General features: G+C 40.0%; 4 protein-coding genes and 1 long non-coding RNA gene across 19 annotated transcripts; 1 reads left to right on the forward strand and 4 right to left on the reverse strand.

The window, feature by feature from the left end:
- Window positions 1-7,895: 7,895 nt before the first annotated feature.
- LOC125900032 (brother of CDO-like) lies at window positions 7,896-45,891 on the reverse strand. 12 transcript variants are annotated; one of them, XR_007450794.1, is made up of 11 exons: window positions 32,744-32,814; window positions 32,320-32,646; window positions 17,198-17,512; window positions 16,998-17,091; window positions 13,575-13,644; window positions 12,859-13,471; window positions 12,679-12,750; window positions 12,255-12,581; window positions 12,058-12,148; window positions 9,165-9,249; window positions 7,896-9,044 (listed from the first exon to the last, which is right to left on the reverse strand). XR_007450794.1 is itself a non-coding variant. In XM_049594782.1 (7 exons), exons 1-7 carry the CDS (start codon window positions 45,883-45,885, stop codon window positions 8,949-8,951), a joined length of 984 nt encoding a protein of 327 aa, XP_049450739.1. In that variant the 5' UTR covers window positions 45,886-45,889; the 3' UTR covers window positions 7,896-8,948. The 12 variants fall into 12 exon arrangements, 9 of the variants coding, with proteins under 9 accessions (XP_049450739.1, XP_049450737.1, XP_049450734.1 ...); XR_007450796.1 differs by lacking the exons at window positions 13,575-13,644; window positions 16,998-17,091; window positions 17,198-17,512; window positions 32,320-32,646; window positions 32,744-32,814 and adding exons at window positions 19,334-19,403; window positions 39,802-39,892; window positions 44,978-45,026; XR_007450795.1 differs by lacking the exons at window positions 17,198-17,512; window positions 32,320-32,646; window positions 32,744-32,814 and adding an exon at window positions 44,978-45,019.
- Window positions 28,286-31,786, reverse strand: LOC125900036 (uncharacterized). Its single transcript, XR_007450797.1, has 3 exons — window positions 31,703-31,786; window positions 28,777-28,861; window positions 28,286-28,656 (listed from the first exon to the last, which is right to left on the reverse strand). It is a non-coding gene; the product is annotated as an uncharacterized LOC125900036 (long non-coding RNA).
- Window positions 45,892-49,194: 3,303 nt separating the features above from the next.
- On the reverse strand, window positions 49,195-54,594 carry LOC125900035 (uncharacterized). The gene is made up of 5 exons (XM_049594794.1): window positions 54,353-54,594; window positions 53,929-54,255; window positions 53,732-53,822; window positions 49,446-49,515; window positions 49,195-49,342 (listed from the first exon to the last, which is right to left on the reverse strand). The coding sequence occupies exons 1-5, from the start codon at window positions 54,417-54,419 to the stop codon at window positions 49,247-49,249; spliced, it is 651 nt and encodes a 216-aa protein (XP_049450751.1). The 5' UTR covers window positions 54,420-54,594; the 3' UTR covers window positions 49,195-49,246.
- Window positions 54,595-54,878: 284 nt separating this feature from the next.
- On the reverse strand, window positions 54,879-67,451 carry LOC125900034 (uncharacterized). 4 transcript variants are annotated; one of them, XM_049594791.1, is made up of 5 exons: window positions 67,197-67,451; window positions 59,250-59,562; window positions 59,054-59,144; window positions 55,634-55,703; window positions 54,879-55,530 (listed from the first exon to the last, which is right to left on the reverse strand). In XM_049594791.1, exons 1-5 carry the CDS (start codon window positions 67,239-67,241, stop codon window positions 55,435-55,437), a joined length of 615 nt encoding a protein of 204 aa, XP_049450748.1. In that variant the 5' UTR covers window positions 67,242-67,451; the 3' UTR covers window positions 54,879-55,434. The 4 variants fall into 4 exon arrangements, with proteins under 4 accessions (XP_049450748.1, XP_049450749.1, XP_049450750.1 ...); XM_049594792.1 differs by having other exon boundaries at window positions 59,250-59,576; XM_049594793.1 differs by lacking the exon at window positions 67,197-67,451 and adding an exon at window positions 59,672-60,022.
- A 5,920-nt stretch (window positions 67,452-73,371) lies between these two features.
- Window positions 73,372-102,121, forward strand: LOC125900033 (follistatin-related protein 1-like). The gene is made up of 11 exons (XM_049594789.1): window positions 73,372-73,546; window positions 73,647-73,703; window positions 91,588-91,689; window positions 91,813-91,942; window positions 93,555-93,587; window positions 94,960-95,090; window positions 96,163-96,281; window positions 96,666-96,778; window positions 97,519-97,629; window positions 97,734-97,828; window positions 100,944-102,121. The coding sequence occupies exons 1-11, from the start codon at window positions 73,544-73,546 to the stop codon at window positions 100,983-100,985; spliced, it is 936 nt and encodes a 311-aa protein (XP_049450746.1). The 5' UTR covers window positions 73,372-73,543; the 3' UTR covers window positions 100,986-102,121.
- Window positions 102,122-105,500: the final 3,379 nt, after the last annotated feature.

Genomic DNA, 105,500 nt, shown 5'->3' on the forward strand with positions numbered 1-105,500 from the left:
CTCTTCTTCTTTTTTTTTAGAATTTATATTAAGGCCTTTATTTTTATAGCATAAATTGTAATAAAGTAATTTTATTTACCATCATTTTGGGGTTGTTTCTCATTTGTTATTAATCCTTCTTTTTTTGCTTTGATTATTTTGCTGATTTATAAATAACATTTCTAATGTGCCTCAGCATCTACTGCGTCCATTCGACTGCTGCTGTGCAATCCACTATATTAAAGTATTACACTTATTAGTGAGTGCTGCCTGGCTCTTCTGCTTTGCTGTAATTTTTTGGACCGGTGTTGTGTCCCTACTAGTTTCCAATTTAACTGGTTTCCTTACCAAACAGCGTTAACTACCATGACACAATAATAATAGTATTACACTCTGACAACCTGGCAGCTAGCTCTGATGGAGACACATGTGAAAACAAGCCCAAAACAAGCGACTTTTTCTATGGAGCCCCCCTAGGTTCCAGTGAGAGAAAATTAAATAAACTATGTGCACGGTTTTAGAGTCTCTGGGGACGGATTTTAAGCTGTGGGTACAGATTGTCAATTTACATCCATGTGGACAGATGAGTAAACTGTGCGCAGTTTTGCAAAACTGTACCCATGGTACACAGTTTATTTTTCTCCCCCCTGAGCTTCAGGACAATGACTACAAGAGGGAGTTAAACCACCTTTTAACATTATTTAACATTAGAAAACAGATGGGATATCGAATATAGACTGATGTACCAAGTACATTATATACACAGTAAACCTGTGATAATTAAAATTTGCACACACAAATAAATATCATCCTGAATTCACAAATTCTTTATTTATTATTGCTTTTAATGCACTCATCTAACTTTTTTCTTTTAGTTACAGGACTGATGTTTTCCTAACCAGAAAAAAACACGCATTACCCTGTTCTGCCTCTGATTGGCTGGTACTCCTTGCCATCAGGTTGGTTCAGAGCCAATTAGAAGCAGGATGCGTGTGGGAAAAAAACTCTGCTGTCTCCTGTGTGTATGGGGAAAGGGGAGGGACAGAGGGAACAGGCAAGACAAACTATCCTAGGTTTAAATAGGCCTAACATATCAAAAATATCTGCTTGACAACTTATTATGGAGCTGGGAACAAGCCCAAATAACCGCGACCCGCGACTGCCAATATTTGTAAGCGACTTTACAGAAAAACAAGCTCAAAGTCATTTATAATAAGCGGACTTGGCAACACTGGAACAAACTCACAATTATAGACGCAAACTAAAAGAAATGTCGCCATGGTCCGAGAGAGGTGACGTCATGCTGTTATCTGTCTCTACAGTTACGCAGTGAGCGAGTTAGATCGTCACTTTTTAAACATGACAGGCTTTGTCATAGTGTGCAGTGTTGTGCAGACTGTAATGTGGCACTGAATATGTTTGTAGACTCGTGGAAAAAGAACAAGAAACACTGATAAATATGTGTGGGTATTTTCTAGGCAAGCCCAGGGTAACCAGTTGTCTCAGGTCAGCCCAAATCAAAATGTTACCTGGATGCTGACGTAATTTAATACCTGAGGAGGAAAGCTGCATGCTCTGTGGGTCTCAGTGGCTCATACAGATAATGCAGTAAAATAATGCAGTAGTATTGCTACTGCAATACAGACAAACATTTTAGAGTATAAATAAGAGTAGTTCTGAAATAGCTGAAAATTAATCCTGGAGTCACTCTTATCCTACAGACATTTCCTTCTCCTTACCTGTGAAGACTTGGGCTGATAATTGGTGCTGCTGTCAGGTCCCTGTCCTGATACCTGCCTGATTTCTCCCTGTCCCTCTTCTATCTATTGCAATAATATAGATAATAAATGTGCAAAGCAAAATTTAGAAATAGAATAGTAGTGGTGACATGGCTGTGGAAATTAATTGCACAGTGACTTATGCTATAGATATTTTCTCTAAACCAGTTATAATCTCTCTCCTGTGAAGACCCTGCATGATCATACTTGCTGGCCTCTGTCCACTGTCTCCTCCCTGACCCTGCTCTTTATACTGTGAGATTAAAAAAATATGTGCAAATAGTGAGCACAAGTTCTGCACAGAAATTAAGGAGGAGTGGGTTTATTCCTAGCATGAAACTAGCTAGCAAGTGATTTAACATAGTAACAGTATTCTTGTTAACTAGCTTAACTTGATATATTGGCATCTATTATTAATTAGTCATCATTTAGCTAACATTATCTACATTACATGCAACAGCATTACTCAAGTTACACGGTTTGTTTGGAAGAAACTGTGCAAGGTTTTTTTGCTTCTTGCTGGCTGGTTTGCTGAACATACACAGCAGCATTGCCTAGCAGCACCATAGCAGCTCACGTCTTTTCTGTGAGCTGTTGATTCAGGTCACAACATGACAGCGTGTGTATGCGGCCTGGCTCTGCCTACTCATGGTGCGTTTAAAGACAGCTCGGAAAAACACGTTACCAGATGTTACAGTAAAACGAATTGAACGGTTGTAACGGCTGTAAAAAGTGCAGGGGACATGTCCCGTATCAGGGCCTTGGTTGGCCAAGGGAGGAGTCAGGCCCAGGCTGCGTTCACCCTACACACAGTTAAGAGTATTCCCACCACATAACAAAAAATCTTTTATCCGTCACTTAACTAAATGATTATTATGTTGTACAATTTCTTAATGGATTCTTGTTGTAGGTGACCCCCACTATGTCCATGTCAGATTTCATGTAGTTCTACTGTACAGTTGAGGAGAAATTTAAAGGGAAAGTCTGCTCAAATGACAACATAGTATGTTAATTTCTTCATGTTAAAATATTTTTTAAAAACTTGTTTATAGGATATAAAATCTTTCAATGGATTCTTGTTCTAGGTGACCCCCACTATGTCCATGTCAAATGTCAAATAGTTCTACTGTACAGTTTAGGAGAAATTCAAGATAAAATTCGCTTGAATTACTACATAATCAGAATTCTCATTAATTATTATTAGGGCCGTAACGGTACATGTATTTGTGTCGAACCGTTTGGTACACGACTTTCTGTTCGGCATGACCCTGTACCGAATTACTGGGCGCAGGATATTATTTTTTTTATTTCGTTTTATTTTAATTCTGTTTAGCCGAACCATTTAAAAAATCTAGTTCCCCGACGGACATAATTGAGTGACGGACCGAGTCTGACCGTAAGTCTCCGCTTTCACTTTGTGCAGCGCATTCTCGCATTTTGACAACATGGCAAGTGAGCCTGACAAACCTGAAGACCCACCCGTTTGGAAACACTTTGGTTTCAGGGTAAAATACGAAGATGTTAATAAACAAGTGGACAAGACAAAAGCAGTGTGCCGACACTGCAGAACAGCGGTCGGGTATGTACTTGGAAACACGTCTAACATGCTAACGCATCTAAAGCGACACCACCCGAGTTTGAACGTTAACCGGCACGACTAGAAAAAGCAATCTGGTGCAAACTACGATATCGTCGTCGTTTAAAAAGAAAGAGCGTTTCCCTGACCATCGCGCTAAAGAAATAACCAACGCCATTGGAGTTGAGTAAAATTGTTTAAGCTGCACTTTAGATATAAGCATGTTTTGTTTACTGCACTTTAACAAAGTGGGAAAGCTAAGTAAGTTCCTAGTAAAACTGAATCTGAGCAGGCTTTAAAGCTGACCAGCTGCACTATACTTTTTATTTTAATTGAGTAAAACTGTTAAAGCAGAAATGTATATTTATATTTTTCATTCAAAAAATGTGTTAAAAAAACAGCAGGATTTTATTTTTCACTTTTATATTTCTACTTTCATTCAAACAATGTGAAAAAGCAGGATTTTATATATATTTTTTTCATTCAAAAATTGTGTAAAAAGAGTTAACTGCTGTGGCGGTATGTTTTAATAAGGTTACCAATAAGTAAAAGATATTTAATAGTTGTCTATTTTTTTCATTACTGTACCCAAAAAAACTGCACCGTGACTTGTGTACCGAGGTATGTACTGAACCGTGATTTTTGTGTACCGTTACACCCCTAATTATTATTATTATTTTTTAAAATCTTCATAGGTTATATAAATATTTTAACAGATTCTTGTTCAAAATGACCCTGACCATGTTTGTGTCAATTTTTATGTAGTTTAGCTGCACATTTGAGAAATTTAAAGGAAAAGTCTGCTCAAATTACCTATCATAATTTCCTCATTAAATATGAATTTAAAGGAAATCCTAAATAGGTTATATAAATCTTTCAGTGGATTCTTGTTCACGATGACCCCCACTAAGTCCATGTCAGTTTTCATGAAGAACATGTGATCAGTTTGAACAATTAAAATGAATTAATGAATATATTTATATTAAACTTAGATGTCTCCTGTTCAAGTTTCTTTCACGGTGCTTTTACTAGTAAGCAACAACAACCACAACAACAACAACAACAACCACAACTATACATGTGCATTTTTTTTTATTCATTACTGGAAAACTGTATAGTATAGCCAAAAATTCCAGGAACTGAATATTCAAACATAAGTATTTTCCAGAAAGTTTGACTGAGTTAAATTCAATAAAGGGCACAAAAGTACACATGGGTGGTGAATCTGGAAGACAGCAAAAATAAGATAAAGACTTAGAAATATAGAAATTAGAAAGTTATATTATAATAAGTTAAATAAGGTTACATGCCCATCTTAAAGAAATAAGGTTATTAGCAAACTAACATGGACATAGGACAAATCTAAAGAATAGATTACTTAAACTCTTACCAGCACTGCCACCCCATGCAAAGGTGAGGAAGGGAAGGGTGGTGATAGGGAGTGCAGGCTTTAAATAAGGAGCGATCAGGTGACCTCAATCAGCTAAACAAGGAGTGACGAAAGATGAAAACAAAAGCCAATCAGAAATGAGGAAAGGAGAGGAAAGGAAGTGAGGTAAAGGAAGTGACGTGTGAGGAAAGAAATGAGAAAGTAAAAGAGAATAAAGATCTTTACTACAGACATTATATGTTTCTTGTCAATAAATTCGAGCAGACTTTCCCTTTAAATTTCTCATAAACTGTACAGTAAAATGACATGATACATACAAACTGACATGGACATACTGTTGGCCATCTAGAACAAGAATCCAGTGAAAGTTTCTCATAACCTCTGAAGGATTTAAAAAAAAATACATATATATTAATATGATGAAGAAGGATCCACTGAAAAATATTTATAAGCTATGAAGCTTTTTTTTTTATTTTTAGTGACAAGTCAAAGATAGGCTAATTATTTGATGATATTTTGACTTTTGAGCTCCCTTACAAAAAAAGACAGCAGAATAATTTCTTATCTTTTTTTATATAATTTAATGTCATATGATGTGGAATACACTGGAGTTTCTACAAAGTAAATCAAAGTATAGAATCAGGGGAGAAGTCGTTGCTGAAAATGAGTCTGTTTTTGTTCTTTTTGGCCGTTCTACCCATAGATATCATATACAGTAGATACCTCGTTGATGGCTTCGGCTCGTTTCAGCGATGTGTCAACGTCGCCGCCATCTTGGGGAGGTCATGGCCGGCTGGCTAGTAGCCTACTGTTGTGTATGGAGATAAGTGCATGTGTCCCTTTTTAACATTAAAAATAATCAATAGGCCTATGGATCATTCATAAATACAACCTCAGTGATACATCGAAAAGTCTAAATATAATATTAAAAAAAAAAAAAAATTATACAAAATACAATAAAATATAGGCCGTGTTGTGCTACGGCCTATTCAAGTGCTGGAATTTGTTATTTACGTGACAATGCCTGAATGCAACACAGGCTATGTGTGTGTTTAATGTTTAATGTCAGACCTATTTAGACTTTTTATTCTGTTTTCATTGTCCAAACGTGAAAGTTTCTGTACTCAGGCAAATGCACAAAGTCACATTTCTGTGCTCCAGCAAATTAGAACACAATCAGAATTTTCTCATATTAAATATAGATTTAAAAAAAACTTCACAGGTTATATACATCTGTCAATGGATTCTTGTTAAGGATGGCCCTAACCATGTTTGTGTTAATTTTCGTGTAGTTTAACTGCAGAGTTTATGAGAAATTTAAAGGGAAAGTCTGCTCAAAGTATCCTATAGTTTAATCATAATTTCCTCATATCAACTAAAGAAGGCTTTATGAATCTTTCACTGGATTCTTTATGTAGGTGATCCCCAGGACACACCTTTTCATATGGGATTTAGTGCTTCTTTTAATTTGTGTATGATTTTTATTTTATTTTTTTCCTCAATAACTTTAATGTAATATGATCTGATGACTTATATTTGACATCAAAATGTATCACTACACAGGACATACCCCTTCACATGGGATTTGGTGCTTCTTTCGCAGGTGCAGACACAAAGGGTTTCTGTTGGATGACTAAGTTTATTTCTCACTGGAACATATCCGCCCTGTGTTGGTGATGGTTTCAGCCTGACTTCTCCAATACTCTACATGACCTTACTTTATTTAGTTTTCCCATCAGTGCTATTCAAGGGGGAAGATTACAGACAAAATATAAAGTCTGTATCATTATGAACTACATACATTAGGGTTGCGTTCATTTATTTCTTGTTTAACTGTGTTTGATACTGAACATAAAAAAGAAGGGAGGAAGAAGGACCCTTGAAAGTGTTTAAAGATAAATCACCCGTGCTGCATTCAGGACAACTGCGTACTTTAGGTTTAGGTACTTTAGGTTTAGATTTTATCTCAAGGGCTACATTTTCTAAAGTTGTTTTGCAGCAAAAGAAGGTGGATCAAAGGTCTAAATGTAGTTTATACTGAGCACTTCCTGGTGCAGAAAAAAGCGTACGTCCCTAAAAATAATCCTCTCTGGAGGGTTTCAGCCGAGCAGTTGAAAAGCATGCATCCTACTGCAGTGCCAGGAGGTGAGAAAAGTGAAGTTATTTTTCTTAGCTGGTTCTCGCAATTTGTTGGCCAACCAGTTCACATACCGAGAACAGAGTAACAACAGTCAACCAAAAAAATTACACAACCAAGATGACTTCACGAGTACCAAGTAAAATGCAGTATCGTCAGGGCCTAAAAATACAGCACACTGTGGCAACTTGCCCGAACACAGTGACTAATGTTAAACAAAGAAACCCATTGACAAAGTGGAGACTCACACATGTTGGCTGTAAGAACAGACAGGCACAAGATCAATAGCTCTAAACAAAGAGTGACTTTGATTTTGAACATTGTGGAGGAGTTGCTGTAGGAACACAGTGCAACACAAGTTCCCTGGCTGGAACAGTTCCTCATTGTTCAGGTATAAACTGCAGATCTGATGGTAAAACAAAAACAGATGTGTTCTTGACAGATGAGGGCGAGGAAAACTGACTGACCCACAATAAGACATCAGATATATCTTTTTTTTCTTGCTTTAGTTCTAACTTTTGCTGGTGTTTGGCAAAAAAAAGTTTAATCAGTTGTTGCAGTTACACATTAAAAGCCTATGTCACTTTTCTTCAATTCTACACAGTTAAACATTCACACTATATGACCAGGTTAGTGAAAGGGATGGACAGAGGGGATTCATGACCTTGGTGAAGTTGGAGACCCCAAGGTGAACTGAAAGCCAGTCATTTCTCTGACATGTGACCAGCTTGTTGAGAAGACACAATTACCTGAGAGAGGACTGTAATTGTTCTCTCAAGATTATGCTCTGAGAGGTGGAGGGAGGGTGGCGGGCCTAAATCGAAATGTGACATTGCAGTTGCATCATATTGGGCTACATCCATACTGTGTTTTTCATTTTAAAACAAATTTTAAACCTCCATATACACAGGTGTTTTAACACCATTTCAGAGAGAATCCCCATCCACACTAACTTTCTCCATAAACCTATGAGAGGTGAATCACACACACACACACACACACACACACACACATAAAGAGCAGGTTGTCTTCAAACACACTTTAATCAGCTATAATTTTATAAGTCATACTTTGTGGGTATAATGTGGCACCACAGTGAGCTTGTGGAACATTCATGACAAACTTTATCACCATCTGCTGGCCACATAACATCACAGCATAAAATAATTCAGCCAAAAATGATGAAATCAAACTTAATAAGCATGCATGTACCTTAAATACGACCATCAGAAACACAAACACAGATTTGACATTTACTGATAGCGTTCTTAAGAGCGGATGCATCAAGATGACCTCTGTTTGTCTCCACTAAAATGTAAAGTATGTTGATGACTATCCTGTGTGCCTGTCTGCCCTCGAGTGTCAGATAATTGACAAATCAAAATGTGTGCACCTGCCTGAATGCTATGGTGGCACCTAAGGCTGGCACCATATCAGACTTTTAGTATGCAATTATTGTGGACAAAAGGTTCACGCTAACAATATAATCACAATATCTACAGCACATTTGGAAACAACAACAATAATGATAATACTAACAATGTTAATAATAATGCCATCAGTCAAATTCATCTTTACTTGTCCCTCTTTTTGGCAAATAAACCAAACTCAAAATATGAGTGTAGGGTGGTGGAGAGAGAGTCTGTAACCATAACTGCAAAAATTATACAAAAAGAGCATTTACACTTAATAGATAGTGACCAGGCAACGAGATGGGAGACAAAGCCAGAGCAAAGAGAAATAGAATTCATATATCAATATTACATTTTTAAATGTAACAAGTATCTCCAGTACAGGTAAACCGCGCCCTCCTGGCATCATGTCTGGCTATCAAAATAAAGCATGTGATAAAGTATGATAAAAATGTTGCTTTGGCCGCACAGAATCTGATGAGTCACAGTTTACTGTGTAACACATATTATATAGCCTTTTCTCTAATAAGATAGCGCGTCATAATTGTGGAACACAGAAGTCACAATCATGAGTGAGTTAAGATACACATAATAACTTGTCCAGACTGACACACAAAGAAAAGTATTGTTTAAAAACAGTATTGTTGCACTCTATGTCCAGCATGTGTCTTGTTTCTCACTCAGCTTCATACTGAGCCTCCTGAAGTACTGACTCCCTCTGCTGGTGATTTGTCCTGTACTCTGCACAGCTGTGGGGCTGAAGTGGAGCCACCTGGAGGAACAAAGTGGAAATAAGCTCACAGTAACTGAGAAACATCAGAGCAGATGGGCTGGGAACAGGAGGCATTACTGAGACATGACAGCTTAATAGTTTGAGTGATGATCTTCTGACCTCTCTTCCCAACTGAGCCTGGTACTGGGCACAACTCAGGGTCCTGCTGTCCTGGTCCTGGTTTTGGGTCTTGGTCCAGTTTTTTCTGCAGAGATAAAATTGTGCTCATCACATTTTGCTGCTTGGGCAGAAGCTCCAAGAGTTATTAAATGACCCTGAGGGTAGCCTTTTGTGTTGTGTCTTGGTGCAGAAGTGGTCAGTGGTTAGGTTTAGGCAACAAAACTAGGCTATAGTTCAGAAAAGATTGTGGATGTTGTTACAAAACACCCAGCTTTGAGAGGCACACATGATGCAGCTGAGGTTTGTTGGTCTCGAATAGTCTTGAGTCAGAGCCCAGGTCAGAGTCACTAATAATAATAATAATAATAATAATAATAGTAAACTTTATTTATTTAGCACCTTTCAAGAGCATAAAAGTCACAAAGTGCTTTCCAAAGGCAATAAAGCAAAAAATATACATATAGATATAAAACACAGTAAAGGGAGAAATAGACAGAACATATATAAATAAAAAAAAATCAAACAAAGGCAAGTCTAAACAAATGGGTCTTAAGCTGCTTTTTGAAGGTGTCCACAGTGTCCACAGATCTTAAATTCAGTGGGAGAGAGTTCCAAAGTTTAGGTGCCACAACCTCAAAAGCGCAGTCTCCTGGTTTTCAGCCTAGAACGAGCAACTACCAGCAGGCCCTGATCTGAGGACCTCAGAGACCTGCTGGTGACATAAGGCTGCAGTAGATCTCTAATGTAGGCCAGTGCCTGACCATGCAGAGCACTATATGTGACCACAAGAACTTTAAATTGGATCCTAAATTTGATGGGGAGCCAGTGGAGAGCAATTAAAATTGGAGTCACATGAGACCTTTTGGGGTACCTGGTCAACAGTCTGGCAGCAGCGTTTTGGATTATTTGTAGGCGATCCAGAGACGATTTGCTGAGGCAGGTAAAAAGAGAGTTGCAATAATCCAGACGTGATGAAACAAACGCATGGATCAACATTTCCATCTCTGCTTGAGATGGAAATGTTGATCCATGCGTTTGTTTTCCTCAACTGAGTAAGACCAGAATGTTCCAGTTGTTTCAGGCACATTAGAAACAGATGATACTCAGTTTGGTACTTAATACTTTACATAGCTGAAGATACCGATAAAAATTCTACATTTTAATTTAAAATCATGCATTTAAAACCCCTGTTAAGTGAAAGAACAGAGGTATCAGCTAAATGTCTGCCGTGAACCGGGTCTCTATGCTGCACTTTGGTTACAGGGCAACAGCAAATGGGGGAGGGTGGAGGAAGTTGTGGTCAGCAAAGATGAAGAAAAAGGCACAATAACTTGTTTATACGGGCGGCACGGTGGTGTGGTGGTTAGCACTCTTGCCTCACAGCAAGAGGGTTGCCGGTTCGATCCCGGGCGTGGGAGCCCTTCTGTGTGGAGTTTGCATGTTCTCCCCGTGTCAGCGTGGGTTCTCTCCGGGCACTCCGGCTTCCTCCCACAGTCCAAAGACATGCAGATTGGGGACTAGGTTAATTGGTGACTCTAAATTGTCCGTAGGTGTGAATGTGAGCGTGAATGGTTGTTTGTCTCTATGTGTCAGCCCTGCAATAGTCTGGCGACCTGTCCAGGGTGTACCCTGCCTCTCGCCCGATGTAGCTGGGATAGGCTCCAGCCCCCCCGCGACCCTCAAGAGGATGAAGCGGTTAGAAGATGAATGAATATACAAGATATCACTTTTGTAATTACAATCGGCCACACTTTTCACACAACACTGTTCTTCATCCCTCACATCCAGGTCTTCTCCATCTTACTCTTTTCTCTCTCTCATTTCCTGATGTCTTTTCTTTGCGAGTTTGTCGCCCTCTGTCTCTTCTTCCAGGCTCTTCCGCCTCTTACTCTGCTCTCCTTTTTCCACTCTCCTCATCTCTACCTCCTGCCCAGTGTTCAGTATGTGTCACTAGAAGGCTGCAGATATCTGCACTTCTATAGTTTCTTTTCATTTTCTTGAAGGCCAATCCAGCTGCACTGACCTACAGTTAAAGGATCTCTTTGCTTTGTAAAATCTGTGTTTGTACGTGCAGACTCAGATGAACAGATGAAGGAAGGCCACTCTTCAACATATTCCTTTGCTTAATAATGAACTGTCAGGTTCAACATTCTTTAAATGTTCCTGATTCAAATGTATGATACACAGAGAAAAGTTTTACATGAAATAATCTGACATGTAGTGATAAAATCTGTCATTATAACATGACAAAGTCCTTGTTACAGTATAGCTTGTAAAGTATGTTGTTAAAAGATGAAAATTAGGCCACAATTGACCCTTTTCACGGCAGACATTTTGAAATATTGAAGCAGGAAAAAGCACAGATGGGATTGACAACATTAATGATGGCTGCGTTCCATTTAGGTGAGCCAGATCCAGAGCCTGGGGGTATTGAACGTACTCACTCACTGACATTGTGTTTTGGGACACTTAATAAAATAGAGCTGTGGTTAATGTTAGTTACAGCTGTGCTTTTCCTTCTTCGACAAGTCAAAATGTCTGCCGTGAAACAGGTCTCTGTGCTGCAGTTATCTATCGACACCATCTAAAATTCACATGATACAATGGAAACAGTTGTTTTACTAAAAATAGGTTTAACAATAACATACTGCATTAAATATATTTAGTGAATATATTAAATACATTAATATCTGACAATGCTAGTAGCTCACACTTTGGTTATAGGACAACAGCAAATGGGGGAAGAAGGAAGAAGTCACAGTCGGCAAAGATGAATAAAAAGGCACGTTAGTTTGCTTAAACTGTTTCCATATAAGGCACCTACAAGATATCACTTCTGTAATGACAATTGGCCTCATTTTTCACACAACATTAATTAAAAACTATGACTCACCTGCTGAGGCAAACAGCTGGAGTGAGGAGACATAGAAGCGATCCAATTACAGCTGTCAGTGTGTATAGAACAAACCACGATGGACTGGTTCCTGCACAAAATCAGATGTGAATTCATTTCAGTAGCATGAAGTTTGAGCTTTGAAATGCTCTGTGTCTGGTGGAGAAATGATGAATCCTGTTTTGTGCTCTACCTACCTTCAGGTTTCTCAGACACTGTTAGATTCCACTCAATAGCCCGTTGGCCAGTTGTGTCAGTTAAATTACATCTATAGAGTCCTGCATCATCATGTTGAACGTTAGAAATATTCAGCTTTGAAGGTAAGTTTACATCTATTATATAGTGAGAGGTGAAATTGGAAAAATTCTGATTGAGTAAGACTGAATGAGCAAAAACAGATCTGCCTTTGGTCCAGTTGATTTGAGTTACATTTGCCATGGATATGTTGCAAGTGAGAATGATGGAGTCTCCCCTGGGCACCAGGATATTCCTCTGGTCAAATGGAAGAATCTGTGGGAGAATGTCTGATATCAAAGGAAACAATTGATTAATTAAAATGCAATCATTAATTTAAATTAAAGCATGACTCAACACAACCACAAACAGAAATCTCCACTGTACCTGCAAAGACTTGACACACAACTAAAAGCTGAATCAAGAACAGAGCTGCTCCGGTTAAGCTGATCATGATGCCTGTCAGATAAAATGCAGACTGGAGCTTTACCATTCGCTTTGAAATATATTTGTGGAGGACGCACAGAGAGCAGGAAGTGGTTAAAAGAACCACATATGTTTCCTTACATTTATGAAATATTCCATCTCTCTCTTGCAGCATTAATCTTGTGAATCTGTAGTAAAAGAGCAGAGAACGCACTCACTCATGTCCTTCACTGGAATAAAAACAAAACTGCACTTGACTGTAGTCTCTGAAATATCATTTATTTTCAATGAAAAGAGCTCCTGTAATTCCCACACAGAACACTAGAGGGCACTGACCTCCACTTAAAGCCTGTTGAGTTCACTTGATTGCAATTACAGGAAACATTGTTAGCAGCTTTTCTTACTGAGCTCAGAATGCAGGAAAGACATAAAAATACCAGCACAGCACACTTATAATAAAGCTATCATATACATGAAGACATATCAAAACACACAGAGTACCATAAATACACAAGTAAAAACAAATCCCTTAAAGTGACAGCACTGGTTTTAATGTATCAACAGTAGGTAAGCTACAGGCATCAGGGACCCAGCTGTCCTCTCTGCGGTTGCCTTCCTCTGATGCACCTGGTTTGTCCATCGGTCTCTTATCATCTCATCAGAGATTATAGATGGAATTGAGCCTCTCCATGTACTGACTCCTGTGCTTGTTTGCTCTACTGTCTGCACCACCCCGCGGGTGACGGAGGGCCACCTACGGAGACAGAAAGTGAAAATTAAAGTTCAGCGCTGTCTCCGAGAAAGACAAAAACAGGAGAGAAATGTTAGAGAGTCAAAGATGACAAAGTTCCTCTGACCTCTGTTTCAGACTGAAGATGAAACTGCTCCTGGGCCGGGCTCTGGTCTGAAGTCCTGGCCCTGAGCTTTCTGTAAGGGCGAAGTCATGAAGAGTGTAAGAGACTGATCCAGACATCAGACATTGGAGAATAAACCCAAAATAAATTATTTGAAAGTTAAACCAATAAAAAAGATACACTGTAATTCTTCAAATGACAACATACTACAATTTCTTCACAGAACAGCAGAGCCTTTAGATTAGTACAAGTGTCGATACCACAACGCTGACATACTCCATTGCAGTAGTAGTATTAGTACTAGCCCTGCATTGGGATTCATAAGTTAAAGCACATTAGTATTATCAGCAAGATGCACTTAAAGTGTCAAAAGTAACGGTATAACCACATCGCCGAAATAAATGTTTGCATTGTACGTTTCTGCAAACCACAGAGCGGTTATATTTGTGTTTTATCATGTTGCAGATACATGGGAACTTTATGTCTCTTTACATTTCAACAACGCTGTGGTTAACATGTGGTTATGTTTCGGCACAAAACTACTTGGTTATAGTTAGAAAAAGATCATGTTTTGTCTTGAAATTCTTTTTTGGTGGCACAATCCTGGCCTGAAATGCAGCAACGTCTCTGTAAAGAACAATTACTTCTCACGGAAACACAGTGATGTCTTTAAAGAAAAGTCACTGTGCTTTACTTTTAAGAGAAATTTAAAATCAAGCATATATGATGCAATGCCAAAACACACACATTCACATTAACACTGTTTATTAGCCTGAGAAAACAGGAAGGTCTTGTGGTTAGCTGGAAATGGGCAGGCCCACAGTAACTAAAATTAACTTAAGCAGTTCTTGATCTTATTCTGGGTGCTACCAAGAAGCCACAGTCGGAACACTTGAGATGTGTGATTGGGGGTGTAGTCAGTGAGCAGGTCTGAAATATACTGGTGAGCTGAGGGATTTTAAAGTGTTAAATGGGAACTCATCGAGTGATTCAGGTGTTGCCGTAATGTGATGATATTTTCTTGTACTGGTAAAAACTGCGACGGCTGAATTCTGTGTGAGTTGAAGTCGTCTCATTGAGTGATATGATAGAGCTAATCCAAAGAAAAGAGCATTGCAGTCATCTAAGTTGTTCTAAACAAAGACAATGTGATATGATATTAAACTGCACAAAATACAAAGAGGTTATTATCACATGTGTCACTGCATCATATCATCTTGTGCTCATACTGAGTGTTAAATTATGTGTGGAGACTGCTTAGTCAGTCTTCCTTTTATGCAACACAAAGATCACAGAAAAGCAGAAGTTATGTTTCTGATTGACTCCTGTAAACCAGGGGTCTTTGACATTTTACCATAGCTGACACAGAGACGGAGCAGGGACCCCCTCCTACATATACTGTATAAAATTAAGTTGCACTTGAGACAATACTCTGATTATATTTCAGGTCTTCTCCCGTTTGCTCTTGCCTGCAGCAGCTAAGTTAGCAGCATGGCCAGGTGCATTAGCCTCAACCTCTGCACTTGTGAGGTTCCTGAGGTAGGCGGTGTGTCAGAGTCTCTTGCTCGAAAAGTTACACAGTGATCCACTGTGGCTCACAAGAATTTTGTACACTTAGAATGATAATACAGCTAATGTGTTACAACAGCACCTAACTGCTAGCTAACTAGTTAGCCTAGCTGTGCAGCACAGAAATTTAGCATTAGGTGATTGCACAAAGACTTTTTTCAAGGATAAGTCAATTGAGGCTTCATTTTAATGTGTATTACCAGACATGTTTTAATTTTTGGAGGAAAAAACCTTTAACTGCAGTAATTTTGCATCCCATAATAATGACAACTATAGGGTTACATTAACTAGCATTTGTGTTTACTAATGACAATAATGCTTTCACTGGGAGAACTTACAGTTAGCTGGCTGGGGCCCATTGCATTAGCTGTTAATTTACTTTAAAGTTACTCTGTTTGCATGACTTTTCATCCATACATACCCCGTGCATGAAGCTACACTATAGATAACTGCACCAAAGCCTCTGCATGTAACGCTGCATTTTAAGCTCTGTGGCAACCACAACCAGGATTTTATGTCATGAATGCCACAGCCACCAGTACTAAAAACAAGGTATCCAGTATGTATTAGGTCTTTAGAATTTTTTCTTCTTGTTTGTTCATATTTTAGGTTAAAATGAAAACTTAAATTTCCCTTTCTTAGGGTCTAAATGTTATTTCAAATCTTTCCACATGGCCATAAATAAAAATGACGGTGGAGAAATACTGATGATCACAGCGCTGGGTCTCAAACCTCAAACTTTAGCATTGGTCAAAATGTATCCATAGCACAAAATTCAAAAAGTGTCAGGTATCAAAAGTCGGTATTTAATGCTCTGATTTTTAGGTTGTTGATTAATCCTTTGATGAGATATTTCCGGATTAATTCCAGAAAGTGCTCCTAATTTTGGAGTGTATCTTATGTCGGGAAAGCATTGAGCAGTTTGATATATTTTATTACATGAAAAGAGATCAATGCTTATATTATATAAGTACGGCCACTTATAGACATGTATATATATGCTATTTTTTTGGCCAGAAACTATTCTGATTCAATTATATTAAGTTTAAATACATTTGAATCAGCCTGTAAAACATTTTACTTGTAACATTTTAATTATAGGACATAAACCTCTCCCTGGTTTCCCCCAATTCAAAGAAAGAACAGGAAGGACATGAGCTCAGTGTCCTCAGTGATCGCTACAACCTTGACCTCATTTGCTTGCCTACCACTTTGTGCACTTCCTTGCATCTTTGCTTTTCCACCGTGCACAAAAACACCTCGACCGAAGGTACCAGGCGTAAGCGTCACGTTTTTATTTGGCACCACAAAATAGTTAAAGTCAATTCACCTACATTACACATTTTAAGTCTACGTGATGCTGATGAAACGCAGATAAATTAAACTTTATTTGAACTCATCCAGAGATTCAGGGACCTTTTTTTTCTATTAATTGACAAAACAATCCAACCACAAAGTCCATTCAATAGCTGTTCTCAAGCTCAACTACTCAAAGCAGAGCTATGTAACAGCCGTTGGATGAGCCTTATGGTGAGACTGTATTATTAAGCGCCGTATCCAAGGTCAAGAAGGAACCAATGCGGTGAGGACCACAAAGAAAACTCCATTTACCTTTTTTTTTTTTTTAAATTTGAATGAAGTTCAAACTGCAGATATTTCAAAACCTGGATATATAAAACAAAGACTATAACTAATGAAAGATACCAGCAGGGGTGAGACACAAATTATTATTAGTTTGTAATTTGATTTTACTCTCATATCAACATTTGTTCCCAGGACAGGCAACTGGCCCGTAACAGCAGAGTGAAATTAATTTGTACAAACTTACAAATCTGAAATCTAAAAGGTGTAACTCACCTGTAGAGGCAGACAGCTGAAGTGAAGACACAGAGAAGCAATCCAATTACAGCTGTCAGTATGTATGGAAAATACCACGGTAGACTGTTTTGTCCTGCACAAAATCAGATGTGAATTAATTTAGGTAGCATGAAGTTTGAGCTTTGAAATGCTCTGTGTCTGGTGGAGAAATGATGAGTCCTGTTTTGTGCTCTACCTACCTTCAGGTTTCTCAGACACTGTTAAATTCCACTCAATAGTCCGTTGGCCAATTCCGTTAGTTATATGACATCTATAGAGTCCTGCATCATCATGCTGAACGTTAGGAATATTCAGCTTTGAAGGTAAGTTCACGTCTATTATATAGTGAGAGGTGAAATTGGAAGAAGTCTGATTGAGTAAGACTGAATGAGCAAAAACAGATCTGCCTTTGGTCCAGTTGATTTGAGTTACATTAGCATTGGATATGTTGCAAGTGAGAATGATGGAGTCTCCCCTGGGCACCAGGATATTCCTCTGGTCAAATGGAAGAATCTCTGATATTAAAGGAAACAATTAATTAATATGTCATAAGTAGCATGAAGTTTGAGCTTTGAAATGCTCTGTGTCTGGTGGAGAAATGATGAGTCCTGTTTTGTGCTCTACCTACCTTCAGGTTTCTCAGACACTGTTAGATTCCACTCAATAGTCCGTTGGCCTTTTATGTCAGTTAAATCACATCTATAGAGTCCTGCATCATCATGCTGAACGTTAGAAATATTCAACTTTGAAGGCAAGTTTACATCTATTATATAGTGAGAGGTGAAATTGGTAATAGTCTGATTGAGTAAGACTGAATGAGCAAAAACAGATCTGCCTTTGGTCCAGTTGATTTGCGTTACATTTGCCATGGATATGTTGCAAGTGAGGGTGATGGAGTCTCCCCTGGGCACCAGGATATTCCTCTGGTCAAATGAAGGAATCTGTGGGAGAATGTCTGACATTAAAGGAAACAATTGATTAATTAAAATGCATTAAGTAATTTAAATTAAAGCATGACTCAACACAACCACAAACAGAAATCTCCACTGTACCTGCAAAGACTTGACACACAACTAAAAGCTGAATCAAGAACAGAGCTGCTCCGGTTAAGCTGATCATGATGCCTGTCAGATAAAATACAGACTGGAACTTTACCATTCGCTTTGAAATATATTTGTGGAGGACGCACAGAGAGCAGGAAGTGGTTAGCTGATGTTTGGCTGTTCAACACTGAGGTGAGTATCGTACCTTATGTTCAACGTAAAATCAAGTCACGTGAGAGTCCAACATACAATGATTTAATTTACAATAAAAACTTGTGAATCTAACTTCTTGAAGATAAACTGTAAGAATGATTTCATCAGTAATAATTAGGATGCACAGAATGTACATGTTCAACTGCAGGAAAACCACCTCTGCATAATGCTGAACCCACTTTAGCCATATACTGTGACCCTGCTGCTGAGCACACATTCAGACCATGTTGAATACATTTTACTGGGTCCTGTTGCTCAGGATTAAATATGCATTTCCACAGAGGAGTCAACAGCTTCTGCTTTGGAAAATTTTTGATGTCGCGACACTTTAATACTATTAAAAGAACCACATATGTTTCCTTACATATATGAGATATTCCATCTCTCTCTTGCAGCATTAATCTTGTGAATCTGTAGTAAAAGAGCAGAGAACACACTCACTCATGTCCTCCACTGGAATAAAAACAAAACTGCACTTGACTGTAGTCTCTGAAATATCATTTATTTTCAATGAAAAGAGCTCCTGTAATTCCCACACAGAACACTAGAGGGCACTGACCTCCACTTAAAGCCTGTTGAGTTCACTTGATTGCAATTACAGGAAACATTGTTAGCAGCTTTTCTTACTGAGCTCAGAATGCAGGAAAGACATAAAAATACCAGCACAGCACACTTATAATAAAGCTATCATATGCATGAGGACATATCAAAACACACAGAGTACCATAAATACACAAGTAAAAACAAATCCCTTAAAGTGACAGCACTGGTTTTAATGTATCAACAGTAGGTAAGCTACAGGCATCAGGGACCCAGCTGTCCTCTCTGCGGTTGCCTTCCTCTGATGCACCTGGTTTGTCCATCGGTCTCTTATCATCTCCTCAGAGATTATAGATGGAATTGAGCCTCTCCATGTACTGACTCCTGTGCTTGTTTGCTCTACTGTCTACACCACCCCGTGGGTGACGGAGGGCCACCTACGGAGACAGAAAGTGAAAATTAAAGTTCAGCGTTGTCTCCGGGAAAGACAAAAACAGGAGAGAAATGTTAGAGAGTCAAAGATGACAAAGTTCCTCTGACCTCTGTTTCAGACTGAAGATGAAACTGCTCCTGGGCCGGGCTCTGGTCTGAAGTCCTGGCCCTGAGCTTTCTGTAAGGGTGAAGTCATGAAGAGTGTAAGAGACTGATCCAGACATCAGACATTGGAGAATAAACCCAAAATAAATTATTTGAAAGTTAAACCAATAAAAAAGATACACTGTAATTCTTCAAATGACAACATACTACAATTTCTTCACAGAACAGCAGAGCCTTTAGATTAGTACAAGTGTCAATACCACAATGCTGAAATACTCCATTGCAGTAGTAGTATTAGTACTAGCCCTGCATTGGGATTCATAAGTTAAAGCACATTAGTATTATCAGCAAGATGCACTTAAAGTGTCAAAAGTAACGGTATAACCACATCGCCGAAATAAATGTTTGCATTGTACGTTTCTGCAAACCACAGAGCGGTTATATTTGTGTTTTATCATGTTGCAGATACATGGGAACTTTATGTCTCTTTACATTTCAACAACGCTGTGGTTAACATGTGGTTATGTTTCGGCACAAAACTACTTGGTTATAGTTAGAAAAAGATCATGTTTTGTCTTGAAATTCTTTTTTGGTGGCACAATCCTGGCCTGAAATGCAGCAATGTCTCTGTAAAGAGCAATTGCGTCTCACGGAAACACAGTGATGTCTTTAAAGAAAAGTCACTGTGCTTTACTTTTAAGAGAAATTTAAAATCAAGCATATATGACGCAATGCCAAAACACACACATTCACATTAACACTGTTTATTAGCCTGAGAAAACAGGAAGGTCTTGTGGTTAGCTGGAAATGGGCAGGCCCACAGTAACTAAAATTAACTTAAGCAGTTCTTGATCTTATTCTGTGCTACCAAGAAGCCACAGTCGGAACACTTGAGATGTGTGATTGGGGGTGTAGTCAGTGAGCAGGTCTGAAATATACTGGTGAGCTGAGGGATTTTAAAGTGTTAAATGGGAACTCATCGAGTGATTCAGGTGTTGCCGTAATGTGATGATATTTTCTTGTACTGGTAAAAACTGCGACAGCTGAATTCTGTGTGAGTTCAAGTCGTCTCATTGAGTGATATGATAGAGCTAATCCAAAGAAAAGAGCATTGCAGTAATCTAAGTTGTTCTAAACAAAGACAATGTGATATGATATTCAACTGCACAAAACACAAAGAGGCTATTATCGCATGTGTCACTGCATCATATCATCCTGTGCTCATACTGAGTGTTAAATTATGTGTGGAGACTGCTTAGTCAGTCTTCCTTTTATGCAACACAAAGATCACAGAAAAGCAGAAGTAATTTTTCTAACTGACTCCTGTAAACCAGGGGTCTTTGACATTTTACCATAGCTGACACAGAGACGGAGCAGGGACCCCCTCCTACATATACTGTATAAAATTAAGTTGCACTTGAGACAATTTTCTGATTATATTTCAGGTCTTCTCCCATTTGCTCTTGCCTGCAGCAGCTAAGTTAGCAGCATGGCCAGGTGCATTAGCCTCAACCTCTGCACTTGTGAGGTTTCTGAGGTAGGCGGGGTGTCAGAGTCTCTTGCTCGAAAAGTTACACAGTGATCCACTGTGGCTCACAAGAATTTTGTATACTCAGAATGATAATACAGCTAATGTGTTACAACAGCACCTAACTGCTAGCTAACTAGTTAGCCTAGCTGTGCAGCACAGAAATTTAGCATTAGGGGATTGCACAAAGACTTTTTTAAAGGATAAGTCAATTGAGGATTCATTTTAATGTGTATTACCAGACATGTTTTAATTTTTGGAGAAAAAAAAAAAACTTTATTGCGGTAATTTTGCGTCCCATAGTAATGACAACTATAGGGTTACATTAACTAGCATTTGTGTTTACTAATGACAATAATGCTTTCACTGGGAGAACTTACAGTTAGCTGGCTGTGGCCCATTGCATCATCTGTTAATTCTTTAAAGTTACTCTGTTTGCATGACTTTTCATCCATACATACCCCGTGCATGAAGCTACACTATAGATAACTGCACCAAAGCCTCTGCATGTAACGTTGCATTTTAAGCTCTGTGGCAACCACAACCACAGCCAGGATTTTATGTCATGAATGCCACAGCCACCAGTACTAAAAACAAGGTATCCAGTATGTATTAAGTCTTTCGGTTTTTTTCTTCTTGTTTGTTCATATTTTAGGTTAAAATATGTTGCGTGAAAACTTAAATTTCCCTTTATTAGGGTCTAAATGTTATTTCAAATCTTTCCACATGGCCATAAATAAAAATGACGGTGGAGAAATACTGATGATCACAGCGCTGGGTATCAAACCTCAAACTTTAGCACTGGTCAAAATGTATCCATAGCACAAAAGTCAAAAAGTGTCAGGTATCAGAAGTCGGTATTTAATGCTCTGATTTTCAGGTTTTTGTCTAATCCTTTGATGAGATATTTCCTGATTTATTCCACAAAGTGCTCCTAATTTTGGAGTGTATCTTATGTAGGGAAAGCATTGAGCAGTTTGATATATTTTATTACAATAAAAGAGGTCAATGCTTATATTCCCTAAAGTACGGCCACTTATAGACATGTATATTGATACTCTTTTTTTGTCCAGAAACTATTCTGATTCAAGTATATAAAGTTTAAATACATTTGAATCAGCCTGTAAAACATTTAACTTGTAACATTTTAATTATAGGACATAAACCTCTCCCTGGTTCCCCCCAAATTTAAAGAAAGAACAGGAAGGACATGAGCTCAGTGTCCTCAGCGATAAGTACGACCTTGACCTCATGTTGCTTGTCTACCACTTTGTGCACTTCCTTGCATCTTTGCTTTTTCCACTGTGCACAAAAACACCTCGACCGAAGGTACCAGGCGTAAGCGTCACGTTTTTATTTGGCACCACAAAATAGTGGAAGTCATTTCACCTACGTTACACATTTTAAGTCTACGTGATGCTGATGAAACGCAGATAAACAAAACTATATTTGAACTCATCCAGAGATTCAGGGACCTTTTTTTCTATTAATTGACAAAACAATCCAATCACAAAGTCCATTCAATAGCTGTTCTCAAGCTCAACTACTCAAAGCAGAGCTATGTAACAGCCGTTGGATGAGCCTTATGGTGAGACTGTATTATTAAGCGCCGTATCCGAGGTCAAGAAGGAACCAATGCGGTGAGGACCACAAAGAAAACTCCATTTACCTTTTTTTTTTTAATTTGAATAAAGCTCAAACTGCAGATATTTCAAAACCTGGATATATAAAACAAAGACTAAATAATGAAAGATACCAGCAGGTGAGTCATAGATTATGTTTGTTAATGTAAAACTGTTCATATAAGGCAACTGGCAACTGAACTGTAACAGCAATGGTGAATTTGAGTTCACACAAATTAAGCTAAAAACTGTAACTCACCTGTAGAGGCAAACAGCTGAAGTGAAGTGAAGACACAAAGAAGCAATCCAATTACAGCTGTCAGTATGTATGGAAAATACCGCGCTAGACTGGTTCCTGCACAAAATCAGAAGTGAATTCATTTCAGTAGCATGAAGTTTGAGCTTTGAAATAAACTGTGTCTGGTGGAGAAATGATGAGTCCTGTTTTGTGCTCTACCTACCTTCAGGTTTCTCAGACACTGTTAGATTCCACTCAATAGCCCGTTGGCCAGTTGGCTCTGTCAGTTAAATTACATCTATAGAGTCCTGCATCATCATGCTGAACGTTAGAAATATTCAAGCTTTGAAGCAAGTTTACATCTATTATATCATGAGAGGTGAAATTGGTAATAGTCTGATTGAGTAAGACTGAATGAGCAAAAACAGATCTGCCTTTGGTCCAGTTGATTTGCGTTACATTTGCCATTGGATATGTTGCAAGTGAGAATGATGGAGTCTCCCTGGGCACCAGGATATTCCTCTGGACAAATGGAATCTGTGGGAGAATCTCTGATATTAAAGGAAACAATTGATTAATTAAAATAGCATTGCATTTAATTTAAATTAAATGCATGAGTCCTGATCAACACAACCAGGATAAAATACAGACTGCAAAGAATTGACACACCTTCACCTGAATCAAGAACAAGCAGGAAGCTGGTTAAGCTGATCATCATGCCTATGTTCAAAATACAGACTGGAACTTTACCTTCACCATTGAAATATTTGCTTGGAGGTGAACAGGTAATAGTCTGGATTGAGCTGATGTTTGAATGAGCTAGATCACTTGCTTTGTTTCATTTGATTTGCTGTGTTTTGACCAGATATGTTTAGTCAGTTCTCAAGTGATGATGGAGCCTTAGTCCTCACTTTTCTTTGATTCTACATGGTCAAAATAAAACCTGTGAAGAACTTCTGATTCAGATAAACTGTGAATGACAATTGATTAATTAAAATGCATTAAGTAATGTATAAATTAGGAAGCATGGACAACACAACCACCATGAAGTGAGAAACCCACTGTACCTGCAAAAGTTGAAATTGAATGAGAAAGTTGAATAGGCAGACTGCTGGGACAAGGACAGATGATGCCTGTCGATAAATACAGACTCATGTTTTACTGAATGTAGCAAAAATGAGGACGACAGAGAGCAGAAGTGGAGCTGCTGGGAGAAAGAGATATTAACTATGTAATCAACATAAATCAAGTACCAGTACAGAGAACATACACAATGACTTTATTAATTTGTAAAGATAAAACTTGGCATCTAAGCTGTCTGAGGAGATAACAAGAATGATTTCACAGATAAAAATTATGCACAGAATGTGCATGTTCACACTCTGCATATCACCATTTGCACAGTGCTGAAGATTTAGCCAATACTGTGACCCTGCTGCTGAGCACACATTCAGACCTGTTGAATACATTATAGCCTGTTGCTCAGATTAAAATGTTTGACAGAGGAAACAGCTCTGCTTTGGAAAATTTTCTCTGATCTCACACAGTTTAATACAAAAGAACTCATATGTCCACATGTTATGAAATACTCCATCTCTGCACAGTATTAATCTTGAGTCTGTACTTAAAAGAGCAGAGAACACAATCATGTCCTTCACTGGATAAAAATAACTGCACTCTGAAGTCTCTTAGAAACATCAGATGAAAAGAGCTGCACGGAGTGTTACTGAGACATGACAGCTTAAGAGGTTGTTGATCTTCAATGGGCGTGGTACTGGGCACAACTCAGAGTCCTGCTGTCCTGGTCCTGGTTTTGGGCTTGGTCCAGCTTTTTCTGCAGAGATAAAGATTGTGACTCATTTTGCTGTAACTCTGTCCATAGAGTGTATTAAATGACTCTGTGGTTGTGTTGTCTCTATGGTCAGCCCTGGTTGGTCTGGTGAGGGTGTAGTTCAGAAAAGACTTCTAGGATAGGCTCAGTAGTTACCTCAGAGGAGAGCCTTGTGATGTCTCAAGAAAGAGTCTGGTAGTCAGACACAGAACACTCAAGTCACTGCTTAATAATTATAAGCCTGTTGAGTCACTTGATTAGCACCTCAGGTCAAAACATTCTTAGCAGTAGTATTTACTAGCACCTCAGAAATAAAGACAAAAGGCAATAAAGCAAAAACTTATAATAAACACAGGTAGAAATGAAGACATATATAAACACAAATAATAAATACAAAGTAAAAACAAACTAAACAAATGGGTCTTAGCTGCTTTTTGAATGTGTCCACAGATCTTAAATTCAGTAGGTCCAAAGTTTAGGTACAGGGACCTCAAAGCTGTCTCCTGCTCTCTGGTTGCCTTCAGCCTGATGCACCTGGTTTGACCAGCCGCCTGATCACATCATCAGAGATCTCTAGATGAATTGAGTAGATCTCTCCATGTACTGACTCCTGTGCAGAGCTCAGTACTGTCTGATGCACATGGTAGATGTAAAGGGAGCACGGAGACAGAAAATTGGAGTCAAATGAGGAAAGTCTCCAGCGTGTTTGGAAAGACAGAGAAAAGGAGAGCAATGAGAGAGTCAAAGATGATCAAGCGCATGGACCTCTGTTTCAGACTGAAGATGAAATTGCGTCTGTGGCTCTGGTCTGGAAGTCCTGGTTGTTTCTGTAAGGGTGAAGTAAAAGATGTAAGAGACTGATCCAGACATCTTTACATAGCTGAAGAATAAACCCAAATAAATTTATTTGAAAGTTAAAACCCAAGTAAAAGATACACTGTAATTCTTCAAAGACAGAATGCTACAATTCTCTTCACAGAACAGCAGAGCCTTTAGATTAGTAAGTGATCTAAAACCAATAACTTGTTGAATACCCTGAGTGTGTTAGTGCAGCCTCACTCTGGGATTCGATCCAGGCGTGGAAAGCCCTTCTGTGTTATGCAGCAAGAGCACTTAAAGTGTTCACGTAACTGGTATCTCTCCGGGCACTCAGCTTCCTCCACAGTCAGACATGTTTCATTGGTGACTCTAAATTGTCCAATGTGAGCGTGGAATGGTTGTGTTTTATCATGTGTCAGATACATGGGAATCCTGTACCTCTCTCTCAACAACGCTGTGGACATAGGCTCAGCCCCGCACAAAACATGAGCAGTTATAGATGAATGAAAGATCATGTTGTTACATATGAAATTCTGTTTTGGGTCAGCCTCCTTTTGCACAATGCAGCCACACGCTGTAAAGATAATTTGTTCTCATGGAAACCCAGTGACTTCTCCTTATCTGTCATTATCTCACTAGAAAAAAGTGTTGATCGCTAAAGCATATACAAGCTTTCACTTTTGTAATTACAATTGGCCAACTCACACAACCTGTGCTTCAGCTTGGTAGCTCCATATCTACATTAACACTCTTCATTTTAGCCTGATGCCCAGGAAGGTTTTGTCGCTTACTGAATGTGGCTCTTCTTCCAGGCCTTTCTTACATCTCTTCCTCCTATTCTGCTGTAAAGAAGGCTGCAGTCTGATAGACTTGAGATGTGTGATAAGGGAGTCTGTTTAAGTGACTTTCAGCATTTTAAAGTTACAATGTAATCATCGAAAAGTAATTCAGGTGTTACAGCAAGTGATGATATAATTTTCTTGTACTGGAAAACTCTGATCACATATTTGTGTGAGAAGTCCATCAGAGCTGATGATGCGAAGAGTTTAAGCCAAAGAAAAGAGCACTTGCATGTAATCTAAGCTTGTTCTGAAACAATAGACAGGATATGATATGTAAATGCACCAAAGTACTAAAAGAGGCTTTTATCGTATTAAGTCTGCATCGGTGAACATCTCTGTGCTGCATATTTTAGTGTTAAAAATTAATGATGTGGAAACTGCTTAGTCAGTTCCTTTTTATGCAACAACAAAGATCACAGAAGCAGAATATGATCACATGACTCTGATAAACCATTTTGCTACTACCATAGGACACAGACGAGCTGGGTCTCCTACATATACTGTCATAAAATTCTTTGCATGAGACAATCACAGTCTGATTATATTTCTGGCCTTCATTTTTTCCCTTTGTCTTACCTGCAGCAGCTGAAGTAGCAGACATGGCAATTACAGGTCACATTAGCTGATCTACTTTTGGATTACTGCACAAAATCAGATGTGAATTCATTTAAGTAGCATGAAGTTTGAGCTTTGAAATAAACTGTGTCTGGTGGAGAAATGATGAGTCCTGTTTTGTGCTCTACCTACCTTCAGGTTTCTCAGACACTGTTAGATTCCACTCAATAGCCCGTTGGCCAGTTCTGTCAGTTATATGACATCTATAGAGTCCTGCATCATCATGCTGAACGTTAGAAATATTCAGCTTTGAAGGTAAGTTTACATCTATTATATAGTGAGAGGTGAAATTGGAAAAATTCTGATTGAGTAAGACTGAATGAGCAAAAACAGATCTGCCTTTGGTCCAGTTGATTTGAGTTACATTAGCATTGGATATGTTGCAAGTGAGAATGATGGAGTCTCCCCTGGGCACCAGGATATTCCTCTGGACAAATGAAGGAATCTGAAGAATCTCTGATATTAAAGGAAACAATTGATTAATTAAAATACATTAAGTAATTTAAATTAAAGCATGACTCAACACAACCACAAACAGAAATCTCCACTGTACCTGCAAGACTTGACACACAACTGTGAATCAAGAACAGAGCTGCTGGTTAAGCTGATCATGATGCCTGTCGGATAAAATACAGACTGGAACTTTACCTTCACCTTTGAAATATATTTGTGGAGGACGCACAGAGAGCAGGAAGTGGTTAGCTGATGTTTGGCTGCTCAACACTGAGGTGAGTATCGTACCTTATGTTCAGCTTAAAATCAAGTCACGTTCTTGCTTTATTTCTCATTTTTGCTTGTGTTTTCCAGAAAATGTTTAGTCAGTTGTTGCAGTGATGCACTGAAACTTAGTCCTCACTTTTCTTTGATTCTACATGGTCAAACATTCCACACTATATGACCAGGTTAGTGAAAGTTCCTCATGAGGATGGACTGAGATTCATGACCTTGGTGTTTTGAAATGTGTAGTTTCCTGCTGTTGATGCTTGTGTGTATTATTGTGGCGAGGGCAATAAGTGGGAAAAGTAGGAAGAGGACCGACAACGCCACCTGGGTAATTACAGCAAATACTTGTATGAGAAAAATTATGAATATCAGACAGGGACAAGGACAGAGACATGAAGTCGAAATAAACCTCATGTTTTACTGAATGTAGCAAAAATGAGCAAATAAGCAGAGACTGGAGCTGCTGGGAGAAAAGAATAAACATTAATAAACAAACCCACACAAGTACCAGTACAGTGGAATTAAAATACTTTATTACAATTAGCTTGAAGGTGTGACAAGACAACAAGCTGGTGTTGGGGGAGGGAGACAAAGCGAGAGCAGAAAGAAACAGACATGATTTGTAAGACCCTGGATTATTTACATGATATTATTATATCTGCATTATCAACATAATAGCAATATTTCATTTTTAAATACCACGGTTATCACAGGTACAGGCATATCGCAGCCCTCCTGGCATCATGTCTGGCTATCAAAATAAAGCATGTGATAAAGTATGATAAAAATGTTGCTTTGGCCGCACAGAATCTGATGAGTCACAGTTTACTGTGTAACACATATTATATAGCCTTTTCTCTAATAAGATAGCGCGTCATAATTGTGGAACACAGAAGTCACAATCATGAGTGAGTTAAGATACACATAATAACTTGTCCAGACTGACACACAAAGAAAATTATGTTTAAAAAACAGTATTGTTGCACTCTATGTCCAGCATGTGTCTTGTTTCTCACTCAGTTTCATACTGAGCCTCCTGAAGTACTGACTGCCTCTGCTGGTGATTTGTCCTGTACTCTGCACAGCTGTGGGGCTGAAGTGGAGCCACCTGGAGGAACAAAGTGGAAATAAGCTCACAGTAACTGAGAAACATCAGAGCAGATGGGCTGGGAACAGGAGGCATTACTGAGACATGACAGCTTAATAGTTTGAGTGATGATCTTCTGACCTCTCTTCCCAACTGGGCCTGGTACTGGGCACAACTCAGGGTCCTGCTGTCCTGGTCCTGGTTTTGGGTCTTGGTCCAGCTTTTTCTGCAGAGATAAAATTGTGCTCATCACATTTTGCTGCTTGGGCAGAAGCTCCAAGAGTTATTAAATGACCCTGAGGGTAGCCTTTTGTGTTGTGTCTTGGTGCAGAAGTGGTCAGTGGTTAGGTTTAGGCAACAAAACTAGGCTATAGTTCAGAAAAGATTGTGGATGTTGTTACAAAACACCCAGCTTTGAGAGGCACACATGATGCAGCTGAGGTTTGTTGGTCTCGAATAGTCTTGAGTCAGAGCCCAGCTCAGAGTCACTAATAATAATAATAATAATGATAGTAGACTTTATTTATTTAGCACCTTTCAAGAGCATAAAAGTCACAAAGTGCTTTCCAAAGGCAATAAAGCAAAAAATATACATATAGATATAAAACACAGTAAAGGGAGAAATAGACAGAACATATATAAATAAAAAAAAATCAAACAAAGACAAGTCTAAACAAATGGGTCTTAAGCTGCTTTTTGAAGGTGTCCACAGTGTCCACAGATCTTAAATTCAGTGGGAGAGAGTTCCAAAGTTTAGGTGCCACAACCTCAAAAGCGCAGTCTCCTGGTTTTCAGCCTAGAACGAGGAACTACCAGCAGGCCCTGATCTGAGGACCTCAGAGACCTGCTGGTGACATAAGGCTGCAGTAGATCTCTAATGTAGGCCAGTGCCTGACCATGCAGAGCACTATATGTGACCACAAGAACTTTAAATTGGATCCTAAATTTGATGGGAGCCAGTGGAGAGCAATTAAAATTGGAGTCACATGAGACCTTTTGGGGTACCTGGTCAACAGTCTGGCAGCAGCGTTTGGATTATTTGTAGGCGATCCAGAGACGATTTGCTGAGGCAGGTAAAAGAGAGTTGCAATAATCCAGACGTGATGAAACAAGCATGGATCAACATTTCCATCTCTGCTTGAGATGGAAATGTTGATCCATGCGTTGTTTTCTCAACTGAGTAAGACCAGAATGTTCCAGTTGTTTCAGGCACATTAGAAACAGATGATACTCAGTTTGGTACTTAATACTTTACATAGCTGAAGATACCGATAAAAATTCTACATTTTAATTTAAAATCATGCATTTAAAACCCCTGTTAAGTGAAAGAACAGAGGTATCAGCTAAATGTCTGCTGTGAACCGGTCTCTATGCTGCACTTTGGTTACAGGGCAAGCAGCAAATGGGGAGGGTGGAAGTTGTGGTCAGCAAAGATGAAGAAAAAGGCACAATAACTTGTTTATACGGGCGGCACGGTGGTGTGGTGGTTAGCACTCTCGCCTCACAGCAAGAGGGTTGCCGGTTCGATCCCGGGCGTGGGAGCCCTTCTGTGCGGAGTTTGCATGTTCTCCCCGTGTCAGCGTGGGTTCTCTCCGGCACTCCGGCTTCCTCCCACAGTCCAAAGACATGCAGATTGGGGACTAGGTTAATTGGTGACTCTAAATTGTCCGTAGGTGTGAATGTGAGCGTGAATGGTTGTTTGTCTCTATGTGTCAGCCCTGCAATAGTCTGGCGACCTGTCCAGGGTGTACCCTGCCTCTCGCCCGATGTAGCTGGGATAGGCTCCAGCCCCCCCGCGACCCTCAAGAGGATGAAGCGGTTAGAAGATGAATGAATGAATGAACTTGTTTATACATGTGGGGGTTTTTTTGGGTTTTTTTTTAAAAGCATATACAAGATATCACTTTTGTAATTACAATCGCCACACTTTTCACACAACACTGTTCTTCATCCCTCACATCCAGGTCTTCTCCATCTTACTCTTTTCTCTCTCTCATTTCCTGATGTCTTTTCTTTGCAGTTTGTCGCCTCTGTCTCTTCTTCCAGGCTCTTCCGCCTCTTACTCTGCTCTCCTTTTCCACTCTCCTCATCTCTACCTCCTGCCCAGTGTTCAGTATGTGTCACTAGAAGGCTGCAGATATCTGCACTTCTATAGTTTCTTTTCATTTTCTTGAAGGCCAATCCAGCTGCACTGACCTACAGTTAAAGGATCTCTTTGCTTTGTAAAATCTGTGTTTGTACGTGCAGACTCAGATGAACAGATGAAGGAAGGCCACTCTTCAACATATTCCTTTGCTTAATAATGAACTGTCAGGTTCAACATTCTTTAAATGTTCCTGATTCAAATGTATGATACACAGAGAAAAGTCTGACATGAAATAATCTGACATGTAGTGATAAAATCTGTCATTATAACATGACAAAGTCCTTGTTACAGTATAGCTTGTAAAGTATGTTGTTAAAAGATGAAAATTAGGCCACAATTGACCCTTTTCACGGCGGACATTTTGAAATGTTGAAGCAGGAAAAAGCACAGATGGGATTGACAACATTAATGATGGCTGCGTTCCATTTAGGTGAGCCAGATCCAGAGCCTGGGGGTATTGAACGTACTCACACACTGACATTGTGTTTTGGGACACTTAATAAAATAGAGCTGTGGTTAATGTTAGTTACAGCTGTGCTTTTCCTTCTTCGACAAGTCAAAATGTCTGCCGTGAAACAGGTCTCTGTGCTGCAGTTATCTATCGACACCATCTAAAATTCACATGATACAATGGAAACAGTTTTTTTACTAAAAAATAGGTTTAACAATAACATACTGCATTAAATATATTTAGTGAATATATTAAATACATTAATATCTGACAATGCTAGTAGCTCACACTTTGGTTATAGGACAACAGCAAATGGGGGAAGAAAGAGGAAGTCACAGTCGGCAAAGATGAATAAAAAGGCACGTTAGTTTGCTTAAACTGTTTCCATATAAGGCACCTACAAGATATCACTTCTGTAATGACAATTGGCCTCATTTTTCACACAACATTAATTAAAAACTATAACTCACCTGCTGAGGCAAACAGCTGGAGTGAGGAGACATAGAAGCGATCCAATTACAGCTGTCAGTTTGTATAGAACAAACCACGATGGACTGGTTCCTGCACAAAATCAGAAGTGAATTCATTTAAGTAGCATGAAGTTTGAGCTTTGAAATAAACTGTGTCTGGTGGAGAAATGATGAGTCCTGTTTTGTGCTCTACCTACCTTCCGGTTTCTCAGACACTGTTAAATTCCACTCAATAGTCCGTTGGCCAGTTCTGTCAGTTATATGACATCTATAGAGTCCTGCATCATCATGCTGAACGTTAGGAATATTCAGCTTTGAAGGTAAGTTTACGTCTATTACATAGTGAGAGGTGAAATTGGAAAAATTCTGATTGAGTAAGACTGAATGAGCAAAAACAGATCTGCCTTTGGTCCAGTTGATTTGCGTTACATTTGCCATGGATATGTTGCAAGTGAGGGTGATGGAGTCTCCCCTGGGCACCAGGATATTCCTCTGGTCAAATGGAAGAATCTCTGATATTAAAGGAAACAATTAATTAATATGTTATAAGTAGCATGCAGTTTGAGCTTTGAAATGCACTGTGTCTGGTGGTTAGACCTGTTTTGTGCTCTACCTACCTTCCGGTTTCTCAGACACCGTTAAATTCCACTCAATAGTCCGTTGGCCTTTTATGTCAGTTAAATTACATCTATAAAGTCCTGCATCATCATGCTGAACGTTGGAAATATTCAGCTTTGAAGGCAAGTTTACATCTATTACATAGTGAGAGGTGAAATTGGTAATAGTCTGATTGAGTAAGACTGAATGAGCAAAAACAGATCTGCCTTTGGTCCAGTTGATTTGCGTTACATTTGCCTCGGATATGTTGCAAGTGAGAATGATGGAGTCTCCCCTGGGCACCAGGATATTCCTCTGGACAAATGAAGGAATCTGTGGGAGAATCTCTGATATTAAAGGAAACAATTGATTAATTAAAATACATTAAGTAATTTAAATTTAAGCATGACTCAACACAACCACAAACAGAAATCTCCACTGTACCTGCAAAGACTTGACACACAACTAAAAGCTGAATCAAGAACAGAGCTGCTCCGGTTAAGCTGATCATGATGCCTGTCGGATAAAATACAGACTGGAGCTTTACCTTCACCTTTGAAATATATTTGTGGAGGACGCACAGAGAGCAGGAAGTGGTTAGCTGATGTTTGGCTGCTCAACACTGAGGTGAGTATCGTACCTTATGTTCAGCTTAAAATCAAGTCACGTTCTTGCTTTATTTCTCATTTTTGCTTGTGTTTTCCAGAAAATGTTTAGTCAGTTGTTGCAGTGATGCACTGAAAGCCTTAGTCCTCACTTTTCTTTGATTCTACATGGTTAAACATTCCACACTATATGACCAGGTTAGTGAAAAGTTCCTCATGAGGGATGGACTGAGGGGATTCATGACCTTGGTGTTTTGAAATGTTGTAGTTTTTTCCTGCTGTTGATGCTTTGTGTGTATTATTGTGGCGTGGGCAATAAGTGGGAAAAGTAGGAAGAGGACCGACAACGCCACCTGGGGTAATTACAGCCCAGGAAATACTTTGTCGAAAGCCTTAAATTGAGTTGAAAATTAGGAATAGGGCAGACAGGGACAAGGACAGAGACGTGAGGTCGAAATAAACCTGATGTTTTACTGAATATAGCAAACATGAGCAAATAAGCAGAGACTGGAGCTGCTGGGAGAAAAGAATAAACATTAATAAACAAACCCACACAAGTACCAGTACAGTGGAATTAAAATACTTTATTACAATTAGCTTGAAGGTGTGACAAGACAACAAGCTGGTGTTGGGGGAGGGAGACAAAGCGAGAGCAGAAAGAAACAGACATGATTTGAAAGACCCTGGATTATTTACATGATATTATTATATCTGCATTATCAACATAATAGCAATATTTCATTTTTAAATACCACGGTTATCACAGGTACAGGCATATCGCAGCCCTCCTGGCATCATGTCTGGCTATCAAAATAAAGCATGATAAAAATGTTGCTTTGGCCGCACAGAATCTGATGAGTCACAGTTTACTGTGTAACACATATTATATAGCCTTTTCTCTAATAAGATAGCGCGTCATAATTGTGGAACACAGAAGTCACAATCATGAGTGAGTTAAGATACACATAATAACTTGTCCAGACTGACACACAAAGAAAATTATGTTAAAAAAAAACAGTATTGTCGCACTCTATGTCCAGCATGTGTCTTGTTTCTCACTCAGTTTCATACTGAGCCTCCTGAAGTACTGACTCCCTCTGCTGGTGATTTGTCCTGTACTCCACGCACAGCTGTGGGGCTGAAGTGGAGCCACCTGGAGGAACAAAGTGGAAATAAGCTCACTGTAACTGAGAAACATCAGAGCAGATGGGCTGGGAACAGGAGGCATTACTGAGACATGACAGCTTAATAGTTTAGTGATGATCTTCTGACCTCTCTTCCCAACTGAGCCTGGTACTGGGCACAACTCAGGGTCCTGCTGTCCTGGTCCTGGTTTTGGGTCTTGGTCCAGCTTTTTCTGCAGAGATAAAATTGTGCTCGTCACATTTTGCTGCTTGGGCAGAAGCTCCAAGAGTTATTAAATGACCCTGAGGGTAGCCTTTTGTGTTGTGTCTTGGTCCAGTGGTTAGGTTTAGGCAACAAAACTGGGTTACAGTTCACAACAGATTGCGGATGTTGCTTCCAACCACCAACAGACCAGAATGTTCCAGTTGTTTCAGGCACATTAGAAACAGATGATACTCAGTGTGGTACTTTTAGTTAAGTAATGGATCTAATAGTTTACATAGCTGAAGATACCAATAAAAATTCTACACTTTAAGTAAATATCCTGCATTTAAAATCCCTCTTAAGTAACAGAACAGAGGTATCAGCTTCAGTTACAGGACAACAGCAAATGGGGGAGGAAGTTGTAGTCAGCAAAGATGAAGAAAACGGCACAATAACTTGTTCATACTGTTTTTTTGGGGGGTTTGTTTTAATGAAGCACCTACAAGATGTCACTTCTGTAATGACAATCGGCCACATTTTTCACACAACATTAATTGTTTCCTTTAATATCAGAGATTCTTCCATTTGACCAGAGGAATATCCTGGTGCCCAGGGGAGACTCCATCACCCTCACTTGCAACATATCCAAGGCAAATGTAACTCAAATCAACTGGACCAAAGGCAGATCTGTTTTTGTTCATTCAGTCTTACTCAATCAGACTTCTTCCAATTTCACCTCTCACTATATAATAGACTTAAACTTACCTTCAAAGCTGAATATTCCTAACGTTCAGCATGATGATGCAGGACTCTATAGATGTAATTTAACTGACAGAACTGGCCAACGGACTATTGAGTGGAATTTAACAGTGTCTGAGAAACCTGAAGGTAGGTAGAGCACAAAACAGGACTCATCATTTCTCCACCAGACATAGTTTATTTCAAAGCTCAAACTTCATGCTACTTAAATGAATTCACTTCTGATTTTGTGCAGGAACCAGTCCATTTGGGTTTTTTCTATACACACTGACAGCTGTAATTGGATTGCTTCTATGTGTCTTCACTTCAGCTGTTTGCCTCAGCAGGTGAGTTATAGTTTTTAATTAGCTGATGTTTGGCTGCTCAACACTGAGTGTGTTGCACCTTCTGTGAAACTAATCAAGTCACGTGAGAGTCCAACATACAATCAAGCTTGATCCTTCTTGAAGATAAACTGTAAGAATGATTTCATCAGTGAAAATTAGGATGCACAGAATGTACATGTTCAACTGCAGGAAAACCACCTCTGCATAGTGCTGAACCCACTTTAGCCACATACTGTGACCCTGCTGCTGAGCACACATTCAGGCCATTTCCATGCCAGGAGTCAACAGCTTCTGCTTTGGAAAAGTTTTGATCTCACGACACTTTAATACTATTAAAAGAACCACATATGTTTCCTTACATTTATGAAATATTCCATCTCTCTCTTGCAGTATTAATCTTGTGAATCTGTAATAAAAGAGCAGAGAACACACTCACTCATGTCCTTCACTGGAATAAAAACAAAACTGCACTTGACTGTAGTCTCTGAAATATCATTTATTTTCAATGAAAAGAGCTCCTGTAATTCCCACACAGAACACTAGAGGGCACTGACCTCCACTTAAAGCCTGTTGAGTTCACTTGATTGCAATTACAGGAAACATTGTTAGCAGCTTTTCTTACTGAGCTCAGAATGCAGGAAAGACATAAAAATACCAGCACAGCACACTTATAATAAAGCTATCATATGCATGAGGACATATCAAAACACACAGAGTACCATAAATACACAAGTAAAAACAAATCCCTTTAAAGTGACAGCACTGGTTTTAATGTATCAACATTAGGTAAGCTACAGGCATCAGGGACCCAGCTGTCCTCTCTCCGGTTGCCTTCCTCTGATGCACCTGGTTTGTCCATCGGTCTCTTATCATCTCCTCAGAGATTATAGATGGAATTGAGCCTCTCCATGTACTGACTCCTGTGCTTGTTTGCTCTACTGTCTGCACCACCCCGCGGGTGACGGAGGGCCACCTACGGAGACAGAAAGTGAAAATTAAAGTTCAGCGTTGTCTCCGGGAAAGACAAAAACAGGAGAGAAATGTTAGAGAGTCAAAGATGACAAAGTTCCTCTGACCTCTGTTTCAGACTGAAGATGAAACTGCTCCTGGGCCGGGCTCTGGTCTGAAGTCCTGGCCCTGAGCTTTCTGTAAGGGTGAAGTCATGAAGAGTGTAAGAGACTGATCCAGACATCAGACATTGGAGAATAAACCCAAAATAAATTATTTGAAAGTTAAACCAATAAAAAAGATACACTGTAATTCTTCAAATGACAACATACTACAATTTCTTCACAGAACAGCAGAGCCTTTAGATTAGTACAAGTGTCGATACCACAACGCTGACATACTCCATTGCAGTAGTAGTATTAGTACTAGCCCTGCATTGGAACTGATAAGTTAAAGCACATTAGTATTATCAGCAAGATGCACTTAAAGTGTCAAAAGTAACGGTATAACCACATCGCCGAAATAAATGTTTGCATTGTACGTTTCTGCAAACCACAGAGCGGTTATATTTGTGTTTTATCATGTTGCAGATACATGGGAACTTTATGTCTCTTTACATTTCAACAACGCTATGGTTAACATGTGGTTATGTTTCGGCACAAAACTACTTGGTTATAGTTAGAAAAAGATCATGTTTTGTCTTGAAATTCTTTTTTGGTGGCACAATCCTGACCTGAAATGCAGCAACGTCTCTGTAAAGAACAATTGCTTCTCACGGAAACACAGTGATGTCTTTAAAGAAAAGTCACTGTGCTTTACTTTTAAGAGAAATTTAAAATCAAGCATATATGATGCAATGCCAAAACACACACATTCACATTAACACTGTTTATTAGCCTGAGAAAACAGGAAGGTCTTGTGGTTAGCTGGAAATGGGCAGGCCCACAGTAACTAAAATTAACTTAAGCAGTTCTTGATCTTATTCTGGGTGCTACCAAGAAGCCACAGTCGGAACACTTGAGATGTGTGATTGGGGGTGTAGTCAGTGAGCAGGTCTGAAATATACTGGTGAGCTGAGGGATTTTAAAGTGTTAAATGGGAACTCATCAGTGATTCAGGTGTTGGCGTAATGTGATGATATTTTCTTGTACTGGTAAAAACTGACGGCTGAATTCTGTGAGTTGAAGTCATCTCATTGAGTGATATGATAGAGCTAATCCAAAGAAAAGAGCATTGCAGTCATCTAAGTTGTTCTAAACAAAGACAATGTGATATGATATTAAACTGCACAAAACACAAAGAGGCTTTTATCGCATGTGTCACTGCATCATATCATCCTGTGCTCATACTGAGTGTTAAATTATGTGTGGAGACTGCTTAGTCAGTCTTCCTTTTATGCAACACAAAGATCACAGAAAAGCAGAAGTTATGTTTCTGATTGACTCCTGTAAACCAGGGGTCTTTGACATTTTACCATAGCTGACACAGAGACGGAGCAGGGACCCCCTCCTACATATACTGTATAAAATTAAGTTGCACTTGAGACAATTTTCTGATTATATTTCAGGCCTTCTCCCATTTGCTCTTGCCTGCAGCAGCTAAGTTAGCAGCATGGCCAGGTGCATTAGCCTCAACCTCTGCACTTGTGAGGTTTCTGAGGTAGGCGGTGTGTCAGAGTCTCTTGCTCGAAAAGTTACACAGTGATCCACTGTGGCTCACAAGAATTTTGTATACTCAGAATGATAATACAGCTAATGTGTTACAACAGCACCTAACTGCTAGCTAACTAGTTAGCCTAGCTGTGCAGCACAGAAATTTAGCATTAGGTGATTGCACAAAGACTTTTTTAAAGGATAAGTCAATTGAGGCTTCATTTTAATGTGTATTACCAGACATGTTTTAATTTTTGGAGAAAACAAAAACCTTTATTGCGGTAATTTTGCGTCCCATAGTAATGACAACTATAGGGTTACATTAAATCTAAATATTAAATCTAAATCTAAATGCTAAATCTAAATCTAAATATTAAATCTAAATCTAAATCTAAATCTAAATGTTAAATCTAAATGCTAAATATAAATATAAATATAAATGTTAAATCTAAATATTAAATCTAAATCTAAATCTTTTGGGTGAAACTAAATATTTAGCTAATATGCAAATTCACACTGCCGGTGACCGGAAGTACCATAATAAAAGCAGGATTTTATGTCATGAGTGCCACAGCCACCAGTACTAAAAACAAGGTATCCAGTATGTATTAAGTCTTTCGGTTTTTTTCTTCTTGTTTGTTCATATTTTAGGTTAAAATATGTTGCGTGAAAACTTAAATTTCCCTTTCTTAGGGTCTAAATGTTATTTCAAATCTTTCCACATGGCCATAAATAAAAATGACGGTGGAGAAATACTGATGATCACAGCGCTGGGTATCAAACCTCAAACTTTAGCACTGGTCAAAATGTATCCATAGCACAAAAGTCAAAAAGTGTCAGGTATCAGAAGTCGGTATTTAATGCTCTGATTTTCAGGTTTTTGTCTAATCCTTTGATGAGATATTTCCTGATTTATTCCACAAAGTGCTCCTAATTTTGGAGTGTATCTTATGTAGGGAAAGCATTGAGCAGTTTGATATATTTTATTACAATAAAAGAGGTCAATGCTTATATTCCTAAAGTCTGACCACTTATAGACATGTATATTGATACTCTTTTTTTGTCCAGAAACTATTCTGATTCAAGTATATTAAGTTTAAATACATTTGAATCAGCCTGTAAAACATTTTACTTGTAACATTTTAATTATAGGACATAAACCTCTCCCTGGTTCCCCCCAATTCGAAGAAAGAACAGGAAGGACATGAGCTCAGTGTCCTCAGCGATAAGTACGACCTTGACCTCATGTTGCTTGTCTACCACTTTGTGCACTTCCTTGCATCTTTGCTTTTTCCACTGTGCACAAAAACACCTCGACCGAAGGTACCAGGCGTAAGCGTCACGTTTTTATTTGGCACCACAAAATAGTGGAAGTCATTTCACCTCGTTACACATTTTAAGTCTACGTGATGCTGACGCATAGATAAACAAAACTATATTTGAACTCATCCAGAGATTCAGGGACCTTTTTCTATTAATTGACAAAACAATCCAACCACAAAGGTCCATTCAATAGCTGTTCTCAAGCTCAACTACTCAAAGCAGAGCTATGTAACAGCCGTTGGATGAGCCTTATGGTGAGACTGTATTATTAAGCGCCCGTATCCGAGGTCAAGAAGGAACCAATGCGGTGAGGACCACAAAGAAAACTCCATTTACCTTTTTTTTTTTAATTTGAATAAAGCTCAAACTGCAGATATTTCAAAACCTGGATATATAAAACAAAGACTAACTAATGAAAGATACCAGCAGGGGTGAGTCATAGATTATTATTAGTTTGTAATATCAACATTTGTTCCCAGGACAGGCAACTGGCCCGTAACAGCAGAGTGAAATTAATTTGTACATACTTACAAATCTGAAAGCTAAAAGGTGTAACTCACCTGTAGAGGCAAACAGCTGAAGTGAAGACACAAAGAAGCAATCCAATTACAGCTGTCAGTATGTATGGAAAATACCGCGCTAGACTGGTTCCTGCACAAAATCAGAAGTGAATTCATTTAAGTAGCATGAAGTTTGAGCTTTGAAATAAACTATGTCTGGTGGAGAAATGATGAGTCCTGTTTTGTGCTCTACCTACCTTCAGGTTTCTCAGACACTGTTAAATTCCACTCAATAGTCCGTTGGCCAGTTCTGTCAGTTAAATTACATCTATAGAGTCCTGCATCATCATGCTGAACGTTAGAAATATTCAGCTTTGAAGGCAAGTTTACATCTATTATATCATGAGAGGTGAAATTGGTAATAGTCTGATTGAGTAAGACTGAATGAGCAAAAACAGATCTGCCTTTGGTCCAGTTGATTTGCGTTACATTTGCCTCGGATATGTTGCAAGTGAGAATGATGGAGTCTCCCCTGGGCACCAGGATATTCCTCTGGACAAATGAAGGAATCTGTGGGAGAATCTCTGATATTAAAGGAAACAATTGATTAATTAAAATACATTAAGTAATTTAAATTAAAGCATGACTCAACACAACCACAAACAGAAATCTCCACTGTACCTGCAAAGACTTGACACACAACTAAAAGCTGAATCAAGAACAGAGCTGCTCCGGTTAAGCTGATCATGATGCCTGTCGGATAAAATACAGACTGGAACTTTACCTTCACCTTTGAAATATATTTGTGGAGGACACAGAGAGCAGGAAGTGGTTAGCTGATGTTTGGCTGCTCAACACTGAGGTGAGTAGTACCTTATGTTCAGCTTAAAATCAAGTCACGTTCTTGCTTTATTTCTCATTTTTGCTTGTGTTTTCCAGAAAATGTTTAGTCAGTTGTTGCAGTGATGCACTGAAAGCCTTAGTCCTCACTTTTCTTTGATTCTACATGGTCAAACATTCCACACTATATGACCAGGTTAGTGAAAAGTTCCTCATGAGGATGGACTGAGGGATTCATGACCTTGGTGTTTTGAAATGTTGTAGTTTTTTCCTGCTGTTGATGCTTTGTGTGTATTATTGTGTGAGGGGGCAATAAGTGGGAAAAGTAGGAAGAGGACCGACAACGCCACCTGGGGTAATTACAGCCCGGGAAATACTTTGTCGAAAGCCTTAAATTGAGTTGAAAATTAGGAATAGGGCAGACAGGGACAAGGACAGAGACATGAAGTCGAAATAAACCTCATGTTTTACTGAATGTAGCAAAAATGAGCAAATAAGCAGAGACTGGAGCTGCTGGGAGAAAAGAATAAACATTAATAAACAAACCCACACAAGTACCAGTACAGTGGAATTAAAATACTTTATTACAATTAGCTTGAAGGTGTGACAAGACAACAAGCTGGTGTTGGGGGAGGGAGACAAAGCGAGAGCAGAAAGAAACAGACATGATTTGAAAGACCCTGGATTATTTACATGATATTATTATATCTGCATTATCAACATAATAGCAATATTTCATTTTTAAATACCACGGTTATCACAGGTACAGGTATATCGCAGCCCTCCTGGCATCATGTCTGGCTATCAAAATAAAGCATGTGATAAAGTATGATAAAAATGTTGCTTTGGCCGCACAGAATCTGATGAGTCACAGTTTACTGTGTAACACATATTACATAGCCTTTTCTCTAATAAGATAGCGCGTCATAATTGTGGAACACAGAAGTCACAATCATGAGTGAGTTAAGATACACATAATAACTTGTCCAGACTGACACACAAAGAAAATTATGTTTAAAAAACAGTATTGTTGCACTCTATGTCCAGCATGTGTCTTGTTTCTCACTCAGTTTCATACTGAGCCTCCTGAAGTACTGACTCCCTCTGCTGGTGATTTGTCCTGTACTCTGCACAGCTGTGGGGCTAAAGTGGAGCCACCTGGAGGAACAAAGTGGAAATAAGCTCACAGTAACTGAGAAACATCAGAGCAGATGGGCTGGGAACAGGAGGCATTACTGAGACATGACAGCTTAATAGTTTGAGTGATGATCTTCTGACCTCTCTTCCCAACTGGGCCTGGTACTGGGCACAACTCAGGGTCCTGCTGTCCTGGTCCTGGTTTTGGGTCTTGGTCCAGCTTTTTCTGCAGAGATAAAATTGTGCTCGTCACATTTTGCTGCTTGGGCAGAAGCTCCAAGAGTTATTAAATGACCCTGAGGGTAGCCTTTTGTGTTGTGTCTTGGTGGTCAGTGGTTAGGTTTAGGCAACAAAACTAGGCTATAGTTCAGAAAAGATTGTGGATGTTGTTACAAAACACCCAGCTTTGAGAGGCACACATGATGCAGCTGAGGTTTGTTGGTCTCTAGTCTTGAGTCAGAGCCCAGCTCAGAGTCACTAATAATAATAATAATAATGATAGTAGACTTTATTTATTTAGCACCTTTCAAGAGCATAAAAGTCACAAAGTGCTTTCCAAAGGCAATAAAGCAAAAAATATACATATAGATATAAAACACAGTAAAGGGAGAAATAGACAGAACATATATAAATAAAAAAAAATCAAACAAAGACAAGTCTAAACAAATGGGTCTTAAGCTGCTTTTTGAAGGTGTCCACAGTGTCCACAGATCTTAAATTCAGTGGGAGAGAGTTCCAAAGTTTAGGTGCCACAACCTCAAAAGCGCAGTCTCCTGGTTTTCAGCCTAGAACGAGGAACTACCAGCAGGCCTGATCTGAGGACCTCAGAGACCTGCTGGTGACATAAGGCTGCAGTAGATCTCTAATGTAGGCCAGTGCCTGACAATGCAGAGCACTATATGTGACCACAAGAACTTTAAATTGGATCCTAAATTTGATGGGAGCCAGTGAGCAATTAAAATTGGAGTCACATGAGACCTTTGGGAGTACCTGGTCAACAGTCTGGCAGCAGCGTTTTTGGATTATTGTAGGCGATCCAGGGCGATTTGCTGAGGCAGGTAAAAGAGAGTTGCAATAATCCAGGACGTGATGAAACAAACGCATGGATCAACATTTCCATCTCTGCTTGAGATGGAAATGTTGATCCATGCGTTTGTTTTCCTCAACTGAGTAAGACCAGAATGTTCCAGTTGTTTCAGGCACATTAGAAACAGATGATACTCAGTTTGGTACTTTTAGTAAAGTAAAGGATCTAATACTTTACATAGCTGAAGATACCGATAAAAATTCTACATTTTAATTTAAAATCATGCATTTAAAACCCCTGTTAAGTGAAAGAACAGAGGTATCAGCTAAATGTCTGCTGTGAACCGGGTCTCTATGCTGCACTGGGCAACAGCAAATGGGGAGGGTGGAGGAAGTTGTGGTCAGCAAAGATGAAGAAAAGGCACAATAACTTGTTTGGGCGGCACGGTGGTGTGGTGGTTAGCACTCTCGCCTCACAGCAAGAGGGTTGCCGGTTCGATCCCGGGCGTGGGAGCCCTTCTGTGTGGAGTTTGCATGTTCTCCCCGTGTCAGCGTGGGTTCTCTCCGGGCACTCCGGCTTCCTCCCACAGTCCAAAGACATGCAGATTGGGGACTAGGTTAATTGGTGACTCTAAATTGTCCGTAGGTGTGAATGTGAGCGTGAATGGTTGTTTGTCTCTATGTGTCAGCCCTGCAATAGTCTGGCGACCTGTCCAGGGTGTACCCTGCCTCTCGCCCGATGTAGCTGGGATAGGCTCCAGCCCCCCCGCGACCCTCAAGAGGATGAAGCGGTTAGAAGATGAATGAATGAATGAACTTGTTTATACATGTGGGGGTTTTTTTGGGTTTTTTTTTAAAAGCATATACAAGATATCACTTTTGTAATTACAATCGGCCACACTTTTCACACAACACTGTTCTTCATCCCTCACATCCAGGTCTTCTCCATCTTACTCTTTTCTCTCTCTCATTTCCTGATGTCTTTTCTTTGCGAGTTTGTCGCCCTCTGTCTCTTCTTCCAGGCTCTTCCGCCTCTTACTCTGCTCTCCTTTTTCCACTCTCCTCATCTCTACCTCCTGCCCAGTGTTCAGTATGTGTCACTAGAAGGCTGCAGATATCTGCACTTCTATAGTTTCTTTTCATTTTCTTGAAGGCCAATCCAGCTGCACTGACCTACAGTTAAAGGATCTCTTTACTTTGTAAAATCTGTGTTTATGCGTGCAGACTCAGATGAACAGATGAAGGAAGGCCACTCTTCAACATATTCCTTTGCTTAATAATGAACTGTCAGGTTCAACATTCTTTAAATGTTCCTGATTCAAATGTATGATACACAGAGAAAAGTCTGACATGAAATAATCTGACATGTAGTGATAAAATCTGTCATTATAACATGACAAAGTCCTTGTTACAGTATAGCTTGTAAAGTATGTTGTTAAAAGATGAAAATTAGTACAATTGACCCTTTTCACGGCGGACATTTTGAAATGTTGAAGCAGGAAAAAGCACAGATGGGATTGACAACATTAATGATGGCTGCGTTCCATTTAGGTGAGCCAGATCCAGAGCCTGGGGTATTGAACGTACTCACACACTGACATTGTGTTTTGGGACACTTAATAAAATAGAGCTGTGGTTAATGTTAGTTACAGCTGTGCTTTTCCTTCTTCGACAAGTCAAAATGTCTGCCGTGAAACAGGTCTCTGTGCTGCAGTTATCTATCGACACCATCTAAAATTCACATGATACAATGGAAACAGTTGTTACTAAAAATAGGTTTAACAATAACATACTGCATTAAATATATTTAGTGAATATATTAAATACATTAATATCTGACAATGCTAGTAGCTCACACTTTGTTATAGGACAACAGCAAATGGGGAAGAAGGAAGAAGTCACAGTCGGCAAAGATGAATAAAAAGGCACGTTAGTTTGCTTAAACTGTTTCCATATAAGGCACCTACAAGATATCACTTCTGTAATGACAATTGGCCTCATTTTTCACACAACATTAATTAAAAACTATAACTCACCTGCTGAGGCAAACAGCTGGAGTGAGGAGACATAGAAGCGATCCAATTACAGCTGTCAGTGTGTATAGAACAAACCACGATGGACTGGTTCCTGCACAAAATCAGATGTGAATTCATTTAAGTAGCATGAAGTTTGAGCTTTGAAATGCTCTGTGTCTGGTGGAGAAATGATGAGTCCTGTTTTGTGCTCTACCTACCTTCAGGTTTCTCAGACACTGTTAAATTCCACTCAATAGTCCGTTGGCCAGTTCTGTCAGTTATATGACATCTATAGAGTCCTGCATCATCATGCTGAACGTTAGGAATATTCAGCTTTGAAGGTAAGTTTACGTCTATTACATAGTGAGAGGTGAAATTGGAAAAATTCTGATTGAGTAAGACTGAATGAGCAAAAACAGATCTGCCTTTGGTCCAGTTGATTTGCGTTACATTTGCCATGGATATGTTGCAAGTGAGGGTGATGGAGTCTCCTGGGCACCAGGATATTCCTCTGGTCAAATGGAAGAATCTCTGATATTAAAGGAAACAATTAATTAATATGTTATAAGTAGCATGCAGTTTGAGCTTTGAAATGCACTGTGTCTGGTGGTTAGACCTGTTTGTGCTCTACCTACCTTCCGGTTTCTCAGACACCGTTAAATTCCACTCAATAGTCCGTTGGCCTTTTATGTCAGTTAAATTACATCTATAAAGTCCTGCATCATCATGCTGAACGTTGGAAATATTCAGCTTTGAAGGCAAGTTTACATCTATTACATAGTGAGAGGTGAAATTGGTAATAGTCTGATTGAGTAAGACTGAATGAGCAAAAACAGATCTGCCTTTGGTCCAGTTGATTTGCGTTACATTTGCCTCGGATATGTTGCAAGTGAGAATGATGGAGTCTCCCCTGGGCACCAGGATATTCCTCTGGACAAATGAAGGAATCTGTGGGAGAATCTCTGATATTAAAGGAAACAATTGATTAATTAAAATACATTAAGTAATTTAAATTTAAGCATGACTCAACACAACCACAAACAGAAATCTCCACTGTACCTGCAAAGACTTGACACACAACTAAAAGCTGAATCAAGAACAGAGCTGCTCCGGTTAAGCTGATCATGATGCCTGTCGGATAAAATACAGACTGGAGCTTTACCTTCACCTTTGAAATATATTTGTGGAGGACGCACAGAGAGCAGGAAGTGGTTAGCTGATGTTTGGCTGCTCAACACTGAGGTGAGTATCGTACCTTATGTTCAGCTTAAAATCAAGTCACGTTCTTGCTTTATTTCTCATTTTTGCTTGTGTTTTCCAGAAAATGTTTAGTCAGTTGTTGCAGTGATGCACTGAAAGCCTTAGTCCTCACTTTTCTTTGATTCTACATGGTTAAACATTCCACACTATATGACCAGGTTAGTGAAAAGTTCCTCATGAGGGATGGACTGAGGGGATTCATGACCTTGGTGTTTTGAAATGTTGTAGTTTTTTCCTGCTGTTGATGCTTTGTGTGTATTATTGTGGCGAGGGGGCAATAAGTGGGAAAAGTAGGAAGAGGACCGACAACGCCACCTGGGGTAATTACAGCCCAGGAAATACTTTGTCGAAAGCCTTAAATTGAGTTGAAAATTAGGAATAGGGCAGACAGGGACAAGGACAGAGACGTGAGGTCGAAATAAACCTGATGTTTTACTGAATATAGCAAAAATGAGCAAATAAGCAGAGACTGGAGCTGCTGGGAGAAAAGAATAAACATTAATAAACAAACCCACACAAGTACCAGTACAGTGGAATTAAAATACTTTATTACAATTAGCTTGAAGGTGTGACAAGACAACAAGCTGGTGTTGGGGGAGGGAGACAAAGCGAGAGCAGAAAGAAACAGACATGATTTGAAAGACCCTGGATTATTTACATGATATTATTATATCTGCATTATCAACATAATAGCAATATTTCATTTTTAAATACCACGGTTATCACAGGTACAGGCATATCGCAGCCCTCCTGGCATCATGTCTGGCTATCAAAATAAAGCATGATAAAAATGTTGCTTTGGCGCACAGAATCTGATGAGTCACAGTTTACTGTGTAACACATATTATATAGCCTTTTCTCTAATAAGATAGCGCGTCATAATTGTGGAACACAGAAGTCACAATCATGAGTGAGTTAAGATACACATAATAACTTGTCCAGACTGACACACAAAGAAAATTATGTTAAAAAAAAACAGTATTGTCGCACTCTATGTCCAGCATGTGTCTTGTTTCTCACTCAGTTTCATACTGAGCCTCCTGAAGTACTGACTCCCTCTGCTGGTGATTTGTCCTGTACTCCGCACAGCTGTGGGGCTGAAGTGGAGCCACCTGGAGGAACAAAGTGGAAATAAGCTCACTGTAACTGAGAAACATCAGAGCAGATGGGCTGGGAACAGGAGGCATTACTGAGACATGACAGCTTAATAGTTTAGTGATGATCTTCTGACCTCTCTTCCCAACTGAGCCTGGTACTGGGCACAACTCAGTCCTGCTGTCCTGGTCCTGGTTTTGGGTCTTGGTCCAGCTTTTTCTGCAGAGATAAAATTGTGCTCGTCACATTTTGCTGCTTGGGCAGAAGCTCCAAGAGTTATTAAATGACCCTGAGGGTAGCCTTTTGTGTTGTGTCTTGGTCCAGTGGTTAGGTTTAGGCAACAAAACTGGGTTACAGTTCACAACAGATTATGATGTTGCTTCCAACCACCAACAGACCAGAATGTTCCAGTTGTTTCAGGCACATTAGAAACAGATGATACTCAGTGTGGTACTTTTAGTTAAGTAATGGATCTAATAGTTTACATAGCTGAAGATACCAATAAAAATTCTACACTTTAAGTAAATATCCTGCATTTAAAATCCCTCTTAAGTAACAGAACAGAGGTATCAGCTTCAGTTACAGGACAACAGCAAATGGGGGAGGAAGTTGTAGTCAGCAAAGATGAAGAAAACGGCACAATAACTTGTTCATACTGTTTTGGGGTTTGTTTTAATGAAGCACCTACAAGATGTCACTTCTGTAATGACAATCGCCACATTTTTCACACAACATTAATTGTTTCCTTTAATATCAGAGATTCTTCCATTTGACCAGAGGAATATCCTGGTGCCCAGGGGAGACTCCATCACCCTCACTTGCAACATATCCAAGGCAAATGTAACGCTAATCAACTGGACCAAAGGCAGATCTGTTTTTGTTCATTCAGTCTTACTCAATCAGACTTCTTCCAATTTCACCTCTCACTATATAATAGACTTAAACTTACCTTCAAAGCTGAATATTCCTAACGTTCAGCATGATGATGCAGGACTCTATAGATGTAATTTAACTGGGACTATTGAGTGGAATTTAACAGTGTCTGAGAAACCTGAAGGTAGGTAGAGCACAAAACAGGACTCATCATTTCTCCACCAGACATAGTTTATTTCAAAGCTCAAACTTCATGCTACTTAAATGAATTCACTTCTGATTTTGTGCAGGAACCAGTCCATTTGGGTTTTTTCTATACACACTGACAGCTGTAATTGGATTGCTTCTATGTGTCTTCACTTCAGCTGTTTGCCTCAGCAGGTGAGTTATAGTTTTTAATTAGCTGATGTTTGGCTGCTCAACACTGAGGTGTGTGTTGCACCTTCTGTGAAACTAATCAAGTCACGTGAGAGTCCAACATACAATCAAGCTTGATCCTTCTTGAAGATAAACTGTAAGAATGATTTCATCAGTGAAAATTAGGATGCACAGAATGTACATGTTCAACTGCAGGAAAACCACCTCTGCATAGTGCTGAACCCACTTTAGCCACATACTGTGACCCTGCTGCTGAGCACACATTCAGGCCATTTCCATGCCAGGAGTCAACAGCTTCTGCTTTGGAAAAGTTTTGATCTCACGACACTTTAATACTATTAAAAGAACCACATATGTTTCCTTACATTTATGAAATATTCCATCTCTCTCTTGCAGCATTAATCTTGTGAATCTGTAGTAAAAGAGCAGAGAACGCAGTCACTCATGTCCTCCACTGGAATAAAAACAAAACTGCACTTGACTGTAGTCTCTGAAATATCATTTATTTTCAATGAAAAGAGCTCCTGTAATTCCCACACAGAACACTAGAGGGCACTGACCTCCACTTAAAGCCTGTTGAGTTCACTTGATTGCAATTACAGGAAACATTGTTAGCAGCTTTTCTTACTGAGCTCAGAATGCAGGAAAGACATAAAAATACCAGCACAGCACACTTATAATAAAGCTATCATATGCATGAGGACATATCAAAACACACAGAGTACCATAAATACACAAGTAAAAACAAATCCCTTTAAAGTGACAGCACTGGTTTTAATGTATCAACATTAGGTAAGCTACAGGCATCAGGGACCCAGCTGTCCTCTCCGGTTGCCTTCCTCTGATGCACCTGGTTTGTCCATCGGTCTCTTATCATCTCCTCAGAGATTATAGATGGAATTGAGCCTCTCCATGTACTGACTCCTGTGCTTGTTTGCTCTACTGTCTGCACCACCCCGCGGGTGACGGAGGGCCACCTACGGAGACAGAAAGTGAAAATTAAAGTTCAGCGTTGTCTCCGGGAAAGACAAAAACAGGAGAGAAATGTTAGAGAGTCAAAGATGACAAAGTTCCTCTGACCTCTGTTTCAGACTGAAGATGAAACTGCTCCTGGGCCGGGCTCTGGTCTGAAGTCCTGGCCCTGAGCTTTCTGTAAGGGTGAAGTCATGAAGAGTGTAAGAGACTGATCCAGACATCAGACATTGGAGAATAAACCCAAAATAAATTATTTGAAAGTTAAACCAATAAAAAAGATAAACTGTAATTCTTCAAATGACAACATACTACAATTTCTTCACAGAACAGCAGAGCCTTTAGATTAGTACAAGTGTCGATACCACAAACGCTGACATACTCCATTGCAGTAGTAGTATTAGTACTAGCCCTGCATTGGAACTGATAAGTTAAAGCACATTAGTATTATCAGCAAGATGCACTTAAAGTGTCAAAAGTAACGGTATAACCACATCGCCGAAATAAATGTTTGCATTGTACGTTTCTGCAAACCACAGAGCGGTTATATTTGTGTTTTATCATGTTGCAGATACATGGAACTTTATGTCTCTTTACATTTCAACAACGCTATGGTTAACATGTGGTTATGTTTCGCACAAAACTACTTGGTTATAGTTAGAAAAGATCATGTTTTGTCTTGAAATTCTTTTTGGTGGCACAATCCTGACCTGAAATGCAGCAACGTCTCTGTAAAGAACAATTGCTTCTCACGGAAACACAGTGATGTCTTTAAAGAAAAGTCACTGTGCTTTACTTTAAGAGAAATTTAAAATCAAGCATATATGATGCAATGCCAAAACACACACATTCACATTAACACTGTTTATTAGCCTGAGAAAACAGGAAGGTCTTGTGGTTAGCTGAAATGGGCAGGCCCGCAGTAACTAAAATTAACTTAAGCAGTTCTTGATCTTATTCTGGGTGCTACCAAGAAGCCACAGTCGGAACACTTGAGATGTGTGATTGGGGGTGTAGTCAGTGAGCAGGTCTGAAATATACTGGTGAGCTGAGGGATTTTAAAGTGTTAAATGGGAACTCATCGAGTGATTCAGGTGTTGGCGTAATGTGATGATATTTTCTTGTACTGGTAAAAACTGCGACGGCTGAATTCTGTGTGAGTTGAAGTCATCTCATTGAGTGATATGATAGAGCTAATCCAAAGAAAAGAGCATTGCAGTAATCTAAGTTGTTCTAAACAAAGACAATGTGATATGATATTAAACTGCACAAAACACAAAGAGGCTTTTATCGCATGTGTCACTGCATCATATCATCCTGTGCTCATACTGAGTGTTAAATTATGTGTGGAGACTGCTTAGTCAGTCTTCCTTTTATGCAACACAAAGATCACAGAAAAGCAGAAGTTATGTTTCTGATTGACTCCTGTAAACCAGGGGTCTTTGACATTTTACCATAGCTGACACAGAGACGGAGCAGGGACCCCCTCCTACATATACTGTATAAAATTAAGTTGCACTTGAGACAATTTTCTGATTATATTTCAGGCCTTCTCCCATTTGCTCTTGCCTGCAGCAGCTAAGTTAGCAGCATGGCCAGGTGCATTAGCCTCAACCTCTGCACTTGTGAGGTTTCTGAGGTAGGCGGTGTGTCAGAGTCTCTTGCTCGAAAAGTTACACAGTGATCCACTGTGGCTCACAAGAATTTTGTATACTCAGAATGATAATACAGCTAATGTGTTACAACAGCACCTAACTGCTAGCTAACTAGTTAGCCTAGCTGTGCAGCACAGAAATTTAGCATTAGGTGATTGCACAAAGACTTTTTTAAAGGATAAGTCAATTGAGGCTTCATTTTAATGTGTATTACCAGACATGTTTTAATTTTTGGAGAAAACAAAAACCTTTATTGCGGTAATTTTGCGTCCCATAGTAATGACAACTATAGGGTTACATTAAATCTAAATATTAAATCTAAATCTAAATGCTAAATCTAAATCTAAATATTAAATCTAAATCTAAATCTAAATCTAAATGTTAAATCTAAATGCTAAATATAAATATAAATATAAATGTTAAATCTAAATATTAAATCTAAATCTAAATCTAAATGTTAAATCTAAATGCTAAATATAAATATAAATATAAATGTTAAATCTAAATATTAAATCTAAATCTAAATCTTTTGGGTGAAACTAAATATTTAGCTAATATGCAAATTCACACTGCCGGTGACCGGAAGTACCATAATAAAAGCTCGAGATGGTCAGACTGTTTATAGAATCAAATAACGAATTAAAACCAACTTATCGGGGGAAATGGACACTTGAACATACATTAGCGTGATAATAACTACCTAAAATAACAAGAAACGTGTTTGGAGAAATTTTATTTGATGTGTACTTTGAGCTGTTTGTGTCCCTTCGGAGGGAATCACCTTGTTGTTTACAAATACTTCCGGGTAGAAAACCAGCGGAGTTTAGCAACATATATATATGCACATCTCACGTTTTTCACGTCACTGTATCACCGTTTAGACTAATCTGGTGTTTGTGAAGCCTATAAACACTATGACTGAACAAACATTACTATCACGGTCTGAAATTAATAACATGGTTATCGTAGATTAGCGAGGCTAACTGTTAGCTGTTAGCCCCGTTAGCGTTGTCTGTAATGACTCTCTAACTCTAAACGGTCCGTGAAGAAAATATTTTTTCCAGCGGATGTCTTAGTTACAACATGATTGAGCTAACTGAGTAGTTTAATGTCGTATCCGACAATGGGAGACATTTAACAGATGACGTCCCTGTTAGCTTTGCTGCTGCTGCGGCCACTGGTGCTTTCTAGACATCGTGATTTCCCAAAACTGAATAAATACCACACATCGCAACACAAAACTGCTTTGCTAGCTCAATCATGTTGTAACTAAGACATCCGCTGGAAAAAAAAAAAAATTCACAGACCGTTTAAGAGTTAATGAGTCATTACAGACACTGCTAACGGGGCTAAGAACTGACGGTTGTTAGCTTAGCTTAGGTTGTTAATCCCTCCGAAGGGACACTAACAACTCAAAGTACACGTCAAATAAAATTTCTCCAAACACGTTTCTTGTTATTTTAGGTAGTTATTATCACGCTAATGTATGTTCAAATGTCCATTTCCCCCGATAAGTTGGTTGTAATTCGTTATTTGATTCTATAAACAGTCTGACCATCTCGAGCTTTTATTTTGGTACTTTCGGTGACCGGCAGTGTGAATTTGCATATTAGCTAAATATTTAGTTTCACCCAAAACATTTAGATTTAACATTTAGATTTAGATTTAGATTTAACATTTATATTTATATTTATATTTAGCATTTAGATTTAACATTTAGATTTAGATTTAGATTTAATATTTAGATTTAGATTTAGATTTAATATTTAGATTTAGATTTAGCATTTAGATTTAGATTTAATATTTAGATTTAGCATTTAGATTTAATATTTAGATTTAACATTTAACATTTAGGTGCCGCATTTAATATTTAGATTTAACTATTTAATATATTTCTAAGTTAACAAATATTGCTGTAAATGTGGTAAAAGGTGACGTTAAAAAAATCACAATACTTTTTTAAACATTGTTTGAAGCTAAATGTGGCAAAATGTTGATGTTATTTTCAGCGTGAGACACTTTACAAACGGCACCCCATAGACATGAGCTCAGTGTCCTCAGCGATCACTACGACCTTGACCTCATTTGCTTGTCTACCACTTTGTGCATTTCCTTGCATCTTTGCTTTTTCCACTGTGCACAAAAACACCTCGACCGAAGGTACCAGGCGTAAGCGTCACGTTTTTATTTGGCACCACAAAATAGTGGAAGTCATTTCACCTACGTTACACATTTTAAGACTACGTGATGCTGATGAAACGCAGACAAATTAAACTTTATTTGAACTTATCCAGAGATTCAGGGACCTTGTTTTCTATGAATTGACAAAACAATCCAATCACAAAGTCCATTCAATAGCTGTTCTCAAGCTCAACTGCTCAAAGCAGAGCTATGTAACAGCCGTTGGATGAGCCTTATGGTGAGACTGTATTATTAAGCGCTGTATCCAAGGTCAAGAAGGAACCAATGCGGTGAGGACCACAAAGAAAACTCCATTTACCTTTTTTTTAAAATTTGAATAAAGCTCAAACTGCAGATATTTCAAAACCTGGATATATAAAACAAAGACTAACTAATAAAAGTTACCAGCAGGGGTGAGTCATAGATTATTATTAGTTTGTGATTTGATTTTACTCTCATATCAACATTTGTTCCCAGGACAGGCAACTGGCCCGTAACAGCAGAGTGAAACTAATTTGTACAAACTTACAAATCTGAAAGCTAAAAGGTGTAACTCACCTGTAGAGGCAGACAGCTGAAGTGAAGACACAGAGAAGCAATCCAATTACAGCTGTCAGTATGTATGGAAAATACCGCGCTAGACTGGTTCCTGCACAAAATCAGAAGTGAATTCATTTAAGTAGCATGAAGTTTGAGCTTTGAAATAAACTATGTCTGGTGGAGAAATGATGAGTCCTGTTTTGTGCTCTACCTACCTTCAGGTTTCTCAGACACTGTTAAATTCCACTCAATAGTCCGTTGGCCAGTTCTGTCAGTTAAATCACATCTATAGAGTCCTGCATCATCATGCTGAACATTAGGAATATTCAGCTTTGAAGGTAAGTTTAAGTCTATTATATAGTGAGAGGTGAAATTGGAAGAAATCTGATTGCATAAGACTGAATGAGCAAAAACAGATCTGCCTTTGGTCCAGTTGATTTGAGTTACATTTGCCTCGGATATGTTGCAAGTGAGAATGATGGAGTCTCCCCTGGGCACCAGGATATTCCTCTGGACAAATGAAGGAATCTGTGGGAGAATCTCTGATATTAAAGGAAACAATTAATTAATTAAAATACATTAAGTAATTTAAATTAAAGCATGACTCAACACAACCACAAACAGAAATCTCCACTGTACCTGCAAAGACTTGACACACAACTAAAAGCTGAATCAAGAACAGAGCTGCTCCGGTTAAGCTGATCATGATGCCTGTCGGATAAAATACAGACTGGAACTATACCGTCAGCTTTGAAATATATTTGTGGAGGACACACAGAGAGCAGGAAGTGGTTAGCTGATGTTTGGCTGCTCAACACTGAGGTGAGTATCGTACCTTATGTTCAGCTTAAAATCAAGTCACGTGAGAGTCCAACATACAATGATTTAATTTACAATAAAAACTTGTGAATCTACCTTCAAGATAAACTGTAAGTATGATTTCATCAGTGAAAATTAGGATGCACAGAATGTACATGTTCAACTGCAGGAAAACCACCTCTGCATAATGCTGAACCCACTTTAGCCATATACTGTGACCCTGCTGCTGAGCACACATTCAGACCATGTTGAATACATTTTACTGGGTCCTGTTGCTCAGGATTAAATATGCATTTCCACAGAGGAGTCAACAGCTTCTGCTTTGGAAAAGTTTTGATGTCGCGACACTTTAATACTATTAAAAGAACCACATATGTTTCCTTACATATATGAGATATTCCATCTCTCTCTTGCATCATTAATCTTGTGAATCTGTAGTAAAAGAGCAGAGAACACACTCACTCATGTCCTCCACTGGAATAAAAACAAAACTGCACTTGACTGTAGTCTCTGAAATATCATTTATTTTCAATGAAAAGAGCTCCTGTAATTCCCACACAGAACACTAGAGGGCACTGACCTCCACTTAAAGCCTGTTGAGTTCACTCGATTGCAATTACAGGAAACATTGTTAGCAGCTTTTCTTACTGAGCTCAGAATGAAGGAAAGACATATAAATACCAGCACAGCACACTTATAATAAAGCTATCATATGCATGAGGACATATCAAAACACACAGAGTACCATAAATACACAAGTAAAAACAAATCCCTTAAAGTGACAGCACTGGTTTTAATGTATCAACATTAGGTAAGCTACAGGCATCAGGGACCCAGCTGTCCTCTCTCCGGTTGCCTTCCTCTGATGCACCTGGTTTGTCCATCGGTCTCTTATCATCTCCTCAGAGATTATAGATGGAATTGAGCCTCTCCATGTACTGACTCCTGTGCTTGTTTGCTCTACTGTCTGTGTCACCCCGCGTGTGACGGAGGGCCACCTACGGAGACAGAAAGTGAAAATTAAAGTTCAGCGCTGTCTCCGGGAAAGACAAAAACAGGAGAGAAATGTTAGAGAGTCAAAGATGACAAAGTTCCTCTGACCTCTGTTTCAGACTGAAGATGAAACTGCTCCTGGGCCGGGCTCTGGTCTGAAGTCCTGGCCCTGAGCTTTCTGTAAGTGAAGTCATGAAGAGTGTAAGAGACTGATCCAGACATCAGACATTGGAGAATAAACCCAAAATAAATTATTTGAAAGTTAAACCAATAAAAAAGATACACTGTAATTCTTCAAATGACAACATACTACAATTTCTTCACAGAACAGCAGAGCCTTTAGATTAGTACAAGTGTCGATACCACAATGCTGAAATACTCCATTGCAGTAGTAGTATTAGTACTAGCCCTGCATTGGAACTGATAAGTTAAAGCACATTAGTATTATCAGCAAGATGCACTTAAAGTGTCAAAAGTAACGGTATAATCACATCGCCGAAATAAATGTTTGCATTGTACGTTTCTGCAAACCACAGAGCGGTTATATTTGTGTTTTATCATGTTGCAGATACATGGGAACTTTATGTCTCTCTACATTTCAACAACGCTGTGGTTAACATGTGGTTATGTTTCGGCACAAAACTACTTGGTTATAGTTAGAAAAAGATCATGTTTTGTCTTGAAATTCTTTTTTGGTGGCACAATCCTGGCCTGAAATGCAGCAACGTCTCTGTAAAGAACAATTGCTTCTCACGGAAACACAGTGATGTCTCGGTTTGAAAAGGAAATGCTTTCTGTGGCATTATCCCCACTAGAAATGCAGCGACGGATCGCTAAGAAACAAACGGTTCAGTTCTTTGTTGGTCTTGAACAGCTGTCTGTGGTGGTCTGCAGCTTGGCAGGTGTCTTTCACATTCACATTAACACTGTTTATTAGCCTGAGAAAACAGGAAGGTTTTGTGGTTAGCTGGAAATGGGCATGTCCACAGTAACTAAAATTAACTTAAGCAGTTCCTACCAAGAAGCCACAGTCTGAAGACTTGAGATGTGTGATGGGGTGTAGTCAGTGAGCAGGTACTGGTGAGCCAACCAAGTCATCGAGTGATTCAGGTGTTGGCGTAATGTGATGATATTTTCTTGTACTGGTAAAAACTCTGACGGCTGAATTCTGTGTGAGTTCAAGTCGTCTCATTGAGTGATATGATAGAGCTAATCCAAAGAAAAGAGCATTGCAGTCATCTAAGTTGTTCTAAACAAAGACTATGTGATATGATATTAAACTGCACAAAATACAAAGAGGCTATTATCGCATGTGTCACTGCATCATATCATCCTGTGCTCATACTGAGTGTTAAATTATGTGTGGAGACTGCTTAGTCAGTCTTCCTTTTATGCAGCACAAAGGTCACAGAAAAGCAGAAGTAATTTTTCTAATTGACTCCTGTAAACCAGGGGTCTTTGACATTTTACCATAGCTGACACAGAGACGGAGCAGGGACCCCCTCCTACATATACTGTATAAAATTAAGTTGCACTTGAGACAATACTCTGATTATATTTCAGGCCTTCTCCCGTTTGCTCTTGCCTGCAGCAGCTAAGTTAGCAGCATGGCCAGGTGCATTAGCCTCAACCTCTGTACTTGTGAGGTTTCTGAGGTAGGCAGGGTGTCAGAGTCTCTTGCTCGAAAAGTTACACAGTGATCCACTGTGGCTCACAAGAATTTTGTATACTCAGAATGATAATACAGCTAATGTGTTACAACAGCACCTAACTGCTAGCTAACTAGTTACCCTAGCTGTGCAGCACAGAAATTTAGCATTAGGGGATTGCACAAAGACTTTTTTAAAGGATAAGTCAATTGAGGATTCATTTTAATGTGTATTATCAGACATGTTTTAATTTTTGGAGAAAAAACAAAAACCTTTATTGCGGTAATTTTGCGTCCCATAGTAATGACAACTATAGGGTTACATTAACTAGCATTTGTGTTTACTAATGACAATAATGCTTTCACTGGGAGAACTTACAGTTAGCTGGCTGTGGCCCATTGCATCATCTGTTAATTTACTTTAAAGTTACTCTGTTTGCATGACTTTTCATCCATACATACCCCGTGAATGTAGCCACACTATAGATAACTGCACCAAAGCCTCTGCATGTAACGTTGCATTTTAAGCTCTGTAGCAACCACAACCACAACCAGGATTTTATGTCATGAATGCCACAGCCACCAGTACTAAAAACAAGGTATCCAGTATGTATTAGGTCTTTAGATTTTTTTCTTCTTGTTTGTTCATATTTTAGGTTAAAATGAAAACTTAAATTTCCCTTTCTTAGGGTCTAAATGTTATTTCAAATCTTTCCACATGGCCACAAATAAAAATGACAGTGGAGAAATACTGATGATCACAGCGCTGGGTATCAAACTTCAAACTTTAGCACTGGTCAAAATGTATCCATAGCACAAAATTTAAAAAGTGTCAGGTATCAGAAGTCGGTATTTAATGAGATATTTCCCGATTTATTCCAGAAAGTGCTCCTAATTTTGGAGTGTATCTTATGTCGCGAAAGCATTGAGCAGTTTGATATATTTTATTACATGAAAAGAGATCAATGCTTATATTCCCTAAAGTACGGCCACTTATAGACATGTATATATATACTATTTTTTTGTCCAGAAACTATTCTGATTCAAGTATATTAAGTTTAAATACATTTGAATCAGCCTGTAAAACATTTTACTTGTAACATTTTAATTATAGGACATAAACCTCTCCCTGGTTCCCCCCAAATTCAAAGAAAGAACAGGAAGGACATGAGCTCAGTGTCCTCAGCGATCGCTACGACCTTGACCTCATTTGCTTGCCTACCACTTTGTGCACTTCCTTGCATCTTTGCTTTTTCCACCGTGCACAAAAACACCTCGACCGAAGGTACCAGGCGCAAGCGTCACGTTTTTATTTGGCACCACAAAATAGTGAAAGTCAGTTCACCTACATTACACATTTTAAGTCTACGTGATGCTGATGAAACGCAGATAAATTAAACTTTATTTGAACTCATCCAGAGATTCAGGGACCTTTTTTTTTTTTTCTATTAATTGACAAAACAATCCAACCACAAAGTCCATTCAATAACTGTTCTCAAGCTCAACTACTCAAAGCAGAGCTATGTAACAACCGTTGGATGAGCCTTATGGTGAGACTGTATTATTAAGCGCCGTATCCAAGGTCAAGAAGGAACCAATGCTGTGAGCACCACAAAGAAAATTCCATTTACCTTTTTTTTTTTTTTTAAATTTGAATGAAGTTCAAACTGCAGATATTTCAAAACCTGGATATATAAAACAAAGACTGACTAACTAATGAAAGATACCAGCAGGGGTGAGACACAAATTATTATTAGTTTGTGATTTGATTTTACTCTCATATCAACATTTGTTCCCAGGACAGGCAACTGGCCCGTAACAGCAGAGTGAAATTAATTTGTACAAACTTACAAATCTGAAATCTAAAAGGTGTAACTCACCTGTAGAGGCAGACAGCTGAAGTGAAGACACAGAGAAGCAATCCAATTACAGCGGTCAGTATGTATGGAAAATACCACGGTAGACTGGTTCCTGCACAAAATCAGAAGTGAATTCATTTCAGTAGCATGAAGTTTGAGCTTTGAAATACACCATGTCTGATGGATAAATATTAGTCCTGTTTTGTGCTCTACCTACCTTCAGGTTTCTCAGACACTGTTAGATTCCACTCAATAGCCCGTTGGCCTTTTATGGCAGTTAAATTACATCTATAGAGTCCTGCATCATCATGCTGAACATTAGAAATATTCAGCTGTGAAGGTAAGTTTAAGTCTATTATATAGTGAGAGGTGAAATTGGAAAAATTCTGATTGAGTAAGACTGAATGAGCAAAAACAGATCTGCCTTTGGTCCAGTTGATTTGCGTTATATTAGCCATGGATATGTTGCAAGTGAGGGTGATGGAGTCTGCCCTGGGCACCGAGATATTCCTCTGGTCAAATGTATGAATCTGTGGGAGAATGTCTGACATTGAAGGACACAATCAATCAATATAAAATGAAATCTGCTAATAACATCTTGAGAAAAGCATGCATCACAAACACAAATCTCCACTGTACCTGCAAACACTTGGCACATAGCTAAAAGTTGAACGGAGAGCAGAGCAGCTCGGTCTCGGCTGAGCATGGTGACCATCAGACAAATAAAGACAGACTGAAACCTGAACATCAGCTCTGAGATGCATTCGCGGAGGAGGCGCTGAGAAAAGGAAGTGGTTAGTTGCTAGTTAGTTGGTTGATTTGGCAGCTCGACACGAGGGTGTGTGTTGTACCTTTCGCAGAACATAAAGTTGTGTCACATGGGAATCACACAACGTGGAATACTTGACACTCTTTGAAAATAAACTGTAAAACATTATACGTCAGTGATCATTTCCCCATTTCATTTCACTCAGTAGTACAAGATGGACGTATATGTGCAATGTTCTGTTGCAGGAAAACCACTTCTGCATCATGCTTGACACATGTTAGCCACAGTCTGACCCGAGATTCACAAGGGTTGCGCAGCATATTGAGCACTTGGTGTCCCTTTTAGTAGGCTAACCATAATAATCAGGTTTTGGTGATGGGACCCTTATGTTGCTCAATATTGTACTGACTCCCATCATGGGTGTGAAAACCACAAATCATAAGCATCAGTCGACTTTCACATACTGACTTTCAGTTATTTTGACTTGTCACAGGAGGAAACGCACGGGTGTAAAAATAAAGTTCATGATGGCTGAATTCCATTTAGCTGCCTCAGTTTCAGAGTCCTGGTATGGTGCATACTGGCTCACTGTGGCACTGCCATGGCTTACACATTTTGGCTGATTTGACGGTGCAGACAGGTATAGACTGTTCTTGACTGTCAGCACCATGACACTCCTGTTCACTGTGCTGCCTCTGTTGAAAGTCATCTGGAAACACCTGTGTGGGTGTGCGGGGGCCTTTAAAGTCATAATGATAAACTGTTTTCACTCCTGCACAGGAAAAAAGAAGTGCCCTTTGTGGTTACAAAATTGCAAATGCCACATGACAAACAGCTCTGTAGTAAAACGTGCCATCTTCAAGCAAATATTAGTGCTTTGTTTGTTTTATTTGATCATAATCATTTAGCATTTTACCCTTGTGCAATAGTAAATTACAGTATTTTAACTACTGGAACTTAAAGGTCCAGAGTGTAGGATTCAGGGGGATATATTGGCAGAAATGGAAAATGATCTAATGAGTATGTTTTATTTAGTGTATAAATCACCTGAAAATAAGAATCAGGTAGAAAACAGGTCAATTTTATTAACAATATAGTGCAGTGCACACACTTATACACTGATACTAGACATGGTATCAGCTATCACATCAAAACATGATTCGAGGTCCCAGTAGTCATCGATGGCTGGGATGTTGAAAACCCCCATGAAGAGTAGTATTGCCAAGAAATCCTCAATCTCTTCAGGGCTAGTTTTGATTGGGTTGTCCAGTTCTTGCGCAGAGTACAGGTTCGTCTGTACAGCAATATGTTGAATCATCTCGTCCAGATTCTCCTTGTGCCTGTCTTGGATCCTGAGGATGACCTTGGGTCAGGGGAGTCATCCAGCTCTGGCATGTTGACTGTTTTTAGTTTGTTTTTCCCTTTATTCTTCTTCTTACGGGGCGGTGGTGTAGAAGATGTGCTTGTTGAGGGCATCTCCTCCTCATCCAAGGATTCAAAGGAATGATCCCCGACCACTTCTGCATCTGATTGTGGTTGCAGATAGTCTGGATCCTCTACTTTGTCATCTTCGTCGCTCAGATCAGCATCAGAGTCATGAGGATTTTCTGGCACGAGGGCCAGGAAATTGCGTGGCCTTGAACCATAAAATTTTTTAAGGTTCATCTGTAATTGTAAAACACAGAAACAGAAAGAAATAAAAATTAGGAATCATGCACATAATATGTTGGTATAATAACAAGTCAACTGTTTTTAATTTTCTATATAGGCTATTTAACATATTTACAATGAAAACATCTCAGAAGTGGTAAAAAAAAATCATAGTGATATACTTTTTCTTCAAATATATAATACAATAAGATCAAACAAATGAAAAGTAAATATTCCTACATTGTTTTACTTAATAAAAATTGTAAATGAACTTCATCATGACATCACATTATGGCTTTTATCATAAAATGACAGATCTACTGTTTGGCTGAGCATGTTTGTTAAATAGTAAAGAAAATAATTCTTAATAATCACATTAATAACATTAAATGTGTGACATTAACAACAATTTATGATTAGAAGTGTGTGTGTGGGGGTTTTTTTTCACAGCAAATAGCACATCTTAATTAGATTAGCTAACTTAGCTACCTTTACCATAAAGTGACAACTCAAACGTTTGGTAAATCATGTTTTTAAAAAATTATTTGACCCTTATAAAACTTATTTTTGTGGTATCAAGTTACATAAATCTGTTAAGTGACATCTTTGATGCTAAACTATGTCAAAAAAAACAACAACTTACCTTTGGAAATTTCAGAAGAAATTGTCTTCATGTCAGGAGGGAATTTTTCGTTTTTCACTTCATGTTTGGAAGCTGACTCAGAAGGTATACTGCTTAAAGGTACAGTGACATCTAGTGGATTTTTTTAGCTTAACATACCTAAACCGAGTGGTAGAGGTGGCTCAATCAGGTTCAGTTAAGTTCAACACATTTATCAATAAGAAATGGTGACTGAAAATGTGCTCTACCAAATGGTGGAGCAGGCCCTTAAAGGGTTAATGCCCTACTCTACAGTAGGCAGTAGACAAACCAAACACTGACTCTAGATAGGGACAATTGTGATTTCGCCTTTTCACTGTTTTTGTTAGTAGCCCTTCTGCAACAAGCCAAACAGTGTTAGAAAAACGAAACTACTTTTTTCAGTGTTTTCACTTGTTTAAATCACCGGGTCTCTTTGTTTGAGAGAGGGAGAGATCTCAGCTGATTATTCGGCTCCCGGAAATGACCGCCTCAACGTCCAGATCCGAGGTTATCAGAGAAATGGTGAGCACCAGGCCGCAACGTCAGGGGCTGAAAAATGCATGTTCCTTTAATGGCTGCTTGAGGCTGGCCCCAGAAGTCCCCTTAGACCCCCATGTTGCAGCCAGATACAAAAACACTTTTGGTCTCTGTAGCTAATTTCCTCCTTTGTGACGACTGTACAGGGGGTGAATTTTTATATGACTCACCCTTTTACATTTTATCGAGGCTTAAAGTTACGCATAATAAAGGGTGGGCTGCTTTGAATTACAGGCTGTCTGCCGATAGTGACCCCAACTTCTCTGTCGGATCCACCCCGTGCTCCTCCACAGCGCCAGCGTCACTTGAGGCTTTAAAACGGATGTCCACAAACCAATGAGTGAAGTCACAGTAGCCATTATTTTTCTAGTCTATGGTGAGCACATATTAGCAGGTGCTAAGTTAGCGATCCAACTGTGATGAGCCTAACATTGTCAAAGATGATTAACATGAAACTGCGTCATTCAGTGTTTTTACTGGTTTTATTCACCTGGTCTCTTTGTTTTGGAAACCTTTGTGGTTAATTCTGCTCTTGGTAAAAAGAGCCTGGTGTCACTCCGAAGTCGTCATAATCCGGCACTTGGGCAGTGACTTGCTTGTCAGAAACCAACGAAAAAGGCATCCTTTAATATCGGCATGATACGCGATTGGTTGCTGTTATAGTTTAACGGTGCCTGGCGGCTTCAGGGGGAAAGTCCAACTGGGGCAGGTAGGGGTGGTGGTGGATGGGTCCAACAAACACAGACTTTCACCTGAGAGAGCAGTGTTTGTGTCCTGTAAGATTCTAAAGCCAAAGCCTGTTCTTTTTTCGTCAACCTAACCATGTGTGTTTGTTGTTGAAGGGGGAAAAAGTCACTGTTTTGTAGTGACAGTGCGTTTTGAAAGAGACTGTATGTAAACTGTAAATTTCCTGTGAAAGCCGAAGTGCATATCAAAAGAAGGCAATGCATGTAACAGGCAGCGTCAATAACTAATACACCCAGGTACCTTGCATGTCGTATGTGGACATGGAAAGTCCAGGAATCCTAACCTGGAGTTCATGCTTGGCACGTGAGAAATTTCAGCTGGTTGCTGATATTTTTTTTCTTTTTTTTTCTTTTTTTTTTTTTTTAGTTCCTTGATGGGAATTGATTATTTCAGACAGCATTTACAGATCAGTGCAGTAAATCTTTACACCGAACCAAACTTTCAAGCAACTGCATGTCATCAAAATAAATGTATGGCTCAGTGGGTCTGCTATTGAGATGCTCAGCTGAAATATAAAGCACAATGTCTTCCTCTTATTAAGGGGCCATGTTTAATAATGTGATGAACCAAGCATCCTCATCTTGACTATATGCACAAAACCTTCTAACAAGTGCTGGAGCCAGCAAAGAGATGGTACCTAAGGATAAGGAATACTGAGAATATGACGACCAGCATCATGTAAGCATAATATCATTCAGCTCGGTCTTTGTTGTAGATTCTTTGTCTGTGCGGCCTTGTTGTGGAGCATGAGCCTGAGCAAGTGTACTCTGCTCCACTTCACCTTGGAGCCAATGTAGAGAGAGGTTGCAGAAAACATAATAATAGCAGCACATGTCTTCTCGTTTATGCATAGTATTATCTGACAAAAAATCATTTGAAATGCTGCCAACCTGCAGAAATAAATTCTGCATCAGGGTATTTAACAAACAGGAACATATCTAGATGATGACGTTACACCACGATAACCATGTCCATGTATATATGCACCACCCACACACAAACACGCAGACTCCACAACTACCCGAGATGACTCTCATTTCCTTTATTTCGACCCCCACACAAACACACTCCTCAGACTCAACTGTCAGAAAAAAAAACAGGAACAGGAAACTCAGAACAGAAACACTTTTTATAGGTGTCAGAGGCTGACAGGTGATCCGATGCAGCGCTGCCTCTGATCACAAATATGTCACAAACGTGTCGCTCTGTTCTCAGGCTTTTATCAGGTTTGGCCTCCTTTTCAGATTTCCACTTTGATTGTGCTACATATATAGCATAATAAAGACCGGGCTGTGCATTTCCCAGGCTTTTCAAAGCAGAGTTGATTATGTATGGGGAGAAGGAAGCAGCAGCAGCGGTGGTGGAGGGGAATTAAGAGTAAAAAGCTGAGAAGGCTTTTAAGCAGTGTGAGGAAGTGCTTTAGCTGTGCTGTGTACCAGCAGGGGCTGCTGTAATCACCGTTTTCCGACTTCCTGCCCGGCCTTACATCAGCAAAGCAGTAGGTCAGCATATGCAAAAAAAAAAAAAAAAAAAAAGTGTGTGTGTGTGTGTGTGTGCAGCTGTGGGGTAATTTATTTCTCCTTTTCTCTAAAGTGCCCATGCCTTCCCCATATTCTTATTCTCTGCTACTGTACCTACATTTGAAGCACCAGCAGGAACTGGTAATTTTTTTTTTTTTTTGGGCACCTGATTCATACGGTGAAATTACAATGTAAATCTGTGGATGTGTTATAAGGTGTTACTGTACAAGCTCCCTCACTGTCACAGGGCTGCCTCTCCCTCGCTCTTAATGCAGGGCTGATGGGGCAGAATTTGATTATAGGTTGAAAATCCATTTAAGGGCACAGGCTGACAAAAGGTCTGTAGAGGGCCAGTGCTGCCTGAAGTTTAAAAAAAAAAAAAAGCAAGCTCTTCAGTTTATCACCACTGAGAGAGACACCTTTTAACTGTATGTCTCATATATCTGTGTATGTGAGAAGGAAGGAAGGCAGTCAAAGATGATGCATGTCTGACACCTAGACTTGCGTCTCATTCTGTACGCCTTGTCCAGCCTACATGTTCGTTGTTAAGCTCTGTGTCTGTATGTGCAAATGGCATGTGTGTGAGTGTGCACACGCTAAAGGGTTTTCTTTTGTCCAAATGCCAGGTTAATGAATGAGGTCTTCGGTAATGGCAGTCGGCAGGCGCCCTTGGCCATACTCACCGGAGACTGAGTGAGAAGAGGCTGGGCTAACAAGCAAGACAAGAGCACATTGCTTTTCAACAACAACATGTGAATCCCCTCAGCATTGTCTCATTTATTTCCATTAACGTGGGGAAAAAAAAAAAAGCCTCTCCAAACCGTCTGCCTTAACACAACCATGATTAGCACTGATTAGCTGCTCTGATTGCGTTCGTTATCCCTGCTTCCTGCTCTTCGGTATTTGCAACTGGGAAATCATGAGGGCAGAGCAATATTGTGCAGCACTACACGGTGAAACAAGAGTCCTTTAGCATGGTCATATTATCAGATTCTGCAGGGCACTCCCACACACACACACAAATGCACCTACTACAGGAAGCCTCAACCGTCACGCTGTCTAACACATGTATATGTTGCCATCTCACAAACTATAGAGCACAGCCTACAATCCTTGTCAAGACAAGGAGCCCTTGAGGTGTACACACACACACATGCACACACACATACGTGCGCGTACTTGCACACAGGCTGCCTCTGAATCACGCTGCCTCTGCAGGCCTGAGAGAAAGAGAGAAGATGAATAGAAAAGAATACAAAAAAAGAAACATGATTAAAGAAACTCCAGGAGCAAAGAAGAAACTAATTGAATGTGTATGCTGCATGCGCTTGTGTGTGTGTATGTGGGTGCCTGCAAGTGTGTGTGTGAGTGATTCTATGTGGCTGTGGCTAGTCTCTGACCCTTTCAGGCATTGATGGATGTTTGTGAATATTTGAGATGCCTCTCGGAAAGCCCCTGGCAGAACACAGAGAGACATCAGAAGAGCTAATACCTCTGTTCTCCATCCTGAATACTGTATGATTCACTCACATGTACGTGCACAGTGCATGAATTTAAATCAGTAGTAGCAGAGAGGGGTTTTTTTTTTTTTTTTTACTCTGACGACTCAGAGGGGGAATGTGCATTGTTTGTCGGACATTTTAGCGAGAGGAGAGATTAAACAGTTTGTCTGATTAAGTATTCATCTTCTCCCAGCTGCTTGCAGAACATGGTGAAAGCAAATCTGTTATAAATGTGTGTCCTTTTTCTGAGTCGCTGTTTAATATTTCACACATATCTGTACGTGCTCGAGTGTGTATGTGTGTGTATGTGATGAGCAAAGAATAATATAGGAGAAAAGCTAAACAGATGGGAAGCGGATGACAGGATGAACCATCTACCAGCTTTTGCATTACATATCAGTCAAGCTGCTCTGTTTGCAATTTTATATTTATTTTTTTTAATCTTCTACATGAATATGAAAAAAAGTGTATTAAAACGTGTAGGGTGGTTTTGAACAAATAAATCTACTGTTGATTTCAATCAGTTGTTGATTTTAATTGATCAATATTAAAAACACATCATATTTAAAGAAGGTTTTTTTGGTGCTTTTTTCATAACCCTGTCATGCAGATGTTTTTTTTTTTTTCTTTCAACATATACGTTTTGATGGACACGTACAAAGCGCAGGACACCAGAGATCGGGGTTAGTAAGTATGGTTAAGCGTAGGCAACATAGTGCTAATGAAACCATGTTTCTCATGCTGCAATGCACTTTTGACTTTTTCAAAATGTAACCAGGATGACAGTCTGCCTTACCTTAACCATGCGTGGTGAGTATCTGAAACGCAGAGGGCTGATCATGCTGCAAGCTTTGTACTGCTATAGTGGAGGGAAAATAAAATGTCATCAGTGAACACTTTGCAAGTAGAGTTAACACTGCACTACACATTGTTGAGCTCCTGATGGACAGCTTTAAAAAAAAATGGAGCCGATCCAGAGAAATCATCTTTTACATTCCATGCTTTCATACTGCTTGTAAAAATCTGGCTCCTACATTGCCCATAGTGCACCTCAAATTGATACAATTTGGTCTGATGCTACATTCATATGCCTCGTGGATGCAACATTGCACAAGTTGCAAATTCATTCTTCCAACTTTGGTGTGTTCATTAGATTTAAAGGTCCAGTGTGGAGGATTTGGGTGGATACTTTTGCAGAAATTGAGTATAATATAAAAAATATGTGTTTATTTGCCTGTTTTTTGTGTATATGACATAGCCATGGGTGTTTCCAATTGCCTCTCTGTCAGCTCTGCAAAATTTGTGCTATATTTAGGCCATTATGTCTGTTTTGTAAGTGTAGATGGGGCTGTTGTGGTTAGCTTTGAACTTTGCTGACATGTGGCTGCGTGTCACTCATCAGGATGAGGAAATCAGCTCACCAGTTTGTACACTCCTTCTAGCTAGTTAGCTCCTAGCTAGCCAGGTCGAGGGTTTCAAATGCAAACATCAGTAAACAAAAAGGAAAGCTGGAGAAGATTGGGCACCAGCTGAATTAGCATCCTGCTAGCCATTGTATAGGTGCATGGAACTGGACAACCTCCATGCCACATCACTTTCCAACACGATATCAGGAACTGTAATTCAGCCAGGAGGCTCCTTTTCTATATGACAATCTGACAAGACAGAGGAGTTTGGTGAGAGAAGGAGAGGAGGCATGTGCTTTACAGTGATAAGGACTGGTGTGACGGTGGGAATGAGAGGTGCTGTCTCGTTCCTGCTGTGGATTACCGCTATACACAGTTCGGAGGCGGCTGCAGTGTGGTGCTACTCATGTTTTGGAGGAGCAACCATTTGACTGTTTTGCTGGGGTCGGGATGTGTGGACAGTTAGATTACTCCACAACCAGAACCATCCAGAAACATGGACAATTATAAAGCAGTAGCCAATGATGTAAACTTGCTTTACCTGACTTGTACTAATAAATAACTTCTAACTAATCCAGGTCACTCTACGTGGACAACAACTAACGGTTACAACCCACTACCGTATCACAAATTACATGTGAGCAAAAGTAAATGTGCAATATGTGAGTCAATGAAAAGTACATCATCATCAACCTAACATTCAATGCCGTCCGCTATGTTTCTGCATATATGACAGCTTTGAAACTCGTGCAACACAATTTCCATTACCCCAACACCACATGAGGGGAGAGATTGAGACACGTATAGCTGTAGCCACCTTCTGTTTGAAGCCTAAAAGACACACCCTTATAAACTGTGCTCACCACCAGCACAAGACAAACCCACCAACATGGCAGTTATTTGAACTCTGCTACAACGCAACATTGTAGTGAGAACATATGAGGCCAAACATAGTGTAAGGCAGGTTTCTTCCTCCTGTCTTATCTATAAACTTACTAGTTACTTAATTATCTAGCAAAGGGCTGTGGGTCAAGGAAGAGCATGGGGACAGCTTCCCACTTTAATCTCCCAAAGAACGTAGGACAACTGCAAATCGACAACAAGAGAGGCATCTAATATATCACTCCGCCAAGCTTTATCATAACTCTTATTACCTGCAATGTGAGGAGCAAAATAAACAAAATTATGTAGTTACAAAAACAAGACAATCTACTTGATACGTCCTCACAAAAATTAATCTCCTCTTATAATAGTAATAATCCACAAACAAGATGTAACCCTGACCCAAACTTTAATCGCCTGTCTTTGCAACCCTCATTCCAAAGTCGTCAGATACCAGCTCTTAGGCAGTGACTACCGCATCAGACACCAGCGACAAAAGCTGTCATGACACGCAACCAGGCGGTGTAAAAGCATCATAACAACGCAAGTTATGAGGGCAAAAAGTCAGAGCAGCGCAGGTGGGAAGTGTGGTAGATCGGTCCAACAATGACCGACTTTCACCCGGGAGGCCGGTGTTCTCTTCCTGTTCACTTTTCTAAACCTAATCACGTGCTTTTTGTTGCCCCATACCTAGCCACGTGCATGTTTTGGTTAAAAGAAATCATGCGCAAGGTGTTGTTGATAGGAAGAAAAAGTCAGTTCCCAGTGTTGTGCTGATGTAGTGTGTTTATTTTGGAAGAGACTGTAGGCAAACTTCACATTTCCTGTCTATTTTGAAAAGAAACAATGCATGTAACAGGCAGAAGTTGACATGGTGTCCAAGAACGTCAATGACAGATGCACCCAGGGTATCTTGCACATCATATGTAGACATGGAAAGGCTACGACCACATAATGTGACGAGGTCGGAGTGAGAATGTGTTGCTCTTTAAAACACTTCATAGCTAGCTAAATATTCATATAGCAGGAGTGAAGGGTGATGATTGTATAGGCATGGTGCTCATGGTCATGTAGTGGGTGGGTGGGTCACATAGCTGCTCCAGCCAGTAGCTGCTGACATAGCCTCAAGCCGCTACTCCTAAGCAGAGATAAGAAGTTGGCTAAAGCTTACTTCTCTCTCACTCCATTGACAGACTTGTCGTCCTCAGTCCCATCTGACGCTGACGCCAGTGACATCACCCGGGGCAATTCATCAAACTTCTCAAAGCTTTCTCTGGAGCCACAAAAGGCTCGACACAACCTTTTTCACTCCTGCAGCAGTACTCCCTGAGACCTTTAAACAGACTCTGATGTGTAAAATCTGCAGAGTTTCCTTAAAGTATTGACATTCTGCGTCTGGGTTAGAGCATTTAACCTGGAAAGCAAGTGCCAACAGTCTAGTCATCTCACCAACAGGCTAAATTTAAGTGAGTCATTGTTGAATTGTTGATTTGCTGAAGTTTTGTTTTGCAACTCCCAACGGGAAGCAGAAAAAAAAAAACCCTCCTCCTTTCACAGAACTTCCTGCATGCCAGCAAAACAGGGACTCAAACAAAGGTTGTGGAATAAGCGAGACAATATGGAAAAATATCTGACAAAAATTACATTCATGAGGCCGTCTTAAAAACAGAAGAATTAATTCAGCTTGTTTTTCACTGCCTGTTCTTCAGCTTCAATGCACGTAGACTAAAAAACAGGCACACTCTGAAATCCACACACACACATACAAAAAGCCCTGGGGTGTCAAATAATCACAGCATCTATTTAAACAGGTAGAGTCCCTCAGAGGGGATGAAGTTATATATAATTGATGGCTTGCAGTGGGGAAAAAATTCATTCATCCTCTCTTTTCTATTCAAAATTCAGTGTGCCGCGGTGCTCAATGCCTCTGACTGCCCTTCTTAATCACTCTTAAATTACTCCTCGCTGGAGCATGCACACAAACTGTGGTTTGTATTCCTGAAATACTTAATATTCCCCATACTTATACTCACAAGAACCTTGAACATTAATCTTTTAGTGCATAGGGAGAAAGGGAATTTCTGCACAGGACTTCTATGGATGTAAGATCTGAGTGAAGGACACTGGGACTTGAGCTTGACCTGCCCTGTAGATCAATGATGTAACAGTTAATATACGGCTGAAATATGATATCTCGCAGGAATAATTACAAACACAAACTGCCTACAAATAAAAACTAAAAACAAATCTGCCCCACCTGACCTTTTTTTGTTTATATCATTTACATTTGTGTGGTTAATGGGCCCTGGGCAGTAAAATAAAAAAGACAAACAACAAAAACCCATTTTGCATTATTATATAATGACATCCAGCTGCATCTATTTTGGACAGATGCTATAACAGTGCAGAGATATTACATTCAGGCTGCAATTCACTTTTGGGGTTTTGGAGTTTTGTTTTGTTTTTGTCAGCAATACAACAAAATCTTTTCCACTTTGTTAAGTCAATTAAACTGGCACTTGAAGATTCAGCATTAGCATTATTTTCAGTTTGTGCTGCAAGTCATGGCGACTCATATTAAAAAGTCTGAATTTATTGGGATTTCAATATGTGCACAAGAACACAAACAGAACCAGTTTGCCAATAAATCTATTCTATCAAAAATGTGTAACAAGATAGAAAGGTGTACTGAAGCTACAGAAGAAGACAGTTGTGGAGTTTAGAGTAAAAGCATAATAAATGCACAGATGTAGTTATGAGCAAGAATGAAGACCAACAATAATTTCACCAAGTTTGTGAGAAACAAAATGATTTTTTTAAAAGGATTTTTATTATTTACTATATTGATCATGAGAAATTTGTTATAATGGTCAAAATCACTCCAAATTACCACCAAAACCCCTTTGTTTCATAAACATGGATTAGCATTATAATGGTTTCTCAGATATTCACAACTTTGATAAGGACATCAACACAATTTCTAAATAGGATGTTAAAATAAATGTTTTCAAGTTGTGGGAAAGTGTGTAAATGTCCCATTATTTTATACATTGGTCAAATCGCAGTCTTAAAGAAAAGTTTCTCCATCCAGTGAATTTCTTTAATAATTGCAATCCAGTCATCCTTTGAAGGGGGGCTCGCCTGCCATCTCCATGTGATGGCTTTCTTGCTTGGGGCCAAAAGTACTTTGTAAAGGTATTTGTCCTGGGTCATGAAATTGTCTGGAGTTTGATATTATGATTCTGACATGAGTCCTGATTTTAGTGGGAATGGTAACTGCATTACATTCTCGCCGAAATAATATAAAAATGATGATGATGTGATTTTTGCTGGGGTCTGTACCAAATAAGCAATGTTCCCTTCTGTCTGAAATCTGATTTTTAGCCTGGGGCGTCTCTGTAGCTCCACAATGCTTCATTTATAATGATATGTTATGACACGTTTTACCTTTATCTCAAAACTGTAGGTTCTGTGATGTTGGATAGTGCACTTCACCATACTGTGATTTCAATAATATGTGGATTAATTGTGTGGCAATATTTCCAAGTTTTAAATAAAAGACTAAAGTGAACATGGCCTTTGTTGTGTGTGTTCTGTTTTGCTTTTATAGCCACATATTTACTATTTGATTCAAATATTTTCAATAATATTTAAGCAGCCTCCATCTTTTCATGCTAGTATTTTTTATATTTTTTTTACAATATTCAAAATGTATATATTTTAATATTCTAAATGAATAATTGTTCATACAATTATTAATTATATCGTATATGTCTTATTTTTTATCATTTTTATCATTGTCAGTGTTATTATCATTGATACTGTTTTATTTTTTTTTACTGCAACTGCTAGTATTTTTTTTAATATTTTTTTACAATATTCGAAATATATAGTTTTTAATAATTTAAATAATTGTACATGCAATTATTAATTATTTTGTATATATCTGTGTTTTATTATTATTATTATCATATTAGTATTATTATAATTATTATTATTGATATTGTTTTATTTTTTTAATTATTTATTTTTATTTATTTATTTATTTTTTTTACTGTGACTGCTTTCCATCAATTCCCTCAGGTTAAATGAAGTTATTACCAAATATCTGATTAACCCCAAAACTAAAGGAAATTTAATGTTGCACTATGTCTGCTGGCTGTATAAATATACACATAGTATTAATTATTATTTTATCAATAATACTTTTTATATGTTACCCACATTTTTACACAGTAATGTGTATTTGGTTTGGAGTCGTTTTGCCCCCTAGTGACCAAAAATCAACTAATCCGCCTTTAATTAACTAACTGGACAAACTAACCTGATAGTTGGTGACTTTAATTATTATAAACAAACTTAAAAATAAAATGCCTGGTGATTCCAATACTGCTGTATCCTCAAATAATGATCCAGTGGAATCATCTAAAAAGATGTAAAATATTTTTAATGAAACATGAGGGTGGATGGAAATGTGGAAGTGGTGGACTCACACACACGCAGCAGCAATTATAATCATTTAGTACTGAAAAAGAATTTTTCAGGAGGCTATGGTTGCACGCGCGCGCACACACACACACACACACACACACACACACACACACACACACTTTCCTCGGTGCCTCCCCCTCCTCTACTCTTGTGTAAACGTCCTCGGTGGACTCCAGACGTTTTCATTGGCCGCGGCGCTGAGAGAGGAGGAGGAGAGACTGACGGACGGACACGAATTCCTCAGCGCTCCTCAAATTTCTTGAAATCACGGACCTCCTGGTCGCCTCCGTCCCGACAAACATCCAGACCAGCTCCCGTCCTCCTCCTCCGAGCACACGACCCGAGACGAGCTGCTTTTACAAAAATGGTAACATATCCAAAGTAGCGTTTTCCTCAAGTTTCCCGAGAAACACGAGTGGAAACGGACGCAAATGTTAAACTCTTACTTTTTCTTTTCTCGTGTCCAGATGTTGCGAAGTGTCGCCGTGCTCCTTCTGCTGGCCGTGGCTGTCTCTAACGCTGAGGTAAGTTTGCCTAAAAACGGCTAAACTATAATATTTTTCTTTGTATGGATACCAAATGTTGCCTTACATGTATACTGGATGTTTTTACGCACGAAGCTGTCCTCACAGAGCAGCTTTGTTCTCAAAGCCAGACGAGCTAGAAAACATCTGGAGAAGGGTCTGAGTCAGTGTGTTATCCGACACAACACGGTGCTGTGCTAGAAATCAGGCATTTACAGCTGCCCGTGCTGAGCTATAGCTTGTTATAGTATAATCTTCTTAAGGAGAACCAATTATGCCATTATTGTTGGCACTCATGCGCAATTATGAGCTCCATTGTGGAGACAATCGGGCTCACAGTTTAACTAAATTGCAACTGGGACAGTTTCTTTCAACAGGGACACCACTCTTAATCCTGAAAATTATTGTGTATATATGGCAGTTTGAAAGGCATTTTTTTCATTATTCATTTTGGCTGAAACCTGAAACAGACATTTTTGCATCCTGATCCCCCCCCACACACACACACACACACATTCCTCCTAGTCTCAGTCTCTTTAAGGAGTTGTGAAGTTAACTGCACGGCAAAAGCTGCCATAAGAGGACAGAAGAGTGACAGACAGCTGTGAAAAGAAAACAAGGGAGGGCTTGTGTTTTGTTTGTGGATATCTCACCAGCCAGCCCAGCTTGCCGTGTGGTTTGATGGCCCCTCATCATCAATATTGAAGGACGCTTCAGCGCGAAATGCTCCGCCGCCTGGCAGCTGCTCTAATGGCATACAAACACCGTGTTTGGGTGGTCAGTCACAGAGCATGTGTGTTTGTCTGTGTACGCCCAAGGGTGGTGAGCATGCTCGAGGGTTGTGAGGATTCTCACCTTATGGGTCTCACACTGCAGTGCTAAGTAGTCCAACCTCTGAGTAAACACAGAGGTAATGTGTTTTTAGATTAGCTGGCCTAATAGAGCGGAGGGATGACCACTTCAGGCCAGACACACCACATCGACATCAAAGAACTAGTGAAGATGGAGGCCGGCTGTTGCGTCACCTCCTTTCGCTTGTTTCTTAACCAAAAAGTTGCTTCCAAACATACCAGATTCTTTTATACTCCCTTTGCTTACAAAAACAAATGTCACAGCCCTAATACTTCCATGCATCCTTTACGTTGCCATAGATACAGCTAATAGATGACACTAGAGGGCAAAGTTTCAGTGAAGACAGTGGAGGTCGTAATAATTTACCTCTAACGGAGACAGTGTTGTAAACAGCTGTGGTGGTCTGTGAGGCCATTAAACACATTGCAACAGCGATTACCAATATGTTCCATTACGCCATTTTTCAAATGTCTTTGTTGTCTCCTACGGTCGTATCTCACTTTAATTACGCATCACTGCCCCCACAATCAGCGGTGGTACTGCTCCGTTTCAGCTGTATCCGTAAGCTTTCAGAAAATAAATATGGATGAAATGAATGCACATGTACAGACAGAAGGCGCCGTCTGTGTTGGTATATATACCTAACGTTGAGCAGAAGTAAGCTCTAAGCCTACAGCCAACATATATTCTGTGCCTGCGTAAGAGGAAGTAACTCTCCATACCAGCAGGTGGCAGTAGTCTGTATTTGTCATTCAAAAAGGGAAACCGAAAGAATGGATTCAAGATGCTAGCTAGCCAGTTAGCACAAACAAGACAACCTGATGTTGAAACAACAAAGGATATTTACTGTGCGCCAGCAACCAATTAAACAAATGATTGCGAACTGTTTCTGCTGAAGAGCTCAATAGATACAAACATAATCTTACCTCATTTAACAACTTTGCTTTGATCTCTTGGCTTTAGCCATTTGTTTACTTTCCTCACTTTAATTTCTCTTCTTGTGCACCGAGCTATTACCGCCAGCGCTGCGTGACACACCACCAAAACTAGATCAACAGATGCTCACCGACAGCCCAACATTTACCAACAGCCGACCGCTGCCTTGTGTGTCAGAGCCCTACCTCTTTGTGAGAAAGCGAAAAAGCATGCTTCCCAAAATGCCAAACTGCTCCGACAAGAAATAGAAACACACCAGGTGGCTGTTGATGGTCCTAGCGTCACAGGACACAGCTGTTGAACACCTGGCTTTGTGATGACTCCTCTGTTGACCTGCACAACAGTTGCATGCTGAGGAAAATAAACAGCGGGAATAGCTGCGGCCTAATTAGAGGATGGATTTTTCAAACAGCTCCGGCAAACATGAAACACAAGATAAACCGATTGTCCTCTGCCTAGTCTATCTTTACAGCGTCACGCAGATGGCCATTAGGGTCTCAACAGCCACGACATCACTCATCGCCTGACATGCGGACCCTCCCCGCTGACCTTCCACTGCTTTCCCCTACCTTTGCTCGCTGGCTGGAAAATGTGCCATTGTGTGCGCTTTTATTGGATTCATGGTCGTGATGTGTGAGGTATGGCATGGTGAAGACAGAGCACACAGTGAAGTCCGCTGAGTGTACCCACCAAGTTAATGGGGAGGCATTAGAAAGGCATCTATTCTCCAAAGGTAATTACCCTGATAATATATGGCCTGTTGACTGGCCGTGGGAAGGGCCTGAACTGGCATTCCAATGTGCCGTCTAAAGGAGGTCAACAAGTCAGAGCAAAGCTGCATCTGATGAGCCTTTCAGGGTGTGTATTTAGGTTATGTATAGGTGCAGGATGTGTGTTAGATTTACTTCATAAAGGAGCTTGAGAAAGTAATGAAAACGGCATTCGTTGTGTGCGAACTGATGTGTTTATTTCCTGGCATGAGTGTAGGGTATTAAAATCTGGACACTAACTCCTGATTTATTATGAAGGAGAGTGCCCGTGTGCTTCCTGAGGTGAGAAATTGCAGCGTTTGATGACAAGCCGCTCCGAGATATAGTGCGGCCAGCCGGGGTCGGGACTCGAGTGGGGAACTGCGTGTGTGTGCCGGCAGGAAACGAGATACGCATCTTGTGAATAAAATGTTGATGTTTTACTCAAACACACCGGGAGCTTGATATGCAAAGGAAGTCGAGGTGCAGGCGTAGTGAAAGTCATAAGAGTTTGCAGCCCCGGGGGACATGTGCACACACACACTTGCATATAAACAGAGAGAGAGGAGTGTTTATATTTCTGTTTTTTATGGTATGCAGTGTTATTGTTTTATCCCGCATCATCCGCTGTGACAGGGGGGAATGACACAGTGGTTAATTTAGTTATCTGCAGCGGCTCTGGATCTTGAAAAACACAGACGTCAAGAGGATGTCAGCCCAACAAGGCAGCCTGACAAGCTCCCCTCTCCTCTGCAGTCCACGACTTGAGAGGATAAAGACGACAGGTTGAGGAGAAGAAGCCGGTTCCCTCGTTGAGGCCCTGGATCCTTATAGCTGACTCTGATTGAGCCTCTCGCACCTCGCCATGTTGCCATGTTGATGCCTGCTCTCCCTCATTCAAGGTGGGCTAAAAATATCTGCCCAGGTGGAGGGAACATGAGCATGAGGGGACGCTGTGTCCTCTGTCTGTATCAGCCTGCTCTAATTACTACAGCCCAACATCCAGTCATGGATCCTGCGCAGGGATTGTTGAGGGCGGTGAGACAGAGTGATGTAAAACAGAGAGGAGATGGAGCCACAGTCATGCAATTATAGCAGGGGAGATTGGGGGTGAGGTAAGACTTGTGTAGTGAGACAGAAAGAAAGAGGGGGGTGTACTGTGTTTCATGTCCCTGCAGTGTGTTCTCTTCACTCTTGGCTTGGCTTAAAAGAAGTCCTCATTTGGCTTACCAGCTGTACTGGTGTCTTATCATTACCGGCACTCTGCACTCAAAGGCACCACGCACATAAATTAACACACACACAAATGACAAAGAGCGGCATGAAAAGTCTCCTCAAGGGGTATGTGAGTAAGAGATAATGAACACCCTAACTTACTCATACATACTAAAAGTTAAACATACGTATAGGTGGTGAGGCTTAAATCAGTTCACTCAGGGACTCCTGAGGGTTTATAAGGACGTCAGTTTCCCATTGTTTTCCTCCATGTAGCTCACAGTCAGACTCAATAAATCACATCATTAGTGTGACACGTTAAATAATTGTTTGACACTCTGTTTTACTTGAGTTCAATTCTGCCTATTAAACAGTATTCTGATGCGATATATTGTCAGGAATATAAACCCCACCATCGTACCACCCATTTGCTTTCACCAGAGATCGTGCTGTATCCAGCGGCCTGTGCAGAGGACGCACCTTGAGATCAGGCCCTGCATCTGAAATGCAGTTTGCTTGGTGAAAATGGGGTCACCATGGGATGAGTGATTAACTGGCGTGCGTTGTTCTCTCCAAATGTCACTTCTAAATTTTTCTACCATTAACTAGAAAGCCTTGTCGTTTGCCGCAACTTAAAATTGGCTCAATTACGCAGCTTTAACTTTAAAGTGGTTTATTTAACACGTTTAATATTCTCGGGATGTGCTGGGATCTGGGACGTGTGCTATAATGCAGAGGACGTGCAAGAAAAATGGAAGTTTACTCGCCATCTGTGTGTTGGTGTTACCCAACCATCAACGTCAGAACAGACTACAGAACAGACTTTTGTAGCAACAAAGCAATCAGGCTACACTTAGACTGTTTCAGTTTGTGAGCAGTTTGAGGAATACTTTATCCACCAAGTGACCATTTGTTCAAACCATGTTATGGTGAATTATTTAAGATAACTTTTTTCTCTCATGCCTGAATGAAGAATCCAAAAACGGAGAAAATTCTTGTTGAATTAAAGCCATAGGGGGCCGTTTTCAACAACAGTAAAATTATGTCAAAATAATATCCATTCACAAACTCCCACACAACTCATGCAGTATAATCAGAGTCTCATTTATCTAATCGTATGCCCAGTGCAGCCAGCCTTTTTTCGATTGAGAACTGAACTGAAAGTCAAACTTATCTATGCTCTCTTTAAAGCCAGACTCCATTGACAAAAATAGTAATTTTATGTCTCTGAACACTGGAGCTGCGATCTAACACTGCTTTAAGTAGTTTGTTTGTGTCATTTTGTAACTTTGGTGATTCCATACTAACACCTTAAAACACTGAAGTCGCACAACAACACAAACAAACTGATTGAGGCAAAGGCAGACCAGCAACTCCTGTGCTCAGTGAGGTTAAATTACTGTTTTTCTCAATGGAGTTTGGCTTTGAAGAGAGTTTAGATTATCCTGACTTTCAATTTAGTTTTCTGTCGGAAAGGGCCGTTTGGGAAGTACTGAGTGTACGACCTGATAAATGAGACTTGAGATTATTCTGCATGAGTTGTGCAAGAGAACATAAATGGATGTTTTAATATAGTTTTGCTGTTGTTAAACGCAGACCCCTATGACTTTAATTTATCAAGAATGTTCTCATTCTTCATTCCCTGGAGGAGAGAGAGAAAACAAAGTTGTCTTCACTAATCTAATTGTAACACAGGGTGAGTCACTCACGAACACACAGTCATTTGGGAGGTGAAGTATTCCTTTAAAATTGTTTGGTAACATTTAAGGGATCAACGGAGTGTGTTTTGATGAGGAACATTTCTTTGTTCGGCCTCTAAATGCTGCTATTCTTTGTTCTGTTTTAAGCTTTACTCACAGCACTATACTTAGTGACTTAAGCTAAATACCGCACAATACCACACTGTTAAAACACTATAAAGTTCTTGAATTGAAAATGTTTGTTAAGTAAAAGTACACAGTAAATAAATGGCCCCTGTGAGTTCATCCGAGGTCAGACCCATGTTCAGAAAAGCATGTTAAACACAAGTGGGGAACATCAGTCCATTCACCACATTACATTAACAAGCTTTCCCTCTCAAACCATGGAGGCTCATTTATGACCTTTGAGAACATTATATGTAACACAATAATCTTAGCTCATAGTTCCACTCACCATCTTTTCTGAGCTTTCAACCACACATCATGGTTTGTATTTAGTGAATAAAGGGACTCAGACGTCACTCTTGGAGCTGAGGTTATTTTGTTGCATATTATATTGACTACAAAAGGCATTTCTCAGAAGCCCAAGTTGGTATCTTTAGTTCAAAACCCAAATATGTTCAGTTTACTGTTATGTTCGACAGACAAAAGCAACACAGCCTCACAGTTGAGAAGCTGGAAGCAAGAAATGTTTGGCGTATTTGTTGGAAAACAGTTAATTCATCATCAAAATAGATGCAGATTGAGTAATTGGTTTAATTAACTTGGCTTTTTAGCTCTAATTGAATCCTGACTTATTTCTGATTTGTCTGACTTGTGTTTATTTGTCAACGTTGAGGCATACAAGACTTTATATGAGCTATGGAGAGAGATAAGATACAAGCGTGCCTAATTAGAGCTCATGAGACCTGGTACGTGTCCCAGATTAAGTTGTATGTATCATCATGGTCCCGCTGACCATCCGACATGATAAGGTTGAGGTCTCTGGACGGATTTTAAATAGCTACACACACATTAAACCCACCCTGCAGTCTGTAAATGAGCCTTTTCCTTCTACAAACATGCTCCAGCCTTTAGCCCCGATACTGGCCTCAAAGAGGGAGCAGAGACGAGGGCAGGGAATCTGCTCGTTCCCTCGGACTGAGCCTAGCATGGGCCCTCCCTCCCTTCCTCCCTCCTTTCCTGGCAGTGGAAAAATGCCCAGAACAGAGCAGGGGTGGGAGCAAGGGGAGGGAAAGGTGGCATAGTGGGATGGAGAGAAAAAAGAGAGCAAAAGGATTTGAGGAAAATTAGGTAAGGCTATTGGAGCGAGAATAAGAAACAGACATCGAGGTTTAAAGAGATGACAGAATCAGTGCTTCACAGAGGACAGGATGACAAGCGAGAAATGTAGAATAGAGGAGTAGATAAAGGTGGGGTGGTTGTGTTTGGGATTGACGCGGGTCAGGTGGTGGAGATGGGGGACACTTTTGTCCCAGCAGTGTGACAACAGGGTGCACAGGGGAGGGGGTGGTGCTGCGTTCATAGCATTTTATGTTCTCCGCTGACGTTTTAACTGCTAGCAGATGTGGCTCTGCCCAGACCGTGACTTATTTCCTGCCTTTCTTTAGTCCCTCTTTCTCTCTCCCTCACACTTTCTCTGTTTTTCTTTCTCTCCCCTTCTACGTTTCTTCCTCTCTGTCTCCTTCTCTCTATCTTTTGTCCTTTAGCTTCTTCTTCTTGTGTCTTTTGGGGTGTAGTTGTTACATTTCAGCTCTTGAACAACGGGGCCTGTGGGTGTAAAATAAGAGGCTGCAGACTAGGGTGACATCATCCTGTCCGTTGGTGCATTCCTTTCACACTGAATAAGAAACAGGGAGGAGAATAACAGGCCGATCCGTGTAAACTGGTCGTTACCAAGAGTCCCTTTGTTTCTGCAGATTTAATCTCAGACCTGTCCCCCCTCCCCTCACCCCCTACCCTCGGACAGCATTTGAGACCACCCGTAGAGCCCCTAAAAAGAGCTCATATCTTTATTATACACTCAAATTAGTCTTACTTTGGCCTCATTATTCCAAGGACACATCCTGCCAGTTCCACTACCAGCTCATTGTCACATAAATCCATGAAATACTAAGCAGGCATCACAGCTCAAGGGAAGCACGTCAGTAGATTGTGTCATTTCAGGGGGGTTGAGCGAATGTTTCTGTAAGTCTGATCTCAAGAGGCTGACAGCTACAGAAGAAATGAGACTGAACCTGATTTGACATGTACGAAGATACAGTTGGATGGAGTCAGAAGGGAGAAAATGCTCAAAATCTGAGAATGGTGGTGCTTTAATTATTGAGGGCAAATGCTATAGCTTTCTGTAATGCTTCAAACCCAAAGCTGATGATAGTCTGTCATGTTTCTCCCCCTGCGCGATGGATTTAGCCACAAGCTTGTTTAAATTCCTTAAAGGAGGAAACTGGTTCATAGTTAGTGTACAGCGTCAGAAGAGTGGTTCTCATTCTTCCTTGGCTGTGCTCCACTTCTCTTCTGGTAAGGCCTGGTTACAGGGAAAGAGAAGTGAGAGGGGGTTCTTCACGGGCAGACGGAGACGAGCTGTTCGATTTGAGCCCTCCCTGTCCTTCATGTCGCTCTTGGCATGAGCCCACATCTCATGAAGCTGATGAGTGTTAGACAATCAGGAGCTGGAGGGACAACACAGGGTGAGAGCGGGAAATGCTGGAGCGGGGGGGGAGGAGAGCAGGGGCACCTCTCTGACCTAGATACTGAGGAGATTTTTGGCTCAAGACAAACTCTGTCGGACCCCAGCTGAGGCAAAACAAAGCTCAGGAATGTGCACCCCCTCATCCTGATTCTGTCTCTCGTCCATAGCCTTCACCTTCCTTCGTGTTCTTCCACCTTCATTATTTCATCTCCTTGTAATTGAAAACATGCTTGTAAAGCAGCAGGTTGCATTTCGAGGTTGTGAGGGAGAAGTCGCCTTGCTGTGCCTGCATTTGTCTGTCCATCTGTCAGTCTGAAACTCTGTTGCGGTTGTCAAGTACACGGTGTAGGGAACTGAGTCAGTGTAGGTAAGAAACAAACAATTTCAGTGTTCTGCTCTTAGCTGCATTTACCTCTTACACTCCAACCCACCCGTCTTTGTCTTTTTTAGGGCGCTCTTTAGCTAGCATGACGCAGTCAGTAGCAATGGATTCCTTTGGTCTTCTACTTTCAGATGATACCAGTATCTTCACTCCAGCTTTAAAAGCCTTTCAGCCTGTCTGAAAGACAGTATGTCAGCTGAGGATGCTTATATCCTAGTGGATGAAAATGTTCGTATCTTATGTTTTTGCAAACCATATGCGTTACATTTGTACAATATTATGTAGCAGATATGTTGAAGCTCTGTTTCTTAACAGAGCTATGGTGAAGGCAGAGGTAGGTTTAGGCACGAAAATTACTTGGTTATGGTTAGGCAAACATCATGTTATGAATTAAAACACCCACAGTGGCACAAATTGACTGGAAAAGAAGGGATGAGTTGGTCGACTCGGTGCCTCAAACGCTGCTGGGCAAAGTCGTGATGTGTCAGTCAGTATGTTTACATGCAGGCAGTAGGCGAGATAAGCTCATCGCTCGGCTAATCAGTCAAGTTGGACTTCTCGTCTTGTCTGAGTATTCATGCAGAAGAGAAACTCGAATTTCTGACCAAGTACGTCTGACTCCGCCTCGATGGGCGGCGCTGTGTCCTTTTTTATTATAGTGCGTATTGAACTAGTTCTGGTTCTTGTTCAGAAACTTTTTAATAAATCCATGATGAGCATTTTCCTACCATCCATAAACTTAAAAATGTTGAGGTCCTTTTCCTCATCCATCCAGAAGTGCGTCTAATGCTTCTTGGTCACCATGGTGTTTGTTTGTTTGTTTTTCTGGAAGTTACTGCACTGGGTGGAAGCTAGCAAAAGAAACGTGGTGCATGCGCAGAACGCCGAGTCCGACTCCAGTTGGAGAAAGTGGATACATGCAGCAATAGTTAGATTTTCAATTGAATTATCTAGGTGTGTTAGTCGAGCTACGGATTGTCCAATTTCAGTCGGACTAAGCTGTTTACGTGCATTTTAAAGCTCAGTTTCAGTTGGACTAAGCCAATAATTCGATTTTCTCAAGCTGCATGTAAACGTACACAGGTTCAGTGCCACAAACAGCAGTGGAGATGCAGCGATGATTGTTGGTCTCAGTGGTCTGCAGCCTGGCAGCCATCTTGCCCAGGTGACATGCCATCCACCATCCCCTTCAGCTCCTCATGACAAAGTCAGCTCATATATTACGTCACTAAAGAAACGTTGGTATAATTTGTAAGAAATATGAAAATGCAATATCTTCACAGTTTGCAGACATGTAAAAAAAGAACATTTTCTTCTGGTCATGGGCTGAGTGGAGTGGAAAATGATCAGTTTCACCCCTTTTACTCCTTCAGCATCTCACTGCAGTAGGTTTATACTTGTATATACTCTGACAACAAACAAACTGCATGCAGTAGTTTCCTTAAAACTTGTTGGTTTTTGTACAGTGCCTTTATACAGAGCCAGGCGACTTGTTTCCCTCTGTTGCCAGTCTTTATGCTAAGCTAAGATAGCCTGTTGCTTACTGGAGCTTCACAATTACTTTGCATATACATGAGAATGGCTATGAGAATGGCATCAATCTTCACTTCACTCTCTGCAAGATGTCAAACTACTCCTGTCATGCCTTCATATGTCGCTGTAAAGACATCTGTATGAAGTATCATAACTCTGTCTTAAGCACTGACTTTATGTTTTTGCTGATTATGAATGCCAGCTAAAAGAAATCTCTAAATTGAGACAGATTGATGCCTTCAGGACACAGTCGGGAGCTTTAACGCCTGCCTTGACATGACTGCCTCGTCTGCTCATGTCAGCATCATTGTTTCAACTCCTTAATGAGCTCTGAAATACACTTTCTTTGATGAATAACTGAGTTTTGTGGGGGTACGCTTCCGCATCAACATCTGAGCAGTTTTAAATCTTGTAATCATTTTTTTATTCTGGCAGCATTTTTCCAGCAGCATAGAATTAAGACATGATTAACTGCTTCTATTCAGATTGTTGTTTATTGAGATTTGTCACAGTACAAATCTGAGGGAGAAGCAGCCCTGAAATTAAAAAACAAGTGCCTTTTTTGTGTGGCATACAGACTGAAAATCTTTACTACTGACCAAAATGAATAGAAAGCGAATTGCTCGACCATATTCTTGCACCCTTCTGGGATGATTTTATTTTAATATTTCAACTTGTCAAATAGCATAATATTTTATTCATAAAAACACTCACCAGGCTCGCTGTACCTTAGGGGAAAGAGGAAAATGTTTTGTCAAACGCTTGTATCCTTTACACTGAGGTGCCAGCTTACTAGATCCATCTAGCTATATCCAATAAATCCAATACAAAAGCCCTGCAACAAATCCTGTCTTTATGATGGTTATTATCTTCAGGTATTGTTGAAACGGTGTCATAGAGAGGCTGATGCAACTCAAGCTGAGCCACCTTTCACCTTTTTTCGTAATGCGGTACAATACAACAGCACAGGAAAGTACAACCTCCTCAGTGAGCAGAACACTGAATCAACATCTCTTGAATGCAGTCTCAAGAAAAGCTCAATATGAAAAAAAGGGATTTACTGCTGGAGTGTATTAGATGAAGCTCTGTGCGCCCCGATAAACCGATGAAGCTGATTAAACTGATCTTGATTGCTATAAATTCATATTGCTGCGTAATTCATTAACAGGGAGGTTGAATGCGGCATTTAGTGCATTTATTTTTTTAAAGTAATGTCCATTATGCTGTTTGTCACTGTAGGCATATCCAGGGCAGAGTGTTTACAATCCGTAAATCAATGTTTTCTATGCTAATGTGGGGCAGGGTGCATTGTGGGAATGGATTTACGGTGGCTTTAAAGTGACACCCACTGGAGAGGAGCATTGATTGGCCTGCTAGATCAATGGAGCATCACTAGAATACACACAAACACGCACAAACACACATGCACAAACACAAAACATGCACTTAAGAGCGGACAGGGTACATTACATGCACAGCCGTGTGTGTGCACAGCTGCAGGAAGCGATGCAGATAGATGTACTAATGTGTTTTTCATGTGTTAGTGCTTGCAGATTTTAGCCTTGCTGCTGTTGTGCTGCCTGCTTTCTTATCAGCAGTGGAAAATGAAATTAAATTTCTTTAACTGAAGTGAGAATACATTGCCCTTTAACTCCAGTCTGCCTCAGCATGGAGCCATTCAACACGTGGCAGGGGAGAAATTGACTTCAGAGCGCGCACAACCCCCACCTCTCCTCTTGTATCTTCTCCATCTACCTGTTTCTTAATAGTCAGACTCTCTGCGCATCTTCGTCATCTTCTTCTTCCCCTCTCTGCTCACTTATTTCCCTCCTCTGACTTCCACCTTGCTCTGCAGAGCTGGTCTCGGATCACTGACATGTCTCTTGCAGCCGTAAAAGGGCATGGCACTGAGAGGAAGATGACAAGGCAGAGAGAAGTACAGCAGAGGAGAAATAGAAGTACACTAGAGTTGAGTTAAGACGCCTCATGCAGAGATTGGAAGATTAAATTGTGCACTTAGGGTTTTAAGAAATATCGCTTAAATCTTTTAATCTCCTTTAAATAATTTTAACCTTCTGACAAAAGATCGAAACTGAAAAAAAATGGAAGAAAAGGGGCAGGAGTCGAGGAAAATGAGCTGTGAAATGTCTATATATGCAATCAGTTTTATGCTTGAGGCAGCTTTCTGTATGAAAGCCTCTGTTTAATCTGTTATGATTCACCAGTCACTTTTCAGCGCTCCGGCTCCTGTGATTGGTTTTAAATGGGAGAGAAGGAAAATACGGCATCGTTTGTTGGCTGCGATGAAAAATTGATGTCATTTAAGTAGGACACCCACAGCGGGTGTGTTTGTTTTTGTTTGTGCTGAGTTTGTACTTTTTTTTTTTTCTAATGTCTGCTCTGATGGTGATTGGGTTAATGAGTTTGTTTACATGCGCTCTAGCATCCAAGTCATGGCGGAGTTTGTGGAGAATCGTGCATGTAAACATCATCATCATTATTATCATCATCACCATCATCTTGGTTTCTGAAACCAGAACAATGATCTCATATCTTGGTGTTGAGACACCTAAATACACTCACTGTTACTGTGAAAGAAACAAGGATACTGTGGTTTTTGAACACCTTCACCAGCTCTGATCGCTGGATGTCATGTGTGTAGGAGTGCTGTCAACTTTCAAACTCTCATTTCTAAAACTGGTGATCTAAAACGATGACCTTTCGCTTTCCTGCCAAGAGTTAGATGAGAAGACTGATACCACTCAGGACTCTACACCACAGATGAAGCTGCCATCAGCAGCAGGTTATCTTAACTTAGTTTAGCATAAACACTTGAAACGGGGAGGGTAGCTGGTCTGGGTCTGTCCAAAGGTAACAAAATCTGCCTACCAGCACTTCTGAAACTCACTAATTAACACTTCACATCTTGTGGAGTTTCGGTGTTACTGTGAAATCACCAGGCAACCAGCAAACTCCAGGAAGTCGGTGTTCCTGCTAAGAAATAGTGTGCCTCATAACCCCTAGTTAAAGAAATACTTCACCTTCCAAATGATTATTGTGAAGAAAACTCTTTTTCCTCCACAGTGAACGAAGAATCCAAAAAACAGAGAAAATTCTTCCTGCATTGAAGTCATAATGGTCAAAACACCTTTTTACAAACTCTCACACAATGTATGCAGTATAATCCAACAGACAGCCCTTTCCGATGGGGAACTGAACTCAAAGTAAGACTATTTGCTCTCTTGTAAGCCAGACTCCATTAACAAAAACAGTCATTTTACCTCACTTAACTTGGGAGCTGCTGGTCCACCACTGCCTCGATCAGTTAGGTTGTTTGTTTCATCGTGTGACTTTCATGTTTTAAAGTGTTATTTCAGATTCAATGAAGTCACACAATATCATAAACAACCAAACTAACTGAGGCAGCAGTGGACCAGCAGCTCTTGTGTTTAGCGAGGTAAAATGACTGTTTTTGTCAATGGAGTCTGGCTTTGAAGAGGCCATAACATAAATTTTAGTTTTAGTTCACTTGTCTTTTGGGGAGGGCTGTCTGTTTGGGTAGTACTGAGCATACAACTGGATAAATAAGACTTGGATTATACTGTATGAGTTGTGTGAGAGGTTGTAAACTGATCTTTTCATAGAGTTTTGCCGTTGGGTTTTTTTTAGTTTTCAGATTCTTTGTTCACTGGAAGAAAAGTTTTCTTAGCAAGAAAAGTTTTCTCAGCAAATTCAGCATAAGACAGGATGAGTGATAAATAAATTGACATTTGGGGGGTAAAATATTCCTTGAGCTTTGGAGGTCCTGGTCAATTTTTTCACCTTTGAACTGAACCAGGAGAGCTGTATCCCCCAATTTCTAATTTCTATGCTAAGCTAAGCTAACTGGCTGGCTGGCTACAGATCTAAGAGTGTTATCTAGACCCTAGGAGAGCCAAGATGTAATAGCCCTTCTAATATATCAGCTTGGCCAATGTATTAGTCTAGATCTAGGAGTGGGTAGCAAGAATTTGACAGTTCATCATGTATACAGGGAGATACATTTTCTCTAGGTTCCGTCAAGCGTCAATTTCCAGGGCTGAAAATGAAGCCAACATGAAAGTGCAAAAAAATAGACCATGGACATAGACCCCCATGTTAAAGTGCCCAACTTTTCAGCAGAAATAACCATGTTTACAGCCTGGTGCAAAAATGGCTTTGGTCTCTATAGCTAATCTCCCCCTGAATTTGTATATAACTCTCCTGTTTAACTCCTGTTTTGAGTGACAGGTTGTCTGCTAATAGAGCACCAGCCTCTCACCTCTGACTCCAGAAAACCAAGATGGCGACAGCCGAAATGCCGAACTCAAGGCTTGATAATAGAAGTCTACAAACCACTGAATGACGTCCTGGTAGCTACATTCATTATTTTTTACAGTCCATGGGTTCCATGTAAACTGCAACTACAAATTATGACCGAACCCCAGGCAAAGACTCAAAAGCAGGATAAATGAGTCCAAATAACGGTGCTCAATTATGATACATGTCTACACGCTCCTGTGCATGGCAACCATGAAGGGTACATGCAGGCATGATTTATGACCACATAAGGCAGTCTCCCCTCCCTGGCTTGTTGAAGGTTGGTTGTGTGACACTACAGTCGCTTTGTCCATTGTTTTTGTACAGTCTGTGTCAATCACGAATTCTGAGCAACACGCTCTGCTGTGATCTCATTATGGGGCTTGGCTCCATTTGCCTCTTTTGATTGACACCACTGTGATCTTGCCTCAACAGGAGCCTGTACATGCTCTCACCATAGCAACAATCCACTTGAATCAGCTGAAAAAAAGAGCTCTGTGCCTCTGTATTCATCAGCTAAATGTCAGGGATCCTCTGCTGGTTCTACTCGGAGAGAGATGGACAAACAGAGCTCGACGTTTTATACCAAATTCATCTAAGCAGCCTATCCATTATTCATGTTCTCATCGGAGGTTTCTACAGGTTTCAACAGGCTTCCAGCCCATCTGTGTCTAACAAACTGAATTGTCCAACATGCTCAAAGCCACAGGGATTACTTTGAAGATTTTCCATGACCTCAACTTTGGAGTGCAAGTGTGTGCGTGTCTTTAAAGCATGCATAGAAATGAACCAAAACCCCACAATCCTTCTCCTCTCACCACTTCAGGGTTGAAGCCCCTACACCGAGATGCTTGCATGTGACTGCCTCCCCTCTCCCTGCATCCATCTTGTTATGTTCTATCATTACTGAGCTTATGAGAGTTCGGTCACAAGAATCCAGCCTCAGTTTAACCTACATACCAGACCTTGTACTCACAAACACACACACACGGCAGCTTGGAAGCCAGCTCACGTGCACTCACACTCAGAGGGCCAACTTTCTGTCTCGCTCTTAGCAGGAAACAGCGGCTTAAGGAGGAGGAGAAGGAGGGGAGTCTGGAGAAACAGGGAGGAGAAAAGATTTCACAGAGCATGGGAAACGGGCCCAAAGGAAAACACAGCTCAGACTCCAGATGTGGAAACACCCTGCACACACACACACACACACACACACACAGATACTGTAGAGAAAGGGGGAGGTAATAAGGGTCATAAAGCTGCTCTTGGAGCTCCGCTTGGCGTCTTGTGATTGGTCGGTTTGCAGCTCCAGTGAACTCATTTTTGGCAAGTCCTCAGGCGATAGTTTTTAACAAACAAACAAAAGACAAAGAAACAAAGGCAAGTGTCAACAACAGAAAACAAGTACTTAATGTACTAGAGAATTAAAGTTGAACTGACACTAGAAACATTTGATTTTTAAGGAGGGATTTTTGAGCTGACAGTTTGGTTGTAGTACTGAACGGTCTGATCCTGCTTGCATGTATGGTTCTCATTCTGTCTTAAGCCTTTGTTCCCAGTATCACTCACACACAGGGATAATACTGTTGTCAACATCCCAGCTGTTTTAATTTACAGCGCTGCCTTGTAGTCTACACTAAAGACGTGCTTTTCTAAGCTGAGTATGGTCATCATCTACTGGCAAACATAAGTGAGCCTCCAGAGACTGCAATAAAAGGACAGACAACAGAAATGTTTAGATTTCAAAATCTGCATCTTAATTATATAGATTGCAGCCATATTTTTCAGAGGATATCTAAATCTTGCTCAGGAAAATTAGGACTTTGCACAAGGAAAAAATGTGTTTCAAGTCAGTCTCCACAAAGTTATGGCCTACTGGATTTATCATGTTGGTGAGGTAGCGCCACCTAGAGGGGAAATGCAATCAAACTTTGCATGATGGCTCAGTTCAGAAGCAGTTTATGTTAAGTGGGACATGCTTAAAGTTAGATTTGGGGATATCTTAGTGTATTAAATTATGTCCCATATTCAATGGAGATTAAATGAAATTTTTAGGAGTGGAAGAGAAGATTTTGAGCAAAAAATAATAAAAATAAAAATTGTTGTTATATTCTGTGCAATTATTCAACTTTGCAATAACTGTACATATTTCTTATGTTAGCTTTTATTCTAATGTTATTCTATTGATGTATATATGGCAGTTAAATTTCACACTTTGAGCCTCAGCACAGTGACAATATATATTATATTTTGAATATGTTTATATCTTAAGTACTAGTGGTAAACACTCTAGCATAATGCTCATTATTTATTTCAAAAAAATTAAATTTGTATTTAATTTATTTAGTTTAATTTAATTTTATTTCATTTTTTTATTTTATTTTTATATATTTATTTATTTATTTATTTAAGTTATTGCTTTATATTTATATATATTTACATACTTCTGTTTTACACTCTCATTCTTTCTTCTTATAATTCTCTATGCTTGACATCGGAGCGACTGTAACAACGAATCACAATTTCTCCACGGGGATCAATAAAGTATTTCAGACTCTGATTGTGAAAAATCTAAATGGTGGAGAAATTTAAGGAGAATATCTATGGATTTGTTAGATCAAGCAATTCAGGGGGGAAATGACAACCAAAAAAAAAGTTTATATTTCACAGTTTATGAGTTATAAGAGAACAGAAAAAAATGGTAACCAAAAACTAGGCTAATTGTTTGTCTTTTAAGATAAGATGAGATATACTTTATTGTCCTCGGAGGCAAACTTTGCTTGGGCAATAGTGCTACACCCCTCTGCAATCATCTTGAAGCAATGCATAGTCAAGAATGACAGTACAGACATAAATACATGCAACAGAAATAATAATGGAGGTTATATAAAGTAATGCACTTGCTGTGAGTAAACATATAAATACACAGGCATTATAGAATAGAGAGGAAGTCATTGGAACCATGAAACCACGATACATAATCCAAAAAACAAAGTGAAATAGCACCTACTTGCTTACCTAATGCATGAGCAAGAATAAGCCTGCTTTTTTGTTGAGACATTTGTAAGAAGGACAGGTTGTCTTTATGTCTACCTGGAGGTAACAGTTCTTGTTCAGAGTACAGAATGTCTTGCCCTTTGCCTAACTTCCCACTAATTTCCCTGAAGTCTGTTATCTCTAGAAAGCTGACTAACAAATAGAGGAAAAAAAAGGAAGTGCTACAATGTTGCTTCTTCATTTTGGGTGTCAACAAGGGGGAGGCTACTTTTAATACAGTGAAGAGGAAATGATCTCTCTGGATGTGAGACAGAGGAGAAAGTGTAAGACTTGGGTCTCAACACAAATTTGTGTTTGATACGTGTTATAAAATGTGGTCAGCTCCTTTTCGGTGCTTTTAAATGAGCCTGTTAATGACACAACAGCGCCGCACTGTGTGTGAGAGAAAACAATAGTAAAAGTGCTTCCAATTGTGTTTTTTTTTTTCTTCCAGGAGCTGCAGAGCAAGAGCAAAGTGTGTGCCAATGTGTTCTGCGGGGCCGGCAGAGAGTGTGCTGTTACAGAGAAAGGGGAGCCCAGCTGTCTTTGTATAGAGGTGAGTGTGGCTCTGCAGCTCTGCAGAGACCATTACCTCCACACAAGAAAGCAGTAGCAATGCAAGAAAAAAAAGAAAATGACTTCCCTTAGTTTTCACTTCTTTTTCCCCCTCTCTTTCCAGAGCTGTAAACCCCACAAGAGGTCAGTGTGTGGCAGCAATGGAAAGACCTACAGGAACCACTGTGAGCTCCACAGGGATGCTTGTCTGACCGGCTTGAAGATCCAGGTGGCCCACGATGGACACTGCCACGGTACGAGTAGCAGCGTGACAGCAGATGTCACAATCTCACCACAGGGTTGCTGTGTTAGTGCTTTCAGTCGTATCACATAATTGTCCTCAGCAGATGGAGATTGCCCAGTGGCAGCAGAATTTTAAAATGTTAAAATTTCCTCCCTTTTTTTGAACTTTAACAACCTCTCCATCGTGCTGGCTTCAAAGTTCAGATTGAAAGATCCCTCTTAACTTCTTTAATAGTATTGTCACCTGCTGTTTTCAATGTCACTTTTACAATCCCATTAAATTACACCCCCAAGTGTGGTTAAGACTGTAATAATGTTATCATTAATAATTAAAAAGATGTTCTAATCGAGGGCAATAAAGTGTTCAGGGGTACTTTGTCTTGAGGAGGTGCCAAATCTGAGCAGGATAGAAGGCTAGATGGCCTCTCCTTGAAATATTTTAAACATGTTTTACACTGTGATGTTATGTTGAAGTCTTGAGAAACTTTCCTGTAGTTATCAAGCCGTTGAAAAACTTTGACAGGATGAGATAGCGGTTAAAAATACCTTTTTTGATGCCACTGCTTTCTGATTCCTTACTGAAATTGTGAGATTTGACAGCGACACAGAATGACAGCAACACTTTATTGGTGAGCATTCATGGGTGCTGCTGAGTCTTTCTCTCCTGATATGCCAGGGTATGTATCTGTCCCTGACCAATGCTCTCTTTTTTCAAATTTAAAACTTCATTGCATAGACGGAATAAGTTTTTTGTCAGATAATATGTGACCAAAGACTTTTGTGATGCTAAAAACTGAGGTGGCTGCCCTGCCTCGACTGAATTAATCTAACTGGTAGTGGAAATGTTTAATTTTTGAATGCCTTTGACCATGAAACTGTGTTTACTGTAGATCAGTCAGTGTAGCTGACACCAGTTTGGTATATCAGATTGGTGCACCCCTGTTCCCCAGTGTTCTGGTGTGGGGAGTCAGGTGCCAAAAGCAAAAGGTGGAAGTGACAGTATTAAAGTCTAACTCTGTTATTAGTTTTTTTAGCATTGGCCCAGTGTGGACTATAAGCTCTCAAGTTTATTATCCCAACATGACTTTCCACTGAACAATTTTTCAGCACACCACTTAAATTCTAATTAAACATTGATTGGTCACATGTGTGAGGTAGAGAGGAAGAAAGCGTTACTTTAGTTCTCCCGTTAAATGATACGAGCGCTAATAGTCTTGTACACACTTAATTTAGCTCTCTGAACTAGCCCCTATTCATGGAACTTATATGTGAGGTGACTGGGTTTATAGTCAAGGCCACCCACATGCCACTGCACACTCCTGGCCTTGACTTATCTGTTCATGCATCTAATATTAACATTTTATCTGGAGTGAACTTTCACTGCTCACACCTGGCAATGTCGCACTCCCTGTGTCCCCGCTTGAGCTGGACATTGATCAGAGCTGTGGCATAAAAGGTATTCAGAGAAAAAAAGTTATGTCACACTCTCCTGCTTGTAGACCTTTGACCGAGCGCTTAGAAATGGACAAGTTTATCTCCGTTATTCAGAATCAAGTACACAGTGTCATTGATTTTTTTGGGTTCAAATGTAAAATTGGTTCTCTCTTGTTTAATCCCCTTTAGAGAAGAAAACAGAACAAGCAGCTGCCAGCCCAGGTGAGTTTGTGTGTGTATGTATGTATGTGGACAAAAACAAGCCGTGGGGTCTCATACGCAGCATAACGCATTTCCTTTTTTCTTGCCTGAAATGTTTACAGAAACATATTTTAGTGTACTGTTTAGCTGTAAAATGAGAAAGTTGGTCCAGGAGCTTGGCTGTGCTTGGTACTTCACTCGACTGTATCCAACTTGGCAGCCTAGTCAAAAACTTTCTTACAGCCAAACAACATTTAAGGTGAGAAATAAGCAACGCGGTAACAGAATCTTGATTCATACTTGATCAGCACTGCCTAGTTTGACAGTTTGACCGCAGTTCACGAGCCATGATTGACATGATTGACAGCTGCGTTTGAGACTCATTGCATATACTATCTGTCTCATGTATTTCTTTTGGTTCAGTCAGGAACAATTTAGTCAAAGAAAACTTTATTTCCATTTGCAGTATTATATTTAGTGGTATGGCTCTGTTCTGGGGCCCCTCTGCCTTTCCTCGGGCCTATGCAGAAAGCCTCTTCCATGCGCCTAAATGGAAAGCCTTAAGGCGGAGAGAGCTCACCTCTCTGCCCTTCCATGTGCAAACGAGGAAAGCCTTAAGGCAAAGAAAACAAACCTCCCTGCCCTTCCATGCGCCTACATGGAAAGCCTAGGACAGTCTGAGGAAGAGCATCACGCTCGAAATGTCACGCAAAATATAAATTGCATACGGGAGCTCTTTTGGTGTGCAGATCGCTATTTTCTTTTTTCAAGCTTAGGAAACCCCAGGAAACAGAACAGAGCAGCATCAGTGACAAACAGAAATGACATTGATAAGTCAGACACAGCATAAACAAGGAGGAGCTGGGGTGGAGGTGGGTTGCAAAGCAGCTTGCAGAGGAAGCAGCAACAGTAGACGGGCCAGAGCAGTTTAAATAGGGTGCCTTGAATAAGATTCGCCAATTAGCTGCATAGAAAGGAATCATGTGATCAGCTGACTCGCTTCCATCAATCAGCTGCTCCATCAGTTGATTGGGCTGTTTGAGATCAGCTGATGTAGCTGGGATGTGAGCTGAGCTTGACATTGACAGTTTCAGCAAATATGACACAAAGTTATTTTCATTAAAGTAACTCTTAACTGTTTAAAGTGTTAATGAGATGAACCATTGACTCAGGTCATGGTTCACAGTTGGGTTGTGGGTAGGTCTGGTGTTAAGATTTGGCTGTTATGTCCCTGCAATAACTGTACTTTATGGTCTAATGGAAAGGACTTAATAAATACTGATGTATGCACAATAGGACAGGGGTCAATCATGATATAGCTGGCAAGATAAATTTCACCCTTTGGATTATTTATTAATGCTGCTGACTTATGGAAATGTTCCCACCTCTGCAGTGGTTTGCTACGCTGCTGACCGCAATGAGCTGAGGAGCCGTGTGATCCAGTGGCTACAGACTGAGGTTGTCCCAGATGGCTGGTTTGTGAAGGGATCCAACTTCTCTGACATTCTGCTGAAATATTTCAAGGTGGGCTTCTTTTCTCTGGAAAGAACAGGACGGTCCTTGGCCTCAATAAGTGCCCACAATTGTTCCTACACCATTCTTTGTACAGAATGTCCCCTCATCTATATGGGCCTCCCCTAACAAGCCTGTTCCTTAAAGCTGCTTCAGACTGGGTCTAATTGTTCATGTAACAGTCCTTTCAAGCGTGTCAGCTGATGGTTAGGATTCAGTTTAATGAGGTTGCAGAAGAGAATGACCCTTGTCACTCTATGGGCTGACATAAATGACACTACTGTAAAACAGAAGTGCAGATGGCTCCTTGAACACCGGCAGTATTTATTTTCCTAGTCTTTCCGACCATAAACATATGCTGCACAATTTAATACCGCTAACTTTATACAGCATCTCACCATGGAATCAAGGTCCACCACTATTACTGCCAAACAGTTTCAAAAGCCTTTGTTCAGTTGCCCTACAGAGACAATATTACAGGGCCTTTAGGTTAATAAGCAGCTCTGATGTTAATTCAATGCGATTAATGAATATGCATTCATATGACAGATGCCGAAAATGACTATATGAATAGAACGTTTCTTGCTCCAACACCCATTTCTGCTCCAGCCCCGTTTTAAAATATCACAGAAATACAGGCTGTCGGAAGAAGAGGTAGTACATGAGGGGCTGGTGCGAAATTGATTTCACTTAACATCTTTATGGGATGATTGTCATGGCAACTAGTGTGCTCTTGGTGTTTTTTGTGCCAGTGACTGTGAGTCTGCTGGTAGCTCAGGCTGACCTGATGTGAAACAGCAATCATTTCTTTCAGAGTTCACGACACACATGCTCATGACAAAAAGGGATCACAATATAGTGTGAACTCTGAAGAGGTAATGTTTGTATCAGGCAGTAGACAGAGATCCGGTGCACTAAATACCATGTGTAAGCACAGAGGCAAAATTAGTTTATTATCCGAATAACGTGTCCAGATACAGATTGCATTTTATTACCAGGTGTAAAACTTAAGTTCTTGTTGTTCATATTCAACTGTACATAAGCATCAACTGTGCCTCTCCCATGTCTGTCCATGTGTCTGCAGTCGTACGACAATGGTGATTCTCAGCTGGACTCCTCCGAGCTGCTCAAATTCATCCAGCAAAATGACTCAGTCGTGGAGTTGCAGTCCTACGCAGACCAGGAGAGCAACAAGCTGCTCAGGTCAGTGTGCTTGTTTGTCAGTTTGCATGCTTATGTGAGCGTGAATGAGGGCAGCGTGGACAGAAAACGCTACTGTTCCCCTCAAACTCCATGAACATTTTCTTCTGTGGCAATGCTTGTTCATGCTGATCCATATCTGTGTGCTGTGGTGCTATTTTAAGCTACGCAGCACAAGCCATTGAACTCTATCTAGCCAGTGCAAACTTTGCTGAAGGCCTCCTGTGGGAGCCTGTGCTGGCATAAACACCTGTGCTCTGTGGGACATAACACTCTAAACCAATTACTCTTTCTTCTGCATGCTTATTTTCTCTGCAATGTTCTGTCGCCACTGTATGGAGCAGCTAATATTTATTCAGTGTTTGCATGTATATCTGTGCTTCCCAGGAGCCTGTGTGTCGACGCCCTCATTGAGCTCTCTGATGAGAACGCCGACTGGAAGCTGAGCTTTGATGAGTTCCTCAACTGCCTGAAGCCTGGCTTCAATCCACCAGAGAAGAGTGAGCTTAATATGACAGTTTGTGTGTATCATAATGTAACATAAAGTTACACACCTGTATATGTAGTGTATGGATGCACTGACATGAGCTCAGTCAGACAGTCCTGACACACATCAAACTGTGGAAATGAGCCTCAGATTGCTTTTAATAGTTTGAGACACAGTCAGAGTTTTCGCTCCAGCCTGCTCAGTCATGTGATGCTGATTTATCTGGGATAAAGTTCACAGGAAGCAGGAGGCATAGCTCTGTCACAGAAAAAAATAACATTCGCTGCAGAGCACTGAACCTCGAAGCTCTCCCAGACTCAAGGACACACAAACACACACACATTTGTTTGACTTTGTGTATTTGTGTTTAGAAATTCCAGCTTTACCACAGATGCTGGATTCCTTTGGTCATGGAAATTCTGACTTTAAAGACTGAAAGAGAACGATACAAATCTCCAACATATTGAAAATATATTGAATTTATTTATGTCTTTTAAACTCAGACAGAAGTGCTAAAGTTTTGCTTAGAGTGGGTGTCAGCGGATTTGCTGACTTTGGATTAGTAAGCTGAAAATTTGCCGAAGGCATGTGCCTTTAAATGAAGCTGCTGGATGGATGATGTGGCAATTGGAAATGCTGACAAGTCTTGGTCAGGGAAATTGATTACAGTGTGTAATGCTGTTTCTATTATCATTTTTGCTAGTCTGTTATCTGTAGTCTGGGGTGAATAGTTTACCATGTGTCTTTCTGCAGAATGTGCCTTGGAGGATGAGACATATGAGGACGGAGCAGAGACCCAGGTGGAGTGTAACCGCTGTGTTTGTGCTTGTGGCAACTGGGTCTGCACTGCTATGACCTGCACTGGTGAGTTAAAAATACCCGAGGTGATATTAATTCTGTCTTTATGATCGCTGTATTCACACACTCATGCATTAAGACCATTTTTGACCATTTTGTTATCTGTCCAGACAAAACGGCAGCTGTGGATGAGTCAGCAGATGCTGGGGCAGAGATGACTGAGGAGGAGTGGAATCTCCGTGTGGCTGAGCTCAACAAGCACCAGGTCTGAATTTGCAATATGCAAACCCCTGTAAACAATCAAAAATATAATGCACTCATCATATTAATTTCAACATGAGTCAGAATCACAAGTGCATTCCACAGTTTCTCTACAGAACAGGACAATATACCTGGTCTCTCCCTATCACTGCCCCATGCTCAAAAGGATTTCACTTGATTATGAGGTCCATGAAATATCACTGACATGAGCCATAACCCAAGTGTCTGCTTTTGGAATCCTTCAGGATATAACCTTGATTACTTGCAATGTGTTTCTGGACAAAGAGCATTTGAATCAAACTGCTCAGCCAGCACAAAACAGTTCACAGAGGAATTGGTAGGTGTAAATTTTTATGTGACTGTGTACCAACCTAACATAGCTCAGTGAGCTGGGGTGTCAGCCGCTTTATGACTCCTGGCTTGAAAAGAGAAACAATAAATCAATAGTTGGGAAATAAAGAAATGTTTTCTAAATTAGGCCGATAAAACTATGAAATGGCCGTGGATATGAAATAGAAGGCAGACAGCAGAAAAAAAGATCACTAACATATTCCTTTTTATTGTAGATTGTTGAAGGCTAGGGGCGTCCTCAGCTAAGATTTTGTGTGGATGATTTAAATCATCAAATTATACAGTCAGTGATTCCTTAAAGTGTATTATACAGAATTAGGGAAGTCACCATTCTCTAGAAGTCTTCTTGGGGAATTCCACCAGCTTTGTTTACAGATCTCAAGGAGTCATATTGCATATGTGAAAAAAGCAGTTTCGTGCCTTTTGTAGCTCCTCAAATGTCAGTTGCGAAAGTGTCAGTTGGGGGCGGTGACTACAAAATGAAAAAGAAAATCTGTGTGTGTTTGGAGGTACGCTGAAAACACACCAAGCAGTAGTGAAGTGCGGCCAAACTAAAAGTTGGGGACATTTGAACTTTTAAGCAGCTAATTGCTTTCAGAAAATAACCACAGCCAGTCAGTAAACAGACTCCTGCCTGGAATACAGGAACACGCCCCCTGGCTGTAAAAAAAATGTAATTATTATGGCGAGTGTGGTTTTCTTGGTTAGAAAGAAGTGTTCTTACCAGACCGTTGAAGCCTGCTCCTCATTTCTGCTTGTGGCAAACAGCTGGAGGTTGCGTTAGCCGATACCAGCATAGCACACCAGAATCTCAGATCGAACTTTTGTTGGTCAGGTTGCATTGTGGGTAATGTAGGCACTGATTTTGACAAATTGGAAGACTGTGTGGAATAAACAATACATCTCTGGTTCTTCTGCACTGATTTATGGTGCGTTCCAGGCAACCCGTAACTCGTGTTTTTACAGCCTTCTACCCCCTGCACTGGAACGGCAGTCAAACCTGTAACTTGCCACTCGTGAACTCGTACCAGATCGATGTACTCCCAGTTACGCTTTCTGACATCACACAGCCCTCTAAACCAATTACCTTACTCCTCTAAACAACAATGGCGGCCCCACGGATGCGGTGTTGATGCAGGCGGTACACAGTGAGAAATAGACAAAAAATAACCCTAATGTTAACGCATTTTTGGCAGCCGCTCTAACAGCTAGTTTCCAGTGCAAGAATAAATCAATACAAAACACGTTTCCAAACACACAGATAACATAAATTAAAAAGTATAATAGCACCTGTGACCTTATGCGCCGTTTCTCCTCCTCCTCCGTTGCACTCAAATGAGGAAGGAACCGGCACCTTTGGTGATAGAAGTGATCATAAACAAACATAAACCCCGCATGATCCGCCATGTTGCTTTGACAGTTTGGCGTGACTTGTCTGGAACGCTATGAAGTCGTGAGTTGTCACTTGAAGTGGTGACTTACGGGCTCAGAAACTTGCCTGGAACGCAGCATAAGACTCTAAATTGATGCATGAAATGATGATGACTGCTACTGGTTGCAAACAACTAGTGGCACCTTGAAAGTGTCACAGGAATTGCTTTTGGTCATCAATGCTAGTGCTGTTAGCTAAAGTTAAATGCTAAACACCATAATGAGACCAATCACAATTCCTACGATAAGTTAATGGATGAAGAGCACCCCAAGAACCCCAAACCTGGGGTTGAACAATTTTAAGAAAGTAGGCAAGCTAGGCAAGGTATGTGGTATCTTAGTTTGTGAAAGTGACTCACAGTGGATGTCCTGAACCTGTGCTGCCCTCAATCATATGCTGGCTCCTTAAATTTGGACTCAGTCATCAAAACTTTGAGAACCCAATAGGAGTGCAATGCTGAGTGAAGTACTATTTTGATTTATAGCCTAATATGAGGAACAACAATGATAACAACACTTGGAAATGAGGGCTTGGTAACACTAGGAACATAATGGAATAATGGTGCCATTGTTGCAGAACAAACAAAAAAAATGCTAAAAAAAAAAAAAAAAAAGAAGTTCTGGAACCTCCCTATGAAAACAAATAAACATGCGTTCAAATGGAACTCATGAGCTTGTGTTTACGACCTGGGAAGTTGTGAAAATAAACTCATTAACTCTGAGCTATTGGAAAATTTCCACTTATAAGGCTGGAAGTACTCCAACAGGGGGGAGTTCATCTGGACTCCTCTCGTGAACTTGGTAAACACGACCTCATTTGAACGCAGCATACTACCTCTACAGACAAAGAACAGTAATCTAGAACCCAAGAGTGAAAATCTAGAACAAAGTACTACAACCTCTCCTGACAAGCTACACCTCTCTGGAACCTCTACATTCATAATATTTTTGTAGCATTTCCGCTCCGGTATGTGCTTGCTTATTTGTGTGACTGAAAGCAGAGGCTCACAAGGTAGGACTCGGGCTCTGGCTTGAGGCCATGGCTGAGTCAGCAAGGTCATGTACTCTGTACTCCAGAAGGGCAGCTTATAATGCCTCTGTAAACAAATGTGGCTCTGTGGGTACAAGTTCGGTGTGATTAGGTGCACTCTAAATTTAGTCATGAGGACCTTGCTTTGAAATACAATGTTGGTTTTAATAGATAAAGCACTCAAGTGATGTGTGTTCTTCAAAAAATACTTATACAATTATGCACTCACGTCATCATATATTCAATATGTTCAATTATATAGCATATCTCACCTCTGTGTCAACTCTCTATGTTGTTTGAAATACAGGAAACAGTCGAGAAGATGAAGAGCAGCACAAAGGAGGCCTAAATAAGGATGCAACGAAGGAGAGGATGCACGTCATCACCCTTCCTCCATACTTGATTTACCTTGCGGCCATGTGTTGTTATTAGACTGACTTTTTCATGTTTCTCTGCTATGTTAATTATTATACTTTTTTTTTTTTTTTTTTTTACAACGTTTAAGTGTTTGTGTTGATGTTTGTTAGATTCAGGGGTTATCAAAGAGTATTATAGGATTCCCTTGTGTTCAGTACTGTCATATTTGATTGTATTACTGCGCCTCTACACTAGCCTCGGGGCTATTTTTACTACAATTCCTATATTTTTACAGTTATTATAAAAAAAACAAGTCAAGTTGTCACTGTTTTGGATTACGGAAGTCATTGTCGGAGAAGGTAGTGAAGGAAGGGGCGCAGAGAATCCACCTGTTGAAATGAGGAAGCTGTCGGAGCACAGAGAAAGCTGACCACCTGACATCTGCAGCGGCATGTTTCTCTTCACCCTCATGAGTTTATGGTCAGCAGCTCGGTCGAAGACGCTGGGATACGAAGAGGGTAAAGCTACTAGTGATTTTGATTTTGTTGCCATTTAGAACTGCCACAGTAGGCCACTACTTGACCAATGCACTTCTCTTTCTTTGTCTCTATCTTTCTAAGGCTTTACTTTATCACAAGCCTGAAATTTGTTTGTATCTTACTGCTAAAGTGATAATTTTGCTGCAGATTAGTTTGCTTCTATGTACAGTATGTTATTGGCTTGAGTTGGAACCTGTCTTGTTCCCATGTTATGCTCAGGCGAGTCTCTCTGGTGCTCTTTCGGGTTAAACATTTCTCTGTCTGCGTCTTACATTTCGGAGACAAAGACATAGTGGTCCAGCTTTCAGTCTGCACCCAGGTGAGACCTGATCTTTGAATATAGCATGATGAAAACTGAAACCAAAGTCTTGATGAAGTGTTTGAATGATGTACAAAATTCTCCGGGTAACACATTACTCTGGACCCAGCAACAACACTATACCTGTGCTTTCAAAATCACTCTAACAGAAGGACTAGCCTCACTGTCAGCTAAAGTAGCGTAGACGCATCAGTAACTGGGTGCATATAAATTGTATGTGTGTGTGTGTGTGATTGTGTGTGTGTGTGTGTGTGTGTGTGTGTGTGTGTGTGTGTGTGTGTGTGCTATTAAAGTGTGATGCTGAGAGTAGTTTGTTAAATGTGTTTATTTGTTAAAATCCTGCATTGAAATTGGGAGGATTGACAATAAAAAATCAGTGCCTTAGACCTGCAAAAAGTATAGGTCTCTACCTTTGCCTGCACGCTGGCTTTTACGCCGCGTGGCATAGAAAGAGTGAGTGTGCTTTGCTGAAATTTAGCAGTAAACTAGTGCTTTGTGACTCTATCCCTGATAAATGTCTGTGTGAAAGTTGCATTACTAGGTTCAAGCTAAATCTTTATATTCCACTAAAAGTGCAGAGACTGTAAGGAATATGTATGTATGCCAATAAAGCCCATACACCACAACTCAGCTTTGTCACTTTGTGTTTGTGTGTGCTTGGGTCTGTCAAATTTCAATTTCAAATACTGTGAGTGAAAGAAGAAGCTTCCCTCGGAGAATAAGAAATAACTGTCTGACTTTGAAAGTAGTCTGAAATCACGTCAAGTTGTTTCTTTCTCCTGGGCAGGAGAGAGGAGCACACTCACCCTAATATTCAAATGTGTCCAAAATGTCCCCCTCAATATATTGATAGAAAAAAATAACTTGCTATGCTGCAATAGGAAACCATGCACCACGGTACGAAATAATCATCAGCAAATGTAATCATAATCATGGATAAACAAATTGCCATCATTAATACTACTGATATTAATAATACTATGTACTGCAGTTCTGTGTGTGGCATGTGCAAGTGGGGTCGACTTCTGTGTGTGGGTACAAACAATGTCAAACACTGTACACTCTATATTTCATGACGTTCAAATTTATTATAAAGTGATACGCTAGAATGTGATGCGAGTGCTACATAGACCAGTTCTCCCACTTGGTCCAGCCACAGGGTCCGGATTTCTCCTTAGTCTCAAGTTCAAGGTCCACACAGTTTAATACATTCAGCACCATACTTGGGTTTGGCCAAGTCTCAAGCTAGTTTGCTGTCTCTGTTAAGTAGCTGTTCATCATTCACTCACTCTACAGCAGGAAATGGCACTTCACTGTACTTGAAAACAAAGTGTTTTTCACAAAGTTGATTTGTAAGCAAGTCACTTGCAGTCGATTCAGAATGACCGCAACCCAGCAATTGGGAACCAGTGACATAGACTATATCACTGCTGACTGTTCAAGTATTTCTTAAGTGTTCATACGTCATAAAAGAGGTAATAAAAAGTCATAGTATATGCCATAAAGAACTCATACTGTGTGTACTTTCCCTGTGAGGTTTTCAAATTATATGCTGGCTCCCGAAAGTGGCACTTAGTGGCACTTTGAGAACCCCTGATTTGAGATTTTTTTGTTTCAAAATTCTATTAAATGGTCTGTTTAGCTGTTCAGTTTCTAAGGGTGCTTTCACACCTGCCCTGTTTAGTTCGGTTTAAACAAACTCATGTTTGTTTGCCCCCTAAGTGTGGTTTGTTTGGGCAGGTGTGAACACAGCAATCATACTCAGGTTCACACCAAAACAACCGGACTGAGACCTTCTTGAAGAGGTGGTCTCGGTCCGGTAACAAACGAACTCTGGTGTAGTTTGTTTGTGGTGAGTTCCGACCTGGATCTGAACCAACTGCAGTCACATGACACATTGTTTGGGTTAAACATGAGCATGTTACAGTCCTGGAGGATTATTAATGTGCACCTCCTCCTGTACTGCCTTAATATGCACATTCAGCACATCCAATGCATAAACATTGTTTTCTAGTTGGAGCCGCACCTCGTTTTCAAACTGTATGGTTTGACTAAAATGAACAATGACAGCAATATAGTCCACGATGAGCAGCGCTAAAATCAACCGGCGTAGTTGTCCCTCCATTGTGACATTAGTAGGTGTCACATTTATCTTGCAAGTGTAGTCTTCTTCAACGTTTTGTTTACTTCCTGGATTTTTCCCACATGGAAATTCTGACCAATCAAGAGCAGCTTTGTCACGCAAGGCATTTGATCTGGTCTGCTTGTAAAAGTTGCCGTGAGAACACGAACCAACTCTAGGCAATTATGCAGCTTTGGAAAGAAATGAGTTCCTGATTTGAACCAAAGCAAGACAACTCTTGGTCTGAAAGCACCCTAAGAACTTTTCATTGGGGGGGAATTCCTCTCAGACCCCCGTCTAGGAAGAGGTGTAGATGTAAAATGGTCCCCCTCAATGTTAAATTCATGATTACAGCCCTGCCTTCCTTTTAACAAATACAAAGCATATGGAACCCATTACTTTACTATTGGACTCCCTCCTTTGGCTGCCAGTGTAGTTCAGAATCCAGTATGTTTGTAACTGCATAGTAAAGCCTGTGGGTAAATTTCTAAATTGCTGTGCCCATAAAGTGACTCAAAGTCTCTTAGGTCAGCTAATCACTATGCAGGATGTCCCCAAGCCCGGCTTAAAAGGACAGCTGCTGTTTTTCCCTCAGTGGTGGCAGTTTAGAGATAAATTCACAAAGTGCAAACTTGTCTTTGAGAGTTCAAAGATTTATTGCAAAAGCTATATTAACATTTGCAAATGGATCCCCAAGCTGGTCAGCCAATAGACAGATGAAATAAGTTCAGTTACCAGTACTCATACAGGCAGTCATGCATCACAACATCCTTAGTTCTCACCCTTAGCAGATGTCTTTTCATTAACACACTGTAATATGTCTGTACCTCCAGACTTTTGTCTGGTCTGTCTCTGTTTCCTGGGAACTGGGAGTCAAAGCCTAGACCCAACAATGTGTTTTCAATAACGTTTTTTGTTACACTTCCTATTCTAGGAAAAAGAAACAGAGACACATGCAGCTCCTTTGGCTGCCTCAGTTGGTGAGGCCAAAAAGGACAGGAATTGCCAATACATTCTGTCACTGATAATCAAATGAATTGACATTTTTTAAACAAACATATGAAGACTCGTTTTTTTTTAACTTATGTTTTTGCTCTTTTGTTGTTTCTTAATTCAAATTTGTCTCTTGTGTTTGATATTGTACAAATGAATGGTGAAGCACTTTAAAAAAATGTTTAGAAAACTGCCAAATACCACATACTTTATTAAAATATGTTAATAAAGTAGAGTAATGTAAGGGCCAGTGTCATAATGCAATATCCGGCTTAATGTGGAAACAGTTAGGGGTGGGAGAAAAAATCGATACAGCATAGTATTGCAATATTTGTGTGGCAATATCTTATTGTCACACAGTTCCAAGTCTCAATTTTTTAAATGAAATAAACCATTAACATTACAAATACAAATTAAACTTTAGGTAGCCTACTTGAATAATAACATCAAATACTTTTTCAGTCCACTACATACATTTTACCGCAAAAAAGCCATGCTGCAGCCTTTCTTATTATATGCTGACAAAGTTTTCCT

This window comes from Epinephelus fuscoguttatus, linkage group LG13, assembly GCF_011397635.1.
Source record: "Epinephelus fuscoguttatus linkage group LG13, E.fuscoguttatus.final_Chr_v1".
Lineage (NCBI taxonomy): Eukaryota > Metazoa > Chordata > Actinopteri > Perciformes > Serranidae > Epinephelus > Epinephelus fuscoguttatus.

What these genes read in the sequence shown, in the direction of transcription:
- LOC125900033 (XM_049594789.1), top strand. An exon ending in CCAGCTGTCTTTGTATAGAG is followed by an intron (nt 91,690 to 91,812) that starts GTGAGTGTGGCT and finishes CTCTCTTTCCAG; the next exon opens with AGCTGTAAACCCCACAAGAG. An exon ending in TTCTGCTGAAATATTTCAAG is followed by an intron (nt 95,091 to 96,162) that starts GTGGGCTTCTTT and finishes ATGTGTCTGCAG; the next exon opens with TCGTACGACAATGGTGATTC.
- LOC125900035 (XM_049594794.1), bottom strand. Translation starts at nt 54,419, where the DNA reads ATGATCAGCTTAACCGGAGCAGCTCTGTTCTTGATTCAGCTTTTAGTT. An exon ending in TGTGTGTCAAGTCTTTGCAG is followed by an intron (nt 54,256 to 54,352) that starts GTACAGTGGAGA and finishes CTTTAATATCAG; the next exon opens with AGATTCTCCCACAGATTCCT. An exon ending in ATCTTCAGTCTGAAACAGAG is followed by an intron (nt 49,343 to 49,445) that starts GTCAGAGGAACT and finishes CTGTCTCCGTAG; the next exon opens with GTGGCCCTCCGTCACCCGCG.
- LOC125900032 (XM_049594782.1), bottom strand. Translation starts at nt 45,885, where the DNA reads ATGATCAGCTTAACCGGAGCAGCTCTGTTCTTGATTCAGCTTTTAGTT. An exon ending in TGTGTGTCAAGTCTTTGCAG is followed by an intron (nt 32,647 to 45,818) that starts GTACAGTGGAGA and finishes CTTTAATATCAG; the next exon opens with AGATTCTCCCACAGATTCCT. An exon ending in AGGCTCAGTTGGGAAGAGAG is followed by an intron (nt 9,045 to 9,164) that starts GTCAGAAGATCA and finishes TTGTTCCTCCAG; the next exon opens with GTGGCTCCACTTCAGCCCCA.
- LOC125900034 (XM_049594790.1), bottom strand. Translation starts at nt 59,780, where the DNA reads ATGTTCAGGTTTCAGTCTGTCTTTATTTGTCTGATGGTCACCATGCTC. An exon ending in TATGTGCCAAGTGTTTGCAG is followed by an intron (nt 59,577 to 59,671) that starts GTACAGTGGAGA and finishes CTTCAATGTCAG; the next exon opens with ACATTCTCCCACAGATTCAT. An exon ending in AGTGTCTGAGAAACCTGAAG is followed by an intron (nt 59,145 to 59,249) that starts GTAGGTAGAGCA and finishes GATTTTGTGCAG; the next exon opens with GAACCAGTCTACCGTGGTAT.